At 48.5% G+C, this 123040-nt stretch overlaps 3 protein-coding genes and 1 non-coding gene across 7 annotated transcripts; 1 reads left to right on the plus strand and 3 right to left on the minus strand.

The window, feature by feature from the left end:
* Positions 1-327: 327 nt before the first annotated feature.
* INHBB (inhibin subunit beta B) lies at positions 328-6727 on the minus strand. The gene is made up of 2 exons (XM_006191508.3): positions 5532-6727; positions 328-3057 (listed from the first exon to the last, which is right to left on the minus strand). Exons 1-2 carry the CDS (start codon positions 5977-5979, stop codon positions 2282-2284), a joined length of 1224 nt encoding a protein of 407 aa, XP_006191570.2. The 5' UTR covers positions 5980-6727; the 3' UTR covers positions 328-2281.
* A 16085-nt stretch (positions 6728-22812) lies between these two features.
* Positions 22813-22884, minus strand: TRNAA-CGC. The gene has a single exon. It is a non-coding gene; the product is annotated as a tRNA-Ala (tRNA).
* Positions 22885-48560: 25676 nt separating this feature from the next.
* RALB (RAS like proto-oncogene B) lies at positions 48561-114035 on the minus strand. 4 transcript variants are annotated; one of them, XM_032479293.1, is made up of 6 exons: positions 113820-114035; positions 108272-108353; positions 65647-65812; positions 56945-57153; positions 52974-53151; positions 48561-50230 (listed from the first exon to the last, which is right to left on the minus strand). In XM_032479293.1, the coding sequence occupies exons 3-6, from the start codon at positions 65758-65760 to the stop codon at positions 50111-50113; spliced, it is 621 nt and encodes a 206-aa protein (XP_032335184.1). In that variant the 5' UTR covers positions 65761-65812; positions 108272-108353; positions 113820-114035; the 3' UTR covers positions 48561-50110. The 4 variants fall into 4 exon arrangements, with proteins under 4 accessions (XP_032335184.1, XP_032335185.1, XP_032335182.1 ...); XM_032479294.1 differs by lacking the exon at positions 113820-114035 and adding an exon at positions 113650-113711; XM_032479291.1 differs by lacking the exons at positions 108272-108353; positions 113820-114035 and adding an exon at positions 101148-101307.
* Positions 101406-119595, plus strand: TMEM185B (transmembrane protein 185B). Its single transcript, XM_032479290.1, has 3 exons — positions 101406-101412; positions 112561-112570; positions 114305-119595. Exon 3 carries the CDS (start codon positions 114312-114314, stop codon positions 115362-115364), a length of 1053 nt encoding a protein of 350 aa, XP_032335181.1. The 5' UTR covers positions 101406-101412; positions 112561-112570; positions 114305-114311; the 3' UTR covers positions 115365-119595.
* The last annotated feature ends 3445 nt before the right edge of the window (positions 119596-123040 follow it).

The following is a 123040-nucleotide window of genomic DNA, read 5'->3' on the forward strand; positions in this document are numbered from 1 at the left end:
CGCCCAGGTTTTCATTTCATCCCGGGAATGGGGGCTTAACCAGCACTTTCAAATGGTAATAAACGCAGCCTTGGTGAAACATAATGAGTCTGGGGACTAGAAGGGTAAACACATGTGTAATTCATGAATTTGCTCATTGTCCTTCATTTTGATCTTCTGCCATTTTTCCTCGACTCTCTTCCTGCCACTGAGCTTGTGGCAAGGACTCAGAGCGCCCGGGGTGAACATGAAAGCAACCAGCATCAGAGCTGGACACCTGGACCCGCCCTCCTCCCAGAGGCCACCTCCAGCCCCAAGCCCCCAGCCCAGATATCACGCAAGCAGGAAGCCCGTGGCACTCAATCTTTTATTTTCTTAAACTGTACACAAATGTAAAATACTTTAACAGCAAGTCTATGGGAAAATTGTTTGGTTTTAAATTATTATGAAACAGAACCTAAGGGGAGCTTTATTAAATAAACATAAAGATGAGGATTTAAGGATACACACCTGCATTCTACCATCGTCATTTTTACTCTACCTTCTGGGTGTGTAAGGATAGAAAAGACACATCAAACTGAATAAACAAAATCCATTTATACCCTGAAACGTTGGCAGGCCACTCAAGGGATTGTTCAGAACGTCTACCTCATATAAGATGGCCTCACCATCTAATAAAAATTAAAACTGATCTCTTGGCCTCTTTGGTTCCAAAATTATGTATAATACATTTAACTGTATTTTTTTTTCGCTGCTATAAAAATAACTTCTTTTTTTCAAATGGCAGTTTCTGACTAATCATGCAACTAAATCAGTGCAAACATTAAAAGCAATCATTCGCTTAAAAAAGAAGCAAAGGATTTCATTTCAAGTATAAAAAAATATAAAAAGAGTCGTACGAGTCCAGTTTCGTCTAGTGTAGGTCAACCCTTTAAATTGCATAGTTCACGTGGCGCTCGGACATCTAGGGGTGAGCAAGTTCACTGCTCTGCCAAGGGCCACTTCTGGACACACGTGGATGGGCAAGTGCTATATCATGTGCGTTCAGGCCGGTCTGTAAGTGCTAGGAGGGGCGGGCAGGCGGGCGAGCAGGCGGGGGGCCACGTCCGTGGCCGGCCCTGGTGGCTGGGCCCACATGGGCCACTTCTGCAAAGCAGCTGAAATCCTCCCCTATTTCCCCAAGACCAGTTCAACTGCTCCTCTCCCTCACCCCCTGCTGAGGGGGGGCAACCCCACCGCCTCCCCTCCCCTAAGCATTTCCAGAATGCCTCCACCCCATTATTTCCTCCTCCTCGGAGCTCATCCCCTTGGAAAGAGTCATTTTCTCCCCCTCTTCCCACAAATCAGTCCTAGAGGACTATCCCCATGAAGGGCACCAATTGCAACTTTTTTCTTTCCACTTAGAACAATTCAGATTTTAACTTAAAAGGTCACACCTGGTAGAAAAGTCCCTTTTCAATGATACAACTGGAATGAATGATCATTCAACTGCTAGTGATCAGTTAAAGCATCAAATTAAGACCCTTCTCTCCCTCCCTCCCCAGCCCCCAAAACAAACACATGGAGAAGTCACGCCAGGGACCCAAGCAACAGTCAAACAGTCATTGCCACTGCTCTATGGTCTCTGGTCTCCGGCAGGTGATGTCCTTTTGGGGTCTCCTTCCCTCTCCAAGGGCGGGAAAGGACAAGCTGCCCTGGTCCCACAGCAGGAAGGATCCCAGGCAGGGGAGGAAGGCAACACATGGGAGCCAAGAGATGCTGGGGCATGGCGGGCCTTGCACAAGCAAAGGGGGACACACAGCCCTCCGCCTGCCCACACGTTCCCCACCCCTGCATCTGCTTCTCCACTCCGGGGCTCCCGTGCTGGCTCTCTCTCTGTCTCTGTCTTTGTGCTTTTATGTGTGCTCGGAAGGCGCGATTCAGAGTGGCCGGGCCAGCTGGTGGGAATGGTGGCTGCTCACCCCATTCTCTCCAATTGACAGGCGTTTGTAGCTAAGCTGCCATTTGTCACCGCATCCATTTGCTGGTATCCTGGAGGCTGCTGTGTGGGTGGCAGGATGCATTTGGCTGTGCGTGTCTACGTGTGCATTTTAAAGTCTTTCGTGTCCGTGGAGGGTTCTCCCTCTGGTTTTGACTGATTGCTTGATGAAGAAGTAGGAAACTCTCTCAGGCCTCCCCCTGGCACCTCCCGGTGCCCAATGGCACAACTGGACTCCACCTGCCATGCACCCCATTCCCACAGGGACTGGAGGAAGCCCGACCAGGGCCAGCCCCGAGTCCCACCGCCAACGCGCTGCCGCCATCAGGCGCAGCCGCACTCCTCCACGATCATGTTGGGCACGTCCCGCTTGACGATGTTGTACTCGTCGTCGAAGTAGAGCATGGACATGGTGCTCAGCTTGGTGGGGATGCAGCAGGAGTTCACCGTGCCCGGATTCAGACCCCGCATGCGGTACTGATTCACCACGGCCGTGTGGAAGGAGGAGGCGGAGCCAGGGACCCCCGCCAGGTAGGCTGGGCAGCTGCCCTCACAGTAGTTCCCGTAGTAGCCGGTGGGCGCGATGATCCAGTCGTTCCAGCCAATGAGGCGGAAGTCGATGAAGAACTGTTGCCTGCAACAGAGGTTGGTCCTGCCATCGCACTCCAGGCCCCGCTTGCGAATGCGATGCCTGCTGTCGCCCAGGCGTGCTTGCACGACCACAAAGGGCCGGTGCGACTCCTCGCCGGGGTCCACGAACACAGGCACCACGGCCAGCTCCTGGCAGCCATCGCACTGCACATCCAGGCTCAGTCGCCGCTCGCCGCGCTCAAACAAGGCCTGGATGGCCTCGGTGAGTGGGAAGGTGTGCCAGCCGCTGCGCTTGAGGTCCACCCGCTTCTCTACCACGTTCCACCGATCACCATGGCCCTGCTCCTGGAAGTACACCTTGACCCGCACCTTCCGCCGGCTGCCCTTCTCCAGGACGTAAGGCAGCAGCTTTAGGTAAAGCCACAGGCTGGCCTGTACCACAAACAGGTTCTGGTTGCCTTCATTGGAGATGAAGAAGTACAGGCGGACCCTGGAGGAGGCGAGGCCATCTGCAGAGAAGTGGGAGAGCAGGCCAAGTTAATGCAGGGAGAACACGAGGCAATGGGGGAAAAAGACTCTGCTGCATGATGCTGGAATGCGCACTCGCCACGCAGCTGGAAGACGTTACTGACCAGAAATACTGTTCCTGGGGCCAGGGCCTCTGACTGGAACCTGGGAGAGGCAGAGCAAATCCTTTCCCATTGAGAAACCTGGACCAGGTTGGAGCTGGAGGGTCCAGGCCTATAAAATCCAGCCTCACCTCTCCCAGGCCAGGGTTCCCTGGAGACAGGCTGTCAGGCCTCAAAGCTCAACAGAGGAACTTGTCAGGAGGCCAAGATCTTAACAAGTTGTTATGGGTATCTGTGAAATCTGAAAAACAAAACCAAGATCTCACCAAGGATTTTGGGGGTGGGTTGTTTTAGCAGCATTTTGGGTTTTTTTTTTTTTTTTTTTTTTTTTGGTTAACTTAGGGCATTGCAAAATCCAGCTGAGCCACCTACCTCCTCTTTCCAGTGTTTACCTAAGCATGATCTGATCCAACCCCCAGTGGAACCTCCACTGCAAACAAGCCAGCTCTGCTCAAATTTCTGACACAGGAACGTGTGCTTTGCAGACTGCAAAGTGCAGCCTTCCTTTCCCAGTTGTTCCAGGGGAAAGGACACTCAGCTCTGAAACTCGAGGTCCACCCCTTTCACGAGACCCTGGCTCCCCGTTAATGGCACGTTCGAAATCTCCACGGCTAAGATGAATTGGCTTGTTAGTTTTCTCAATAATTCAGTTCCACAAGAAGAGAGGCCATGCCAACGGAGAGAGGACTCCGCTCTCATCCTACATTTCAGTGAATCTTGTCTCTGACAACCCCTACTTTTTTCTTTCTTTCTTCCAGGAAGAACAAATAAGGCAACTGTGTGGCCTCGGCTGGTTTTATCAAACCTCCTACCAATGCACCCCCCAGCCCCCTCCCCAGGCCTCGCCTGGCTCCTCTAATAACACTGACATCTGACTTTGAAATGGGGGAAAGTGCAGCCTTAAAAGCTGGTCTTGGACGAGCTGCCTGTGACCTGAATCTGTTATTTATAAGTCAAAGAGCTGGCTCCGTGAAACGGACCAGAAATATAACAGCCCCCGCTGTCATTTTGTGCCACCGGGACCAAAAGGCCTCCTCGACCTTCCAGAATCATATTTCTACTCTGGGACCCAAAGCACCTTTTAATCCAAGCCCTCTAATTGCATGTCGAGCTTTCCCTGACTCTGTCGGACAGCTAAAACAGCAATGCATTTCTTTCTAAGCACAAACCAGCCCCTGATTGTCTCTGCTTTTCTCCACACCCGGCCATGCAAAACTTTTCATCCCTTTTCATCCCCAAGCGGCACCAGCACAGTCTGCCTGCAGCCTTGTGAAGGGGGGTGCACATTTGGAGCCTGGGGACACAACCGCCACCGCCAGCACGCACACCCCCACCAGGCTCCCTGCCCACCCCGCCCTGCCTGCACCAGGGCTTCCCCCTGCGACCTTCTCCGCAGTCCCTTCGGCACAAATGGGGCTGAGCTCCAGGCACAAAAGCCAGCCTGGCTCATTCAAGTCCTGAAAAGGACAGCGGAGTCGAAAGCACTTGCAACATTTCAGCGAGAGCACATTTTTCTTCTTCTTTTAAAGTTCGAAAGATTTCTTTCTCTCTCTCTTTGATTTTTATATTTAGACAGTGGTAGAAATTTGCAATCCAGAATCGGGAGAAAATTCCAGAAAGAACTCCGACCCTTTGTTAACTACGAACTCTGTGGCTCTAAGGCGAGGGGGCTGCTGTCGCTGCCAGGCGAGCGGAGGGGCACGGGGTTGCTCCCGAGCCGCGTCTTTCTCTGCGTAAATGATGGGACCTGTTGAGAAGCCTGCCTTCCGCCCGATTCCGGTGCCCACACAATCGGAAGAGAGGTTGCCTAGCTCTCCCCAGTGAGGCTTCAGCAATCCTGGCAAGCCCACGCCGCCCGGCTATGGAAGCGGCCCCAGGGGCCTCTCACGGAGGCGCGCGCGCGCACACACACACACACACACACACACACTCATCCGGCCCACGGATATCAACAAGCACACACATCTCCATCCACATTGCTAAGCCTACACTCCGATCGTGGGAAACAAAAACATTAGGCAATCACCAAGCAAGTGCCCGCGGAGCCAGGGCCGCACGCATCTGCCGGGAGGGGGACGCGCTCCCAGAGGCACTGGGGCCCGATTCCGGAGAGCAGGGTGGAGGGCAAAGCGCTCCGCGGCAGGGGTAGGGGGAGCAAGAAGGGGTTGCTGCTTGTGGGAAGAGGATGGCAACTAGGACGGAGCGCAAAGGGCCAGAGGCGAGCCGGCGGGTCGAGAAGTCCGGGTTTCCCCCCAGGGCGCGCTGGCTGCTGTGGCGGTGGCGGCCAGAGCGGGCAAGAAGGGGGTGGAGGAGAGAGCGAGGGCCACGGCTGGCCGCCCGAGGGACCGACCCACCTGTCTCAGCGAAGCTGATGATCTCGGAGACGCGCTCCTGGCCGTCAGCGCCCGGGCTGGCGTGGCCGTCGAGGTGCGGGATCTCTACCCGGCCGTCCTCGCGCACCTTGCCCGCGTGCAGCTTGCGCAGGGCCGTGACCATGGCGGCCTTGGGCACGGCGTGTGTGATGTTGGGCCGGCCCCGCATCTGCAGGCGGTTCAAGATGTGCCGTTTCACCGCCTCCAGGAAGTCGCCGTCCACCCGGCCCAGCTCCTCCGGCCGCCGGAAGCTGCCGCACGACGTGCAGGTGTCCTGCGAGCCGCCTGGGGCTCCGGGTGGCGGGGGTGGCGGCGGTGCGGCGGGCGACGGTGGGGGCGTGGGCGAGCCCCAGGCCTCGGGCCCCAGCCAGCCGGCCGCCAGCAGCAAAAGGCAGGCGGCCCCCAGCGCCCGACCGGGCAGCCCGTCCATGGTGCGCCGCTGGCGACGAGGGCGCCCGCCGCGAGGCGAGCTGAGCCGAGCGCAGGGCCGGGCTCCGGGCTCCCGGCGCGCCGCCCCGCCCCGCCCCCGCCCGCGCCCGCCCGGGCCTCCGCCCGCCCGCCGGGAGGGCCGCCGCCGGCTCACAGGGGGAGGGGGCCGGCAGGGCCGCGGGGGTTCCTGCGCAGCGGGGAAGGGGCGCCGAGGGGCGCGGGGGCTGGAGAGGGGCGCGGGGCGAGGCGTGGGCCGGAGGGTCACTGCCGCACGGGCGTCTCGGGGCGCTTCGGCATCTGCAGCCTTCTCCCCATCCTCTCTGCGTCGGGGCCCCGCAGCCCCCGCTCGGGTGAAGCGAAAGCAGTGGCAGTGGCGGCTTGGCCGCCGGGCGGGGAAGGTGGCGAAACGGCCGGTCGACGCAACTTGGCCGAGACGGAAGCGAAGGAGCCGGAGCCCCCGGAGCGGAGCCGAGCGCGGCTTGGCGCGGCGCTGCGGCGGGCGCTGCGGCGGGGCCCCGCGCTCGCACCTGAGCGCCTCGCCCTCGCCGCCTCGCGCCGAGGAAGGGCCGCTGGCGGCGGCGACGGGCGGTTCGTCCTCGCCGCGGGCCGGCGGGCGGGCGGCGGAGGGGAGCGAGCGCAGTGCCGGGAGCGCCGGAGAGCACGGGCCGGCTCAGAGGCGGCGCGGAGCCCCGGGCTGCGGGCCCTGCAGTCCTCCCAGCGCGTCACACCGCAAAGTTGTCTCCAGGCTCCCGGGGCGCCGCATCCACCGGCGGGCGGGCCGGCCGCTGCGCGCTTCGCCGGGCCCTCTGCTCCGCCCGCCTCCTCTCTGCCTGCCTCCCTCCGCTCGCCTGCGCGGGCCGGCTGAGCGCGGGGCGCCTGGCGAGGAAGGCGAGGCGGAGGCAGGGCCCTTCTCGCCCCTGTCTCCTTTGCCTGCCGCCGCGGCGGCGATGTCGGCTTGAGCGCCTTAAAGTCTCTCAGCGTCCCCGGTGCGGATGCCCTAGCTCGCTCTCCCACTGGCACACGCCGCAGGGCCGGGAGAGAGCGGGCGGGTGGCGGCCGCGTCCCCGCGCCCGACCACGACAGAGTGCAGAGCCCGCCGAGGAGGAGTTCTTCTCTTTGGCCTCTCTTCTTTTACTCTCCTCGTTTTTTCTCCCAAGGGGGTTAAAAAAAAAAAGCCGCACAATCTCCGTATGTGCGCGCGCGTTGAGATAGAGGTTGGCAAAAAAAGGCAGGGGGGGCCGAGTCTCGTCCTGGCCTTGCGGGAGGAGACTGTCCGTGCCTCCCCGCTCCGGCTTCCCGGGAGGGGGGGCAGGGGAGGGGGGAGGCGGAATCTGTTCAGGTCGGTGCTGCCCGCTCCCCCCGCCCACCCCCGCTTCCCTCCGCTTCTTTCCTTTCTGCCTTCGCGAGGAGGAGGAGCGAGCAGGTCCTCTCCCTTCCCCCCACCCCCGCAATGCCGGGCCACTTTTGCGGTCCCGAAACTTTCTCACCACGTGGGCGCCCCGGACCCTCGCCCAGCTGGGCGGCCGGCGGCACCGACGGGCTCCCGGCTCAGGATCCCGGCGCTTGCCTCCTCCCCTCGGCTGTGCAGGCCCTGCCCTCGTCCCTGCCGCCGCCCTCTGGGACCAGGAGAGGCAACTCTTGCAGCCGCAGCCGCCCCCGGCCCTCCTGGGGTGCTCCCTCGCGGGCCCCGGAGAGGCGGGGGCGGCGATGCGGCCTCGGGCGCCGCGGGCTGGCTCCGCCGGTGGATGTCGCTCCCGGGCTGCAGTGCCCTAGCCGAGCGCCCCTGGCCGCCAGCGCACTGGGCGAGGCGTGGGCCCTGCAGGCTGGAGGCCTGTCGAGCCGCTGCCTCCGCCGGTCCGAGCCTTAGGAACTCCTCGACTGTGTGGGGAACCAGCCTCGAGGCCGAGAAGCCTCCGAGTTCCGGGGCTTTGGCAGGGTTGCGAGGTCTCCACCACCCTCCACCCCCACCCCCACACTAGTTGGCAAACATTGGCCTCAGACAAACCCGGGTTCCAGTCGAGGCCCAGCCACTGCCAGCTTTGTGGTAGTGACTTCGGATAGAGCTTTCACACTCTGCAGTCTCTGCCTTCTCATTTGTACATGAGGCACAATAACACCTATTTTCACACGGGCTGGTTGAGAACCCCAAACTAGACAACTACCAAGCACCTCGCAGAACTCAGGAAATGATTCCGAAGCCGCTGTTCTTAGACCACCAAGACAAGAGACGCTGTCAAAGGAAACCAACCCAGCCCCGTCCGGAACCGCGAGCGCACAATCTGTTCCCCCTGACCCTTCTCATGCCCGCACCTGAATGTGAAGCAGGACAGTGCGCCCCGGGAGCAGCGATCTGGACCGGGAACATGGCCTTGCCCTCTCCCCGCAATTGCCCGGACCTCCACCCACCGTGGCCGTGCCCCATAGCAGTGGCACTGCAAAGCAAAGCAGGAGGAGAGATCATTCTAGCTTTCTTAGGGTCTTGGGGGAACCCAGGACGACATAGGTGAACCTCAGCCACCGGCTCAAGTCTCCCCCCACCCCACGCAGCTCCGCAGCTCCTCATCGCGAGCTTCTCAGGGCTAGCGGGCTGCTGTGGGAGCTCATCCCGGACCGCAGCCTCAGTGAGGCCCGCAAGTCTGGAGGCGGAGCGCCCCCTCCCTCCCAATCCGAGGAACCGACTCAAAGGTGCGCAGGGCCGCTCCCGCGGTGCAAATAGGGGCTGGTCTGGGTTTACCAACCAAAAGTCAAAAGCAGGGGCCCAGGAGGGTCTCCGTGATGACAGCCCTTCTGACTCCATAGGGATTTCTCCACATCCCAGTTTTCTACCACTCCCAAACACACAGCACTCTGTGCCCTGGGGTTTCTACTCCTTGCCCTCTCCCAGAGCCTGTGATCCCTGGGCAGAAAGAAGGTACTTCTGCCTCCTGGGCAACCTGGCCCAGCACCTTCTGCATGGTGGCCCTGAGCTAGACTGGACCCACCTTTTTGGTTTTGCTTGCATCTTCTACCAGGAACACATGCGCTGGTCTTCTGGTTCTCTCCATCATCACAGCCACCAACTTACTGGACAAATTCATTCTCAGTCCTCAAGACCCAACCCAATCTCTTCTCTTTGGTGAAGCCTTCCATGGCCTTCTTGTGCCCTGAATAGTTATTTGCCATATTAAGCCCCTCAGTCCAGTGACTGGCTGTTTATCTCTTCACCTGTGTGTCTCCTGCATGAGGCTTCAGGCTCCTGGAGGACAAGGACCAGGCCTCCCACATCCTGTCTGATGCCAGACTGGGCAGGTAATCAGCAGAGCTTATTGAATGAATGCTTGGTAGATTGACAGATTGACTGATTGATTGAGTGAATGAGAGAAATCATTAAGCCAGTGAGTGAACACCCACACTCCCCACCATGACCCTCAGAGTAGCGTTCCTTGACTGCTCAGTTACAGCCCTTCTTATTGTGAGTTTCACCTGAGCTGGACAGAGCTGGGGTAAGCAGGGAGGACTCCACGCCTTTGGGAAGGTGCAGCATCCTGCCCATTGCCCTAGCGAGGGGAAGAGGCAAAAGCCACTGTGCCCTTGCTGGTAGGAGGAGGGAAGAGGAGGTTGAGAGGAGGGTCTACATTTTGCTCCCCTGATGGAGGAACTGTCAGCCCCGCTGCCAGTCATCTGCCAGGAGGGAACTGGGTCAAGCGGTAGTCAGAAACCATCTGCTCGAGAAGCTGGGATTATCCCGCCCTCTGCTGATCCCCCAGCCCCCAGGAGCCAAGGGTGTAAATTGAGTTCTTCCAGATCACCTTGTGCTTTGGGAGGGAGCCCCCATCCCCTACTGAGGGGCAAGGACCTGTTCCTGTTGCTTCAAAGCCTCATTTAGCACTGGGCTCCGTTCTCCTTGTACTGGTGACCTCAGCTCTCAATCAGAGCCAGGGATGTGACTGCGCCTGTCAGTTTTGAATACAATAATGCACATCAATGCTGCAGCCAACGCCCTACACACGGCTGTAGGACCAGGCCGCCCACACACAGAATGCTGGCTCCCTGATGCCATCAAAGAACTCTGGCCCAATGCGGAAGGGAGGAAGAAAACACGGTGACACTATGGATATGGTCACACAGTATGGAGAAGGCTTCCTCAGGGAGCACAGAGCACTTGCTTTCACTATAGTTTTTTTGTGGGGTAGGGGAGGGGTTGGGGTTTTGTTTTTGCTTTGTTTTGTTTTTTTCGTAACTCTTACCTAAGCATCAATTTGGGGATGATAAAGATGTCCAAAAGCCAAAAGTGACAAAGCAAACCATAAAAATGAGCCTTAGGGCTCATTTGCTTAAAGACTTGAGAAGTCAGGTGCTATTCTTGGCCACATGGCCCGTGCAGAGTGTTGGGGTGAAGGGAAGTCCTTCCCACTGTGGGCACTCAGGACCTAGGAGGGAGAAAGATCTTTGGCTGAGTTGGGCTCAGGGACCTGTGTTCACTTCCCCACCACTTGTCTAGAAGTGGCCGTTTCCAGACATCACCATCACGCCTCATACCTCTGGAACAGCTCTCTGTCTGAACAGAAGATGCTGTGTGCCAGACCAGCATCTGGGAGGGCCTGCTCACCGGCAGCCAGGAGCCAGGTGGGAAGCAGGAGCCCACTGAGGGTTCCCAAGAGCCCCAGGCCACAAGCTGACCTTTGTAAAAGCACAGATACCAACAAAGAGCCCCTCAGAATGCCCCAAGGCCACCTCATGCCTTTGTGGTCACGAGGCAAGTCCTTGGTAAGTTAGTGGATGTGGGAGGGTTATTTTGATAAGGCAGCCGCACATTTCTCACTAAGGCAGCTGGATGGCCGGTCCCCACCTTTCGAGGGCCCCAACAGACCTCCACATTCTCAAGTCCCACTGTGGCCTCACGAGGTTGCCTGTCATCTCTGAAACTCATGAGCTCCAGAGCTGAGACCACCTGGGCTACTGATCTGCCGTGCTCAGCAACCAGCTCAGTGCCCTCTCGGGCAACGCTGGTGAACTGAAGTCAGTGCGTCCCACAAAACGGATGACGCGGAGGCACCCATGCGTGACTTGGTTCAAACGCAGACCCCACCAGGTTCCAGTTGTCCCGAGTGGCCAGCCACCGTGTGTGTGCTCCTCCCCTGCTTCCCACCCGGAAGTGTGCTAACAGAGGCACATCCCAGCTTCACGTGCTCCTGTGCTATTCCTAAACTAACCTCAACACGGAACCACCTTGCAGGACTTCTCATCTAGACATTCCTTTTTTTTCTTATTCTTCTAATTCGTTTTTTTTTCGGTTTGTTTGTTTGTTTTTGATGGGGGGGGGAGGTAGATAATTAGGTTTATTTATTTATTTTAATGGAGGTACTGGGGATTGAACCCAGGACCTCATGCATGCTAAGCATGCGCTCTACCGACTGGGCTATACCCTCCCCCCCACCGAGTCATTCCTTTTGAGCTGATTCCCTCAGCTCCCGAACCCCTGAAATCTATCAATCTATCATCTGGTAGCAAGAATCACATCCATCAACCACACAAGCGCTAGCTTCAGAGGATGTTGGGGAGCCCCCCTCTACTTCTCCAGAGCAAGGCTAGGGGCGGGGGTGCTGGAGGCAGGGTGGCCGGAGGATTCAGCACGTTTTGAGCATTCAGGAAATATTTCAACAGCAGGCCCCATCGGGATTGCAGTCCAAGTCGGTGTATTTTCTCGAAAAATAGAGGTGCTAAATACAGCATTTGGTTAGTGTCCCACTTCAAATTGCTGATCACAAACTAGTCCAAGCACAGAATTCCTTTCTGTTCATTCAATAACCACACTGAACTAGCTGCTGGGGACACAGCGCTGCAGAAGTCAAAGTCCTGACTCTTTATCAGCCTCCCCCTGTCAATTCAGGACACTGACACACCGACACACGTGAACAGGTACGGCTTGGGAGGCTAGCTGGGACCCTGCAGTGCCATGGAAGCCTGGACAAGGAACACCTACCTCTGCCAGGAGCCCCAGGGGAGGCAGGAGTTGAACTAAGCCTTGAAGTAGGAGGAGGCATTTTTCCAAGTGGATGTGAAAGAGAGCAGCTCAGTCAGGGGCGGATGAAAATATATGGTCCAGGTGAAAAGTGAGTCTACTGTAGCGAGGCCAGGGAGGGGCCTGGTCAGCCCAGGAAGAGGTGTTAAGGCCAGGAGGGTATGTGACCCCTTGCAGGAGTGTTTTAGGAGGACATTGGCAGCACTGTAGAGGCTGGGAGACCCAGGCCATCGGGGAAGAGATGGGGGCCAGAGGTGAAGTGGAGGCAGTGAGGACCACAAGGAAGGAACAGGGAGGACTGGACTCTTTCCCTCCGGACACCAGGCCTGGGCAGCTAATGGCAGGAGGGATCGCCGAACAGGAAGAGTTGAGGATTCTCCCGCCCACCCTCCTCAATTCCTGCCATGGGCAGTCCTGTGTACAGCTCTCAGATGCCCATGTGTGGCCAGAACCCAATAAGCTGGTTATCCTGCAACTAACAAAGAGAAAGTGGAGCAGTTTTAAAGTGTCTCTCCTTTCGGTCTCCAAACCTGTGTCCACTTTGGGAACCCTTGAGTCCAAGCACCAAACTCCCCTTAAATGGCATTCCTCAGTCCTCAGCCATTCTTGGACTTCAGAGCTGAGTTATGCGTCTGCGCCTTGAGGGTTGGGGAGTACCCTGCCTGTCAATGAGCCGCTGGCCAAGAAAAATGCACAGCTGACCCAGAATAGCTTTTCTCAGGTTCTCATGTGAGACAGGGACAACACAGGAAAAAAAAATAGGGAAATGACCCTTGTATATTGGTGTAGACAAGACATCATTTTTGTTTTTTAAACAAGACCAATGAACGTGTCAGTTCATTTATGTATATGACGCTAAAGACCTTTATTCCTAAAGGTCACCGCCCCCTAGTGCACCTGTGTGCCCTACATTCCCGTAAATCAGTACCGTGGGGCTGCCACAGTTAAGCAGTCACACAAGCTCTCCTCTTCCTTACAGAAGACTCTAACTGAATTTTTGCAGTCAGTAAAATGGTCTCTGTCTAGCCATCGAAAGGAACTCTTCAGGGAGAACTGCTGTAATTGGAGAAGAAGAAAAAAACCTAGTGCCACCAGTTTAAGATTCTCCCACCACCCAGGCCTGTCAATTGGCTCTAAAAGCTATGCTAATTTCAAGTCCTTTCAATATTCAGCCGTTTCCCTGGGGCGGACCAGCCCCACAGCCCTGCAGCCTCAGCCACAAGCTGGGCTCTGGGCAGGCACTTTACCTTCTGCGCTCCCCAGCTGCCCCCTCCCCCCCTCAGTCCCCCCCCCCCCCCCCCCGCCTGGGCCCCAGGGAGTCAGGTACTAATCTGATCAGGGAGGCATTTCCTACACACCTCTTTGGACCCAAGTGCATTCAGCTTTTGTAATACCTGCTTTTCTCATACATTAGATTTTGGGTTGAAATGCTAGGGTTAAAAAAAAAAAAAAAAGAATGAAAAGGGAAGGAGCAGATTTTTGCTTGGTGGATAAATGTATTTATATCTAATTAGGAGACCCCACTGTGAAGGGGGTGAAGTGTTTTAGTTCTGATCTATTGAAGGACAAATACCTATTGTGGGCTTGCTCTCTAAGTTGGTAAAAGATTCCCAGAGTTGCTCTGCAATAGCCCTGCCAATAGAACCCCGAGCAGGACCCTGGCTAACAGGCAGTGTCCTTGGGGTTCCCTCTGCCAGCAGGGCTTGTCTGCCCAGAGTTTTTTCATGCAAGCTATGCTCAAGCCAGGACGTGAGGATTTGTCCTGCTCCACCTTTCCAAAAACAGAATAAGAGAGAAAGGAAAAGAAAAAGATGAAAGAGAGAAAGGGAGAAAGGAGGGAAGGAAGGAAGAAAGAAAGGAAGAAAGGAAGGAAGGAAGGAAGGAAGGAAGGAAGGAAGGAAGGAAGGAAGGAAGGAAGGAAGGAAAGAAAGAAAAGAAAGAAAGAAAAGAAAGAAAGAAAGAAAGAAAGAAAGAAAGAAAGAAAGAAAGAGAAAGAAAGAAAGAAAAAGAAAGAAAGAAAGAAAGAGAAAGAAAGAAAAAGAAAGAGAAGGAAGGAAGGAAGGAAGGAAGAGAGAGAGAGAGAAGGAAGAGCATCTCCAGGATGAAGACCTACAAAACACTAAACTTTCCTTTGAGCTTCACCTCCCTTAGAATGTCTCACACTCCCCGTACCCCCGCAGCTTCCCACTGATTCTGAAACAGCAGAACTGAGCAAGGAACTTAATTAAAAATAAAAAGAAACTGCCAACACCTTGGCTTTTACCAGGGACACAGGTACTAAAATACTGATCAATTTGACATTCACTGTCACTTGTCTGAAGAAGCTAAGCATATGCATTAGTATAAAATCCCTTTGTGGCATTGTTTGCATCTATAAGTAACATGGTCAAACTGTAGTTTACCTAAGCTCAGCTCACCGAGAACCCTTTTTCAATTAAATATATAAACATTCTGGCACACATATCTTGCACATTCTGGAGATAAGGAATCCTTTTGGACCACAAGGACACATTCTGGATTCAGGGCCCCTCAGCACCATCTCCCACCCTTCCTGATGCCTCTATCTATTGTTGCAAAGTATTCTTTTAATATGAAAACGCATATATGTGTGTGTATGCATGACTGAAACATTATGCTGTTCACCAGAAATTGACACATTGTAACTGACTATACCTCAATTTTTTTTTTAAAAAGTGCTCTTTTATTCACTGTATGATGCGTTTGTACAAAGGACCGTGTAGGAATGGAGCACTGTGCCACACAATGACAGGGCTGTGGCACTGTCTTGCCTTCAGCTCAACAAGTAGGGAGGGCCAGGCCCCCCAGAAGACAGCAGGTGAGTGGGCGAGGGCCTGGCACGGTGGGGTTTGCAGAGGATAGAGGCAAGAGGGGAGCCTGGAGAGGAGCTTGCTGGGGCGGGTACTGAGGGTTGGAGCGACCCTGGAGGAGGTAAAGCAGAGCCAGTCAGGGTCGGGGAGGGGCTTCTGGTCAGGGCCCTCCAGACAGCAGACTCCTTGTGCATTCTAGATGGCAGAGCAGAAGGATCCCAGCTGGGTCATGACTTTGCAGAAGCCACACTCACCCATAGCAACCCTGAGATCAAGGAGACAGACGGCACAGATGGGATGACCACTCAGTTAGGGAGCAGGACGAAAAAGAAGACAAGAAACAGAAAAGGAGCAGTGAGGGATATGGAAAAAAAGTCAGGGCTGAGTGATATCACACAGCCCAGAGGTGTTACAGGAGCCCGGGTGGCCAAGAAAGCCAAGTGCAGCAGACTGGTCCCAGAAGAAGACCAGGAGAGGGCGCTGCGGTGGGCAACCCGGGCCAAGGGGATGCGTGGTCTCTGCCATGAGCAAACTGCCCAGGGGAAAGGAGACCTAAGAATGCCAAAGGCCCCTCCAGATCCAGGCCCGCAGGCCCAGAGCTACAAGGCTGGGGGTGTCTCTGCAGTGGGCAGCCTCCAAAAGTGGGAGCCAAGGGATGGCAGACTCCCAACAGTAGAGGCAGGCCGACTGGATGGGAGGTCGGGAGGACAGCCCTTAGGCCTGAGTATAGGGACAAGGCCCCAGGCCCTGGGGGAAAGGATTGCCTGGGGCATCTTAGACTGAGACGTAGAAATGCTTAATTAATTAAACTTAAGAATAATCCCCAAAGCCCCACTCAACAAATCTGCTTTTCTTTCATTGGCCACCCGAACATGTAATGGAGGCTGGGACATACAGACACTTAGCTGGGTACTACACTGCTCCACATTAAACAAGGGTTCAATCAGAAGGTAAGAAATACAGCATAAATGTTGGGTGGTCACAAAGGGTGTGGCCAGGAGCCTGGGGTTTGTTCTGAGTGCTGTGGGATGGTTTTAGAGGGTTTTATCAAGCACTGCTGTGATCTGACTTTCCAGTAAGAAGATCATTCCACCTGAGGGTGCAGAATAAACTGTAGATGGGAGGAGAGGAAACAGGGAGAGGAGTTAGGCGCTGTTGCTATAATCCAGGTAAGAGAGGATGGTGGTTGGGCTAGCGTTTCAGCAGTGGAGGTGGTGAGAAGCGGCTGGCTCTGGCCTCTGTTTGGGGGCTGGTGTCGACAGGACTTGCTGACGGATCGGGTGTGGGATATGAAGGAAAGAGAAACTTAAGAGGACAGATCCCAGGTTTGGAGGCTGAACTGCCAAGAAGATGCAGGCCCATTTATGGGGATGGGGGAGATGGGAGAGAAGCAGACGGCAATTAAAAGTTCTCCTTGAATGTACTGAGTCTGAGAGTCCCATTTGGCACCGCCAGTAGGGGCTGCTGAGTAGGTCACTGGAGTACATTTGGGGTTCAAGGCCAAGGTCAACCGAATTTGGGAGCTGCCAGCATAGGGTTGGTATTGAAAGGCCGGGCAAGATGAGTTCACTCAGCGAGAGGGTGTTGATGGAGAAGAGGAAAGGAGAGGGACAAGGGTGAGGCCCTGGGGCTCTCTGGCCTTGAGCAGGGGGAGAGCCAGTGAAGGAGGAGGCACATGAGGCCAGTGCAATGGACGGAGACGGAGTGAGAGCCAGCTGCCACATACCGGGAGCAGCCGCGGAGAATTCACCCTGGGGCTCAGCAACTGATTAGACCCAAGAGCCATTTCAGTAGAGCGGTGGGGAGAAGGCCCTGGAGACAATAGTTGATGAGTAAATGGCCCGGCAGGACGCTCTTCCCCACGGCATCACTGTGGAGGCCAGCAGAGACCGCGCCAAGTTAGGACGCTCAGCAGGGCTCGCCCACTTTTAAACCCAGGTGCCCAGGGTCATTCCAGATAAAGAGTGGGCTCCAACCCTGCTCAGCAAGACCCAAACACTCTTGGGTCTAGAGGGTCTGACCCTTGTTGGGGAATCTCAGACATCAGCCTTCTCCCTGTGGTTGTAGGAGTCATTTCAGCAAAATGAGGCTGAGCCCCCGCTCAGCACAAGTCCCCGTGCTGGGCGCAGCGCCTGCCCCAGCTCAGCTCTTCCAGGGCTGCCCACTGTCTGGGGGAAGGAACTTCGAGCCCTTTGGTCTCTTTCTGCGTCTGAGTCGGCAGCCCTGCTTTAGGGGGAGGGATAGCTCAGTGGTAGAGCATGTACTTAACATGCAAGAGATCCTGGATTCAATCCCCAGTACCTCCATTAAAAAAATGCATATATATATATATATATATATATATATATATATATAGTATATATAAAACTCTAACTCCCCCCCCCCCACCAAAATAATGAATGCAGGTAGCCCTGCTTTGGGGATGGTCAGGTGCTGGCCAGTCAGCACACCATCCTCAACTGGATTTCCTTGTCCCCGGTGCCTGTCCTGCTCCGCTCTCCCTGCATATTAGAGGGTGCTAAGATGCTAAGATGATTGGGGCCAGGGTTCTATTTTGTCTTAAGTTATTTATAGAAACTCTCAAACACAGGTAAGAGTGGAGAGAAAAGAATCCTGACCGGACCCGCGTGTGCAGCAGTTGGTGGAACAGGAAGGTGGTCCTTTGACCCTAGAATTCATTTTGCCAACTGCCTAGAGCAGGGTTCTTCAAATTGCAGGCTGTCAAACACGAGTGTGTCATGAGTCCAAATGTAGTGCGTTAGGACCTTCCTTTTTTTTAATGCAATAGAAAGGAATAGAATAGAAAATAACAGAAATCCCACATAAAAAGCTGAATATCTTTCATGATGCTTGTCTCAGTGATATCTATTATATATTTATGTGCATGGGTGTTCTAGGTTGCCTTGTCAAGTGGATTTGTTACATTGAGGTTAAGCTCCAACAGGGTGAAAGCTACCGGCTTCTAGAACCTCCTCTTGTGTCCCCAAGCCCAGCAGTGACTTCCTCAACACTGCAGCCTGGGCAGGCAGTCACCATGCACTGGCTGCAACAGTTGTTCCTGCTCTAGTGGGACTCCTGCACCATGGATGGACATGTTGGAGAAATAGGTTATCCCGGTTGTGGTTACTCAACCTACAGTCATCAGAGTTGCATCGATTGCACCTAAAAACAACTGTACGCTGCTGTGGGAGGGGGCTGCTCTGGTGCCTCCACCCTGCTGAGTGGCGCTCGGAGATGCCAAAGCCCACAGCTGAGCCCAGATCCAGCAGGTGGACAGACCAGCGGTTCTCAAGCTGCCTGCACATTAGGAGGGTCAAGCTCCCAAAGATCCTGATGCAAGTAGGCTGGGAGGCTGCCTGGGCACTGAGAGGATCTAAAGCTGATGCTGACGTTGGGCCGGGGCTGAGAACCACCAGCCTTGAAGGAGACATGGTGCTCCCGCTCCATAAGCGGAGGTGCTGGAAACCCTCAGACGCCACACCCTCCTCCTCCTTCTGCTGCTGGACAGATGGGCTCTGTGGCTTCAGTGTCCAGAATGGCCGGTTCCCCAGGCTGTGGCAGAAGGTGGTACAACCCCAGCAAGGCACTGGGATGTCAGACCAATTGTTCCGTCCTCTCTGCCTCATGCCGCAGAGACCCAAAATCATTCCTCTGAGTAGAAACACCCCACCCGGCATGTCTGCTGTGCTCAGGGACCAGTGGGGAGCCAGTCCCCTTCAGCCATGCTTCCTTGACGTTTTTCGAACACTCCACACCTTCACAGTTAGATTCATCTTCCTGCGTTCTTCAAAAGTCTGCTGCTCCCCACCCTCCCCTGCTCTTCCCTCACCTTCCCGTGTTCGTCCTCTGTCTCCTTCTCCCCAAGTATTAGAGGAAGAAAGGGGCTATCCAACAATCATGGAGACCAGGATTTGATTTGATTTTTAACTTCTTATAGGAATGTCCAAGCACCCGCTAGAATAGAGAGGTTAGCACAGTGAGCCCCAAACACCCGTTGCCAGCATCCGCGGTCCACCCCCAGCCCCTGCCTGCTTGCACTCCATCAGAGGGGACCTTGCCACCCAAGATCGTAGCCTTTTCCACTATGTGGGTCCTCCGAGGGTTGGGCTCATAAGAAAACAATCATAAGCCTTCAGTAAGCCCTCTGGGCTGCTGAGAACTCTCATCTGGAGAGTTCAGATGCCAAGAACCTCCCCGTGCATCTGGCCTTGGTAGAGACCCTTCACCTATAGCAGCTTATTTCAGGAGAAGAGCTGGGTTGGTGTAGGAACGTGGAGCAGATCCCAGTCTGTCTTCACAGAAGCTGCTGGTGGAAGTCCTGAATCCTTATGGGGTTGGGGCTTGCTTACCTCCTCAGCACCCAGCTGGTCAACACTGCATTGGCCAATCCCCTTGGAGAAAAAGGAACATTGCTTCCAGAATCCATCAGCCCCTATCACAAACCTACCACCTTTGCCACGAGATGAAAAGACACCTGAAGTGTGTTTGTCTGGGGAGGGGAGAAAGGAGGCCAGCAAAATGGTTCGTTTCAAACTTGAAGGGCTTTGTCCAGGTTTTGTTCAATCCCAGGCTCACGGCTAAACTATCTGAACTCCAAACCAAGATAAATACACCTCTAAAGTTAACCATGTTATTACATCAAGGCTGATGTAATGGTTCCAAACCATGAGAAAATAATATTCCAGCATAATGGGTCTCTCTGTTTAGCTGGAAGGAAGGCTGGGCTGCTGGCTTCTTGTCAACTAGAATTTGGCATTTTCTATCATTGTTAAGCTGGGTGTGCGTGTATGTGTGTATGTGTGTAACCTAATTAATGATGTTTTAGTAATTGTGGTGTGAGAGTATAGAGAGATATTAAAATATAATTAGGGGGTGCAAAGAAGGTTCCTGACCCACCCAGAGAAGGAAGGGTTCCAGAGTGATTGTCCCCAGCCCGCCCCACCCCAGAGCCCTCCCAGACTCAGCTTCTCACAGGATGACATCTAGGATTCCAGTGGCCCTCCAGGTCACAGTTCAAAGGGTGGAGAAAGGTCAGACTACTTCACTTTGGGAGACAACTTCCGGGTAAAAGAGGAAGTGGTACCCACCCACCACAGGAAGGTACTGCACGTGCCCCTCGATGCCCTTATGGTGTCTACAGACAGATGACAAGCTGGCCACGCCGAGCTGAGTAGGACACATGCTAAATAAGGATGGTCCAGGGGGAAGGGTAGAGCTCAGCGGTAGAGTGCATACTTAGTATGCTCGAGGTCCTGGGTTCAATCCCCAGTACTTCCATTAAAAAAAAAAAGGATGATCCACTTGGTTGCTGCCCCCACCAGGTCGGAGATGGACATATAGGGACTTTGACAGGGACTTTGGCCACGGGTCCCAGTGCCAATATTCAGCCTCTGTTTCCTCGGGCAGGTCACTCACAGCTCCCCAGATGCCAGGCAGCAGCTCTGGACCTCATACCTTCCCCGGGAGGGCCCCTTCCACACCACTCAAGTCTCCAAGTCAGAGAAGTTTGCCCACCACTGAAATCAGAGGCCTCCCCATTCCAGGTTCTACCTAGAATGCAAACTTTTTTTTTTCCTGAGGGCTTTTTAAACATATCAGTCATCAACATTTACTACCAACCAGGTGCAGAGCTCAGAGCCGGCCCCTGTCCCAGGCCCATGGACCCTTTAGGCAAATCAGGCTGAGGCAGGTGTGGGGACAAAGGTTCGTGGTGTCACAGCTCATTGAATCCCTACCACAAACCTACCACTATTCCCATTTTGCAGATGAGGAAACAGAGGTTCCAGAAGTTCAGGCACTGGCCTGGTGTTCTGTGGGTGGAGTCTGGTAGAGCTATAGGGCGCAGCACAAGGTGGACATAAGCCCACTCTGCAGAAGCCTACTCATTTGCTAGCGCTGCAGGACAAAATTCCCCTGACCGAGGGCCCTCAACTGCAGAGAGATGTTGTCTCGCTGTTCTGGAGTCCAGGTCTAAGACCAAGGTGTCGACAGGATCATTTCCTTCTGAGGTTGGTTGTCTCCTTGTGTCAGATATGAGTCTCCTCCCTGCGTCTCCACATGGTCTCCCTCTGGGTGTGTCAGTGTCCTAATCTCTTTTTATAAGGACACCATCATAGTGGATCAGGCCCCCCTAATGAACTTACTTTACCTTCCTCATCTCTTCAAAGACCCTGTTTCCATTGTCATTCTAAGTGAAGTAAACCAGAAAGAGAAAAAGAGAAAGACAAATACCATATGATATCACTCATATGTGTAATCAAAAGAAAAAAAAAGACGGAAACGAGCTTATTTACAAAACAGAAACAGAATCACAGACAGAAAACAAACTTATGGTAACCAAGGAGGAAAGGGGGTGGGAGGGGATAAATTGGAAGTTTGAAATTTGCAGATACTAACTATTATATATAAAATAGGCAAACAATAAGTTTATACTGTATAACACAGGGAACTATATTCAATATTTTGTAGTAACCCATAATGAAAAAGAATATGAAAAGGAATATGTGTATGTGTATATATAACTGAAACATCATGCCATACACCAGAAATTGACACAACATTGGAAACTGACTATACTTCAATAAAAAAAAAAAAAAAAAAAGACCCTGTCTCTAATACAGTCATGTTCTAAGATACTAGAGGTTAGGACTTTAACACATGAATTTGGAGGGGACACAACCCAGCTCAACAGGTGGCCTGTGGCGGGCTCATTCCGGGGCAGTGGTGGGAATGGGTTGCAGCCAGCTCGAAGAACCATCGACACGGTGTTACTGAGTGCCTGTTGCGCCATGATTGGTGCGAGACGGCCCTGGATGCCATGGTGTGAGCAACACGTGGGAGGAAAGGACAGTGGCAGAGGGAGCAACGTCTCCCCGTTGCCCATCAAATCGCTCCAGAGAGCACAGAGCTTGCATGTGAGGCTTTGCAAATATGTTCAAAACACATCTGCCAACTACACAGACTTCACAGGCCCTCCCGGAGCCCTGCAACCTCAGCTGACACCACTCTCAGCCAGCCCAAGGAAACTGGAGGCCCTCTGGTTCTAATTTCTCCCCCTTCACCCTGCAGAGCCCGTAAGTGTGGGTTCAACAAGAATTTGCTGAGTGAGTGAATGAATAAATGTAAGTTTCTGACTGATTCAGACCTCCTGGTCTGCCCTCATTTCTTTCCTGCTGAAGCTTCCTGGATGATTTCTGGACCAGACTGTTTGTTCATGATTCAGGATGGGGCCCTACGAAGCTGACACCCTGGGGTGTCAGATTCACAGGTAGGCAACAAAACCTCCAATGACACATCCACACTCCAAGTTGCTGGAGGTAGAAGGGCAGACATGGAATTTCAAACACACCAGCGGATGCTCGGGAGGTAGGCATCCAGATTTCCTCTGGGGATGGACAGTAGCAGGACCTTAAGCAAGGAGCATCTGGTGCCTCCTGATGGAAGGGCTTATTAAATGCCGGAAACAGTTGCCAGGCGAAGACTTCTCCGTAGGTTTCACCAGCAGGCCTGCTCCTTGGCTGTCTGGATCAGCTGAGGTGTGATCTTGCCTCAAGGCAGGAGGGAGAACCCGATGGCCTCCTTGGGTCCCTTCCTGCCCTGGGATCTCAGGCAGACATTAACCTCTGGGGAGTGACAGTAGGTGAGCGATCCCCATGGCCCGAAGCCAGCAGTAACAGGGTGGCCCGGTCTGGGCAATCCACCTGGAGCTAACCAACTGGTAGAGTTGCAAATAGCAACAAGTCTGGCAGCTTCCAGGATTACCCATTCGACAGGGCAAGAAGCAGTAGGTGGAAATACTCAACCTCAGAGGAAACAGTAGCTCGGGGTGGAGAGTGTGTCCACAGAATGTCCTGGACACACACACACAGAATGTATTTATGCAGAGGTGCTGGGAAGGCCTCCTTGGGAGGTCCCTCCTCTCAGATCATGGAGAAGAATCACAGCTCCCAACTAAGCATTGTATGAGCCTTTAGCTTGGAGGTAATCAGGTTTATATTATTTTTAATGGAGGTATTGGGGATTGAACCCAGGACCTCATGCATGCGAGCCATGCACTCTACCACTGAGCTATACCCTCTGCCACCCACCCCAGCCTTCAGATTTACTGCCTGATTTTTCCCAAAAAAAAATCATCAAAGGAAGGAAGGGCTGGGGAGACCCTGTTGGTTTCACATTGAAAGACAAGGACACTAAGAGATGGCCAAGATCACATCAATGTGGCCCCAAATGCAAGGAGTTTGCACCAACTACTATGGTCCACATGCCTTTCTTAGTAACTTTTTTGTTCTAGGCACCTCTGAAATCAGCTTGGCTTTTTTTCTTCCCCACGCCTGGTATAGAATCACCACTAACCTTATCTACCCATAAATCACCTAAGCAACCTATACACATTTTTGAGGGTCTATAATTGATGCAGAAGAAACGTTACCTTCCTTCAGAGAGTTTTGTGTTGGGAACACAAGACAAACACAGGGGAAACTATAATAGACAGGGTGAGACAGCCTGTGACCAAGAACTAGAAGCAGTCTTGATGCTCAGAGGAGAGGGATGCCTATGAGGGCAGGGCAACCAGGGCAGACTTCCTGGAAGAGGTGGTGGGACGGGTGCAAGGCCTTGGGAAAGGCTTGGATTTAGAAGTATCGGAGACAGAAGACATTCTGGGCCAAGTGAACCGCAAGTAAGGGTGTGGCAGAACCACAGGCAGTGAGAGGCCACCAGGCCCAGTGCTGAGGGCCCCCAGTGAGGCACAGGTCAGAGGCAGGTGGGGGCAGCCTCCCAGGCTATGAAGAGATACTGGGAGAGATGTCCTGGTTGGCAGTCATGGAAGGTTTCTGCACAGAAGGGGATCTCCCCAAAAGCATCTCTGAAATGACCACCACAACAGCATGTGTCATTTTCCAAGCACAGGGTAGGTGTTCACTGGGCAGCTCACTGTTGAACCACTGATCAGCGGCCAATAGGAACATCGATGAGGCTCCTTCTGACGTTGCCAACATCCACATACAGTGTTTTCCACCAGATGGAACCCCTCGGAATCCCTGCACCTCCCAGGTTTTTGGCCTCCTGTGAATTTCTCAGTACATTCATAACACACACACACTCAGGTACACATGTTGAATGACAGACACACAAGACTATATTAATTGACTTGGCTTTAGTTAAAAAATATGTGTTTAAAACTTGAGCCTTATCGCATCTTCACAAGTTATTTGCATTTCTTACATTTGTTGTCCCAATACTGTATCATGGTGTAAAGGAAATTGCCTTTGAAAATGCAAAGATGTAGAGGACCATCATGAAATGTGTTCAAACAGGGGCTGTCTCCTAGTTCAGAAAAACATGTCCAATGACAGAATACAGAAAATGCGAGAGAAAAATAGAAAAGGAAGAAAGGAAACTTTCCAGATCCACATGTGACCAAAATTCAGAAATATAAATAAAAACATGATTTATTGTGATACAAAACAAAACAAAACAAAAAAACCCAAGCCTCTAAGTTAGCCTCTCAGAAAAGCCTCTGGGTCCATGATTAATTGCTGAACAAACTGATTCTTTCATACGTTCTTCCTGTAATGCATGGGGGCTTTGAGCAGTGGAGACCCAGGCTGATCTGGTTTCCTGTGACTGACTACTCTCACCTTCTGACCTGTGCTACATGCCTCGTGCCCCTCCTCGGCTCCTGGCCTGCTGCAGCCCCTCACCCCAGCCCCTCTGCCCACGTCTCCACCCAGAGCCACTCATTCATCCCCCATGCATTTATCTCTGGAGTTCCTCAATATGGGCCAGCAGGGTGCTGACATTCAGTCAAGGCAAACAGAAATTTAACATGAATGTAATCATATAAGCAAAAGCATTTTATGTTGTGATGAGTTAATAAGGAAATAAATGAGAGCGGTCAAGCAAGAATAAATGACTTTCCCCAAGGAAGTGTCACCTGAGCTTAAACTGAAAGGATGAAAGATTGAATGGGGGATGTGACGTGGGAGGACAAAGAAACCCAGGGATGTGTGGCAGCATGTGCCAAGGCCCTGGGGTAGAAATGGCTCAGTGCAGCCAAGGAACCAGGAGACAGCCATGGGGGCTGGAACATGGTGGTCAAGATCTCAAAATGAGGTCTCACGGGGCTTCAAAGATGATAGTTGGACTTCTGCCCTTTCCCTCCACACTATTCCCTCCCCTATAAAAACCCTTTGCTTCCCCTATAATCACTCGTAGGTAATGGAATCACTTAAACCTTCCTTCTCCCTTCTTATACTCAGTTGGTCACTAAATCTTTCTAGTTCTACTTCAAAATCTCTCCCAACTCTCCACTCTCTCTCACCCTCTGCCTTGGTTTGGGTCCTCAGTGTCACTTAGCTATCTGCTCTGCTCCTGCCTAAAAATTCCTGTCCAAGTTGGCAGGTGTTGTAGCTGGGTGATGAACACATACATATTTTTCTATATGTTTGAAATTTACTAAAGCAACTACTAGAAAAACAAAACAACAAAAACCTTCCTCCTCCGCAGGAGGTCTCATCCTCAAAGAAGGGTATTTATTTTCTGGGCTTTGCACATATCAGCTAAGTATGAAACACTCAATCCAGGAAACAGATTTCCAGTGCATCTAGTCTGTGTGTTTTAGTCTCCCCCCGTCCCAACTACTTTGAAGACCCTGTCTGTCCTGTGTGGCCAGTTGCCTGGAGACCAGCCTTGCCCCTCACAGGCCCACCAACATCACCTGGCATCCACTCGTGATGAAAGTCTTGTGTCCACGCCATTCAGACCCTCGCCCTTGTGTTGGTCCCTCTACCTGGCTCGTCCTTCTGCCCTTGATAAATTCCTACTTGTTAGTCAAGATCAGCCTCAATGTCAAATGCTCAGAAAGCCTCTTTCCTTCCTCCTTCTGCTCCTCTGTACTGGTCTGTATCTCCGCCTCCCCCCTAGTCTAGGGGCTCCTCGTGGGTGAGAACCAGGCTGCCACTGTGACAGTAGAGCCAGTGCACCTCGCCTTGTGCCCAGGGCCCTGCAGAGTGCCTGCCTTGGGAAGATGGCGTTTAAGTCTCCATTTTCGAGCCTGGGAAGCAGGCTCAGCGCACTTAGTGCGGAAGCTGAAGGGGGTAGCCCCCACTAGGCCCCATCCTGCATGCAGCCCCTTGCATGGCAGCCCTCAGTCAGCACCCTGCCCGGGACCTGGCACACAGGCCCTGCAGGACCCATTTGCTGAGCAAATTCAAGGCCCCTCATCACCTCTGTTCCCCTCTGCCTCTCACCCTTCCTCCAGGCAAGCAAAGCTCCGTGGGCAACTGAGGATCCAGCCACAGACTGAAGCCCAGACGCTCTTGTGATCATCAGAGAGACCCTCGTGTGGGGACCTCTGTTACCCACGGGACCCCCACCCCTACGTGTCCCACCTGCAGCCCTGTGTGGCACCCCTGGGAGTCCAGAGCGGGAAAGTGGCGGTCAGGCGTTCCCCTGACTACGCCGACCTGACCAAACTCACTTCCAGGTAATTTCACATGAGTCCCTGACTTCACTTTGTCCTCCCAGAAAAATAAAAAGCAAGACCCAAAACCCTGACAGAGGTCTGTGTTCAGACTTGTCTCTGATGTAACATTGACCACACCCACTCTTCTAATAGATGTGTTGGTAAAATGTTTTTCTAAAGAGCTCACATAAAAAGTATTAAGGTATAATTTCTCCTCCGTGCTCCTGTGGAACGTTCCGGAGGCTACAGCTGAGGGTAAAACAAAGTGAAAGTCTTCTCCCCACAAGCGCCAGCCTGTCCCACAGCTGCAGCTTCTTGCCGTCACAGGAATGGTGGTTGGTGATAGTGTGGCATGAACTTTGCTACAGGTGACACCAAACGTTAAAAAAAAAAAAATTAAGCAGTTATTAAGCTAGGTGTAGACAACCTCGGGCACTGGGTCACACCAAGTGAATTCATCTCTGCTACTCCGTTTATAGAGGCTTTCTCCCTTAAAAACTGCTTCCATAGTTTCTGTGCTTTCATTTTGGTGAATCCCCAACCCCTGCAGGGTCCCTCAGCCATCATGGTGCCCGGGAATCGGTGACTTTCGACAGGTTCTGAGTCTGGGATGAGTCTGCGAGGCGCCAGGTCTTCATAACCCAGAGTCTAAAAGAAGTTAGATTGAGGTGTAAAAGAAAGTTGCTCGGTGTGAGGGAAGAATAAAAACCTTTTCTTCCAGTGAAGAGCTAACATTTTGGGTTTGGGGAATTTTTTTTTTTTTAAGTTTTCAAAGTTTTTCAATAGAAATCCAAAGCTGGGAGTAAAAAGGGATGTTTCTGGCAGTCAGGGCTGTGTCCTGGCTATGATATTAACACAGGGATTAATATCAATTACATCGTCAAGCCTCACTCACCCTTGCAAAGACGGGGAAGATAAGGGGACCCCAGGCTTTCCGTGCGAGGGACTGCCCTGGTTTTGGGCCCCCCGCCTGTGTGTCCCTTCTGGGACTCGGTCTGCCATCTGCACGTGGAGGGTCACACTAGCCCATCTGCCTGCACAGGTTGTTACGAGACTCAGACAGGGAAGGATGCCACATACTCCGTTAGTGTGAGCCACGATGATCCACGCAGAAGCTGGAGAGTCTCTGGGGCTCGGCTATCTGGTTGCCCCAGTGGCTGAGTGGTGGTGCCCAGAGTAACAAACACACCAGAGCTTATTACCCCACAGGCCAGCCCACCCTTGACAGCTGTCAGGGGCCGGCGTGGGTCAGCTCGGGGCAGGCACTGCACTGCTGCAGGTGGAGGACTTTCTGCAAAAGCTGGTTCTCTTCTTCAGAGGCATCTCAATGATTTCTTTTTTTTAAATTGAAGTAGAGTTCGTTTACAATGTGTCAATTTCTGGTGTACAGAATAATGTTTCTGTCATACATATACATACATATATTCATTTTCATACTTTTTCATTATAGGTTGTACAAGATATTGAATATCGTTCCCTGTGCTGGACAGTAGAAAATTGTTGTTTATCTATTTTATATATAGTAGTTAATATCTGCAAATCTCAAACTCTCAACTTATCCCTTCCCATCCCCTTTCTCCCCTGGTAACCATAGTTTGTTCTCTATGTCTGTGAGTCTGCTTCTGGTTTGTAAATAAGTTCATTTGTGTCTTTTTTTAGATTCCATATATAAGTGACATTGTATCATATTTTCCTTTCTCTTTCTGGCTTACTTTACTTAGAATGACGATCTCAAGATCCATCCATGTTGCTGCAAATGGCATTATTTTCTTTTTTATGGCTAAATAGTATTCCATTGCATATATAACTTCTTTATCCTGTCATCTGTCAAGGGACATTTAGATCAATGATTTCTTGTATCTGCTATTTTTATCTTTTCAATGGACCCAGCTCTGGAGTTTAAAGCCTTTATTAAGTACTAGAAACACACCAGAAAAGCATGGCCTACTAACTTCTAACCTGTCCACACCGCTAGCAGAACTACCCTGGGCTGGCACTGGCCTCCGGGAGCCACTTGAGGGCTCACCTTTCAGACCAAAGTCTGCTGTGTAATTTGATTTACTTACAGAAGACCTAAAAGCTGTAGGGGCCTCCCCCTGACCCCATCAAGTCCTGGACCTGGACACATTTCAGGAGGCCACTCCTCTGATGGCACCAGACGTGGACCCAGGCAATGTCCCCAGCACTGGCAGCATTTCTGGACAACCTGATCTCCCTCATCAAGGCTCCCGCTGGCCTCCACCTCTGAAGCAGATGAAATAAAATTAGGGGTTTGCAGCGGCCTAATTTCCTCCCAGGGAGTAAGACAAGGTTTAGAGGAAGGGTTCAGTTTGTAAATGTTCTAGAAATGAAAGAACTTAAAAGTGAGGGATGATTTAAGCTTAAAAATGGTTTCATGCTTTGAGGTTATTCATCAGATCAGCAAGGCTCTGATGCAGAAACCACAGCTGACCTGAGGACGGTCGGAGCCTCAGTCCTGGTCCTTCTCTGGGAGGAGGGAGGGGTCACGGGCCACCTGCTGTGAGCCCTGGAGCTTCATGAACCTGCCTTATTTAACCTTCACAACAACCCTGTTAAAGTAGGTGTTATCACCATCTTACACGCAAAAACTGAGCCTCAGGAAGATTAAGTAATTGCCAAAGTCAACAGCTCCTCACTGGCAGGGCCTGGACAGGAATCCAGGCCCACCCCAGCCCACAGCCCACGTTCTTCCCACTCTGGGCTCTGAGTCCGGGTCCAGGAGCCTCATGCCCACTGCTGCAGCCTGTCGGCTTCAACTGCCAGGTGGCAGGAAAGAGGTGGGATGGATGGGGGGCTGAGGAGCAGGGAGACAGAAAAACGGGCCGCTCTGGGAGTCTTCACGAAGCCAAGACAACAAGGGCTGGAACCACGGGTGAGGATCCATAAATTGGGCGAAGGGTGGACTCAGAACCGGCAGGGCTGGGCAGCTGCTGACTCAGACCTGTCACCCTGGCACCCCCACACATAGCAGGCTTTGGGGGCAAGGGTATAGGAGCACAGCTAAGGGCAGAGGAGGAGAGGGCCATTGTTATAGGGGGTACAGAGCAGCCGGGGGCCCGGGCAGCAGCTACAGGTCAAGTTCTACCATACATGTGTTCAGTGGTCCCCGGGGGAGGCTCACAGCTGGGGAGGAGGGTGTTTGGTGTCCTCAAGGAGAGTCAGGACCGGGGCATTATCTTGCACGAAGCTGGCAGCTGAAGCTAAGAGTCGGGAACATAGATCAGGAAAGGAGAGGCCAGAGAGGAGGGGAAGAGGCCCGGGCCAGAACCCTGGCCATAACTTTCCCTTCCCTCCCTGCACGGAGACCAGCCAGAGGTGGAGAGGAAGGAGCTACCAGAGAACAGGGGAAGCAGAGGGATAAAGGCCAGCCCAGCTCAGGGTATCAAGTGGCCAGAAAGGATAAGGCAGGGGAACTGTGAGGACACCAGCAAATGTAGCAACCTAGGGGGCCTCTGAACTGGTCACTAACCAAGTCACACAGGCCACTGCTGAGTGACGAGGAGAAGGAGGTGAAGTGAGGAAGAGCAACTTCTGAGGTTGATTTTTCACCAATTCAGACATTTACAAGATAAACAGGAGATTTTTTTTTTTTTAACGATAGGGACTATTTGAATATATTCACAGACAAGAAGGAATGAAGCCAGTGAAAGATAAAGATGGAAACTGTAAGGGAGAGAAAGCATTCACTTTGTCAGCTGAAGAGGACTGGAGGCAGGTGGGGTCAGAATGGAAGGCACAAGCAGATGAGGTTAGGTTTGAAAAGAAAAGACTCTTTATCCTCTAAGATAGGAGAGGAGGGGAGCTGAAAATGCAGAAACGCTACGGTGAAGGGGCTGAACTCACATAGGCAGCACCAAGCAACCCCCGGAAAGCAAGAAACGAGGGCACGTGAACACAAAGCCTTTTCCATGAGTCTCTGCCACAGGACGGTGCCTGGCTGTCACTGGCTGTTGAGGAGAACTGGAAAATGTACGGTATTTGCTGCAAAATGTCTTTCATAATGCAAAGGAATGAAACCCTAATGATGGCATTTCAGATGTTCCCTCGAAGTCTAGAGTTGCCGCCAGGCGGGGAGGTCTGGTCAGTCTGTATTAGTTATGCTCAGCCATGCTGGCTGCTGAAACAAACAAGTCCCCAAACCAAAGGAAGCTTATTTCTCACTCATTCAAAGTCCAAGGCCATGTGGTTGGACAGGGCAGTCATCCACGCAGTCATTCAGGGCCCCAGGCTCCTGCCTTCCACCATCTGCTTCATCCTCTGGAGGGAGCGAGCACATGGGCTGTTGTGTGGGAAGCTCCATCAGCAGGTCTGGAAGCAGGGCTATGCTCCCACCCACTTCTCCCTGCTCAACCCCAGTTGCATGGCCACACCCAGCAGGAAGCTAGAAACGTCATCCAGCTGGTGCCCAGGAGGAATGGGGGACAGGTTTTGATGGAAACATAGCCATTTCTGCCACCAGGTAAAGACTCAAACAAAGGAGGGAAGATTTCAGGATCTGGGTTTGCAAGTGGTCACTGTAAGTGATGGGGAACGAACCGCCCCCTCCTTGGGTCCCCTCAGCGAAGCTTTTGCAAAAACCCTGAAGATGCACTCTCCCTGGCCCAACCTACATGTCTTACGTGTGGACACAAAACCACGCATCTCTGCCACAGGACAGGGCCTGGCTCTCGTTGGTTGTTGATAAGCACTGAAAATGTACAGTATTTGCCACAAAACATCTTTCATGATTCAAAGGAACAAAGACCTAATGATGGCATTTCACCCCTTAAAGTCTAGAATTGCAGCCAGGCAAGGTATCCGCCCATCTTCACCCCACCAGACACATCGAGAGGAGTCCTGCTGGTCCACCACACCCACAACAGCTAGGCAAGGTACGTGGTAAGAAGGTCTTCTGAGTACCAATATGCCTCAGGAGATCTCAGCACTTTTCCTTTGCTTTTTGTTCTAGGAATTGGCTTTTTCAATAGGAACAAGAAGTTCCCCCACCCTTTGCCTTCATTACAAACAAAGATATTGTCTTCCATTAAAAAAAAAAAAAAAAAAAGCTTCCCAGACTTGGTCTGAGAAAGTCACGTGGCTCCGTCCTATCCCATTCTGGGAAAACACAGGTGCGTGTTTGCCCACAGGGGCGGCCATGGGAGAGCGGTTAATAACCTGTGGCTATAATCGAGCAGTTCTGTCATCCAGAGTTGTTGAAACCCAGCAGCATTAGAGAGAGCCAAAGAAACCCAGGGCTGATAGATCTAAATGACCTGGAAGGGATGGGTCCGTGGACGTGTGTTGTATAGATCTTGCAAAATCGGTAACTATGGGGAGAGAGGAAGAATACGAGTGAGGCCCAGAGGCATCTGGAAGGGAATGCGAGGCTGTGTCTGGGTGTTGCTCAATGGCGACCTGCCTTCCCAGGGGCTTTGCCAGGTGCTGGTGAAGGATCGGCCCTGCTGATGGCTCATTTCACCCCCTCCCCCTCCGGGAAGGAACGCGGGGAGCTCTTTCAAGGATGCAGCATCCTTTGAGTAGCAAAGAGCCAGCAATGCCGGGGCCTGAGAAGGGCATCTCTCCCATGTGAGAGAGGTGAGCGGACAAGCGTCTACCTGCACGAGGTGTGTTTACAGGAGGAGAACGAGGTGTATATTTGCGTCCAACACCTGTGGTCAGGTTAGAGAACAGAAGCTCATTCATTCCCGACTCGCCCCAAAGCTTCACCCTTCTCCTTTAGTTACCTGGCACCGACAACGCCTGCTCGGCAAAGGCCAAGGAGTGGTGGGCACAGACCCCTAGGAATGGGGGCGCCACTGCCCTGGGACAGGGAAAGTGGGGTCCTGGAGACGGTCCCGGGGCTCACCCTGCCTGCCGCACTTCAGCTGGTCCTGATATTGGTCTGCCGAGTTCAGCCCCAAACACCCACCACGCACTGTTCCCACAGCCCAAGCAAGGCTCACAAAGGGACAGTCAAGGAGGTGGGGTCAGAGCTGCGGACTCAGGCAGCCTGAGAGTTTAGGCAGCCCCAGGGCAGCTAATGAGGCTGGAAACTGCCAACCACCCTGATGGCTTTGAACTCCACAGACCTGCTTAGAAGCCAGTCACAGAGATCGGAAACACAATGCCTTTTCTTCATGGTGGTCAAGAAAGACTGTAGGAAACACTTCCAGTCCTGCTGTTGCCACCAAAGTTGGCAAACATGCACACAGCACCAGTGGGAGCCAGACATCATGCCAGGCCAAGCCCTGTCCCCTAGGAGGTCGGTCACACCATGGACGAGGTGGGTCCTGCCGGGCTGTGGGGTTGCCCCAGCCTGGCTCCACTCACTGTCTCTGTGACTCTTAGGTGACTTCCTTAACTTTTCTATGCTCAGTTTCTTCATCTATAAATCAGAGATGGTAACTAGGACCTAATAAGACAATAATGTGTGTACAGTGTCTAATGAGCCAGGGCGACGGGTCACCATCCTGGAGAGGCCATGCCACATGGCCACATCGGAGAACCAAGCCAAGTCCAAGTCGTTGTGCTCAATCATCTGACCCCCTGCTCTGCCATCCTGTCCACTCCAACCCGACACCAGCACACCAACCTGCACGGGACAATTCCCAGCCTTGAGGGGCTCAAAAGGAGCAGGGAGCCCATGTCCCCAACCATGAGAGGTGGGGAAACCGCTCCCAGAGGGATGACCGTTAGAGGTGCCGCCCAGCCCACGCTCACATCTGAGCTGGCTCCAGAGGCACTCAGCTCACCATATCCCCTGTGTGCCCCACACATCTGCCTGCATCCCATTCCTCCGCGTCCATGATAAACACAAAATCAATCAGCCTTTGTGTTGCCATTGTTTCCACACACCCCTCCCATTAGATTTGAAAACAAAGTTGCCCAGCTTTGCTCTGATTTCTCAGTGTACATTTAAGCACAATAATAAGAAGCTCCTCCAGGGCAGAGTGGAGGGTGTGTGCCAAGACTGGGGCTTGGCACGGAGCCCATGCCTTTCAGGCCTGAGTTACTGGGCAAGGGGTCAGAGAGATGGCAGAGGAGGGAAGCCAAGGAGCCGGACATCCCCCTACCCCGATCCCCCAACCCAACTCCCAGCTCCCAGGAGCCGCAAGTGACCCTGAGACGCTCCTGGAGTCCCCTGCAGCTGACCCTCCAGGCCCACCTAGCCACTGCCTTCTGCCCTGAATTTCTTATCCCCTCTCCACCCCCTTTGCATACATACACACGCTCACACACACGCACACACACACATACACGGTCCCACCTGATGACTCGTTGGACCCACAGTCCCATTTTCTGCTCCTGAGGGTACGGCTATGGACCCCCAGGAGGCAGGTCACACTGTGCGGGTGGGGCCAACGTCAGGGCATCAGGAAGGAGTGCGTTAGGACTCAACAGCCCTGGATCCAAGTCCCATCCCTGCACCCTTCCTTATGCTAACCTCTGAACTCCATGAGCTCCAATTTCTCAACTTGTGACTTCACAGAGATTGTGCAGGAAGTGGATGGATGATGCTTCCCCAGCAGTCGACACTTAGTGTTTAGTGAATGGTCACTATTGTTGTTGCATTTCCCAGGGGCCGTCTGGAGGTAAGCTTTAACCGCACTGATGAAGGAGAGGCCATTTCAACTCCCTTCTTAGGGTCAATAGGGAAGATAGTTTGGTGATGGGGCTGAATGGGACCCTTCACTCCCAGAGGAACTGTCACCTGCAGGCAGGTCCAGCCTGTTAAAGGTTCAAATGCTCTGGGTGGTGGGGAGGGGGGTTCATGCTAGAGAAGAAGAAACAGGGGCTGCAAACATTGGCTTTAAAACAGAGGGAAGGCAAAATAAATGAGAGCTGCTGATGAGTGTCACCAAATTTGGGACTCTGAGCCCAAAGTCCAGGAGAGTGACCTCCCCTCAACGCCTAAGGACAGGGAGGGTGACAGTCATCCTGGTACCACCAGCACCTGGCACATGCCCAGCTCACAAGGGCTCTCACAGCATAGTGACTGCATTATGGAATTAAATCAAGTCTTTCCTAGACACCTATTGTAACTTGAGACTGATTTCTTTAGTAGAGGAGAAGGACAGAGGACACCATCTTAGACTTTGTTCAAGGCGAGGAACTACAAGTTACCATGAAGGGAGAGAGGTAGGAACAATGGAGCTGGTTCACAGGGAAGCGAATGCTTGATGTGCCTAACAGAGCTGTGGATTGGGAACCACACAGTGAGGGGAGGGGGCAGCGTGCTGGTTCTCTAAGAGAAGAGAATGAATAAGGCTGCCCCTCCCCCCTCTCTTCTCCACCCCTCCCCAACGCTCCCCCTCTTCCCACTCCCAGCCTTGTTGGTCCTGGAAAGTTTGGTTATTCTCCAGTTTAGAGCAAGGACAGCAAACTACAACCCATGGGCCAACTCTGGCCTGCCACCTGTTCTTCTAAATAAAGTTTTATTGAAACACAGTCATATGCATTCCTCTCCCTATTGTCTAGGGCAGCTTTTGCTCTCCCCCACCTCGTCACCCTCTCATACTTTCTGCAAAAATGCTCAGAGCACAGGTCTGTGTGAAGTCAGGCAGATTATCCAACCTCTCAGAGCCTCAGTTTACCGTTCTGTCAAATGGTGACAATACAAGCCCATGTCCGGGTTTGCTCTGAGGATGTATGGAAATGCCCTCAGCACGGTCATTCTTGGCCATCATTATTCCATCCCTCTCTGCTCGGGTCACTGAGCTCACTTCTGCTCCATCCCACAAATATTCACTGAGCACAAGGGCAAGCCCTGCTTAGGAACTTGGCGACGGGGTGTACACTTGAGGTAACATCATCTGACAAGGTGATCAAACCACGGTGGGGGCATTTTTCAGGACTGTGCCAGCAGAGGAACCAGCATCTGGTTCTACCTGGGGAAGTGGGGGGTGTGAAGTTTGTGGTGGGGGCTGTTGATGGGTGAAATGTGCTGCGGGGAGGAGGCTGCACAGCTTGGACCCAAGCACAGCCTGGCACGTCCAGAGGAGGGTGGGCAACCAGACCCTGGGTAGGTGGCCATGAGGTAGGACTGCAAAGGGTCTATGCCGGAGAGCCTCCCCGCCTTTTTCCTGGCTTGGCCTCAGAGAAGGATGCCCCGTGGCTGCCACTCGGGGAAACAGAGCAGCACCTTCCTGCTGAGGGAGAAGGGCCAGCACTCCTCCGTGGGCTGTGCAGTGGCGGGTGGTCTCTTCCTCGGAAGATCATCAGCTGGAGGAGCCACGTGCTCAGACCTGGGCTTGGACGGCTCAGTGTGGCGTTAGTGTAAAAGGCAGGACCAAGGGGCAGCGGAGATCTTGGAGCAGCAACACACTCGAGAGAGGATGAGGAAAGACAGCTCGACTGGGGACTGGTCACCAGAGTCAGGCCAGGGGGAGGGTGAGGATGCCTGAGGCATCTATCCTGGACTGTGGACCCTGAGCCTGTGGTCCCATCGGGGCAGAGGCTGCCGTAAGCTAGCAGGAGAAAGAGAGAATGCATTCCAGAAGCCAGGCTGGAGGACAGGAAGGAAAGGATTATGGTTCAAAGGAAATGACTTAATGATGGAGAAACAAGCTGTGTTACTCCGTGTGCGTGTGTGTGCATGTGCGTGGGTATTATGGGGGCAGGAAGCAGGTACTGGCAACGAGGGTCACCAAGAAGAAAGAATCATCATGAAGTGGGAGGAGTGATGAATGCTCCAGATGGAGGTGGAAAGGCTTGGGGATAGGAAAGGTGCAGACTTCGGTCAGTTGTTAAGGACAGAAAAAGTTGGGAAAACGTTGCCTGGGGTTATTGCCTCCTACACAGCAAAGGCATTCTGCAAGGGCAGTGAGAGCTGGCGCAGAGCCCCAGGGTCCCTCATTAGGGTAGCCACATCAGCCTGCTCCGTTTTATTGCCTTTACGTTGCCTCAGAAGAGCTCGCTCCATCTGGTTATGGCTGTTAAAAATGTGCTTGGCTTTCTTCTTAAAAATAAAACCCCAATCAAGGGATGAAAGAAAGTGCTTTGGAGCTAGTCCAGGGACCCATTGCTCACAGGTGGGGAAAGAGGAGGGCTGAGAAGATGATTGAGGAGGGAAGGAGGGCAGGGCAGGCAATCAGGCTGACATCGCACCTGCATTAACGAACTGAATGAGCCAAAAGATGCCTTTTGATGCTCAGACCCAGCGAGGGTCTGTCATTTAGGGCACGCAGAAGGAGTGGTCCAGGAGCAAGGGAGAAGAGGTGTGAAAGTATACAGCAAGAGGCGTACAGCTACTTTTAGCTAGGTAACAGGAGACTGCTATTAAAAGTCTGCTTTGACATGTAAAGCAGCATATGGTCACAACTTCGTTCTGTGCAAGTGGGTTTCTTCCGCCTGCTAAGTCCTGAACGGCCAAAGGCAAGGCTGATCAGCAGGGTCTGAAATGTAAGACCACCTCCCAGGGCAAACCCCCTGCACGGTCCGGCTCTAAGTCACACACACACGTGGCTCTAACGTGGTTCAGAAACAACGTGCACATCATGCAAGATGGTTTCCCATGACCTCCCACCCACCCAAGCAGAGTGTACAAAAAGCAGCAGGGGTCCGGCCCAGCGGTCGAGGTCAGAACCCTCCGGGTCTGCCTGCACCCGCCGGGATGCTCAGACCTCTGAGGTCAGCCTGTCTGGGCGAAGAGCAGCAGTCCTTGGAGTAAAGGCCATCAGGCGTGCTCACGGCCGACACTGGGCTCCCGGTGCCGCCCGGCGGGGTTGTTTCTTACACTCAAGGTCCGCGTGCTCTTCGGGCAAAGGCAAGAGGGGCTCTTCCGAGGCCAGCGCCCCTCCCCGCCTGCTTCCATTTCTCGCCGAGGAGTAGTTTGCTGAGATTCTGGTGAAGGGCTAGGGCTGCCCTTTACTTTCCAAATCGTCTCTCGGCAAACAAAACTCAGTGTGGGAACAGTATTTCCTACACCTTACAATACAAATTGATTAATGCCGTAAAAATGCGACTGAAACCGCGGGCCCTCGCAAACAGTGGGGCTTATGTTGTCTGCTCCGCTCTCCAAAGGAACATTTCCCTCAAGAGTTTATGTATTGTTCACCCTTTTTCTTGGCACATGCTCAACATCCAAAGCCTATAATAAAGCAGGTCATTAAACTAAACAACCCCACTTGGACCTTTTCCAAGGGAGTGATTCAGGCAAGCGCTCTCTCCGCAGAATCAAGTTTATAATGTGTTATCAGACGCTACCCTCCACTCAAAAAGGGGGAAAAACCAGCCCCTCGCTTCTCTTGGTGAAATGGACTCTCCTCCGGCCACTAGGTGGCACTAACTGTTTACCCAAAAAGGGCTGCTTGGGCTTCGGTGCAGCTCAGGACCTCCTGAAATGCCAGCCTGCTGTGCACACAAATATAAATGGGAGGGGGGACTGTATTACGAGAAGCACCCCAAAGTTTAATCCTCGAGGGAACCCTCCCCTTCTGCCCCGATGTGATCAGAAAGGAATTCATCTCTCACTTCATTTGAGGAGACAGCAGGGAGGTTAAGGGGGTCGGGGAGGCGCCTCCCCTGCCTGTTGGTCCTGGTCTGGGAGGCCTTCAGCCTTTCCCGCGCCTGCGCGGAGGCCAGCACCAGTTCAGCCCACCTCGCGCCTCACCGTTGGCTTTGCAGGATCGCTGTGCCCACGCACCCAGGTACCAAGTACCGCCACTGACGATGGTCCTGCCCGCCCTGCAGGGTTGCTAGGAGGATGCAACACGACGACGAATGTGGAATCGGTTTGAAAAGATAAAACAGTCTTCAAACATAGTATTATTTTGTTATTTATCATCAGAAACAGACCAAGGGACTAAAGAGGAAGACAGAGGCATTGGCTGTGCAAGAGAAGTCGTTTTTCAAACTGATGTTATCTGATGCTTGTCAGCACATTCTCTTTGATCAAATTCACTTCTTAGATAACTTCCATCAACATAAATAAATCATGGCAAGTATGTGGTGACCAAGTCCACAAGGTAACCAGTGCCTAGAAAACCCCTTGTGCCAGGATCAGCGCCGGGTGACAGGACCACGGGGTGGGGTGGTGCCGGCGGCGGACCCTGCAGCGGGGTTCGGTTCGCAGGTGGTCAGGAGGGGAGGCTAGGGGACCTCAACACAGCCTCAGGTTAGGAATCTCTGCTTCAGTTTGTGGCAACTGTGAACTGAAAGAGGAGAGCTAGTTGTTCAATTCCAAACAAACCTAAAAATAGTGAGGAATGAGAAATTTATTAAAGCAGCATATGTATTTTTTAAGCAATGTAATACAATTTAATTACTTTAATTAAATAAATACAATTAAAAAGAATCAGACCAGCAGATTTGGACAGCAGCACTGAATTCCAGAGTCTTCCAGGGCTGAAGTAACCATTCAAGAGAAAGCATTTCTGTGCACATGTATATAGCATTGCAAGACTCTTGTCCTGATCTATAGGGTGTTAATGAGTTTTGTTAAAATTTTTTTAACCAAGTCCAGAAAACACTGCATTAAAAATTAAGTGTACTATGAACTTTGAACCACCAAAAGGTGGAGGCTAATGTGCAGAGTTTGGGGAATATGTTTGGTCACGGAGCCCTATTTTGCTGAAAAGTCTAGCATTTCTGGGAACAAGGATTTTGTGCAACATTTTTTGAGGGACTAGGACCCCAGTTGAGTGGAACATTCAGCTGGGTATCGACTGGAAGTCAGGTAGGTACCAATGACTTCCTGGCACTTGCGTAGTAGTACTCTTCAGAGTTTGGTTCAACAGCAGTACAAGTCAAAGTCATGTTGGAGACGAGGACAAGGATGCAGAAGACTGATTCGAAGTGTAGAGTCAGTAATGCAATCATGCCAACGTTTGCTCTCACACATTTTTGATGGTCTAGCTAGACCTCCATTTCAGGGTTTTAGTAGGTTGTGTTGGAATCTCATTTTATGGACTAGGTTTCTGAAAGGTCATATACACATGGAGGCATAAAGGAGTAAGTCAAGAATCCTGGAGAAGAAACTCCATTTAAAATAGCTGCAGTCCCCAGTACCTCCATAAATCAATCAATCAATCAATCAATCAATCAATCTTTAATCCCCCCCCAAATTTTAAAAATTAAAAAAATAAATGAAATCAAATAAAACAGCTGCAGCCTCACAATGAAGCTCTTTGTGGTGTGACTGCAGCCCAGGTTGGTGCTGGGGCAGCCAGTGCGTGCACAGACTGCGGTCCTTTGTCCTCGCTGCAAGCTGGCAGCTGGGCAGCCCGGACAGTCAGGGCCTTAAGAACTGGTGTGCTGCCTCCCTCCCGTTCCAGGTGAGGAAATTGCAATGCAAAAAACAAAGGAGCTCTTCCCTTTGAATTAGAGAGACAAAGTTCCCATATGTCATGTGTTCCCTATTTTTGTCCAGTGATTGTTAATTATATATGCCAAAACTTCTTGTCATTCCAGATTGAAAATTAGATTCAATCTAAGTAGCTGAAAATTAACTTTTAAGTGTTAAAACCGGCATAGAAAAGTCAGTAAATGTGCTGGTTCCAATTTTGAGGAGATGGATAATGAGAAAAGCTGCAAGAACATCCCAAAACTGTCAATGTAAGTCATTAAACAAATTAACCAATTTAACTAGAGGAAGTGAATCTTATGAGGCGCTTACAGATTTTATCTCTCCTGGATTTTCACCATGTGAACTTGAGGAAATTCCTGCCCTTCTCTGAGTCTCAGGCTACAGGCCATGATGCTTTGAGCCTACAGTGCCCGTGACCCTTTGGAACAAGTGCCCAGGGGCAGTGACTGTGCAGAGGCTACCACACTCTAAGCTGGGTGAACTTGCCCACTTCTGGCCACAGCTGTCTGGCCAAGAATTGAGGCCTGACCCAAAGGAAGCCATCCTGGCCATGAGGTCTGCCCTGCACTGGGGAGTGACTGGCCCACTGTGTTGACAGAGCCTAAGGTGGCCCCAGAAACCCTGCCTGCTGTGTTCACACCCACCTTTGTGTTGTTCTCGCCCTTCAAGTGTGTAAGGGACTTGCTTCTACCCAACAGAATACAGCCAACGTGATGGGATGTCACTCCTGTTGGGACATTACATTGCAACTTACAGACCTTATGACTTGCTGGCCTCAAAGAAGGTAGCCATCATGTCAGAACTGCCCAGGGTGAGGAAACCGTGGGAGGGCTTAGGCAGTGAAGACATCCTCCCACCAACAGCCAGTGACAAACTGAAACTCTCACTTCTACGGCCACTGGGAGATGAATTCCGCCAACAGCCTGAGTTCTGAATTGGATCTTTTCCCTTTGAGTCTTCAGATGAGAACACAGCCTGGCTGACATCTGGACTGCAGCCCATGAGATCCTGAGCAGAAGACCCAGCCAAGCAATGACCAGACTCCCGACCCAGAGAATTTGTGAGATAATAATTCCCTATTTTTAAGCCATTATGTTTCTGTAACAATAGATAATAATGTGCCCACCGATCCAAGAGGGCCAGTGGTAGAGACTGAACCTGAGATGCACAAAGAACCAGTCAGGGCTGGCGGCAGCAGAGCAGGTGCAGCAAACATAGGCAGAGAGGGCCTCAGTCACAGAGGGGAGCTGCTGGCAGGGGCAGGAGCACCAGGTGGCCCTGAGGGGTCTCAGACAGCCTGTTCGCCAGAGCAAAGCATCCTGGACATGATTCCAGTTCTGCCTGGGGCCGGCTCTCCACGTGCTCCCCTCCCCACCACTTATTCTATCTTTCCCCGGAAATCTACTCATCGTCCTGTGGTCTCTGTCTCAGACGCCATCCCTTCAGCCTTCCAGTCACCTCCAGCAGAAACCTGGAGGAATCCTGGATTCCTCCTCCTTTACCTCTATCCATCACAATGTCTTTCCAATTTTACCTCTTAAAAATATCTCAACTCCAAACCCTTCTCTGTTTCCTTTTCTGCCACTGGCCTCATTCAAATTCTCATTTTCAAATAGCTTCACAAATCAACTACAAGAGGCTGAGTAATCTCACTCTCCTGGCTCATGTACTCCTCTTAAAATATTGTTAACCGGAGACGAGCATCATCGTGTACCATTTTAGTCGGCATCGACTATAAGCTAAGCACTGTGCATATATGTGTACACATACAGTAATTAAATCTTTCCAAAGACCCCAAAAAGAAAAGTGTCATTATCCCCACTTTGGAGGTGAGAAAATGACGCTCAGAGAGGTTTAGTAACTCAGCAAAGGACACAGAGCTTTGTTGCTAAGCCAAGACTTGAAGCTGTTCTCTTTAACATCCACATTCTTGGCACAAGCTGCTCCCTAAATACAAACATTCCTTACAACTCAGCCTGGCGGTGTCTGTTGTCCTACCCTTAAGGATGAGGTCCCAGAGGCAGCAGGAGATGGAGGGGGGATTTGACTCAAGGTTTCTTGTACATCCTTGCAGTGCCATGGCCCCCAGTGCAGTCCACTTGAAGCCTGATCTGACAGTCACTCTCCAAAGTCACTTCAAACATGAAATTGAATCCCTGCTCCACGATGTGACCTCCAGGGCCTGCCAACACCTTTTCCCATTTTCCCATCGGAAAGGTAGAACTTTTTGCAGTGCCCTATACACAGCTGGCTGCTTCAAGGCTCCTCTTGATTTTGCTCAAATTCTCCCCTTGTCTTTAACAAACTTCCTCTTTTGCCTAGTTTTATCCTTTTTATCCTTCAAAATATCTCATTAGCATCTCCTCCAAGAAGCCTTCCTTCCCCTTCCAGACTAGGTCATTCATCCCTCCTCTGGATGCACGCTGCTGCCACATCACTACCTGGGACTGCAGAGCGAGGCTGGCACCGCACAGCACGACCGGCTCCTGTCAGGGTATGTGTCTGTCTCCCCCAACAACCTGGAGGCCCTTTGAGGTCAGGGCTATGCTCCACTCCATTCTCTATCCCCAGGGCTTAGTCCAGAGCCTGGGACAGGGTAGGATGTTGGTTGAAGTGATGCCTAGTGCCCACAAAGTGACTGCCAGCAGCATTCACCGCACCAGTACCAGGAGTGTGTAGGCTGATTACAGGCTGGGCTGGTTTGTTTATCTTTGAAACTCTCACCACCCACTTCAGCACCCACCTGGCCTAGGAGTTTCCACAAATAGCCGCTGGATAAATATTTGTAGCATAACTGACTCTCCTTAACCTGCCCAGAAGCCTGCTGGGCTCTGGTCCTCCTTCCAGGGAGGAGAGGCCACGATCGTCCCTGAAGCCTGGTTCTCCCCCACGCACATTTCCCCTTGGGCTGTACCGCCTAGTCGACATTTAGAAGCCTCTGGATACAAACAAGCGTGTCTGGGAGCATTTGGAACACACCTGCCAGGGGCAGAAGAATGACCTCTAGTGGTCCTCGCTGGCTTTGTTGGTATGCGAAGCACTGGGACATGGAAGAGCGTTCTCAGCGGGAAAAGATGCAGTCATTCAAAGACTCTATGCCTAGAAAGAACTCTCAATGATACATGAGGGTTCTGGCAACTGCAACAGAATAAACGGCCACAGAACTGCGCGGTAAATATTAAACATACTTCTTCATTATTGGTAAAATCCTCACCTAATGTAGCTGTGAATAAGGTATACTTTGTAAAGACTATGAAATTTTCAATTTAAAAAATGCTTTAAGAAGCTCTGATGAATGCTTGAAACCCACATAAATGCAGACAACAGGCACATCACAGTGCATATTTCTTAAAAGGCATGTTTGTTTGTTTTCTGGTACTCTGGGATCTAAGGGAGGCCTGCAATTGCAAGGGAAGGCATGGACAGTAAATTTTGGTTAATTTCGGTCTATTTCAGCTCTTAGCACAGCAGAAACTACCCATCTCCACCTCCAACCCCATAGCAGGTAGCTGTGTGCATTGTCCCTGGAGCAGTGTGCACACAGCTAGAGTTAAAAGGCATGTTTTTAAATGACTCTTATCTTAAAAAAAAAAAAAAAAAAACTCCTCCCCAAGAATCACTATTATTTTGCAATAAGAGAATTTGAAAGAAATGTCTATTAAAACCAAAGCTCAAGATAAGCAATAAGGATGTATTGTGTAGCACAAGGAATTAAAGGTGTTATCTTTTAATAACCTTTTTTTACTTTTTTCCCCTTCTTTTTTCTAATAACTTTTCTAAAATTGAAATATAGTCAGTTTACATGTCAATGTCTTATAATAACTTTTAATGGCGTATAATCTGTAAAAATACTGTATCACTACGCTGTACACCTGAAACTAATATAATATTGTAAATCAAATATACTTCAATTAAAAAAAAAACCAAGGCCCCAGTTCTGTAAGAAACATGCAGACAATCTGTATATATCAGCATATACTCTCTCTAAATTTAAAGCTTTAACTTAGCCTGTCATGCCATTTTCTCCATGGCAATATGTTACAACGAATGTTCAGAACTGATCAAATCCGTCTTAGTATGCTCATTTTCTGATTTGGCTGTCTGTTTTCTTTGGTGGAAGGAGAACAGCACTTGTTTTTCTGATAAACAGGTAGAGTAGGAAAAAAAAAACTTAGTTCCTTTTCTTAAACAGAAGTTGTACCAGAATTACTATCTCCCTGATTTAGCTCAGAAACACAGTTCCTAACGGCCTCACATGGTAACATGAAGCCAACCTCCTTTAGCTGTTTGCTGATGTGTGCTTATAAACTCTGAAATATACCGAAATATTCTCTGCACCACCACCCAGAGATTCACTTTCCATCACTGACTTGCTTGGGGAGACCTGCACCACGCTGCTCTACCATGTGCTTGGTCACATTTAAATCCTGGAACCTCCATGCGTGAAACCTTAGGGAAGGGGCTCTGAGCCTTCAACTGCAATCAAGGAACCTCAGGGCAAGCCCAATCTCCTCCTGGATTGGATACCTATAAAGCCTTCGGAATCAATATAAAAAGCAATGAAGTGTGCATGCCACGCCCACAAATAACTACTGTGAGTTCCAGGTTTGCACGATCTGTAAGTTTCACCTATTCCACAAATCTGTCCTCCACACCTTGTATGTGCAAGCACTCTGCTGGTTTACTCTTAATAGTTAGATGTGCATCTTACACGTATTTCTAAAAGGATTTAGAAAGAAATTTCATCTTTTAAAACTACTTCCTAGTCACAGTTGAGTGGTCTGTTACCTATGCGATGTATAAAGTTCCTTTATCCCATATAATGGAAAGATTGCTAGAAAATTTCTATGAAAAGCAGCTAGGAAATGGAACCCATGGCTCTGTCACAATTTTAGTCAATTTCCTATAGAAGAACCTGTGGCAACGGTGTCCCCTTCAAAAGACAAAGGCCGAAGGGGGCATCTCTCTTGAAGGCACTGAGCCAGGTGCCACAAGGAAGCAGGGGAGACCTGACCCTGCCCGAGAGGGAAAGTGCGGTACAGATGGTGAGGGCAGGTGATGAGGAGGAGCTGAGGAAAGTATGATGCAGATCCTAAGGAAAGAGAGACAGCCCTGGAGCAGGGGACCACGAAAAGCCTTCTGATGGCCCAGAAGGGTTCTGGGCTGCCACTCTCTGTTGCGGGGCAAAGTCCACACTGAGGGAGGAGCATCTTTATAGGGCGTTGGCCCTGAAAGAATGCGTAGAACTTTATCAGATATTAGAGGAGAAAAAGGATGAATTGTGTGAGAAAAGGCATAGAGTGACGCAGGGCAAGCACTTTGCAAGGTATTACTGATCTTTACAATTGCCTCACCAGGCCTCTGTAACCATCTCCATTTTACAGATGTGTCCAAATCACAAAGCTAATGTGGGGCCAAGCCAATGTTCAAACGTCAGAATGTCTGAGTCCAAGGCCGAGGCAACCTCACTTCCCCCAAGCACGGGGCCAGCTCAGGGGGAATGAGAGTTCGGGACTGCAAGGGTGCAGGATGAGAGGATGTCAGGTGTCAGGATGGGGTCTGGGTGGGAGAAGGGGCTGACAGGAGAGGCTATAGGATTCTCACAGAGAAGAGGTTTGCAGTAATAGTTGGGAGTTGTGCAGGGGGCTTATCTCAAAGGTGCGTTTTCATGGCCCTGACGCACCATGATGGTAAGTGAGGTTGCATGCTTATTTGAGGCAGTTCCATCAGTTGTTTGTGATGCTGGTTAAATGATGTGTAGATCACTTCTGCAGACAACGGGCGGGGGCACAATCTGGGGTCGGGGGCGGGTGCATACAGCAGACTGAAACTGGGAGAGACCTGAGTGGGAACACCGCCATGACCACCAGACCACCGATGACTAGTTATCCCCCAAGTGTGTGAGATCAGGGGGAAAAAAAGGAGGGGAGGAGAGGAGAATTAAAAATGTAAAACTTCTATGCTTTGGAGGCTAATAGGGAGGAGGAGGGGGAGCCAACAAACATTACCTAGAAAAGGGCGGAGAAGAGAGGGAAGGCTGGCCGGACCACACAGCCGCCAAGGTCGGGGCATTCAGGCAGAAGCAGATGCCCACCTCCAACACAGCAGGAAGCTCACACCCGCCACGGGGTTCTGCGGGCTCAGAAAACACATCAGTCTTTAGACCGGGGTCTGGAGAAATGCATCCTTGCCAGGCTTCCTAGGATAACTGTCCAGCTCTAATTTCAATTTGCCTCTGGGTACTGGGCCTTAAAGGGGCCAACAATTCATAAAGAAACTTTAACGAAGGTCTTCATGAAGGCTATCAGATCTTTGAAGTATTTAATTCAGTTTAGCAAACACTTAAGATCCTACCTGAAGCCAAAATCAACATGAGAGCGAGAGCGAGAGCGAGAGCGAGAGAGAGACAGAGAGAGAGAGAGAGAGAGAGAGGGAGATAGTTGAAGGACCCACAGCCTCTTCTCACAGGGCTGCTCACACAATAGGGGCAAAGAAAGAGCAGAGACGCAGAGAGTAACCCTGTGAAGGGCTGATGAGGAATGTCAAGGAAAGCCGCCCAGAACGGACGTGACCGGAAGGCCATTGTTGGCATGTTCTGGGCTCAGCTTGCAGCCAGGAGACCTGGAGGTCAGGGGCTGGCTGGGGAGAGCCGGCAGGAAGGCGAGGGCAGCTGGTAGGGCAGGTCTGGGCGGTATCCTGCAGCAGCAGAACAGTCAGGGTGCAGAGATGATCAGATCTGGGCTTTCAAAAGCTAGCTATTCTATTGTTTGCATATGATTCTTCAATAAAACTGAATTAAAAAAAAAAGAGTGGGCGGGAGTGAAGCTAGTAAAGGAATGAGACTCAGAACAGAGGTGAGAGGAGAAAGCTAAGTCAGGGAAACATTAGCAAATGCTATCAAGACTAAAAACAGTAGGGAGGGCACAGCTTAGTGTTAGGGCACATGCCTAGTGTTCATGAGGTCCTGGGTTCAATCCCCAGCACCCCCATTAAAGATAAATAAATAAAAACCTAATTATATCCTCCGCCTAGTAATTTAAAAAAAAGTTATTAAAAAAAGAGTTGATCAAATGATAAACAGAAGTCTAAATATACAGTTTTAAAAGGCTTAATAGTCACCAAGAGAGGAACTAAATTAGTGATACTGCTGTTGAAAAACGGGCGTGGGGGTGAGGGGGACAATGAGCTAAATCCAGTGACAGCAAGTCGTCACTGGGAACAACTGAGGTTGAAAACCAAGAAGGAATAGCATAAGATGAGGGTCTAGAAATACCATCTAACCAATGATCTGAGACTAGAAATGGTTAAATATGACTTGGGAGGAAGAGGGCTGGAGCAGGGAGGAGCTCTTTAGAGCTTCCATTACAAGCACTTCGAGACCATCAGAATTTTCTAGAACATGCAGTTACAACTTTGATTACCTAATTCTAATGAATTTTTAAAATAAAAATACCAAAGTCAAGCTTACTACTGCAACGTTAACTGTATACATTAGTACTTTTCCGCTGTTAATACTTATCCGCTGTTAATACTTATCCACTGTTAAGCTTCTGTAGTGTTGTATCATAATAGAGCCTGCAACCCATAGAGGTGAATTTACTTTTTTTTATTGAAGTATAGTCAGTTACAATGTGTCAATTTCTGGTGTATAGCATAAAGCAGAGGTGAATTTTATGTCTCAATTTCATTTAATTTAAATGTATATGTCATAATTCACCTAATCTAAAGGAGTGATTTGTTTCCCACAGATTCATGTCATTGAAATCAGAATGGATTTACTTAATGACAGGTTTTATTCTTAGTGATATATAAATTACGGTGATGTCTTACAATCAACGGTACCCTATATCTGATGAAATAGGATACTTGTAGGAAATTACATGTCAAGATATTTTTCCCTACATCACTCACTTTAAAAAAAAAATTTTTTTTTTTTTTACTTTTTTACAAACAGAGGTACTGGGGATTGAACCCAAGACCTCATGCATGCTGGGCAGGCACTCTACAACTGAGCTATACCCTCCCCCTGCCACGTCACTTTATGAAAATAGTCTGTTACATCTTTTTCTACGACCCTGCCACTCCTCATTACAATGCAGGCATATGCTGGTCTTTGGGGTCTTCTCCTGAACGCCTCAGGGCCCCTGGACCAGCTGTCCCCTAACCTGGAAAGCTCAGATGTCGAGCTCTTCCAGGGACATCTCAGCTTAAATGTCGCTCCTTTGCAGAAGCTTGGTGCCCATCCAGCTGAAATCATTCTATTGCCCTGAAACACTTGCTATCATATTACCTGGTTTTATGGTCATCAAAGCACTTGTTCTGATATTCTCATTTATCTGCGTCTTTCCTCACTAAAGCATAAACTCCAGGAGAGCAGAGCTTTTGCCTGTCTTGTTCAACACGATATTCCAGCACCTAGAATAGAATCTGACACCAAGTAGGCACGCCAAGTATTTCTAGAATGAATACTTGAAAATAACGTTATTAGGCTATGGACACAATATCTAGTCATGTAGCAAGTAACTATGTTTCAAGTTGATAAATAATACTGCTTATTTTTCTATGGAAAAGAATCTCAGCTGTATAAATTATTTTGTTAGGAAGATCCATCTCTGATTGCTAATCCAATTCAATATAAATTTAGAAATATACTAACAGCGTAGACCAAGGAAAGTTTCCATAACATGAAACAATTCATACCACCCTTAATTTATCTGTCCATGTTCCAAATCTACCTACTTTTGACGGGATTGATATCAAACGGTTAGCAAAACTAGGATGAAAAGAAAAGGGTTGTTTCAGAAAATTCAAGAGTGTGATCACCTTCACCTTTTTAAGTTTTAAGAAGAAAGAGCAGTCATCTCTCCCAAAGGACAGGTGAAGTTAAAATTACTGTTTATACTTTTAAATTTACTTCCCACAGCCCAATTAAAAAAATGAATTGAAGTAAAGTGTGACACTGCAGAACATCCAACAAGAATAATGAATAACTTATTGTAAATTTATTTAATACTTCCATTTCACATGTATGACAAAAGGATAAAATTAAAAAGCTAAAATCCTCAGTAAGTGTATTTGTCTGCTTTTTATTCAAAAAAGCCCATGATTCTTTAGGAGGGGATACAAGATTGTTTTCCAGTCAGATCATAATTTCTGTAATAATCATAAAGTCAAAAAGTTCCCGCTCTCCCCACCCCAGTTCACTTTTGGCACCTATATGTGAAATGTCACTTCAGGAAAATGGGGAAAAAATGTGCTGAATACTAGGTTTTTATCACAGTACTCCTTTCCTGATGAAAAAGCTTCTGATTGCTGAATTTAGAATACAAGACACAAGACAGATTAACAATATCTCATCAATAAAAATCTTTTTCAACTATATGGCTGTCTCAGAAAAAAAGATTTATATTAGAAACAGCAGCCTATCCTCAGAGGGAAAGGGGCTACCCTTCCTCATGTCTTCTAATTCAAATTTAGAACTTCTGAGCAAAATTCTCTGAGAGGTAGCAGAATGTCTGGCACCGGCTCTGGCTTCATGATTTTACAATACAATTTTAAGTCATCACGTTCTTCAGAAGAACTTAGGTAACACTTCGAGAAACCAAAGAAAAAGTTCTCTCAACCTCTGCAGAGAGAAGTTGACCAGGACAGGCTGGGTTGATTACTAGTGGAGAAGGAGGGGCCTTCTGTGACTCTAAGACTGGCGATTAGGAGAGGATTTAGCCAAAGAGGTAAAAAAAAAAAAAAAAAAATTCTAACTAGAAAAGTGTATCATTTAAAAAGTATACTGCTCTTGATTTTTCACTTAGTCTATTAAAAAGAAGCTCCTACACAAAAATCAGAATGTACTGGAGAAAAATAGCCAACACAGACTATAATCGGCCAACGTTTAAATATGAGGAATACAGCTTGCATTTTTCATACTGAGGAGGATTTATGAGCTTGGTTTTGACCTGTTCGGCCCAATTCAGATTTTTTTTTTTAGCTCTGCTTCAGATCCACAGGGTACTGCCAGGAGACTCATCTCCCAAGTCCCTGACTTTTCCAGCATCTAGAACCTGATGGATTTTTCCGGGTACTACTGTTGAGCCGACAAGGGTGGGACGAGTCTCGCCCCACCCCCTGTCTCCCAAGACCTAATAAAATAAGACATTTTTATTTCAAAACAAAAGATGCTAACGTTACAAAACTAGGCAAAAACATAAGATGCGACGACAGTTTTTTTTCTTTTTAACTAACGCCTGGCTATTTCCTACCTATAGCACCACGTATGTGGTTAACTTCGGGAAGGAAGGGAGGGAAGCACGAAGGAAGGAGGAAACTCTGAAACCTCCTGATGAAGCAGCCATTCCATTGCACGGTCAAGGGCTTAGTCCTTCTGCCAGCCACCGATTCACTAATATTTTTCCGCATTTACCGAAGCGTGTGTGAATGAGGCTGGAGAGAGCAGGCAATGCTGGTCAACTGGAGTCTCCTCTTAAGGAGCCTGCCCTCTGTCCTGGGTGGCCACCCGCTCGTCCACCGTCTTGGCATTCACAGTAAGCAACATCGTTCTTTCAAACTTTTCTTGTTCTTGCTGCTTTTCTTGCCATTCTTGTCTTTGTTTTCTGACATCTTCTTTGCTCTGATTTCTCTCATTAGGTCAAAGAACACCTGGGGTGGGGAGGAGAAAGAATAAGCCATTTAATGCTTTAATGAAGCAATTCGACAAAGCAGGATGCGTAGTTCCATTTTAAAGCATAAAGCCGAATGTATCCCTATAAACCATGGGCCATCAAAAACAAAAGGTCTAGAGCCAGTAAGAACAACTAACATTAAAAACCATATTCTAATTCTACGAGGTGAACTCTCTGCTCACATAATATAAAGGGTCAAGCTAAGGGCAGAAGCATCGTACTACTGTTACTACTGTCCTGTGGCTCATTTCACAATGAGCAGGGGGAGGGTGGAGCTCAGGGGGAGAGCACGTGCTTGGCATGCACGAGGCCCTGGGTTCAATCCCCAGCACCTTCATTAAAAATAATTAAATCAATACCTAATTATCTCCAACCTACCCCGCCCCCAAAATAATAAAAATCTATTCTGAGGATAAGTATGATGAAGGATAAAACTTCACAGGACAGATGGACAGCAGTTCAGGAAATTTACAAGCAGTGAGAGTGACAACCGCAATCCCTTCCTGGCATTTCCAGCTACCAGCAAAGGAAAGAAAGGCATGAGCACCTGCCACTAGGGCCTGTGTGATGGATCACTGCACTGATCAGTCCTTACAATGACCCTAAAGGTAGGAACGTCACCACGCGTGGCCGTCCCCAGCCTAACTCCATAGCAGCAGACTTGGGAACTCGGGATGGGGGGTGGGGAGAAGGCGGCAATGCAGCTTGGACAAACTCAGGCCCCCGCACTCTGAAATGGGGACAGGGAGGGAGAGGTGTCCTGTCTTGCCACCCTCCCCACCCCGATTCTCAAGGGCTCCTCTGCTCCTCGTGACGTCAGCAGGCGGGAACTTTATCAGAGCTGATGAGATGTGTCCTTTGAATGCCAGTGTGTTACTTAGATAAGGGTTATCGTTCATCCCAATAGTTTGGGTTTTGCCCTCTGCTACTAGAAACCAGGCTCCAGTGCTGATTATACCCCAGCAGACAAAACATGCCTCCTACAGAGAAATATCTGAGATTTCTCAAAGAGAAGACGGAGACTGAAAGTGTGACATTGAGTGTAGACTTATTATCTTAGGACATTTACACAAAGCACCAAACTCCTTTTATTTTCATGGACATAGCTTCTCAGGAAAAAAAAAAGCCAGATCAAGCTCTCCGAGTGCGGGGCTCCAGGAGCACTGACCACCAGCTCCGGGCACAGGAAAGGACCCCCCCCCCCAAATTGGATCAGGCTGACCTCCGCACCCCTCTCCTTCAGCCTCTCAGGAAAGCACCCCATTCGTAACAGCCACAGTGCACAGCTTCAGATGTCACAGGTTTTTCTTTCTGTTCTAACAGGAGGAGGGGAATGGCATGTGTCCAACTTAAAATGATGACAAAGTTCTTCATCAGCTGATCTTATCGACAACCTCCTTTCGCGTAAATTGTTTACAAGTGAACACAATGCTGCCAGTCATGGGTTTCTGCTGGTTCCTGTTTGGCAGGTCGGGCTGGTCCAGGACAGGAAGGGGAGATGACAAGCTGCCGTGGAACAGCTCCCCGCCCCCCCACGTCGACCGCTCCAGACCGAGAAGGTCTTCCTGACTTTTTTAAAATGAAGTATGTGCCTGGATTCCCTGTGTGTTTTCTACAGCTAGAAAACAATCTGATAGAAATGAAAAGATCTGGAATAGCACACGAATCAACATAAGAGCTGAGATAATAACACAAAGGAAAAGCAGCTGACCAGAGGAAGACTTCACACCAAGCAGATTTATGTTGTTGGGGATGCTTCTAAGCGAACCCCTTTGAATAGCAACATTCTAAATGCCAATGTTCTTCCAGCCTCATTTCAAGCTAAAGCAAAGCTTGGTCACAAATGCCGTCGGCTTCAGGTAGGAGCAAGGGGAATTATTTCTCCATAAGAAAGAGGAATCTGAGAAGGGATTTGGGGGATTCAGATGCTGATGCTGCATGATACGGAGCAGACACAGCCGCTGGTTGGCTGCCAAACTGATGTGTTTAGACTTTACAGGAGCCTGGATCATGAAGGAAGAGCTAAAGAACAGAGCGATGGCAGAAGGGAAAGCCTCAGCTCTAAGTCGTCTTAGCTCTGCGGCCACCACTTTGAGTCTTAACTTAAAAATAAAAGGCCTAATGATAGCAATCACAGGAAGGTGGGTTTTCCAATTGTCCATGTTCGTCATTGTCAAGGTCATCCTTTCATTAGCTTCAGAGATCGGAATGGGAAAGTATGCTGGGGATGGGTAAGAGATCCCTGGAGGGTTGATTCCTGGGAGAAAATACTATTTAGAGACTAAGATACAAAGACAGAACCCCTTGGCTCCACCAGTGGACAGTCAGGTGAAAAGAACAAATCCAACCAGTAAGTCAGTGAAAGCAAGATGAGTAAACACGTGTTTCTCTGAAGAACCTCCTAAGAGGCCGCTGGACACAGCCAGTCCTGCTCCTGAGGGACACCAGGCCACAGAGGACAAGGCGGCAGCCCTTCCAGGGCAGCCCCTACAAACCGAGCGCCTCACCCAGCCACACTTCATGGTGATGCCGACAGGAAGCATCTCATGACGGCTCAGGACTGAGAGGACTCTGAGCCGTGAAATCCAGGGTCAGACCCTCCCATCACACTGGCCAGGACATCTGAGAAAATCAGTCCTCCCCTACTTTCCACAAAACGGCTCCCTCAAACCCAGCCGAGGAGACGTGTAGACGAGAAAGGCGTGGGAGCCGGTGCCCACCTTGTCCACGTTGGCCCGCGTCTTGGCCGACGTCTCCACGTACTGCACGCCCCACTCCTCGGCCTTACTCCTGGCCTCCTCCACCGGCACCTGCCTCCGCTCCTCCAGGTCGGACTTGTTTCCCACAACCAGCAGTGGAATTTTATCTTCTTCGGCCTTCACACGGAGGATCTGTTCCCTAATGTAACAGGTCAAAGATAAATCAACTAAGAAAGCTGGAATAGGAACCCAGTTCCACCCGACCATCGGAAATGAGAGGCTTTGCTAAGGCCGGGGAATTGCTACACGCAGCGCACAATCCTAGGAAGCAGCCCCTCAGTCCTGTCCTAAACTAGGCCAGCTTTTCCAAGTCTGGTTCTCAATCTGCCTGCATCACTGGATGCTCACTACAAACACAGAGTTCTGGGCCCCAGAGCAGGTGTGTGGGTAGGAGCCCAGGAGTCTGCATTTCATCAGGGTCCTCAGTTTATGCTTAGGCTAAAAAAATTAAAATTAAAATTAAAATTAAAAAAAAAGGCGATGGGGGGGAAACTTGGGAGCCTTGGGGATAAAATAACCTTAAAGAAAGTGTCTTCATATATAAAATGCTTAATAATTCCCCTGAAAAAAAAGGTAAGATTTCTCCTTGAGAAGAAAAGCTACAAAATCAAGTGTTTTTCATATGGAAGGGAACAGTCTATTAGCAGATCATGAAATCAATTTGTGGGCCACAAATAGTAATTTTTTTCCTCAGTGAAACAGACTCTGATAGAATAGCAAAGAAACATTAGAGGGAACCTCAAGCAGTAAAGGGAAGTATGGCTTTGTGAAAGCCGTTTCAGTTACATCTGCATGTGCGTGTGCACCTGCCGCCCCCACCCCGCTGTGTAAGGCAGTAATCCTATTTCAATCTGCATCATTTTTCTACTACAAAGTGGGGGAAAAAATGAAAGGAAATACGCTGAGGCCTATGGAGAAGTCCTTCAAAAACATCTTCTCTAAAAAAAAAAAAAAACCATTACCTGTAGTACATTAAATTTTACCTCTACTAAAAATAATCAGCTATCTAAAATTACTTTCTAAAAACCAAACATTTAAAAAATTAAATATTCCACTTCCATTATTTTGATCCAGTAGGAACATTTCTACTTCTACACTCCAATACATTCCAAAAAGAGAGCCCTTCAGAAACACCTTTTGTGGAGATTTGCATTGATTTTTATATAATATAGGGTGATATTTTATAATAAAAATGTTTAAAAAATTTTCCATACAGTCAATTTAAGTACAAGATACCAAATATTTCAAGAATAATGAAAAAGAAGAAAAACAAGTGGATGTTTGAAAACTGTCTCTAAGTGGCTTTGCCAATAGGGGTCAAAGGGCATCCTACACATTTAGAAGTTATGTGATCAGTATAAACAATGAACAATGAAAACTGAGAGCTTTCTGGCTCATTAGTCTTGCAGAGCCATGACTAATTCCCTCATCAATAAACATTGATCCAAAAATCCAAGTTCTGGTCTCTTGTAACAAACCTATTTCTCTGGTTTATGGACTGTGTCCAGGAAAAGTTTCAAGGAAGATAGGGCATATTAACATTTTGTTTTATGCTGGGGCCTTTCCATTTGGAAGATAAATGCAGAAATGCTGTGTTTTAAAACTGCTCACAGGCATGAAGTAAAATGAGTGAGTTTAACCATACAGGCTCAGATAACCCACGCCCATCTTTCTGTTTCCAATGATGTGCCACCTGGACAGCTGTGGGACTTTGTCCGGAGTTTAAGTCACCAGAACTAACTCCCCCTTCCTCTTTCTCTTTCTTTTAGGTGGTCATCTGTCCTTTGTCTTCTAGGGATCCCTCTTCTTTCAGAACAACCAAAACCTTCCCCCAGGATGGGGTGAGACTCCACCCCACCTCCGTGAGGAGGCAAGAATGCATCTGTGTGCCTGTGGTGACCTGGGGGACAGGACAAGAGTGGCGTTATTCTTCTCTGGAGATGGCTCTTCTACTGACCACCATTTCCTTTACTGGTGAGTCACGGGGCCAGTGGAAAATCAAAAGGCTCGGGACAGGGAACAAAACAAGGTAGTGTGTGCAGCTGTCCTGTCTGGTCCTCAAGAGGCATAAAAACAGGATTCTGTGGATGCAAATACAATTATGAACACACGGACAGTAGCCACATACAGAGACCTCTAGGTATGTCAGAAAAGTCCACAAATTAATAGGACTTCTCATAGGGAGTCCTAGGCATTTAATGGATCACCACGGCACACAGCTATAGTTGCCGAGAACTGAGAAAGCCAAGCTCTGAAGGCCTGGGACTGTGAAGTCTAACAACTGACGCCCTCCTTACTCCCTTCCCTCGCTGGACTGGGTTCCCCGAGTCTACCCTCTGAGGGCTGCCTGGTTCATGGATGCTTCCTTCCAAGTCCTGGGGGGATATTTAGCTTTCACGTTTGGTTGATCACCTTAATTTCCAACCAGAACTTACTAAAGAATGAAATGAAAAACCAGTTTTTTTTTTTTCCTTTTTAGTTCCCTGTTAGACTCCAGATCTGATTCTTAAAAAGTCATCTGGATAAGTCTATTTTTAGTCTTTTGAGGAATCCCCATACTGTGTTCCATAACGGCTGCACCAAACTGCATTCCCACCAGCAGTGCAGGAGGGCTCCCTTTTCTCCACACCCTCTCCAGTATTTATCGTTTGTGGACTTTTTCACGATGGCCATTCTGACTGGTGGGAGGTGATACCTCATTGTAGTTTTGATTTGCATTTCTCTGATAGTTAGCGATATTGAGCATTTTTTCATGTGCCTATTGGCCATTTGTATGTCTTCATTGGAGAATTGGTTGTTTAGGTCTTCTGCCCATTTTTAGATCTTTATAAAGAGGGCAGATGAAAAAGTACAGCTGTGTAAGAGAAATGGGAAGGGTACGGGATAAGGAGAAAGATGCCCTTCCCATTAGAATTCCTGTAAGAGATGAACTTAAGGTACCTTTAAGTACCACGATCTCAAATGAATCACAGCAGTGACTCTTCCCACCATGAGCCCACGCGGGGAGGGGGGCCTGGGGACACAGCACAATGAAGGGCTCTGCCCTTAGGGGATTTAGTCGGATCACTGTATTTCATTTCATCAACTAACAAGAGTATTTTCAGATAAAGGAACAGAGTACTGAGTACACTTGCCCTGGGTCACAACACTGCGACAGGGCAGGGAGTCAAACCCAGGTCTGTGTAATCCGAAAGCTGGGTTCTCCCACTCAACTGTGCTCATGTCCTCACAGGAGCAGCAACTGGTCACCGGCTCACCGCTCTCACTCTTCTGCCATCTGAGGGTTCATAAGCCTCAGAATAGAGCAGAACTGTTATTTTTTAAGCAAAATTATGAAAAAGAGACAGTTAACTCATGAATCTCTGTCTCTCAGGATTTATGTGAAAACAAAAATCACAGGATCTTTTGTTTTTTGGGTTTTTTTATGGTTACTGACTTCTCAAAAAAATTTTATTCAAGTGTAGTTGATTTACAATGTTAATTTCAGGTGTACAGCAAAGCGATTCAGTTACACATATATATACATTTTTTTCATGTTCTTTTGCATTATAGGTTACCACAAAATATTGAATATAATTCCCTATGCCATACAGGAGGACCTTGTTGTTTATCTATTTTATATATAGTAATGTGTCTGTTAATCTCCAACCCCTAGAGTATATGGCTTCATCCTCTTTGGTGACAATGGATTTTTAAGATAATTTATATTTGGAAATTATAAAACAAGGAAGCCCAAAGAGATTATAACAAATGGTGAACTATAAGGTGCCGAGATTCAAAAAACCCCAGACCATTCTTTAGACAAACTTCTTCCTAATAGCAAGCTCAGCCCTGTGCTCCTGTGCTCAGCCCCAAACCCGTTCCAAGTCTAAGACGGGAAAGGAAGGCGAAAGGCCTCCTGGAGGCTGGAGGTTACTTCATTCTAGACACACCTGAACTCGGCAGTGGCTGTGAAGGACTCGTGCTCTGTGATGGAGAACACCAGGAGGAAGCCTTCCCCGCTGCGGAAGTAGTTGTCCCGAATGGCTGCGTAGTCCTCCTGCCCAGCCGTGTCCAGGATGTCGATCTGGACTTCTTCCCCATCGAGGACCACTTTCTTTCTGTAACTGTCAGCTTTGGTAGGTTCATAGTCTTCTACGAACTGAGGAAATCAACAGCGTTAGGAATTGGCATAGTTTTAAAAGAAAATCTGCTAAAAAAATAAGCTTCAACATATGGGTACTTGGCCTATAATCAAGCGAGCTGTTTATTGAGTGCGGATGACAGCTCTCACACTATGTGTAAGGAGCTGTGAAACCGTTCCCCAGCACTTCTGTTCTTTATTGCTCTCAATTCTATCATTTTTCTTTTTTTTTAAAGACAACTCAATTTTTATTTTATTTTTTATTTCATGTTTGTTTTGTTTTGCGGTGGGAGGTAATCAGGTTTATTTATTTTTTTAATGGAGGTACTGGGGATTGAACTCAGGACCTCATGCATGCTAGGCAGGCACTCTACCACTGAGCTATACCCTCCCCCATCAATTCTACCATTTTTCAATTTTGTTTTTAAACAACAAGAGAAGATACTCCCCTTTTACAAAGGAGGAGACCAAGCAGAGAGCAGAACCCTTGGAATATTACTGTCAGTATAAAATTATAAACATTGGCAAAGGGAAGAAACAAGAGCTCTTATTTATAATCAACAGGAGTATAAAACTCATCTGAAACGTAATTTGGCAAGAGGTACCAAGAAGCTTTAACAACTATACAACGCGAGAAAACTCCAAATGGGTCAAAGATTAAATGTAAAAAGGAAAACCCTCAAGTACTAGAAGAAAGCATGGGTGAGATCCCTTTGTGACCTTGAAGTAGGAAGGCCTTTTTAACTATGACTCAAAATCCAGAAGCCATGTAAGAAGAAACTGATAAATTAGACTACGTAAAAAGTTTAAAGCTTCTGTATGGCACCACACACTATCAACCAAGACAAATGACGAAAAAGCAACAAGTATTTGAACCCCTATCCCAAAGAGCTATATATAAACAGTTCCTAGAAACAGTGAGGAAAAAAAAAAATCAATAATCCAATGGGAAAAAGTGGCCACAGACATAAACAATTCACAGAAAAATCAATACAGATGATGTTAAACATATGCAAACATGTTCATTCATTCATTCGCACTAACAAAGAAAACAAAATTTGTAACTACATTGAGATACCGTGTTTCGCCTACCAGACTGGCAAAACCCACAAAGTCTGACAACATACGCTGGAAAGTAGGGACAGTTTAAAGACTAAGAAAACCATGTATGTATATGTGTGTATTTGCCAAAAACACATCCTGGAAGGACAAAACAAAACACATTGAAAAGCATTAAACAGAAAAACCGAAGCAACTGAACCTAAATGGATATTAAATTGGTAATGTAGCCCCATATTAATTTAAGAGACTTTAGGACAGAATATTTTGATAGAGTTTAGAACAGAATATTTTGATAGAGTGCATCCCACTGAAAAAGACTAAGGACAAAAAAATTTCAGAGAGATGTTAAACTTCCCTCAGTGGTTATATTATTTAGTAATAATGATATTACTGTTTCAAAGCTATTTTCTTTATATTGTGTTATATATAAAGTAAATCATTATTTTAACAGTAATAGGAGTCAAGATATTCAAGAAAAAGGTAAATTAATGACAGCAATTTACCATTAAAACTGAATTCATGCTGGTATAACTGGATATCTAGATGCAAGAGAATGAAGCTGGACCCCTACTTCACATCACACACAAAAATTAACTCAAAATGGATGAAAGACTTAAATGTAAGAGCTGAAACTATACACTCTTAGAAAACATAGGTTGAAATCTTCATGACCTTGGATTTAGCAAGGCATTCTTAGATATGACACCAAAAATACAAGTGACAAAAGAAAAAATAGATAATTTGGATTTGATTGAAATTTTAAAATTCCATGCTTCAAGGGACATCATCAAGAAAATGAAACAACCCACGAAACAGCAGAAAATATCTGTAAAACATGTATCTAGTAAGGGGCTTGAATCTCTTTAACTCTTAAAACTCAACAATAAAAAGACAATTTTTAAACTAAATTAAGTGCCAATTTAAAAACAGGCAAAGGAAGAAAAAATGAAAATGAACACAGGGAAATATATACAAGATCTTGCGGTAGCTCACAGTGAAAAAGCACGTGACAATGACTATATGTATGTTCGTGTATAACTGAAAAATTGAGCTTTACACTGGAAATTGACACAACATTTGTAAACTGACTATAACTCAATAAAAAGAAAAAAAGAATGAAAGTGAAAAAAAAACAGACAAATGATCTGAACATTTCTCCAAAGAAGATATACAAATGGCCACTAAGCACATGAAAAGATGCTCAACGTCATTAGTCATTAGGAAAATGCAAGTCAAAACCATAAGGTACGACTTCACACCCACTAGGATGCTATCATCAAAAAGATGAGCAACAATGAGCACCGGCGAGGATGTGGAGAAATCAGAACCCTCATACGCTGTAAAATGGGGCAACTGCTGTGGAAAACAGTTTTGCAAGTTCCCAAAAAGTCAGAGTGACCATCTGACCCCATAGATTTCACGCCTAGGTATATAATCAAGAGAATTTGACATGTCTACACAAAAACTTGCATATGAATGTTCATAGCAACATTATTCATAATAGCCAAAAGTAGAAACAATCCAAATATCTATTAATTGATAAAGGGATACACAAAACATGATCTATCCAGATAATGGAATATTATTCAGTCATAAAAAGTAATGAAGTACTGATTTGTGCTACAGTGTGGATGAACCTTGACAAATTATGGTAAGTAAAAGACATCAGACACAAAAGATCACATAGCCTATGAGTCTATTTATATGAAACATCCAGAACAGACAAATCCATGGAAACAGAAAGCAGATTAGTGTTTGCAGAGCTGGGGGGGGAGGGGGACTGGAGAGTGACTGCTGATGGGTTTGAGGTTTCTTTTGGGGTGATAAGAATGTTCTGGAATTAGATAGTGATGATGGTTATACAATTCTATGAATGTACTAAAAACTGCTGAACTGTACACTTAAAAGAGTAAATTTTACAGCATACGAATTGTATTTCAATTTTTTGGTAAGGAATGAAGTACGGATAGGCACTATAATATGGATGAACCTTCAAAACGTCATGTTAAGTGGAAGAAGCCAGGCATAAAGGTCACATGTTGCATGGTTCCACTCACATGAAATGTCCAAAATAGCAAATCCATAAAAACAGGAAGTGTTTGCCAGGGTCCAGGGGTAGGAGGGGAGGCAATAATGAGGAATGACTGCTGACACGTAGGGAGTTTTTTCTGAGTGATAGAAAGTTCTAGAATTATATAGTGGTGATGACTGCACATCTATGTGAATAAATGAAAAATCACTGAATTCTACACTTTAAAAGGGTGAATTTCAGGGTGTATGAATTCTTAATAAAGCTATAATTTAAATTTTTTAAAAATTGAACTCAAAATATTGAAATGAACTTATGGACCCTTTGAAGAACACTCTTAAAAAAGCCTTGTATTGTCATTTAACAGCTACTGATTCAAATGATCTTAAATCTGAAAATGAAGATATTAGAAGAGTTTTAGTATTAGGTTCTCTTACATTCATATAAATATCTAACAATAGAGATAATATGAAAATTTGCCTATGCGTCACAACAGTGCCCTCCTTTTATAATTCCTTTCCAAAGAGACAAATGCATGACCTAAAACAAACAAAAAAAAACCAAATACCCCAATGCCTCGTGCAAATCTCTAAATGCCACCATAAAGCACCTCAACTGCTTATTTCTGAACTTTCAAGGATAAAAGCAGCAAGAGTTCCATTGACTCCCGGAGTCAGAATGCCCTGATATGACTGCCTACCTCTGTGAGGGGTAAGTGTGCTTATTATTAGAACATTAGATTACAACCCTGCTGTTTACATTTTTCCACTTGAAACAGGAAATCCCCAAAGTCTTGGTATCTGTTAGCAGGATCCATACTACTGGCCTTGCAGGGCTGTGTGTGATTCCGTATCAGATGCCCAAGACCCACGGATCTAAGACAAAACTCAAGGAGACCCCTTCTTACTGAGCCATGTTTAAACTGACTTAGCCAGACACTGAAAGTCTAAAGAGGTGACTGCCAACATCTGCCCATCACCAACCTCCCTTTACCAGAAAAGGCAAATAGCTAAAAAGTCTTCAAATATATATATAACTGGATAAAGAAGTTGTACATACATACATATACGTACATACACACACACACATATACAAATGCACACAATGGAATACTATTCAGCCATAAAAAGAATAAAATAATGCCATTTGCAGCAACATGGATGGACCTGGAGATTGTCATTCTAAGTGAATGACAGCCAAGGATAAAAAGATTCAAATCTCTCTCTGCCACACTGGCAGTTCCTTCCAATTTTTCCAAGTCAGAACTTAGAAATAAAGACATCTGAGACTATGGCTCCTTCCATAATCCAATTTTCCTGAAAATTCCACCATGTAAGCTAATTTTTTTTAAACAACGGGTAAGGCAAGGGACCAGGAATAAAGAGCTTGAATGGCTCATGAGACTTTAGATACTGGTGTCTCCAAGTGTATATTCAGTTTCCTTTTCTAGGAAATCAGGCTTGACTCGCTGATCTCCCAGACAGGAGTAACCATACCTGGCCATATGTCAAAATTGCTGGGAGAGCTTCATAAAAAGAAATACTCCTAGTCATCAACTCCAGAAATGTGATTCAGAAGGTATTTTGTTAAAAGGTTCCCCATATATATCCTGAGGGAACTCTAATTCAAAAAGATACATGCACCCCAATGTTCATAGCAGCAGTATATACAATAGCCAAGACATGGAAGCAACCCAAATGTCCATCAACACATGACTGGATAAAGAAGTTGTGGTATATTTATACAATGGAATACTACTCAGCCATAAAAAAGGAATAAAATAATGCCATTTGCAGCAACATGGATGAACCTGGAGATTGTCATTCTAAGTGAAGTAAGCCAGAAAGAGAAAGAAAAATACCATATGATATCACTCTTATGTGGAATCTGAAAGAAAAAGAAAAAGAAAAAAGAAGACACCAATGAACTCATCTACAAAACAGTAACAAACTCACAGACATAGTAAATAATCTTATGATTACCAGGGCAAAGGGTGTGGGAAGGGATAAATTTGGGAGTTTGAGATTTGCAAATGATAACCACTATACATAAAACGATAAAAAATAAATTTCTTCTGTAGAGCACAGGGAACTATATTCAATATCTTGCAATAACCTTTAACGAAAAGGAATATGAAAACAAATACATGTATGTATAAGCATGGCTGGGACATTATGCTGTACACCAGAAACTGACAAATTGTATCTGACTATATGTCAATATAAAAAAAAAAAAGGTCCCCCAGGAGATTCTATGGAAAAAAGGTTGCCCAGGAGACTCTATGATCAGCTAGGTGTGGGATCATTGCTAAGGTCTCTTCAAGCTCTAGAAGTGTGGTTCTAGGATTATGCTGTTTAATATAGTAGCCACCGGCCACGTGCCAAGGGCTCAGTAGCCACGTGAACTGGACAGCATAGATACAGAGCATTGCCATCATCCCAGAAGGTTCTATCACAGAGCATTGCTTTAGGAAATCAATTAAACACTCCCCTAAATACACATCACTTCATCTCTCTTCTTTTCTTGCTGTGATTTTATTTGACCATTTCCTCAATAACTGCTCCTTTCTGGTTCTCAAATATGTTAGCAAGTGAGAACAACAGACTAAGGTCAGGCATAGCTTTCCCGTTTCTCCAAAGAAACGAGGAAGAAGAGGGAAAAAAACTCTTGATTCTTCTGCGCTTAGATTTGGCATCCTTGGGCCTCTCAGTCACCTACACGGTAGAGGAATCTCCCTCGTCTGATCTGCCACAGCTCCGCCTCTGATCCAGGGCTTCTCAACAGCAGCACTGCTGACATTTTACACTGGACAATTCCTTCTCTTGTGGGGTCTCTCCCGTGCACTGTAGCATGTGCGCCAGCATCCCGGCCTCTACCCACTGGGTCCCAGTAGCACCCCCGCCCAGTCGTGACAACCCCAAATATTTCCGGCCAAGTTCTCCTTTCCTCATCTCCATCAGCAACTACTTCTCTAATCCTGTCTCCCTCCTCTTAATTCCTCTCCTCACCGCCCCTTCTTCCCCAGTCTCTGTTATAAAAGAAAAACACTCTTTAGCAAGAAAGTCACATTATTAAGCAAAAACAAAGACTTTCAAAGCAGATTTTGAAGTCTGCCTCCCAGAAGAGGTTTATGCAAAAATGTTTTGGGTAAATGAAACAGATTCTGCTAGCTTTCCCCACTTTGGCCCCTAGTAAAAGTAAAAGGAAAGCTAGCAAGCATCAGAAACAAAAGTTCCCCGTGATAAGACACAGTGGGGAATGGCCCAGGAGGAGATGGCGGTTTCGGTCTGAAGCTTATTCACTGTGGGGCCCTCTTTTAAGAAAAGAATACAAAATTATACACATAATATTAAATATAAAAGTGATTATCTAGAATGAGAAAAGAAATTACAATTCATTATACATTTTTTAAAATGCACAAATACTGTGGCGAGCCCACCCTCAGGTGACCCTTGATGCGTCATGCCCTTGTGTGACAGTCTTCCCTTGACTGCAGAGGAACCCGTGACTGGTTCTAACCAACAGAAAATGGCAAAGGTGATGAGATTACCCCCTGACTACATTTCTGTGTATAAGATTCTGTATTGTTGTTGTTTTTAATGGAGGTCCTGGGGGGTTGAACCCAAGACCTTGTGCATGCTAAGCATGTGCTCTACCACTGAGCCATATCCTCCACCCACATTTCTGTGTATAAGACTCTGTCTTAGCGATCCAGAGAGGTGGGGAGGAAGCAAGCTGCTGTGGTAAGAACTATCTATGGAAAGGGCCACGTGGCAGAGAACTGTGGGCGACCTCCAGGAGCTGAGGGCCTCCGTCCCACATCTGCCAGCAACCAGGGAGCCTGGAGGAGGACGGGACCCTCAGGTGAGCGCACAGCCTCGGCCGACCCCCTCCCTGCATCCTGTGAGACTGTGAGCAGACTAGCTCAGCCGGGCCAGCCTCCTCACCCCTGGAAACTGGAGATAACAGATGTGTGTTGTTTTAAGCTGCCAAGTGTGTGGTAATTTGTTACACAGCAATAATACAGATACCATTTACATCACAAAACCCAGCGAAAGAATATAATTTTATTAATTAACTGCCTGACATACCTCTAGAATACCTTCCTACTTGGCTGATATTTGAATTATCTTGTCATACTTCCTGCAGAGAATTAAAAAATAATTTATTCTTCTAGCACCATTGGTCCAAATTTCCCTTTTATTGATGGTTTAGAAAGGTTATTTTCAGCTTCACAACTATGTGACGTCACTAGTCATGAAAGTTTGAGGACTGTTCGCGACTTTAGGAAACCTCTATCCCGCTTCCCTGTAAGAAGCTGTAAGATCTGGAAGAACATTCCAGACTAGTTTCTGACTCCTTAAGTTTTGCCCCTTGTTCCTCCTCCACTGCCCACACACTTTCAATGCCAGATGCCAGAGGACACACTCGTACCAGGACACACCCTGGCCCCGCACCTCATACCACTACGCCAGGTGAGCCAGCACAGTGGGCGGTGGGAATATTCCTGGAAGCCCTTCCTGCACTGGGGCAGCTAGTCATAACCCAACCACATGCCAAGCGACTCCAGACCACACAAACATACACCTTTAGACCCCAGCTAAGTGTATCCTTAATTCAGCTTCCCTCAGTTAGATCCCAAATGTGGCCACTTCAAACCCAGCCCGCATATGAGCAAGTTGGACAGAGGGGAGAGAGTCCAGAGAAAAGAGATAATGATCTTAACGGATCATGGTCATAGTATTTTTTTCTTTTGCAAATTGTATAAAGCACATGCCCTTGTGGATATCCTGCCAGTGAGAGGCCCTGAGGTTCAAGTTCTGGTCTGAACACTCAAGTGCAGTGTCCGCAAATGGCCATCAAGTGGGGACACTTGTTGCCATAGGGATTAAGACTGTTGTCACACTGGACTCAGCAGCAGTTACATCATCCACAGTAAGTGATGTAAATCTGGGGCAAGGATGGCGGGGCGCATACCCTGATCCATGGGAGACCTAGAGAGAACCTGATGTCCAACACTCAGAAAAGATTCAATTCTTACAACAACTCAGCTCCCCCTTTCAGTATCTCTGCAGACTGACTGTCACAAAGCTAAGCCTCTGACCTGTTCATTACATATACCCTTAGAGGCCCCTGCCCCCCCAGCTGCCCCCAGTCATAAAGAAAGGTACAACGGTGGAAATGATGCGAGCAGGGACCCCTCACATCCCTGCCAGCATTGAAATTACTTACCTAAAATCAGCAACCCAGATCTTACGCTGGTTAGAACCCCCTGGAAAGCTATTCAGAAACCCCCTTAACACCCCCTTAAACGCCCCTTGATCCTCCATCCCAGGGGGTGGGTGGGGCGGCAGGTGAACATTCGGAGAGGGGACGCTGCCACGCAGACGACGGGCAGCAGGCCGTGCCTGGCATCTTACCTCGTCATACATGAACTGGAGCGTCAGGGCCGACTTGCCCACCCCTCCGCTGCCGACCATGATCACCTTGTGAAGGGCCAGCGAGTTCTGGCCCTTACTCTTGTTTGCGGCCATCCTGCTGGTTTTCTGAGGCTGCGAAGCCCGGACAGAAGACCCAGGTGAAGAGCTGCCAATGAAGAAGACAAAGACTTAGAGGAGGGTTGGTTTCTACCTCAGTGAAATCAAATGAAAACCACACACTCCAGAAAAGCCTGACCCACACACTCCAAGAGCGGAGCCATCTTTCCAGGCTCCAGGCAGAGATAAACGCCCTCCAACCACTCCGGAAGTCGCTGACCGCAGCAGAGCCAGGACCAGAGCGAAGGCAAGACAGGGAAGAAATGGGTGGGCGCATCCAATGCCCCATCCCTGGAGACGCAGGGGAGCCCAACCCAGCCCTCAAACTCAGCACACCCAACAGTGCTCCACGGAAGTGGCAGGACCACACGTCAGATGACCCTGTCATCCGATGCCACAGCTCAGGGACCCCCACCTCCACCTCTGTGTCTCATCCCTCTCCTCTCCGTGTTCCTCTGACACACACCCCCCCACGTGGCCCACCACTGGGGATCGAGGACGAGCTCTTAACAAGCTGATCACCTCTCCGTAGATTGGGTACCCCTGTAGGAAACACAACTGTCCCCAGATTTGGGTGACGTGGAGATCAACGTGTTAAAAGGGATAAGTAAACATGCTTCTAACAATAAGCACCCCTTTACGACACGTGACAGTTAAAAGGAGGAAAACTAAATTATTTACTCCACGTTTATTTACACTGATGGACTAAAATGAGTTGAACTTTTCTAAAATAACCATCTGTTAGTCTAAATCAGTTTAACCTCATCGGAAGTGAGACTGAAGGAGGAGAACACAGCAACCTTGGCAGCGTGGGAAGATCAAGTATTCCAAAGAAGTAAATTTAGTAGGGGGAGGGTAAACCTCAAGTGGTAGAGAGCATGCTTAACATGCTCAAGGTCCTGGGTTCAATCCCCAGCACCTCCTCTAAAAATAAATAAATAGACCTAATTACTTCCCCCACAAAAAAATTTTTTTTAATTTTTTTAACTAGTAAATTTAATAGGTTCCTGAAACTTCTTCTAACCTGAGTGCTAATTTTTATTTTAAACCATTTGTATGGACAATCTTTTATATACTTCACAGCATAAGGAAAAAGGACATAGGATGAAGGGGGCCCAAGGCTGGCTCTGCCATTCATGAGACGTGTGAGTTAGATGCTAGTTACTCAGTTTTCCTACCTGCAAAAACAAGTAAACCACCACCTGCCATGCAGCATTCTTCTGAGTATCAAATGTGATAATGTGGGCAAGACCTGAGCCCTGTGCCTAGCACATGGTAGGAACTTAAGAAAGGCTGGTTTCCTTCCCATCTGATTTTAAGATAATTTTTTTTCTAACTATAATATTATGGGTACCCATTTCCATTACTTCTGACAAAGTAACTTGAAAATAGCCCCAGAAGAAAAATAAATATATTTAAACACACACACCCCAATGGGCAACATAAAACAACATCAGTTTAAATCAGTCATTCCCATCCTTGGCAGCACAATGGAATCGCTGGGGAGCTTTAAAAACATCCCCAGAGATTCTGATGGAATTTGGTCTGGGATGCCTGGGATGTCTGGGATCCCATCTACAAGCCTCCCAGGTGATTATAGTGGACCTCCAAAGTTGAGAACATCTATTAAGTGCACAGCTGAGCTGAAAAGAAAGTAAGAAATCCCCATGTTGGGGAGAAAAAAAATCAGAGCAGTAAGAGCTGATATTTCTGTGGTCCTGGAGGGCTGCTGTTCTTGGGAACTTAGGATTTAACAAGCACACGGGGCTAGGAGGCCAAACGCCCTTGCTAGATGAGCAGTTAGAACCAAGACCTCTTCTCAGTTGAGAACTGAGAAGCCAAGACCTTGAAGGAACACACTTTTAGGTAAAGAACAGACTAGCAAAACATCTGTCCACTGTCGGGGAGGAAGAAATTTCTTTTACTCTTCTAGGTTCCTCTGGCTGGTCTAAGAATTCAACTGACATGAGACAGATTAACAGGAGAAAACCAAACAAAGTTTAATAACATGTAGCCATGGGAGAGGACCCAGGGAAACTGAGTAACTGGCCAAAATGGCCCAAGCCCTCACCTTAAAGGCTGTCCTCAGCCAAAGAGGATGTTGGTGTAGGGAGAGCCAGTTGTGGGAGGTGACCAGGGAAATCCCAGTAAACAAGGCCACCGCTGTTATGCAGGTTTAAGTCACTGCCTTCTCCACTGGTAAGAGTTTCTAGAAATTCGGTCAGTTGCCCTGGTACAGCAAGGGAGACATCTTTATAAATGAAGCTGTACCTAGTAAATGTCAACTGCTTCTCACAAAACTCCTACTTGGTTTTCAGATTTTTTTCCATGTCTGCTGTGTTTTAGAAAGTAACCAGCTTAAAACTACTCATGTGCCAAAGAGATATATTTGGGGATGATAAATTCTGCTCCCCTACACCACCAGCAGGGGAATAAAATAAGGAAGCCTGTCTGCCTGAGCCCTGGCTGTAAGGAAGGTGTACCCTGAAATCCGAAGCCAAGAAATTAACATAAAACGTAACCCCGGGCTGGTCACAGTGCTGGAGCACAGGGCAGAGTGCTGAACACAGCCCCTCTGGGGGCAAACATGCAGTGAAGATGGCCCAGGATTCCTGGAACTAAAGCCCGCAAACTGGAGCCCACAGTTCCAACCTATGAAACACCCAAGAAAATAATTCTACAGGAGAGTCAGCATCCATAACAGGCAGGACTTTTCAGACAGTCATTAGAAAAGGGGCTATTTGATCATTTTAAAGAAAGACAAAACCAAAATGTGAGGAAAAACTGCAATATCAAAAGACCAAGAGCTGAACAAGAACCACTCTGAATGTCTAAAATACTTTTTTAATTATTTAAAGTGAAAAATAATAAAAATGTAGGAGAGGAAAGACAAACCCATCTTAGTTCATTGGTTGGGGCTGGAAAATCAGACTGACAAAAGACGGATTAAGGAGAGAAACACAAACAGAAGCTTATTAACATGTGCGTGTTGCACACACACACACAGAATCAGTGGCGGTGACTCGAGGAGGGCGGGCTTATATAGCATCTTAGCCAAAAAACAATGGATGTTGTAGAGAAGGGACAAGACAAAGGAAAGGGGCTTTGCACGTGGAGGAGTGGCAAACGGTGGGAAGGTGAACATAAGGGGAAACTAATGGAAGATGCGGGCTAGTGAGTAAGACGTGTTATGTGGGTTCCTCCGGCGCTTCTCTGGGCGATCAGGTGATTAAGACTTGCTCCGCCCTTCCTGATAGAGAGGGGCGGGCAGAGCTTTTGTGTCTGTTACTTTTCAGTTGCCCTCACCTCAAAATAATTCTTATGTCAATGTGGCATATTTCAGGGTGGCATACTCTGAACCCCTTCAATGCTCAGTAGAAAATTTTAAAAAGACATAAAACTATCTTTAAAAAAGAAAAAACAAAATCCTGTCACCCAGAGATATTTGCTATTAACAATGTTATTTCCTGCTCGCACTGTAACTTACATATTCTTATATTTTAATCCATATATTCCTATATTTAAAACCTTTTCGAGATTGTATTTATGAAGCTTTGCATGTTATTCTTCACGATATATCTTTCCGTCTTCTTAAACAGAGGACTAAGCCTTTCCTGGATGACTTAAGGATCACCCGCACCATGAAGTCACGTGACCGGCCTCGGGCGGCCCTGAGTGGACTCACACACCTGCCCGCTCTCCTTGCACTGGACCCTCAGTTCACTTGCCTACACCAGGCCATCTTTCCACTCCCCTTTCCTAATTATGTGCTTTTTAATGAGTGTTCTAAGCAATTAATTAAATAATTAAGCTAAAATAGAGTAAGTGGGATAAGAAGCGGGTCTCCCCTAAAGGCTCAGGAAGGTGAAACTGCTTCTGGCCTAATTTCTGGTCCACAGCTGTTCACCACAGGACTGAGGCTGGGCCGTGAGGTTGGAAACTCCAGACCATCACTCTGTCACCCGATGTCTCTGAAGCAACCCTGCTTCTATGAATGATTACAGCTGCAAGAAAATGGAGAAATAATTTTCCAGGTGGGGGAGGTGCTTTCAAACACATGTCAACATCTAATTCTGAGCTGCTATTTTTCAAAAAAGAAAGACAATTTCTCTAGAAGAAACCACAACAAATAACTTGAAGACTATTCAACAGATTCACAGATATCTGCTAAAATACCCAGGCTCAGAGCTCAAAACTTAAAATAACCATGGTGGATAGTTCCAACCTACATAACTACATCAGCGCTTGACATGAAGGTCAAGACGTGAAAAAGGCAGGAGCGTCAGCCAAGCGCCCATCCCTGAACCAGTCCCGGAAACTGCCGATGCCGACCGTCCAGACTTCTGGGATTGGAGAGAATAAACCACTGTGTGTTTAATCCGCTGTGAGTCTATTTATTGTTGCTGTTGCTTTTATGTATACTGAAAGCAGTCCAGAAACATAGTCTTTGCACTCAAGAAACTCAAAGTCTAGTGGACAGGCAAATTAGTAAATGATTACAATATGGCATGATAAATTCGAAGGCAGGAGCATCCAAGGGGTGCCCTGGGAACACAGAGAAACGACTAGATCAGACGGGAGGGTCAGGGAAATGTTCCTAGAGGGAGTGACACGAGAACTGACATTTGAAATCATTGACTAAAGAGAGGAGGAGAAAGAACAGGAAGAAAAAAGGCAGTGAGGTTTAGGAAGCTCATGCTGATGATTTGAGTTTATAACAGATATGCCTAGCCAATAAATGTGTTCCTAGAAAACAACACAGCTATCCTTTTCCCCACATTTTACTGTGAAAAGTTTCAAGTTTTCAGAAAAGTAGAAAGAGCTGCACAGTGAACGCACATACCCACCACCCAGATTCTACAATTAACATTTCACTCCACTTGCTCTACCACAGACTCAGTCACCTGGCAGCCCTCTACCCACCCATCAATCTGTCTTGTTTTTTGATGCCTTTCCATGCAGGCTGCAGACATCAGGACATGTCATCCCTCACTTCAGCAGACACCCATTTTTCACAAAGCAAGTATACTTCTCCCAGAACTCTCTCTAAGGGGCTTGCAAACTTCCTGCTCTCTTCCATGACCTATCTGGGGTCGGAGCCAATATGCGAAAGCTACAACACAGACCTTCCAACAAGGGGAATTTGGGCCTGTAACACCAGGACCTGGCATGGCCCTCACCTGACAAGTCTTTTACCAGGGAGTTGACAAACATACCCACAGACACACTTTAATATGTCTCCATCTACCAACAGGAAAGCTCTATAGTGGGCTTCATTTTTGTTCAAAAAACATTTAAACACTACTTTGTGCCAAGTTGTGCCCTTAGAAACTCAATCTCCTAAGGGAAGTTATATATAAATAAAGCTCTGAAGTATCATTGCTCACATGTAATGATAAAGATGGTACAAGGTATAATGGAAAGCATAATGAACTCCGGAAAGGCTTCAGAATTGAGTGAGAACTCACTTAGCAGGTGGGGGTGAGAGAGGGAAGTTTTCCATGCATAACACAGGGCACATGCAAAGCAGCAGAGGCGTGAAACACCATGTGTGTCCGGATACCACATCATATGGAGGCGCAGGTATGGGGTGGGGAAGTGACTGGGTATTGCGTCTCAAAAGATAGACATGTTCATCTACAAATGAGCCTAAGATGTTATATTAAGAAACATACTTTAGAGAAAACGGGGAGCCACTGTGGGGTGGGTCCTCCAGCCCAACTTAACTGTAAGGCACTGGATCAGTAAGAATAAACATGTACCCTCCTGCATAGAAAAACAAGACACTTTCATTTAGATTGCTTGGTAGAGAGGCAAAAGAGTTGGGAAATGTTTTTCCTATGTGATGTTCTATGATACCTTAGAATCAGATCAGCTCCCTACCAATGGCACTAATTCAAATACAAGAACACATGTTCACTTGAGAAATGAAATTCTGAAAGCAAATCACAGTACATGTACATAAGCTATGCCAATGTGTGTTACGAGGAAGAAGTGGCTTCTACTGAACTTTAATCCCATAGGCTAATACAGTCATTAGTCTTTTGTTAAACTTAAGCTAGGAGAAAATGAATTGGTAGGTAGAGTCTAAACGCCACTTTGTCTGTATCATGTTGTCATGAAAATCAAATAAGAATTTGACGATGCAGGAAAAAAACTTCCTCCTCCAGTCCTCGTAAAATTCAGGTGTCCTCGGTACCAGGTACATGAAAGCACGTGGGAAATTATCACATACTATACACACACAAAGAATTACATTTAGCACTTTTTCTTCAGGTAACACGGCTCGAAGGTAGCTTGGATATTACTAATAGGCCGTCGACATAATATTTGAGTCTCTCAGAACATTACTCATGTTTTTAATCCTTTAAATAACAGTCAAGAAGGAAGACAATCCTAAATCTGGAACAATTTAAGCACTAAAATAATTAAGGACAGAATGAAAACAGACCACTGAAAAATGAGGAATTCATGAATCCATCTCTATAACAAATATTAAACAAACAAGGGGAGAAGGGAGGGTTCTTGCTTAGAGTAGAACTCCAAGTCCAAAGGCAGACTGATACACACAGAGGGGGCACCTCGGCTGGAAAACCAACATTTTGCAACTATCATAGTAGAATCATTAGTAGATGCAAAATCTAAAGGAGAGATTTAGATGAGGAACAGGATATGTATGGTCTTAAAGCGTCTCCATGATTACTTATGAATCAGACTCTGCGTTTTAACAAGCAGCACTATTCTAAGTGTCAAGCCAAATCCCAACTATTCATACCACTTCCTGCCACAATCCAAATCAGAAACAATCTGATCTAAACTAGGGTCATGAAGGACCCTCTCCACAAAAGCAACACTCTCAAATATGAAGGGACACAGGAAACAGATGGGTTGCAGGGACTGTAAATGCTGAATGTGAAAAAGTAAAATGCAGTGACACTGTCTATCCAGGTAGACATCATTTCCATTAATACTGAAAGTTGATATATAATCTTCTTATTTCTCGGCATCTAACACCAAATTATTAGATAGTTGTGACAAAATGACTGTATATATGAGTGTGCATGTGTGTAAGAGTAAGAACCAACAGCACTGAATCCCTACATCACTGTCCTTTTAATGACACGACACACACTTGTGGTTATTTGTAAACAGTCTCACGTGCGCTCCTTGGGCAGTAAGGTAGTGTCTTGTTCATATGTGTGTGTCTCCAGGGCCTACAATTCTGACCTACAGTAAATTAGAGACCAGAAATGCCCCGAGAATGAATAAAGGAATAAATGAATGATGAGGGGAGAGTTTCAAGAAATAAAAATGAGGACTCACTTTAAGCAATTTTCCGTAACACGTACTATGTCACATTTCTCATTCACATTCCACTAAGGAAATACTGTCTTTTGAGTGACCTATTGTGAACAGTGATTCTAGAAGATAAGCAATTAAAGCAGCGGCCCTCCCCCGAGGCTCGTTTTGTGGTGTGACAATAAATGCTGCTAGCTATGATAATGATCATAATTTTAAGATGTACATGTGCGCACGCACACATATGCTCAGGAGCCAATTAGAAGAGACCAGTCAAAGGTGGACAATTAAAGATCAATAAAGATAGTAACTGCAATGGATGGAAACACAGCACATTTGTTCACAAAGACACCAAAACAGCACCTGATTCATCACTTTTGGAGGATGAGTGAAACAACTCATTATTTTAAAAATTGGTAAATTAAGGGAAAAAACTAAAAATGTATCTTGCTTCTCTTATACAAACTGTACAGACAGGTAACCAAACAACACATGAAGCAAAGTTTCCCTTTACAAAATATTCTAACTAATCAAGGAACAATAGGACTTGCGCTATCGCCATTTTGCAACTCCTCATGAATTAAGACATCTAAGTACTGAGTATCAATGACTGCTAATGTTACAAAAAAGAGACAACCTGACATCTTGAAAAAGACATATAACCATCAATGATGTAGTCTTGCCAAAAAAAGCTTCTAACTACTGATTTACGGGAGGTGCAGGAGACAAAGGAATGCGTTGAACATACCACACAGGCACACTGCCAGCAACACAGAAACTGTAGGAAGCTCTATGGAACAAGCCACCCGGTTTCTTCAACAAATAAAGTGCAAGAAAAGAGACCTGGAGAGGGACCCTGTAAACTGTGAGACCTAAGAGCTATACCAACTGACCAAAACATGTGCACCTTATCTGGATTCCAATTTGAACAAATAAACAAGAAAACTGGGGATTCTGAACACTGTATTTGTAGATATTAAGGAACATTTATGATTAAAATTTTTTTCAAGTGACTCCATTTAACCTCTTTACAAATGAAGCTAAATGATCTATGGGATTTCCTTCAATGTTATCAAGGGGGAAGAGAGTGAGTAGGGATACAGATGAAATAGGATTAGCCAAAAATTGATCATTGACTGATGCATCAAGGTAGTTCATCATACTATTCTCTGTACTTTTTGTATATGTTTGAAAATTCCTACACTAAAAAGTTTTAAAAAATAATGAGGACAAAAATACAGGTGCCTAGGTCCCATTCTCCCTAGAGATTCCAATTTAGGCACATGGGAATGTATGCTTCTAAGCTGCCCAGACAATTCTAATTCACACCCAGATTGAAAACCATTCCATTAGACTTTAAGCTCTTTGAGAACAGAGTCTGTATTTTGTTTATCACTACCTCACTCATTACCTATCACAGAAAAAACATTATTAATTGAATGAAATTCACTAAGATTGCAGCCATTTTCTCACCCTAATTCTAGAAAAATTAGAATATGCATCTGGACAGAACCACGAATCTAACATCAACTGGAATTCCTACTTTCTAACAACTGTTAGCTGACAGTCTCACAGTTCACACTATGCTACCACCTCTGTTTTTGCAAAGGCCATGGCTCGTTGCTATCTTAAGAAAGCTGATTTACTTTTCACAGTCTGATTCAAAATTATTTTCTAGTCACTTGATGGAGATGACGCAGTATCATTACTCAGCTCTCTGATATCACTCCTAGAGACGATCTCTTTATTTTCGTTCAGCCCATCAAGTGAATGCTTTCCTCTTCACATTTACCTCCTAACTCAAGAATCTTATTCATCACAGAGTCTTCTATTTAACTTCTGTTCTTCAAATTCAAATACTACAAACATTTCCTATACTCATTCTACAGTTTTAAAGTTCCAGAAGTAGGGGAGCCCTGAGTAAATGAGAAAGAAAAATTTTAAAAGACTATCTGTCTTGGGAAAGCACAGAATTCCACCAAAGGCGGGACAAAATAATGAAGACTTCAAATGACATGCTCAGTAGGGAGGGTACAGCTCAGCAGTAGAGCATGTGCTTAGCATGCACGAGGGTCCTGGGTTCAATCCCCAGTACTTCTGTTTAAAAAAAGTAAATAAATAAAAATAAACCTAATTACCTCCCCCCAAAAAAGACAATGTAAAATAAATGAGTAAATATTTAAAATAAAGTGAAATGCTCACTTCCACATAATGAAATCAATTTAAGAAACAAAGAGAGTGATTCTGATTTGAAAATGAATCTTTGGATTTTCACAATTTAGAACAGAATAAAACTCCAGAAACCAGGAAACAGGTTTTTTTTTTCTTTAATACTTTATCAAATTCTATCAATACCTAAATTTTCATTTTTATTAAATCAGTTTTGGAAGATTTTTAGTACGTTTGTAGCATATTTTTGCAATCCCAGGTTAAACCACCCATAATAACAAGTGGATAGGCATGTTACACCTTAATTTCCAAGAGAAATGCTTATTTTTGACAGGTATACTCCCAGGACTAAATTCTACTTTAGCTTCTTGAGGATGGTCCAGTTATCAACTGTTACATTGAGAAAAAAAAAAAAGTACAAATTGCTCCTTCTTCTCTCAACAAAACCTAGAAATTCAATTCAGGACAATTTTTTATTAAAGACTTGCTTAAGCACTCCAAATCTTCCATATTATATATGTGGTAGAAGAAAGTATCTCTGGCAAGACTGCAGGTCTCCAGATTTAGTGTTGTCAAACCATACTTAGGGCATATACTTTCATATACTATCTTATTCCTTCCCATAAATCACTAAAATTTCTCCGAAGCCCTCTGAACTCGCCTCCAAAATCAAAACATAGAGAACTATTTAAACAGACCCTTTTGCAAAAGCACATCTGGTAAAAATGAGTTTTTAAAAGATTTCGCTAAATGATTTAAGGTACTGTCTGCCTGGCATCCTTTTCTAGAAACTGCTCCCCTCCGCTGTCCTCGTGGTTTTTACAGGAGAGGGGTGAGGGCTGAAGGAGACATGCCAGGTTAGTATGTGGCCCCGTCCCCTGGAAGAAACTGATCCCAAAAAGGGCACCTGGCCCATGTGGGAGGGCAAGGTCCACGATGGATACAGCTGGGAGAGGGAGCCCCAGGCAGAAGCAGGCGAGAAGCAGGAACCCCGAGGCCCTTTGGACCGTGCACTGCCCCTCCCAAAAGGAAGGGCAGCTCCTTAGCACCAGCTGATGCCTGGGAGTTAGGAAAGTCAGGCTTCTGATTTTTTTAAAAAGGCACCAGAAATTTGGACTCTGTTGTGAAACCTCTCTAATTAAATGTTCATAACTCAATCCGCTTTTAAAAGCACTGTGAGCAAACGAAGCATGTCTGCAGGCCACTCATTTTTACAAATTGGCAGCTATGCTTTTTGCCAAGCAGTAAAAGCTGATCTACAGCAAGAAAGAGAGACAGAGCCAGCACATGGAGAGAGACACTGCGTCGGTCCTGGCAGCATTCAGGCCGCTGGTTCCAGCTGCTCCTGAGTCCCGGCCACATCCTCTGCCCCTTCCTGTGACTTCATTTTTCGTTTCCTCTCTGAGTCAATGCCACACACTGGTATCCTCCCAATAAACTCTCCTCTGTGGCGTGAGGGTGTTAACTAACGTTTCTATCACTTCCAGCCGACGGGTACCAAGTGACTGACTGTACATATGGCTTTAAAAGTATACAAACAATTCAAGTCCAGGGAGTCAGACCCAGGCAGGGCCACAGGCAAAAGTACATGACACAAGAACACTCCCTTCTGAATGGATAAAGCCTGAACTCTACATACAGCAACTGCAGCTAAAGGTGCTTCCAAGGAATTCAAACACTCTGCCCCCTTGTGTGGTTGGGACTTCTGTCCGCAATGAAGGAAACCCCAAGTGAAAGTAGCTTAAACAAAAAAGTTACTTATTGGCTCAGATAACCACATGTTCAGGAATAAAACTCGCTCCAGGGACTCAAATGAAGTCTCCGGAACCCAATTTTCCTGTCCCTATCGCTAGCCTCCATCCTCTCCAACCTCATCATCCACTGCTCTTCCCCCACCCACTGCCCATCTCCCAACCCTAAGGCTTTTTGCAGTAACATTCACAGACTTAATTCCTTCTCCTCTAGGTTTCCACTGAAATGTCGCTTCTTCAGAGAGGCCTTCCTAGACTCCGTGTCTCAGGGAGCACCGCCACCCCCCGTCATCCTCCACTACAGCTCTTTGCTTCTTTGCAATAACTTTCTTTTTCTACTTACTTGTTTTTCGCTAATTCATTCCGCTACGATTAAAGCTCTGTGAGGGTGGGCACCAGGTCTGCCCTTTCCCCTCCTGTATCCTGCACTGTGGGACTCTTTCCCTTCACCATCATGTAAACCATGCTGCAACCTCAATAATGTGACTCTCACCCAAACTATGACTATCATAAAATCTAACACACGATGCATATGTGTGGCTGGGACATTATGCTGTACACCAGAAACTGACACATTGTATCTGACTATGTTTCAATCAATCAATTAATCAATCAATCCCATAAACACCAAAAAAATAATCTAACACACAATACAAACTTAACACTTGGATTCATCTGTATCATTTCCGTTATTTATGGCCAAAAGTCTGAAAAGTTTAAGCCACTATTTCTTTATTTCAAAGCAAAGTCTGACAAATGGATAACATTCATTTGTATTTTTTAAGGTTTGAGAATTTGTCACTAAAGAATTTTCATCTCTTCTAAGATTGTTATTTAAATATTATTTGAACTCATTATGAGGTTATCATTACTACGTAAGAGACAGGCTTTGAAAACTGAGACTACCAGATCGTCGAATAAAGTAAGTTTATCTATTAAACAAGTCTCAGCATAAACAAAAAACTGAAGCCTCAGTGGCTGGGTGCTTCCATACAATATGCAAAGTCCCTCTGTTAAATCTTTTCAGTAAATGAAGGTTCTCAGTCTTGACTTTCCTAGTTAGCAAATGTGCATTTTCTTATTGCTTTTCATGAACCAGGACTATTCCAGGAGTGACAGTCCTGGCAAGAAACAACTGAAGTCATCACAGAACTCAAGAGTTCTCTTTCTGTATACTCAGCGCTTCGTACTCAGACTAACTTAAAGAAGAAAACTCAATTTTCCCTGCCCCTTGCGCAGCTGCTATTGTCATTAGCACTGGGGAAGAGAATATTTTTATATTCTTCTACATGTATGACTCAGTTTCCATGTCTATGAAAATAAGGAAGCTGAATTAAATGGTCTAAGTTCCTTTCCAATTTTTTTGCTGTTTTTCCTGAAATTAGATCTGCAAAACACATTAGCACTCCTGTGTGCCTAAGGAAATTTGTTTTAAGTATATCTGTTCTCTAATGCGTATCTCTTTATCTGTTCTCTGGCCATAGGGGGAAAATGAAAACTAAACAAAAACAAAGTAAATTAACTAAAACAAAACCAGAAAGCTCTGAGTCACTCATCATAAGCACCTGGCCTCTGGTTTGTACCTCTCTGCATATGTGATTCCTTCTGCCAGGACAGCCCTTCCTCTTGATGAAGAATCGGCCTAAATACTTCCCCCACCACCTTCCGAGCTCCCTCCCAGTGTGGCTGACCCTCTGGTCTCAGTGGCCCCTGTGTCTGTCGATACACCTGCTGCTGCACTGAGGTAAAGCGGTGATGTCCTTCTAGACAAGGTCTGTCCCTCCCACCACACCGAGAGCTGCCCATTCCCCACCTCCGTGCGCGTGTGCCCGGTACTAAGGAGGTGCTCAGTTCACGGTGGATAAAAAAACAAGTTCTCCATCTGGGGTGGGAGGCTTCAAAGGGACAAGTGGTAACTGGTAAACTGCAAAAGTTAATTCACTTAAAGGATGACTTTCCCGAACTACAAAGCAACAAGAAATGGTGGGAGGTAATTTATAAACTCTGGTTTTTTAAAGAATGTATAAATTAGTCCCGAAATAAAGACCCTTCCCACCATACCCTCTCCCCCAGTGGAATCTGGGGCTGTCTGTCACTGGCCTTGGAGAGGTCCACCAATTTACATGGACTCCAGTTCCTTCCACCTGCAAAGGCAGCCTTGGAGACATCAGAGCTACTCCATCTCTCCGTAGCTGAAGGTCAAATTTGGAATTAGCACACATGGCTCTGTTCTGAATTACTTACCCAAATAAAATCCTGTTTAGAGTTGTGCTACTGCTATTTCTGCTTCTACATCATCTACAGGGATGTCATACGCACTCAGACTAAGCTTGTGTAACCTGCAAGGTCACTTCACTAGTCGGAGGCAGGGCTGGGACTGGCACCCCAGCAGTCTTGCTTCAGAGTCCACACTGGGCTGCTCCATCAGTGGATCGGGGCGGGGTGGGAAAGCCCTTTAAGCATGGTGTGAAATACTGGAATTTATGGATCAGAAAGCTCATCAAGAGATAGAAATGCACAGACAACTAGAGCACAAGTTCTAAATCAAAGATCTGGAAGGAAAGGTACAATAAAAAAAAACAGTTATTATACACTCAGAGGAATTGAAAGCAGGCACTTGAACAGACATTTGCAGATCCATGTTCAGAGCAGCATTATTCACAACAGCCAAAACATGGAGGCAACCTAAGTGTCCACTGATGGATGAATGGAAAACAAAAGCAGTCTCTCCACACACTGGAATATTACTGAGTCTTAAAAAGGATGAAATTCTGCTATAACCTACAACGTGCATGAACCGTGAAGACATGAGGCTAAGTGAAATAAGCCAGACACAAAAGGACAAATCCTTTATGATTCCACTTATATGTGGTACCTGGAATAGTCAAATTCACAGAGATGAAAAGTAGAACAGCGGTTGCCAGGGGATGGGGACAGGCAAGATGGGGGGCCGGAGTTGAATGGGCACAGAGTTTCAGAGTGGGATGATGAAAAATGTTTAGGAGACGGAATAGTGGTGATGACTGTACAGCAATGTGAATGTAACTTAATGCCACTGAGCTATACACTTAAAATGGTCAAAATGGTATATTTCACATTATGCCTATTTTACCACAGTTTTTTAAAAGTAGCTCTATACCAACTACAGTGTGGTTCAGGAGGAAAAACTGCTCCCCTTGAGGTGCGGAGTCTGCCATGAGGAAGCCAATCACCTTGGTTAAGCTGCTTTTCTCAGCCTCAGTCTGATCTATAAAATACACAGGGTATCTGTATCCTCAGGGTTACTGTGAAGAAATGAGAAAACACCTGGCTGTGGGTAAGCACTTTGCTTTTTGAATATCACTCTCATATTCTAGAAAGTCTTGAGAAAGAAATTAGCCAAGAAGCCAAGGCAGGGCAGGCTGCCAGGCCTTAAAGAAGGAAGAGATAAGGCGAGGGAGGTTTCTTTGCTCAGACTCAGTCCCCTGCCAGCCGAGGCGACACCTGCCCAGGGCACCACACCAGAAAGGAAGAGGCTGGCTCCGGCCCTTGCTCAGCGCCTCACTCACTACGTGACAAGTCACTCCATTCCCTCGGCCAGAAGAACAGGGACCACACCTGCCCCGCCTCCCTTATGCCATAACTGGGGAGGAACTAATGGGGAAACGTGCACTCAAGGCTCTGAGTCTCGGAGAACATTTCCGGTATGGAAACAAGCCTAGGAGCCAGGCGTGAACAGATTGAGGTCCTTCAGTCCCTTCCTTCTTCTCTGTCACCCAAACATACAACATCATTCGTGGTCAGAAGCATTCCCAACGGGCACTTCAGGACCCGCCAGAAATCCCCTCCAGCAGCTCCTGAAATTTCTCCAGCAGAAACAATCTTTCTCTTCCAGGCTGTGCCCATGTATGAAGCTTTAGGGAACCAGCGTCGGGAAGCTGCCATCTACCCAGCCAAGCTTTGGGAAACACAATGCTAGGATGGGGTCCACCCTTCTCTCAAAGGGCAGCACATTGCTGAGCACCCCTCTACCGGAAGTGCAGGCACCCCCATTCTTCCTTCATCAGTACGACAGAACAGCATCCCGACAGAACAGCATCCATCCCCTGAAGTGACTAATCCCACCCCACCCGGGTGGGATTGAGCCCCAGGAACACCAGCCAAACCTTCAAAACCCTCCACCACTTCTAAGAGTGTTCCCCGACCTTCTGGCTTTCCCTGACACTTGGATGTGCCCTGGGGACACCACATCTTAATGGGATGTTGTCCTTCCTCTCCCACCATGTGTGTCAGGGCCAGGGGAGCTAAGTATCCCTTCTCCCTCCCCGCTGTGCGTCCAGTTCATTACTCCCCTCAGTCCAATAATCTCCTCCCTCCTCTTGCAAAAGCCATGTGTCTTTAAGGCCCAGGTCATCCCCAGTCCCCATCTCTTGCTACATCTCAGGACTTCCTCATCACCTCCATCATTTACTGACAGTATTTGCTTCTGGTTTCCAGGCCTCCTTTCTACCCCAACTCCCATCACCCTTCCCAGTGACTTCTATGTTCCTATGGATGAACCACCCCAGAGACTGGCCTCTCAAGTCCTTAAATGTCCCTTCTCTAAAAGCTTTTTCCTTCTCCCTAACACTGCGGTGGTAGTTCCCTGAACTCCATCATCATCAGAAAGGGCTCCTGCCTCCAACCTTCTAGTTCACTTGCTCAAATCCCACCCACTGCAATGCTCTGCTTCTTGACATCTGAAAACATTGGCCTCCATCATCTTCTCCTGTGGCATCAACTCCTTCTGCGCTCCACTTCCCTCCTTCCCTAGCTTGGATCCCAAAGCCCGGTATCATAAAAGTAAAGCCAAAAAAAAAAAAAAAAAAAACCATCGTGCAAAGACGGTCTCCTCCCTTGTTTCTTTCACGATTCTTTTCAGCACCTGCACCTGGCAAGCAAATGTTGCTGGAGCGGGAAAGAAAATCATGCAACCAGCTTTGCAAAACTTCACGGTAAATGTGTTTAGGGTCATAAACCAGGAATGGGCATTCATGCTACACTTCCTAGAAATGTTACTGTGATTCTCCCCTACGCCCTCCCTGTGCTCACTGTGACCAATAGCCTTACCTCATTTTCCCCAGACAGAAGCCATCAAGCGCAACTTCCCCGTTGATCCTCCACCAAATCTACAAACAAACCCCCTTTCCCCAGCATCCATGCCCATCTCCTCCTCCATGTGGCCTCCAGCTCCTCTATCCTTCAGCAAAGGCCAACCCTCCACACAAGCTATGGACCCCTCCAGTTGCAGAACGAAGAACGGCATTCCTGCCACTATCCACTTCTTCCTGCATCATTAATCAGTCTTTAACCCTCTGGGGGATCATCCCCAACGGCATACAGACACATTCTGTTTAATCTCCATCCTAAACCTATATACCTCTTTGATCCCTGTGTCCCTCTAGCTAGTGACACAATTTCTCTGTAGCTGATTACCTGTACCAATGCCTCTCCAACAAGTTAGCTGGGAATCTTGTTGAAATGCATCTTCTGATTCAGCAGGTCAGGATGCAGCCCAAGATTCTGTCCTGCCTACCCACTCCCAGACGATGCTCCTGGCCCACAGCCCCAACTCTGAACAGCAAGGCAATGGGTTTCCTCCTCTCACTACATCATTTGTGAAACTGGTTCTAATCTGACATCCTCCCCCAGCATAACTTCAAGAAGGATGGTCTTGTCAAGGTTACCAATAAACTCCATGCTGCAAACTCCAATAAAAACTTTGCCTTCTAAGGGGAGAGTATAACTCAGAGGTAGAGTGTGTGCTCAGCATGCATACGGTCCAGGGTTCAATTTCCCATACCTCCATTACATAAATAAATAAACAAACAAATAAATCTAATTAACACCCCCTCTCCAAAAAAACAAAAACAAGTTCTGCCTTCTCCTCTCTGACTGTTTTGAAAACGAGCATGTAGCAACTGTGATAAAACTGGGCCTGGAAAGAGGAAGGCCCCTAGTGGGCTAATCAAAGATGCCCTCATGGCATCTCCCTCCAGACACCGTCGCTCCTGGACTCTGCAACCCCACATCCTCCCAAAGTGCCTGCTGTTTCTCTGCCAGGTCTTCCTCCTCTAGCTGTTTCTAAGTGTCAGTACCCCTTGGAGCTCAGTCCTCCCCCTGCTCTCCTCTCCACTCTCCCCCTTGGTGATCTCATCCATTTCAGCAGCTTTATCTGCACCTCCCAAACTCTTAGGACCCAGCCCAGAGCACTCCCCTGATCTCGAGACTCATTTGCTTCCCTCCACCTCACCGCCACCTCTCCCTGCTTGGGTGTCTCGCAAGAATCTCAAGCTTAACATTCCAGAAATAGAACTCTGGATTCCTCCCCCTTAAAACCTGCTCCTTCTCCACGATTCTCCTTCTAGCAGTCAGTAAAGTACCTAGTCGTACCCAAGTCATCACTAAGGCTAAAACGCTGGGGGTCATCTTTGATTCTCCTGGCCTCTCCCCCAACTCCATTCATGACCAATTCTACTGATTCCGCCTTCTAATCCCATTTCAAAGGCTCCCGCTTCTTCCACCTCCTCTGTCACACCCTGGTACCTGCCACCAACCACTGAACAGCCACAATCTCCTAGCTGGCCTCTCACTGCCTCTCCAGCCCCTCTTCGATCTATTCTCCACACAGACCCTACTATACACAAAAGCCCCTCCAAATTAGTGTGTTCACAGCCCTTGAATGGCTCACCAGGAATGATATCCAAAACCTCTCCTCACCAGGGCCCACGAGACCCTGCACCCACCCTCCCCAGCCAGCTCTGCCTTCTTTCGGTTCCCTGAATACGCCAAGGGCTTTGCTACCTGGGATGACTTTCAGAACATTCTCTGCTCTCTTCTGCCTTCTCCTCTTTGCTTTCCGGAACACCTGAAGCAAAGAGGTCCAGTCAAGAAACTGAAGAAAGACCCCGGTGGCTGCCTGGAGCAGAAAGGAGGAGGCGGAGTCTGGTAGGAGATGAAACTGGAGCGGAAGATAAGGGCCAGATCATTTAAGACCGGCAGGTCCTGTAGTTTAGGGATTTTCAACCTTCTGCTGAGACACTGGGAAGCCTTTGAAGGGTTACCAGCGAATGGTGGTGTTATTAGAAGTGTGTGTTCAAAAGATCTTTTTGGGGAAAAACAGAAGGGCCAAGAGCAGACGTGGCAGGTGCAGCAAGCCAGGCCGAAGGGAATGACAGTGGCCATGGGGAGAGTGGCTAGATTTTAAAACTACTTAGGAGGTCATGATACTGTAATTTCTAAGAAACATGTATTCGGTCATTCCAACAACCTAATTTTAGTTTTTGTAGGCATTCGGTCTTCGTCCACAGCATGTGAGTTTCTGACTCACAGCTCCCCAAACCCTTGGAATTTCCTGAATGATAAGAGCAAGGGAAGTGTCTTCTGTTATATCTGGTCTCTTGTCCTCAGTTCCTGAAACCAATTCAGAGCCATAAAGATGAAGTGGGTGTCTTGTTTCCACCACAAGCCCCTTTCCCCCACATCTGGGTAAGGCCAAGGAGGTGACTTTTGGAAAACACCTAAGGACCCCAGGGAAACCATTCTTGAAAAGCGGGTTGGAACTTTCAGCCCCACCCTGATTTCTGGGAAGGAGAGAGGGGCTGGAGGTTGAATCAGTCACCAATGGCCAATGATGTAATCATGCATGCTTATGTAATGAGGCCTCCATAAAAACCAAAAAGAAGGCAGTTTGGAGAGCTTCCAGGTTGGAGAACCAGAACGCTTCCATGTGCCAGCACGGGGGGCCCCAAACTCCACGAGAACAGAAGCCCCTTTGTTGGGGACCTCGCCCTGTGTATCTCTTCACCTAGCTGTTGATTCATATCCTTTGGAATAAAGTGGTCATCTAGTGATTAAATGGGTTTCCTGAGTCCTGTGAGCTGCACTAGCAAATTAACCCAACCCAAGCAAGGGGTTGTGAGAACCTCTGGCTTACGGCTACTTGGTCAGAAGTACAGGCTAAAACCTGGGCTTGTGACTGGCATCTGACGCGGAGGGTAGTCTTTTGGGACTGAGCCCTTAACCTGTGGAATCTGATGCCACCTCCGGGTAGGCAGTTTCAAAACTAAGTTGAATTGTACGACACCCAGCTGGTGTCAGAGAATTTCTTGGTAGTGTAGCCCCACACACATAACCCACATTGGAATTGGGTGTAGATTTCTTAGAAGTTAAAAAAATGGCAGATCTTACTGAATGAACACAAATAATTCGAGATTTTAAAAAGGCTTAATGGAATTGAGTGTATGTATGTATATGAATGACTGGGACATTGTGCTGTACACCAGAAACTGACACATTGTAACTGATCGTACTTCAATTAAAAAATAATTAATTAATTTTTTAAAATAAAATAAAAAATGTAAAAAGGCTTAATATGCAAGTGTGAGTAGAGGTACCACATTGGCTAAAATCCGTTTCTAATAACAGGATCAGCTGATCCACAATAACTGACTGGCCACCAATCTTTTCCTGTTTTTACTGGTAGGGGGTAGGGGGTGGAAGGAAGGAGGGGGTTGATGGGAGAGGTAGGATAAAAGAAAACAAAGATACTAGCTCATAAATTAGGGCAGGGAGTGGGAAAAGGGCCAAAAATAGGAAGAAAGGAAAGGTAAATTGTGCTGACTTTCCCAGACTGCCTGATGGTGACTCCAACCTTCAACTGGGTTGGAATGAACAAAAGCAATTCTCAGAAGACTTCATTTTCTAAAGTTACAATTTAACATGATTTATGAAGCCTCTTATTATCAATATGCTTGAGTCACAGGACATTTCTTATGTGAAAAATACCAGAATCATAGAATTTTGTAGAGATGGAAAGAAACCTAGAGGTCATTTAATCAGGCTTCAGGCTCAGGATTCCTAAATTCTTCTCTCCATGTACAGACACTTCAGAAAGATTTCATCCAGAAGCTAAAAGAATAAGGCCCCTCTGTCCAGGTGGATAATTAAACTGTATTAGAGTTTCAAAACTGAAATGAAGAATTGCTAAGCAAATAAATATTGTCCAAAGATTAAAGGTAACTGGTGGAAGGGTATAGGATCTATGTTCTCCAAGATTTTTTCAGCTACTTTCCCAGTGGGTTTTACTTTTAAAAATACACAGATGATTAATGACTAATTTTAAGCTGTTCATCACAGAGATCATTTTGGCAACAATTTTTTTTACCAGTTTGTTTTAGGGTTAAAAAAAAAAAAAACTAAGCTGTTCCATTTGGTTTAGGGACCAGTGAGGTTTTAATTTCTAATTTCCAAAGCTACTGCATATTTGTCTAATTTAATTCTAGCATATGAGAAGGAAGGACCAAAAGAAAGAACATAAAGTTTCAAGTATAATACTAAAAAGTTTCTAGAATAGGAAAGACTCCAGCTGTATTTTAATCCCCTATAGCACATACTTCAGTATGCACATGAAACAAAACCTTAAACAAGAAATTGTGGTAGTGAGCCTCCAAGAATGCCAATGGTCCCCAAGCCTCCCCAGTGTAGTCCACTCCCACATTGTACCGGGGTGGTCTATGGGCTGTACATCACGTCCAAGATTACATACCAAGACAGGGCAGTTTCTGTCTTGATCATCGTCTTTCTCGCTCTCTCTCCCTCTCACATTACTTGCCCTGAGAATGTGTTGGGAAGAGTCCTACAGAGAGGCCCACCTGCTGAGGAACTCAGGCCTGCAGCCAATAGCCACGAGATAAGCTATCTTGGAAGCTAATTCTCCGACCTCAGTCAAGCCTTCAGATGACCAGACCTGAACCTGAAGCACCCAGCCAAGCAGCTCCCAGATTCCTGAACTTCAGAAACTGGGTGATTATAAATGTCTGTTGCTTTAAGTTTGGGGTAATTTATTACCCAGAAGTAGAAACATCGTTCAAAAGACCAACAAACTTTAGAGGGAGTCAGCCACACAGGCCCAAACCACTATTTTCCTTCAACTCATGCCATATATTAAGCAAAATTACATAGCTTGGAATATTTTAATTTGGATCAGACCTAACTTAGTATTTTGTATGTCAATTCCCAATCTAGTGGGTCTAAAATGTATCTATATAAATTGCCCACAAAGCACGGACAAAAGCAACAAAGACAACAATATATTAGCAACGATCAATTAATAGCACCTTTTTTTCTACATTTAGAGTTCCATTTTTTAAAACGGCAAAAACTCCCCAAAGATTTGTCTGCAACTCAGGAGACAGCTCACATTCAAACGTCCAAGGCCAGATATTCATCTGGTATTGGTGAGATCAGTGGGTCTGTGCCAAGCAGACAGCTGATGCTCAGTAAATATTAGTTTCCCTCGGCCTCCTTACCCACCCCAGCCCCCTCCGCATGATGAGGGAAGAGTTCCATCTTCTCTGGTACTCGGTCAGCTCTCTCTCATTCAGACTTCTCAGCAACATGCATTCACTTAAAATAAAAAAAAAAATCCAAGGGGCTGTTTGTTTAGAAGCACAGACTGCCCCCAACTTAACAATTCGACTTAGGATCTTTGGACTTTATGATGGCGCAAAAGCGATACATGCTCCATAGAAACCATGCTTCCAATTTTGAATTTTGATATTTTCCCGGGTTAGCAATAAGCAGTAGATACTCTGTTGCGAGCCGCAGCTCCCAGTTAGCCAGGGGATCATGAGGATAAACAGCTGATACACGCCCATCCCATGGCCATACTGCCATCCTGTTCTTCACTCTGAGTCCAGTATTCAATACATTACATGAGCCATTCAACACTTTATTATAAAACTAGCTTTGTGTTAGATGATTTTGTCCAACTGGAGGCTACTATAAGTGTTCTGGGCATGTTTAAGGTGGGCTAGGCTAAGGTATGAGGTTCAGTAGGTTAGGTGTATTAAATGTATTTTTGACTTAGGATATTTTCAACCTATGATGGGCTTAGCAGGACATAACCTCATAGTAAGTCAAGGAAAATCTGGAATTGGAGCCAACGAAAAGTGGGACTCTTGCATATCCTCTCGAGACCAGTTACACTGAAGTTTGAGGAGAGTTCACCTCCATCTCTCCCAGAGCGGCAGTTCTAGGTTATTACATTGTCTCCAAATTTAGTTTTCAGGAAAGGTCTCCAATTATGTTTCTAAGGTCCGTAAATTTGATAACTGAATGCAGAGAGGTATTGTGGGATTGGGTGATGTGGCACAAAGAATTATCTCAACTCTCTGGTTTGCAAACTTCCAGAATCTCAAGGCATCTTCAGCCAAGACAGGAACTTTGAAGAATTAAGGCAAGAAATTAGAACTTTTACACTTTTTCACCTTCTACCAAGACCCATTTAGACCCCATTTACAGTTCTAATTCTTAATTTCCTATCTTTATGTGTCCAGGTCCCATATTCCCAAAAGATATTTAATAACTTATCCCCCCCCCCACTTTTTTCCACACAAAATCCTGGGAAAGATTCTACCCCATGGGCTTAGAGAAACCTTGCTGACATCTCAGATAAGAATACCCACTGTTTCCAATGGGAAATAATAACGTGACTAGAAAAGGAAAGAAAGACCCAGATGTGGTCAAAAGAAATAGACTAGCTGTCGCAACTAAAACCACACACAAGGGACGTGTATCCCTGGCCTTATTCTCACGCCTACCACCATCTCACCCCTACTACCACAAAGAACACCCCAAACATTCCTTATTTCCTTTCATCCTAATAAGTAGGGTAACTATTATCACCTTTTTCCCACTGTGAACTCTGCAGCACAGAGAGGTGAAACGCCATGCTCAAGATCACACCACTAATAAAGTTTCAGAACCTAGGTCTTCACACCTCGCCCTCGTGTTCTTTCCAATAATTCAAGGCTACCTTTCACAGTCACACCATATCTGAGAAATTTGATATTCTAATTATATGGTTCCAGGTTTAAGGAACGTTGCCTTAATCTATTTCGAGCTTTGACATCCAAGAACCTTGTTGCTCTGCTTAGAACAGGGGTCATTTACACATCTAAAAGATATGCTATACTCTCTGATTATCAGTGCCCACTATCCATTCTCAGAACCTAACCAAAAAAAAAAAAAAATGAGATTAGGAAACTAGAACAAAGCAGAAAGTTCACTGTTCTATAAGGGTTGAAATCAAGTCACAGATAACTCAAATGAACAGTCAAGTCTCTTCCACTGGCCATTCGAAACACCAAACACAAGAACTTCTGTCCAGAAGTTTCACCTGATAACATCAAAGTTCCAACATTTCCAGCATTCACCTGAAAATTAGCACAGAAAGGACACTGCTCAATCAAGCAGCCTGGGTGCAGCTCTCTCTCTGCCACTAGCAGTTCTGAACCAACCACGGATAACCTTATACACCTAAAAGAGGGCAAGAGAGGAGTCCAAGCCTGGTGCAGGCAAACACTCAAACCCATGTGCTTCCTATTAGAAGCCACATTCAGTCTCAGCCCATATCAGAAAGGAACTAAGGAGCCGGGCGGAGGGTGGGGGAGGACAACTTTATGCTCACTTCCAAGCAGGACCAAAACCAAACAAACAAACAGTCCAACTTTTGAAACACAGCCTCAGTTCAGTCCCAGTTCTTAAGTTACTAATAACTTTTTGCAACATTTACAGCTCTTACGCTGACCACAGCGGCAGCTAAGGGACTGAGGAAGTGGACCAGCCCCAGCTGGAGGCCCAAAAGGGCAGAAAGTGCAAGCAGAAGCCATTTGTGGGAAAAGGGAAGAAGCAGCGAAAAGGGAGAGGCTGGGGCACCGCCCCCATTTCCTCAGCCCCAAGCCGGTCTGGGAGACCCGGAGGCTTCCTCCAGAGGACCTCCCGGGGCCTCTGCCCCCAGGTCACCCTCCGGGCGCGACGTGTCCGGACGCCGGCCATAGCCGAGTGCGGAGCGCGGGGGCAGGAGGCCACCCAGCCCAGGGCGGCGCACCCTACTTCCCCAGCTCGTGCCCCACCTCGCCCGGAGGTGGCCCCGCCAGGGCGCGAGCACCCTTACCTGGGCTTGTCCCGCGCCGCCTCGGACGTCAGCACCGGCCCACCACTCTTAAACCCGCCCCGCCCTCTCCTTCGCCTCCTCCCGGGGCCGGACCCCAGCCGTCCCCAGCCGATTTGTCATTGAACGGCCGGGGCTCGCTTCCCCACCCTCCGAGCGCGCCCCCGGCGTCGCCTAGGCAACCCCGCCTCTCGAGCGCGCGCTCTCCCTTCAGCTCCCACCCGCCCCCTCAAGGCCGTGCCTGTCGAAAGCCTATTAGCCAATCAGAAGCGGAGCTTCCAAGCCTTGGGCGGTTGGAAAGGAGGCTTCGCCAATAAGAAGCCGCCTCAGAAGGGAGGGGCGGGCTCGGCAAGCCTGCCCCACCCACCCTCATTTCTTTCTTTCCGCGGCAGACGGGCTCCACGTGACCGCTGCTGCAGTGAAGGAATACAGAGCTAGTCTGGGCACTCTGAGCGTGGGCGTGCGGCGGGTGCTCCCCTGGTGGATTTAGGTCAGGGCGAGGCCAAAGTCATGGAAAGCAAAAGGGAAGGACAGACCTGATACAAAGAAACCAAAGAAAATTACGATGTGGCACGCGGGTGTGGAAGCGTCCAGGCGGCTGTCGGGACGCCAGCCAGGGGCTCCCTAGGTGGCACCTCCGCCTGCTGCCACGACTTGCATGGCTAATGACATCCCTTTAGCAGTAATGAAGTTACCAGTGCCTAGCCATAACTTGGCCCAGGTCACTTACAAGGGCCAGAATCCTAATACCAGAGTAGCCTTGATGAAGGAAGTACAGTGGGCAAGCTAATGGCCAACAGTTTTTTTTTACCCACAATCTGTCCCCATCATGGTCCTTCAAAGCCCGGGAACGTGTCACTTCTATCCAAATAGGATTTGGGTTGATTTTCCGAATCACCCCTTTCTAGAACTGAATTCTACTCCCACTCTACTTGGCCTCCGCAGGATTTATGGCCCCACTGATCCCTACCAAAACCTCATGGCATGTCACACGGTATTGCAATTAATAGTTTAAATGCCTGCCTCTATAATCCCTAGGGATGGAAACTATCTCTTGTTCAATTTCATATCCACAGCAGCTAGCACCATGTAATCAATTCTTTCCTTGTTGATAATTATACATCAGGGGGCTGTGTGTATTGTATGAGAGGCTTTGTGCCTTGATGAAATTGTTATGTATAAGCAACTAACAGATCTAGGCCCTCTCCCAAGAACTGTATCAAAAAGCACACACGCTTTACTTTAGTCTTAAGTAACAGACAACAAAAAACATGTCACCAGAATATCTTAGTGTTAGTCTGCTAGCTTAAGTATCTGTTTTACCCTTCTCATACTCATTAAGGGCTTATATTGCATGCTAATTATATGACAGAAACTCCAGGTACTAAAAGGGAGAAAGGGTAGGAGGCTTCTCAAAAAAAAAGAAACTCTCAAGTATTCATAACTTAGAAAGGGAATCAGACGAACTTTTTCCTATGGAATAATGATTAAGTGCACAGGTTTGGAATCAGGAAACATTGGTACAAAGGAGGGCTTTAGCATAGAACTAGCAGTTACTTAATTAGGAAGGTACTTGATCTCTGTGGGCCTCAGTTTCTCCAGTTGCCCAATAGTAGTACTGGAACTCTGCAAGTGTGAAGATTTAAATGAGACTGTATGTAAAGTTCTCAGTACAGTGCTAGGAACTTGATGAGGGCTCAACAAATGTTAGCTTAAATTGTGATTGCCACCAGAGGCCAAAATGTACACTCAAGCATCTTATAACGACATAGGGACAGCATTTTCTCTCAAGGCTCACTGTGGCTGGGTGTGTGTGACACCACTGTAGTGCAACCAATGCTTGCAGCCTGGTAGAAAGGACCTGCTGTGGTGATGCCATTTTATTACATGCAAGTTTAGGCAGGAGAGCGGCTTGCTGCAGCCTGCGCATGTGAAATGATTCACCCAGGGAACAGGATCAGGATGGCCACCAGCATTTTCCTGTCCCTACACCTCCAGATCCCACAGCAGTCACAGACGGTTCTCTTGCCTTTCCTGGAGTGTGTTAACTGCCATCCCTATGACTAGTGATGGAATGTTATGCAGGATGTACTGGGCTTTTCGAGAAACACTGCACTTATTCTGTCTCCCATCCCCCACCCAACCACCTACCCACCTACCTCAGCCCCTAGTCCTCTGAGGAATTCCACTGGGGCTCCACCATAGGAGCATCTATTCATTCCTGTTAAGTGTGATAGATTCAGAGGGGAATGGTAGGACCCTTTTGGAAAAGCTGTCTCACAGAGGACACAGCCCAGGAACAGGTCCCCCCAGGGGATGAACACTGGGAGGTGACCGACCACAGAGCCTCGGTGTCTACTCCTGTCGGGTCTCAGGGGATACCCTTGTCTGCGGAGCTTCTCCTGAGGGAACTCTGATGCCCTGCAGAGGAACACAAGATCCCCAGCAGGACCTGTAAGGTCACTCTAACCCACTGCAGCTGTAGAAAGAACAATCTAGGTGCTCCTTCATTCAAAATTATTTACTGAGTATTGTGTGAGTCTTCAGTGCTGTGTGACAAACATTTCCATTTCTCTTCCCTGGCCACTGGGTAGGCTTGCCCTTCCTAGCTCCCTGTGGTTGAGTGGGGTGATGTAACTAGCCCTCCCCAGTGACTCAGAAGCAGAAGTGACACACAAGTCATTTGGGGGCTGGAGAACTTATTTGTCAATGTGGGGCCTTCCCAAGCTCTCATCTCTATGCTAAGGCCACTGGGAATGTTTGGGAGTGTGGCTGCATCCCAAGCCTGGGACCCTGCAACAAGCACATCCCACCTGCCAACCTGTGATAGACACTTAGCATGACTGAGAAATAACCCTTTGTGGTTTGAAGGCATTAAGATTAAGAAGTTGTTTGTTATCGCTGTAGATCTTAGCCTGCTCTGACTGCTACCAGGCCCTAAAGTGTACCTAGCTGGGGATACAGTGGTGGACAACTCAGACATGAGAACCAGCAAACAAGCTAATTACAAATTGTGTGTCATTACAAATTACTTTTGACTGAGTGGTCAAAAAAGATCTCTCTTAGAAGGTGACATTTAAGCTAGGACCTGAAGGGTGAAAAGGAACCAATTGTGGAAAAAGCTAGGAGGGAGGGGAAGGAGAAAATATATCGAGCAGTGGAACAAGCTGTACAAACTCCTAAGGCAGAAGAAAGCTTCGTCCTCTTGAGAATAGACAGGAGGCTTGGACAGAGGGCCGTGAACGGGGGAAAGTGAGACCACACGAGGGTGGAGGGAGGTGGGAGTGAAATTATATAAGGGCCTTCTAGGTTATGATAAGGAAACTGGAATCATTCCAAATGTGACAGGAAACTACCGAGGAGGTTCAAGCCAGGAGGGTGACATGCTTTGCTTCAGGTTTTAAAAGGACCACTCCAGCTATTGTGTAGAGAATAGGCTGTTAGGGGCAGATGCAGGAATGGAGGTGAGAAGGCTGTTCTGGGGTCCAAGCAAAGTGGGATCTACAGAGCCAGAGGCTGGAAGGGTAATCTGCCCTCAGTTAACAGGAGACCTGGGGAGACTGCGGAAGGAGGGGAGTGAGAGCACTGAAGACTAAACAGAAGGTCCTCCTGCCAAATTCCAGAGGAAGCAGAGGCAAGGTGGGAAGTCAGGACCCCCAGACGTGCTTTTACCCCAGGGAGATGGATGCTCAAAAGCCAGGCAGAATGGGGGATGGTTTGGAGAGGACAGCTGGCCAATTTCCTAGAACATCAGCCAGCCTAAGAGACATGTTCCCAAGAGCTGGCAGTAGTGCATAAATAGATGGCATTATTAGAACGAGTCTGACAAGCTCTGACATCCCAGTGGGCATGTGATACTTGATGACCATCTCGATTAGAAAAGTGGGGTGGGGGGGTGGCTGATCTATAGACGGGAAAAAGCCATTCTTGCTACCAACAGTTATGAGAAGAATCCTCTGTAAACAGCAAGACTAGATGACTCAGAACCAGTCATCTTTCTACTCTGTTTCTCCAGCCCTCACAGTCCAGCGCTTCCTGCTACTTCATCCTACTCTTAGGAACAGGTCTCATGGGCTCATTCACTTAGGCCTAAAGACAGTTCAGTGGGTACCCACTTCCTTCCTGGGCATTTGCATCATCTAGTTGATCAAAACCTGAAGTCTTAGGCCAGTGAAAGTATGTAACGGAGGACCCGAGGTCTCTAATTCACACTACTAGGATGGAATGACTTATCCCTCCCTGAGAAAAGCCTCAGACTCCTGAGTTCTCACCCAAGGCACCAGTGAAGGGCAATACATTTTCACAATCCTCCTCCTTCCTTTCCTTGCAGCCTTTTGCTGGCAGCTACCAGGAGAAGCCCCTGGCACACACTTATTCCCAAACATATTCAAAATCTTGACTTTGGCGCTCGATTTAGTTATTGCCACTGAAAAAGACTTACCAGGGGGTTTCTAACACTTTTTGCTAAGTGTTTTATTGAGAGCTTCTCTTTCTCCATTACCATCTTTCTACGTGGTCTCTGCAGCCCCAGCCAGGCAGCAGGAACTAAGCAGATGTTCCTGGGAGTTGTTCTGCTGGAAAGGCAGAGGCTGCGTAATTAGCTAGAGGATAAGCTTTCATCTTCCAAAAGAAATCAATCAACTTAGGAAACACATTTTAAAAGATGATTCCTTTCTATTTTGAACTGTTGAATTAGCTGGACTTATCCTTCTGCCATCATAGCTTACAAAGAGTTATCTCCCAGAAATGAAGTCAAGTCTGTCTTGTCGTTAGTAAGTCTTCATCATGATCACTAAACCCCAGCACATGCCAGCTCACGTTCCCCCCTTCCAGCTTTGTGGAGACACATGCTCCACGCTTCCAAAACTCTGCACAGTAAACCACCGCTGCAGATCCGATACTGACCTCCAGGTAACCAGATAAAAACCCCCGCAGGGTGACAGCTGCAGAGCCCTTGATTATGAGATAAAATGGGAGTGTCTAGATTCTATGTTGAGCTCTTTCCAACATGAAATATTATCCCCAGTCTCCCAGGAAGCCAGCCCCACCCAACAGCATGAAAAGACCCTGTTAGCCCTCCCTCTCTCCCAGCTAGCTCTCCTGACTGCATCGCAAGGTCCTCCCTGGATACTGCCTCAGCCACAAACGCCCCGGGGCCTGGACTCAGCCACAGAACGCCAGCTCAGCCTCCTTGGTGACTCAGGCACTGGAGCTCCTGAGGGTCCTGTCTCAGCCACCTGTCCTTCCCCAAGGGACCACATCTACACGGGTATCTCACCCATCCAGTGCAGGCTGGCAACACCCTACCAGAGCCAGGTCCCCAGCCCAGAGGTTCTCCTGACCTACAGATGCCCATGACCCATGGAGTCAGCCAGCTCTGGGCAGCTAGACAGACAGACAGGCAAACAAAAAGGACATGAGGAAATGAAAACTTGAGTTAAGAAGAGGTATGAGGAGTGGGGAGGGTATAGCTCAGTGGCAGAGTGTGTACTTAACATGCACGAGGTCGTGGGTTCAATCCCCAGTACCTCCATTAAAAATAAATTAATAAACCTAATTACCTTCCCCCCAAATAAATAAACCACAAATTAAAAAAAAGAAAAGAAAAAGGAGAGGGATGAGGAGATAAGTGATGTTGGCGGTGTGGGGGAGCAAAATTTGCCACCTCAAAATCTGTTGCTTTTGCTTACAGATTATTTTGAGCTGAAAACAATCAAGGTCTACCAAAAGACTCAGGGAGAACCTATGACCCTCCCCCTAACTGCCTAAAAGAATTTAGATAGAGAGCCTGTTCCAGGAAGAACTATCACCAGAGATAACCACAGTGTAACATGGACAGATGTGGCAGACCGGGAAAATAGCAAGGCTCTAATCACAGAGGCCCTCTGTGTCCCATTGTCATTGCAAGGCCCAGCAAACATTTGTTTAGGAAACATTTGTTTGTTTCATCTTCCTAGAAATTCCTTCCCTTCTCTTTGACATCCCTAACCCTTACCCCATTCTCCTGCTCTCAGATGGCAGGTAAGCCTCAATTACCTAACTTACCCTTGGGCCCCACATTTTTAAGGAGCCCCCCATATGTCAGAATTAAATTTGATGTCTCCTGTTAATCTGTCTCATGTCAATTTCATTTTTTTTTCCAAAACTTTTTTTTTCAATTTTATTCTTGGGCCAGCCAGAAGAACGTAGAAAGGCAGAGTAAAGTTTCTCCTCCCCACAGCTGAGTGCCTTTGGCAGGCCTGTCCTAAGAAGACAGCTCTTTGCTCTCTCATGTAGAGGACCCTAGAGGACAGCCCAAGGTCAAACCCAGGCCTGGAGCTTGGCCTTCACTTGTTCTGCTCTTGGCCTAGTGTAGTCAGAGCGTTCCTTGCGGCCTCCCAGTATGGTCCAAGGTTCGCTGGGCCACCTGCCTGCTGCTTGAGGCTGATTCTGTGGGACTGCATTTCAGCCCGTCCCAAGCCCATACTCCGGCCACCCCATCCCAACCACAGCAGCAGGAGCTTGAGAGGGGCAGCGCCACCCAGGACTGGGACTGGCGCTCAGCCAACACCCATGCAGCCTCTATCCCTCTGCCTCTCCCACCAGTAAGTGCCAACTCCCGCCCCGAGATTTTTTTATTAGCAACACTTTTTGTTTTTTAATGTGCTGTTCTTTTTTTCAATGGACAGCCCCATCTCTTCTCTGCATCTGCTCCAGAGAGCAGGGCAAAGCCAAAGGGTCAGAGGTCTGAGGCATGTGGGGTGACCTGTGGGATATCAGGGATCTCTGAGCCAGGAGACTGCTGCTTTGGAAAGAAAGCAAAACTACTATCAGCAGAGTCATACCTCCAACTCCTAGTTCCTTCTCCAGAAGCAAGACCATGAAAACATGAAAATGCACATCTCTGAGATGGGGGTGGGGAACAGTTCCCTTTCTGGGAATACATTTTTCTGCAGAGTTTTAATTCTTTACAATGGCCAAGAATTAATTTGGTAGACAGGAACAAAATGAAAGCAGCAATGAGGTCAGTGTGGCCCCCAGGGGTGGCTTCCACGGAAGCCAGGCCCCCACTGGGAAAGCTCAAGAAGGATGGGGCTGGCTAGAGTAACACTCCTGGGGGGTGGGACGAGGTGTACATACGAGGCCTTACACAACCTGTGCAGGTGACAAATCCATGTGTGTCACTCAGGGTCATAAATCTGGGGAAGCAATTTACTCTCCAGGTAGGTCTGCAGACCCAGAGGCCGGGCCTCCTCAGCTCTCCAGCCCGATGGGAAGGGCTAGCCAGCCAGAGGTCAGATTCCTGCTCTCTGCCTGTCAGGTCTGTTCCTGCCTGCCCTCACTTCAGACAGGTAGGAGAGGCCCTGAGCTCAGAAGGCCTCAGGGAGGGGTTTGAGGCCATGAGGAGCCTCTCAACTGAAACTGCCACCCACCCCCCACCTCAGCACTCCAGGCTGGCACCTCGACAGATCCTGTGCCAAGCAGTTTACAATGGTCACTCCGCACAGTCTAAAGGGCAGGTGTGATTCCCTACTTACAGGTAGGTCAGTCAGGCCGAAAGGCAGACCAGGCCTCAAAGCAGGTGTGCCTGACAATGAAATCCACACGCGTTACCCCAGTCTTTACTGCCTTCCCACCCATGGCTGCAAGGCTGTGTGATCTTGGACAAGTTACCTCCCCTCTCTGGACTTCAGTTGTCTCTATACAGTGACAGTCTCAAGTCTACACTGAGCACCTGCTATGGGCCAGAGCTCAGCTAGGCACCAACTGTCAGGGAAGGGCCCCTCTAAGGTCCTGTGCGCTAACCCCTCCCAAGTGGGTACCTGGACAAGGTGGAGGCCACAACTTCAGCAGAGCTAGCTCAGCTCCCTGCTGTTGAGGCCCCTCAAGACTCCTGGCCCCCCGATGTTTCTGCTCCCATTTCATCACAGCCTGAAGCCTTCTCTGGGAACTTCCTTTGGAGCAGTGGCTGCTGTCTAAAGGACGAGGCTTGAGAATCTCTCCCCAGATCACCTGAGGCTGAAACATGGGAGATGCCATCTGGTCCAGCATCATATCTGATGGCTGCTGTCAGCCACTCACATTTACTCGTGAATTTCTTTAATCCCTCCTACAGCTGAGATGTTATATGTCAAAGTGCCTGCTACAGTGTTTGACCCACAGGAAGCATCAATACTTGTCAATGGATGGATAGATCTTGCAAAACCAAAATTCTGTATCCACTCAATAACTCCCTATTTCCTCCTGCCCCCAGGCCCTAGCAACCATCATTCTACTTTCTATCCCTATGAAGTTGACTACTCTAGGGACCTCAGGATTCCTATAGATGGAATCAAATAGTATTTGTCTTTTTGTGGCTGACTTATTTCACTTCATGTAATGTCCTCAAGGTTCATCCATGCTGTAGCATGTGTCAGAATTTCCTTTCTCTTTAAGGCTGAATAATGTTCACATCAAATTTTGTTTATCCATTCATCTCTCCATGGACACTTGGGTTGCTTCTACCTTCTGGCGACTGTGGATAATACTGCTACGGACACGGCCAGGCAAATATCTCTTTGTGATCCTGCTTTCAAATCTTTAGGGTTTATTCGCAGAAGTAGACTTGCAATCATACGGTAATGCTATGTTTAATTTCTTGAGGAACCTCCATACTGTTTCCCACAGTGGCTGTACCATTTTACCTTCCCGTCAACAGTGCACAAGGGTTCCAATTTCTCTACATCCTTGCCAACACTTATTTTCTGCTTTTTTCACAGTAGCCATCCTGACGGGTGTGAGGCGGCTATTTCTCCTATTTCTGAACCCAGCTTTTAGCAGGCAATCCGTGGGTGTTGGACCTGTGAACTGGATTCTGTCCTGAGCTTTCTCCCCTGGTCCTCTGGCTCCCTGGGAGGCCAACGGGCTGTTTCTCTCACTGGGAGGGGGGACCTCAGGTCTGTGGCTCTCCGGGATTATTTATAGCTTGGGTCACCTCAGTCCATCGTCTTGGACAGGGTCAGGATGGGCGCTCCCCCAGGAGTGGAGGAGAGGGCAGGGGTAGGGTTCTGCCCAGTGGATATGCGAGGTCCCTGTGGCTTTCCCTGCTGGTGCACCATAGTGGACACGCCCTGTCAGTCCCGACAGGGCCAAGGACATGCACAGCCCTGAGACTGATGGAATCAGTGGTGCTGTGGCTGCAGCTTCCCTCCCAGCTTTCAGCACTGACTTTGCTCCTGCTCCTGGTTCCCTAGGGAGGCCGTTCCTCCTCCCCCGGAGCTGGGCTCTCTCTCCTAAGGGCAGACTCAGAAGCAGCCTGAAATCCCACCATGAGGGCACTGTCTCCAAATGACCCCAACACTCACACCTCATGCCTGGAAGCCAGCTTCTCACTGACTCAGCAGCACACATAGGAGAAGGCACGACTGAGGAGGCTAGGACATGGAAATGGTAAGCTGTGATGGAAAGAAGGCCTGGAATGATCTAGAACAAGACTGGGGATGGCAGGCTTGCATATATCCTCCTGTTCCTCCCACTGAGAGAGGTGCTTTAACATGACTTTGGAGCCACAGAGACCTGGGTTCAAATCACAGCTCCATCAATACAGGCTGGGTGACCTCAGGCAAGCCCCTTCACCTCTCTGAGCTTCTTCCACCACCTGAGAGTGGTAACACCTGAATCACAGGGTCACCGTGCAGCCTCACAGGGCAATCTGGGTCCCGCCTTCCACCCACCACCAACTCCCCTCCCAATCCCCTACTCACACTGCTGAAATCCCGCATACATTTAGGCCATCGGCAAGAGGAGCAAAGCGTGAGATTAAAGGGTAAGATCCTTCCTTTTCCTGACAGGAGTTGGCTTGTTCTTAAGGGAAAAAACAACCCCTTCTGCAGCACCACCTCCACTCCATCCTTTCTTTGTGTTTGGGCTTCTAGGGAAACAACAGGTCCGATGGTGGTTTCCTTCCAGGATCTCACCCCTCCCTCCAGAAATTCCCCGATGGTTGCCAAGCTCAGCGATAAGAAAAGTGAACCATTTCCAGAAAGAGGCCAGCACATTTCAGAGACGTGAATCAAAGGCAACGCCCCTCCCCACCTCTGCGTGCACAGTCACAGGTCACCTGGGCCACACGCCCGTTGGCATGTGACTGCCTGGAATGCACCGAGATACTGGACAGATAAGGGTTGAGATGGTCACCTCCTCCACGGCTTGTTGCTTCTGCCCCTGCCCCAAAATCCTGTGCGTCAAGACTATGGGTGGCGGGGAGGGCTACTGGGCATCCAGTGTACACCCAGAACTTGGAGACGGAGATTCCCACATTTGATAAGCATTCATGTAACACTGTGTATTGCCCACAAACCAGCTGCCAGGCATTGTGCTGGGTATTAGGGCACCCTGTAGAGTGCAGGGATGGGAACCCAGGGGAGGGCGAGACTATCTTTGCCCTCCTCCCTCAACCCCCTTGTTGCTGGTGTTCAAAGCTCTGCACACTAGGCTCACTTGAAACAGGGAGCAGTGACAACAGAGGGAATCCGCACAGAAGAGCAAAGTCCCTGAAGAAGACACTGCCCATCAGAGTCTGATTACAGCTGCGAATGCAGAGAAGTGGGAGGGCACAGGGAAAGAAAAGCTGGGTTCCTATGGAAGGACCTCCATCTTCCTTACCCAGGCCAAGTTCAAGACAACTCCAAAGAGTGAATCCAAAGTTTTATTCCAGGAAGGATGACGTGAGCAGCAGAGGGCAAAGAGGCCTGGACCACAGTCTCTGACAAAGCCTCCCCTGGAGGGCACCCTCCTTCTTTCTACGTCCCCCTCCCACCCCTCCCGGGTCTGCCTCCCCCAAGTAGCTTCACACAGAATCAAGACCCAGCGTTGCCCCTTCGACCACCTTTAGTAACCTCCTTGCCTCCCAAGGTCAGGCCGCCAGCCTCCTCCCTGGCTGCTCCCCAGACAGCGCTCAGCACTCTGAGGTGCTCCCCCAGTCATTTCCATCCCTCCTCCTTCTGCCCCGTCCCACCCCTCCCTCCCAGTGCCCCAGAACTCCCCACTGTCCACTCCTCCTTCAAAGTCCACCAAGCAGTGGGGCATCCCTGCTGCCCCACCCTCCCCAGAGAGGTAAGATGCCCTCTCCTCCAACCTCCTTCCACCTGAGAGGCCCGGGACTGCACCTGACACCTGCAGCCCCATGCCTGCTGGAGGGAAGGGAAGGGCTGAAGTATTTATTGAGTACCTACTGTGTGCTGGCTGCTTTCATGAAGTTTGTCTCAGATAATCTTCACAACAAATCCATGACACGGTATTGTCCCATCTCATAGGGAAGGAGACAGAGGCCTCAGATGAACAAAGGATTTCAGAGGACTTCAGGACAAAGAGCCATGATGGCAGAGTGAAGCAGGCAGCTGGATGTGTCCCAGGAGAGGTGGAGCTTTGGAGAACTGTGCTGGAAACAATGAAGAGGATTCTGGCAAACACAGAAGAAGGTGATCGAGGAGGAGGCGGGTACTCAAGGCAGAGGAGCTGAGAGAAGCAAAGACCTGGGGTGGGGGGAGCCCAGGGAGTGCCGGGCCAGGAAAGAAGGGGCTGTTTCACAGAGGAATCGGGGTAGAGTTAGCAAAGTCTAGTGGGAGCAGAAAGCCTGGAGTGACCAGAAGAACACCCACGTGCCAGGGCCACGGGGAGGCTTCTGAGCAGCGGGAAGCGGTGCCTTAGAGACAGAAGTCCTGGGTGACAACCTCCACGTAGAAAGCCCTGCCCAGGAGCTTAAGGGGCTCAGCCTCCAACTATGGCTCCGGGAGTCAGGCAAACCCACTGTTGCCAGCCTTCTACGACTCACCTCTCCTTCTCCCAGGAGCCCTCCTGTGCTGAGCACTCCTTCACTCGGCTTCCCTCTGCCCCTGCTCTTGTCTTCCTGTGACTGGAGTCAGTGCGTGTGCGTGCGTGTGTGCCCGTGTGCACACATGCACGTGCAAGGGCAAACCAAAGGTGGGGCCCGCTTGCCTCTTTCTCTGAGATACACCGAGATTCGCACACAGCTCCGGCTCCAAGAAGCTCGGCTCCCTGAATGGCTGCAGCAGAAGCCGCCGCAGCCCCGTCCGTCAGTCAGCTGGGGAGCACACGTCCCTGTTGAAGGTGGAGAGCTAACACAGACGCTGTCGGGAGACAAGGACTATTAGCCTGGTGGCTGAGGAAGGGCACCTGTCTCGCACTGGCCACCAAACCCACCCAACGGAAATGACCTTAATAGACAGAGGAAGGCCCCAGTTACAATTTGGGGGTCATTCCCGAATCATGCTCACTGCACCTGTCCCAGAGTGATCAGAGGGTGGATGTGGCTCATGCCCTGGCCTCCCCGGCGCACCCTAGACCCTGAGTCTGCAAGGAGACCAGGCAGAAAGTTCCCTCTGCCTCTGACCCCACAAGGCTCTTCCGGGCACCTGGCTCTGACCTTGGTTGATGCCTCAGCTCTGGAACTGACCATGTGATACGGCACCCCTGGAGCTGCCTGTGGGCTGAACGGGGGCTGGGGCCGGGTGTGTGAGCAAAGTAGGTCTGGGGGGAGCTTATGGAGAAGGCGCAGCTGCCTGGAGAGCCCCTTGCCCCAGATACACCCCTACTGCACTTGGGGGGGAGGACAAGGCTGAGGGAGGAAGAGGCCTCGCAGGGGGCCAGCCCTGAATTGTAGCTGCAGCACACAACCTGCATCTTCTGTCTGACAAGTGATTGAAGGTTTGGCCAAACCACGATCAGACAGATTTCCCCTCAAGCCCCACGTTAATTGGTTTTTGGATTCTACAACCCAAACTGCCAAGCTGGAGCTCCTGGGTGTCCCACAAGGGCTTAGATATAGAAGGCTTGACCCTGAAGGCAAAACTGTCAGACACCTGGGCTGTACCTGCCTGTGCAATGAGCCTGGGAAAGCAGATCTGAGGGTGCATCCGAGGTCCCCAGGCTGGTGGGCTTCCGAGCTTAGGAAGGCCCGGTGGGACAGGCACTCAGCCAGCCACCTTGGTGGCCGCTCTGAGTGGATATGGTCCAGGCCATCTGCCCAGAGGGGCAGCTGCACCTGGGCTGGGAGCACCTGAGGCTGTCTGGGGTGCTGCTGCCTCTGCCCTCCTCCTGCGATGGCCCAGCCCAGCTTGGCCCTGTCTGTTCCAGCCTGGCAGAGTCAGGCAGAGGAGGGCAAAGCCACTGGCCGCCTGTGTTCTCCATCTCTCCCTCTCATCTTCCTGGGGAGGAAGGAACTGATCAGGAATTTTAGTTATGTAGTCCTACATCATGCTTGGAACATAGTAGGTGCTCAATAAATGCTACCTTTTCCTCAGTTGGTGGTAGGAGGCCGTATACCGTTGGTTCAGAGCTGGACTCTGGAGGCAGACCACTTGTGCTGCCGGCTCTGTGGCCTTTCGGCTGCCTGAGCTTGAGCAAGTCACCAACTGCTCTGAGCCTCGGGATCCTCACGTGTAAACGTTCGGACAACAATCGTACCTACTTCATAGGCTGCCACAGTCCCTGGCTCATTGTAAAGGTCATATAAGTGTTTGCTATTATTTATCTTAAGAGAAGAATCCAGCTGTGTCCAAATGAGGGGCGGGGACAAAATAAAAGCTTAAATCCAGTCTTAGGGGGTTGGGACATGTGTACCCTGCGTTTCCACCCTGACCAGTGCTTCCACTCTCTCATATGTGTTCTGGGGATGGGGTCCCAGCTCTGAGAAGCAATAGATAATCCCATGTGTGAGCGCCATCCACTTCCCTTGTGGATGGACCCCTGCAGGAAATGCCTCTGTCACATAATGAGGGGGTCAGATTTTTAACACAGACTCAAACAGTAAGTAACTTTTCCCACCAAAGAGGCAATAAATTTCTACTCCCTTCTCCAAAGCTGCATACAAAATGCTGATCTTGACAGAGGTTAGAATACAGCTTCTACAAAACCTCTTTCTAATCCAAGAGAGAACGCGATCAGATTGGGGAGGAAGCGCCCTGGCAGCTGGCAGCCAGCGTTCCCCAGACTGTGTCGGAGGGAATCAGTGGATAAAGACTGAAGACAGCCAGATTGCTTTCTAAACAGGAGAGCACCTGACAGTTACGGAAGGCTTCCCACACGCCACAACTGGTCTGGCGCTTCCCAAGCCTGCCCTCAGCCAGTCCCACAGCTGCCTTACTGGCTTCTAGCACCACCCCACCTTACAGTAAAGAAAACAGAGGTGCACCGAGCTGTTTGCCCAAGATCTTGTACCCAGGAAGCTGCAAAGGTGGGATCCGGACTAGGGCTGCCCCACCGAAAACCCAGCGTTAAACTCACAACTCCACTGCTCAAATAGAGGGAAAAGTCACCCCCAAGGGCACTAGGCCAGGAAGCAGCCTTTCTGGCAGACAGACGGCAGCACATGCAAACTGGGGCCACACAACAGTGGAACAGGGAGCTGGAAGAATGGTCTCCAGCTCTGCTGAGGGTATCTGCTCTTTAGGGAGAAGGGCATGCAGCCTGACGTGTGCTGTGTGTGCTTAGAAGCCAGACCCAGGCTGGGTCTAAAGTCCCTGTTCTCTCCACCACATATCCTTTGGTCCCCATGTTCAGGTGGAAGCAAAGTGGTTCTGCCATCTAGATTTCTCTACTGAGTTATGAGGACAACCCAACAGCCACTGTGGAAACTTGCTCATGGGAAGTATGCTACATCTGCTGGTTAGATCTGTGCTTCCAGTGACAGAAATGCGAATTTCAACGTTCTGACCAAGCTCACAAGAAAAGGAGAAAAACCAGATCCTCAGGAGAGGGTCACCTCTCACCTCCTGCTGGCCGGCCACTGGCCTCGCCCAACTTGCTACCGGTGGTGGCTGTGAGCTGCGGTGGGTGAGCAGGTCTCAGAGCAGCCTTCAGCTCTGGGGGAGGGACAAGGCCCCTCCCAGCATCTTTTCAAAATCCCGCCCCCCCCAGCACTACCTAAATTATCCTGTGAGAAAAGGGATTCTTATCCACACACCTCTCTATTCGCCCAAGGTCAATACACACTTTATATTAATGGTTAGAAATTGGTTATTCAGGAAATAATTCTTTGAAAACAACTCCTAACTAGCTGTTTGGCAGAAATCCTTTTTCTTAGATGTATGTCCAACTGAGCACCAGCGTGGAAGGTCCCCTGTCTCCTTCCTGCACTAGTGTGTGGACAAGACAGTGGAGTGCAGGGACATCTGGGTTCAAATCCTGGCTGTGACCTCAGCCAGGTGCTTGGCCTCTCTGAGCATCAGTGCCCTCCCTGTAAAGTGGGCAGACCACCCCCCGCCCATGCCCTGTGCCAACAGACCGGACCTCTTCCTGCTCTGTCATTGCCAATGTCATCATCATCATACGCAACAGTGAAAACTTTTTCCTGCCTCTCCCTACTGAAGACCCTTTCTGAAGTCTGAAAGGGGAAAACTGGGCCTTCTATTGACTTCTAAATATGTCCCTGGCTTTTTTGGATTTTTTTGTTTTGGATTTTTTTTTGTTTGTTTCTTTGTTTTTATTTGTTTACTTTGGGGGGGTAATTAGGTTTATTTCATTATTTATTTATTTTTGAAATGGAGGTACTGAGGATTGAACCCAGGACTTCCTGCATGTTAAGCATTCACTCTGCCTCTTAGCTACACCGTCCCCCTGATTTTTTGTTAATTAAAAAAAAAAAAACCAAAAACCCCTGGGTGGTCTTTGTACCTCTGTTCCCTACACACCCCAGCATCCCACCATGTAATTTATGTTTCCTTTTGCTGATACATCTGTTGTGGTGGTACTAATGGCCAGTAAACCATTTTACTCATTTTTTCAAATCACCCACTTAGAAACTGTAAAGTAAAACCTCTTTTCTTCAACCCCCTGCTCTGTAAAAGCACTCAAGTTCATGAAATTACTCATCTTCATGGGGGATATCTGGTAATGCTGGACTGGCAATAGGAATTCATTATGTGAACAGTAATTCACTATCCTAAAGGCTCCCTACATAAAGCTGGGAAGTTTATAGCTGTTTCGGGCAATTTGGGAGAACCTCGGTGACAGTAAATAACTTTTATGTTCTTACAAGAGAAAAACCTAAGACCAGCGGGAACTCCGCATGATTTCTTTCCTGGGGGGGAAGCTCTTGCGTGAGAAGGAAGGAATTGCTTGGTCTAGGTTCTAATCCAGACTCAAAGATGTATTTTCTGTTTAGATTCAGCTGATTCGAGGTGAGAAAACACCCCAGGTCTCTGAGGTTAGCTGTTTTCCTCTCCTCGAAGATGATCTCCAGAGCAGGGCACTGGACAAATGCTGGAGATTTATTTCTAGACTTAGTGGTCCTGCCTTGTGGTTTTGCCTCATGAGTCAGCACCAGAGGAGTTTCCCCATCTCTGATGAAAGCAGGAGGTGAGCTCTGGACCAGACACACTGATGTAAGACCTCCCACAGTGGCATGGGGCACTTGATCTGGACAGAAACACACACTGTGAGCGCTAAAAAGGCGTTTCAGGGGCCATCTGGCTGAGGATTCTGAAAGATAGCTGCACGTTGGAATCATCTGGGGGACTTTTTAAAAAATTTGGATTCTGGGCCCTGCCCCCAATGACTGATTTGGTGTGTCTGGGTTGGGGCCCAGGGATCTGCCTGTTTAGCCAGCAGCACAGTTTGGACCTGCATTTGGAGATCTCTGATCTACCCTGCCCCCTTAACTGGTACAGCAGACCTGGACCAGGGATGGAGAAGCACCAGTCATCTGGGTTATTTATTTAAATTACAGAATTTAAGTTCTCCTTTAGTTACAACTCCCCCGACCACCCCGCACCAACACAGATCCAAGCGTGACCCCACTTCCCGGCCAGGCATCCTTCTCCCCGGCAGCAGCACAGGGTGAGAGAGAGAGAGAGGAATGTGTGCATGTGCCGGCCCTCTCCCTCTGTCGTCTCACCTCTATCCTATGGGGCCAGTATTATTCCCATTTTACAGATGAGAACACCTAGCCTCAGAGACGCTGAGTCATCTGCTCAAGGACCCATACCCGATTAACTGACAGAGCTGGGATTTGAATCCAAGTGGTCCCTTCTGTGGCTCATGCTTAAACACACCAGGGGCCTCTCAGCACTGGTCTAGTTCAGAGTTCTGTTACAGCCTCCCCTCTGATCACCCAGCCAGCCCAGTCTTCAGCCTGCAGCTTATTCCCAAAGCTTGTTTTTCTAGTTTTCAGCTGACTTTTCATTGGTTTCAGCGCAGGGACCTCTGGTTCACTGTCTGGCTCTTGCAGAGTTGTTCAGTATACCATGTCTGTGCCCTTTAACTGCATAGCAGAGTATTTGGTTCTTGGGGCTGGGGCCAGGGACTTAGTACATGCCTGGTCCCTGTAGATGGTCTGGAATGACACAGTGGAATGACAAATGAATGGCCTGAGCATGTGTGTGGGCCCAGGCCCTCAGTCCTAGCTTCCTGCAGAGCTCTCTGCCCAGACACACAAGTTCACGACTGCCCCTGACGCAGCCACAGGGCAAGCGGTGAGATGAGGCCAGAGAGATGGGTGGAGACTGGTCCACCTGAGAGCATGGGAAGGCACCTGGATTTGGTCCTGAGAAATGAGAAGCCACCGAAGCTTTGCTGCAGGGAGAGCGGCATCCTGTGTCCTGTTCATGACCTGTGCTGCCAGAATGATGGTCCCCAAAAGGAAAGAGCCCCGCACTGTTCCTGGGGTAACTCCGGGGCCTGGCTCTGAATGACATGCAGAGGCACTGGTCGTATTTATCTGTTCACTTGTTTATTGTTTGCTACTTTGCACTAGTTAGTGAAAGAATGAGAGGCAACCCAGAGGGAAATCATGATTCAAATTTTACAAATGTCTTATTCTGCCCCAGTAAACACACCATCCAACCACGACACACAATCCCGGACTTGACAACAAATCCAGGAGGGAGCAGGACTAAGGATTATCTTTGTACAGTAGAAAAATCTTTTGCTGAGTAAATTTAATAGTGCACATGAGACTAGGGAAGAAAGTTTAAATTACACAGGGGAAAAAAGCTTAAATTAACATATTTTGGTAGTGCCAATTTAACTACAAACAACTGATACTTGAACTGCCATTTGTTTAACAATACTCCGTAATTCAGTAAGCTTCTCACCCACAATCATAAAAAAACTCATTTGAATTAATAATATTTAACTATATTTGGATCCCTCAAATTAAACTATCCCAGTACTCAGTGTATCGGTTTGTAATATATGGAGGTTATCGTGATCAGCCCAAATGAATCACTGACCCAACACACGTCTGCTCGCGCACATCAAAATCAGTCCTAGTTTTTAGTTGACTTTTCATATTGTGCAGCCTGATACCTGAATCTACATTTGACTTCAGTCTTTTTACCTCGTTAATGTTAATGCTTCACCTTTGCGGAGCTTTACTTGACCAGATGTTGTCAGTAGAGGCAGACACACCGATTCTGTTTCTGCAAAGACAACAAAGAAGAAAGAAAAGAAAATCAACCTCTGAGAACACTAGGCTTTATGGATCAGGGGCCTTTGGAATATTCATTCTTTCAATCCAGTAATTTGATTTCTGCGAATCACCCTAAAAAAATCATGCGAATGCAAAAGCAGCTATGTGCAGTAAGAAAGACCACAGGGCTCCTCAGCTCGGAAAAGAACAGGACTCCAAATCTTGGTAAGGGAATGTGTGAGGAAAATATTGGACAACCTGGGAGGTAATACTGTGTAGCCGTTAAAAAAGACACTCACAGCGTGTTAATGGTAATCTGAGAAATGTTTCTATTTATGCTATTTCATCACATTTAAGACACCATTGATTATAAGACAGATCACTACTTCATGCACCACGAAGGAAAAAAATTTCCAGGGACGGGTGAACTAGTAAGAGGTCTCTAAGTTAACTGGGACCCCAAAGGGCTGCTTCCTCCACCTAAGGGGAATGATAAACAGCCCTGTCAAGCAGAAATGATGTTTCAAACTCGACCCTGGATGCAGGGAGGGAGCAAAATCACCCCTGAGGATGTAGACAGGCCAGTACTCACTCAGGCAGGAGCCTGAATTTGCACTACAGACATGGTCTGAAAACACCTCAAGCAGATGCTGACACTGAAGTTACTTTAAATTTAATGTAAAGTCCTTTCAGGTTGGCAGTGCCTCCAGGTGACTGTCAGAAGCAAACAGAACCCCCTTTGGAAGAGCTGAATTTCAACACAAGCTGAGAGTACCTATAAAACGCCATCACTTGTGCAGTGCAAGATCAGGAGATGTGAAAATGTGAAAATAAGTGAGTCTTTGAATTAATGTTTAGCAAAAAAGCAGAATAAGATGGTATGTAGGCAATGACATGTCTTTGCAGAGACAACCACATGGAAGGAAATACACTAAAATGTTAACAGTGATTTTCTGTAGGTGGTAAGACTAGAGCTTCTTTTTCTCTTTCTCTGAACAGCTCTTCATTTTCCAGATTTTCCTAAAGTGAGCATGTATTTAGTGACCATACAGGAAACAGAAGAAATAGAACAGGGTGATGTACATAGGGAGAGGGTGGTCAGGGAGGGCGTCTTGGAGGAGGTGACGCCTGAACTGAGAAGGTGCCAGCACAGGAGCTGTCGGAGCTGTTCACTGCTGCAGCCCACGTCAGGACAGGGCCCAGGTCAGAGGGCAGGTGCTTGATACATACTTGTTAAGTGAATACACGAGTTAAGGAAAAGCTGCTAAAACATGGACCCAAGTCTCCAGGGGTCCCAACCAGACTCTGGCTTTTCAGTGGGGCCATTCTTACTGGACTGAGCTGAGGCACAGGGCCAGGATACCAGCTGGGCCAACAGGAGGGCTCAGTAGAGTCTGCAGCTGCAAGTCCAGCAGAAAACCGTGGTCAGAGTGTTGGGCCTCATCCTGTCAAGTTTCCCTAGCTGTGAAATGAGGTTGGCACCACCACAGCCCCTCAAAATAGCTTCAGATGATGTGGCGCTTTGGAAAATGGAGTTCAGTGCAAGCACACGGGACCGGAATGCTCCAGATGTCCTCGTGCACGCCCAGAGCCTCCCCCTACAAAACCAACACCTATGGGCTTTAGACAAGCTGCTTTGTCTCACAAAGCTGACCTTGCTCCGCTGCTCAGCATGGGAAAAGATGCCATGTCAGCTGCATCCTTCCTGCCCGCCCGTGCTTTCCTGGATACATTTACTACATACAGGCCTGTGCTAGGAACTGCAGACACAGAGATGAAAGATGGGGCCCCTGCCCTTGGGAAAGTCCCATTGCACCAGCGACAGCCAGGTGAGCGAAGAGAGGGTCACCATATCCTGCGGGGTGAGCCTTTGGGCTGACTGCACAGCAGGGAGGCCGGGCTTCCTGAAGGAGGGACCCCTCCTCCAGCACGAAGACAGAAACCACAGCCCTCAGTGGGACGGAATAAATGCGCCCATTCTGGGTTTTTCCTACATTGTTTCGTTTTCCTCTCACAATTCTGTGAGCTTATCTCCATCTCACAGATGGGGCCAGAGGCTCTGTTACTTGTCAAGGTCACGGAGCTTGGGGACAGCGCTGACCTGGGGCATTCGGGAGTGCACACCCCAGGCACACTACCACGCTGAGGAGGCAAGGAGAGTGGGGAGGGGGTACTGCAGGCGGAGGTGAGCGCCTGCTGCCTTTAGGGTCCAGGGGCCGAGGGGTAATGGTGGCACTGAGGCTGACACGGAGGGCCAGCTGGGCTGTGGCTGCCTCGTGAAGATGCTGATGTAGGCAAATCTTAGTAAGTCTGAAAGGGAAAATGTACCCGGGCTCTTGGTAGGGGTCATCTCCCTGCCCAAGTCACCCATGAGGAAGACATTCAGCAAAGGGATCCTGTCTCCTGGGGCCAGGGGACCGTGGCTGAAAGGTGCCTGCTGCTCAGGGCAACTGATTATCTAGCTGGGCCCAATGTAATCACATGAGTCCTTAAAAACAGAAGAGGCAGGAGGAATAGAGAGATATAATAGAAGAGTCAGCCAGAGGGATTCGAAGACATGGACAGCTGGCAGGGACCTGGGAACCTCAGTCCTACAACCCCATGGAACTGAACTCTGCCAAGCTCGGTGAACTTGGAAGGAGGTTCACATCCAAGCCTCCAGAAGGGAATGGTTTCAGCCTTGTGAGACACAAGCAAAGAACCAGCTGAGCCACCCTATGCCCAGACTTCTGACTCACAAAAATGATGAGATAATACACAAGCATTGTTTTAAGTTGCTATGTTTATGGCAAGTTGTTACAGCTCCAGTTGGAAACTGATAAAGAATACATGATGGCCCAGGCCTGGGAGGGGACAGCACAGGGCCTGCTGTGCTGGCCATGAGAGGACTGGACCTGGCTCTGAGCTCCTGATCTGGGGCAGGAGTGTCCCCGAAGCGTGTAGCATCAAATTAATTCATTCACTCACTCACTCAACCAACTTTTCTTAGGCACTCTTATGACAAAAGTGCTGGCTGGGGGCCTGGAACTCAAGTCTCATGGGAAGAAAGATGACCAAACAGACTCAACCCAGTGAAAGGAGTCGCCTAGGAGCAAAGCCTTTGATGTGACAGGAGGTCAGAGAAGGGTCCCCAGACCACCTGGGGTCAAGGTTTCCCTGGGCCTGAAGCCCCATCCGGGATCTTGCTCAGGAGAAAGACAGGCCTGCACGGGGGACTAGAGCACGTACCCACACGCCCTCTGTAAATGAACGCATGTACACTGTGGTTAGTGTCCTGGCCTTAGAGGCAGCTGGGCCATCAGCACCTGGCACACAGCAAACAATCCGTGTTAGCTTTAAAGGCAAATATTAAGACAAGGGCAGGTCCCTGAGAGACTGACCACATCAGAAAGAGATCAAAGGAGGGGTGTCCAACATACAGAACTGAGGGTCCAGGCCTGTGGGCCCAGTAAAGCCGGCTGAGACGGCAGACAGCAGCCCTCTACCTGTGGCTTTGGCACAAACCTGGAACCAGGTTCTGACTTCCCTCAGGCAGCATGGTCACATCACAGTGTGACAGGCCATCTCAAGAGCCTCCTTCCAGAAAGAAAACCAGGCACTTGTCCTAACTGAGGAGCTCTAGAGATGAGAAAACACAAGCTAAACTCCATCTTTGCCACAAAGCTGGCAGCAAAGGCCCTGAGGTGATCTGGCTACAGGGAGAAGACTGAGGACTTCTGACTCCAGAAGGTCCTGGCTCTGCCACTGCCTCCCTGTGGAGCTGCCAGCAGGCCCCTCCCCTCCTCAGGCTTCCCCTTTCCCAGTGTGGTAATAGTGACAGCTCACATTTCTTTAAATGCAAAGTGTTTTCCATGTATTGATTCATCTAGACCTCAAGTAGTCCATTTCATAGTTGGACTGGTATAGGGGTTTTGAATTTTAAATTTTGCTTTAGCTGACAAAGCCCTTCTTGAAAGGAAAAAGCAAAAGAAAAACCAATATGCAAAACAGACAGATTAGAGAAACTCTGGATGAGAAGAAGGGGTTGAGGGTGCAAGGTTAGAGCCCCACTTTGCTGTCTCCCCACAATGACTCCAAGGGATTCCAAACAAATAAAGGGCCCTGAAGACACATGTATGAGATCAGTGTTCAGGGCTAACTTTGAGGACTGGCGGGGCTCATTCAGCTGAAAGTCCTTTCCCCAAGCACCACTCGGCTGTCCACAGCTGAGGTGGGAGCGGTGAAGTTGTGAGGTATCTTTGAGCACTGGGACTCTCCACCCTACACCATGCACCCTGTCGCTGCTGACCTGGGGAAATCCAGCTCCTGAGTCTGGACTGCGGCCCCCACTTTTCTCCTGGAAAGCCCTTCCCCGTTACCCTGTGGTGACCCTGACACCAGATACATCCCTCTGACAGCCCCCGCTACTCAGAGCCCAGTACTGAGTATTGGCAGCATTCCAGGAGGGCTGAAACGCAGGAAGGATAAGCAACTAGGGAATGGGGAAGGGAGGGAGGAGATGTACTCCAGGGTCTGCCCAGCTGGTGGGGGGGGGGGCCTCCAAGTTACAGATCTGCTGCAGCACTGCTGTCCCTTGGAGACCACTCAGACCAGCACTCAACTTAACAGCCCAGGACACTGAGGCCAAGGAGGGTGGGCCTGGGTTTCTCCGCTGGTGGGTGGCGGAGCCTGGACTAGAACCCAGATTTCTTGACCTCTGGCCCAGGGCCCTGGTTCCAACATTGTTCTGTGAGAACCGGACTGAGGCAGGGCCAGATAAGTCACAATGAGGATTAGGGACTGAAAGTTGAGAGCCCTGAATCTGAATTTCCATTTTGCTCCTAACCAGGGTCACCTGGAGCAGGAAGCAGCTGCTTGCTGGGTCCAGTTTCCTCGCTTGTTTCCTGGAACTTTGCCGAGGGGCCTTGCGGAGTCTAACACCCTGCCAGCACCTACCCTCCACCTCCGTGGTGAAAGGGCAGATGGAAGACCACCACCGCCGCCGCCTAGGCACCCTGCCTCGGCCATTTCACTGGCAGCCTGAGAACTGCTGTTGCCCGGCCAGGTGGAGTCCAGCCCTGGAAGTCATATATTCCAGGCAAAGCCCTCCAACCTACCCCATGCAGTGACTGTACCCAAGCGCCCGCCTCCTCAGCACAGGGACAAACCCACCGCCTCATCCCCGACTCCACGTCTTCACACATGCACACCCGCCCTGTGCACTCATAGTTACCAGCACCTACTCCCTCGCTGCACAGACTCCCACATCCGCCCTGGCTCGAGCCCACGCCGTTTCCCCCTCCCCGCTGCCGGCGTTGGAGCCTCACCGCGGGCGCCAGAGTCCCTGGGTCGATTGCTGGAGAGGGGAGTAAGGAACCTGCGGCAGGCCGCGCCCCACCGCTCCTCGGCCCCGCCCCCAGCCTGGGTCCCGGCCCGCCCCGGCCCCGCCTCCCGCCTGGGTGCCGCCCCTGGGCGGGCCCGGAGGATGTGAGCTCACTCTCGCCTCCCGCCGCCGGCGCCGTCAGGAAGCGTCTGCCCGAGGTCCCGGCCCGCTTGCTGTGAACGGGCCGGCCGGGGAGTCAGCAGCACGCCAGGTCCCCGGCCGGAGTCACCCTCCCCGTCCCCCTGGCGCCACACGCAATAGCTGCTTTCCAAATGGGTATGGAGTGAAGGCGGGCGGTGGCGGGGCCGAGGCAGCGCCCGGCTCCTGGTCACCGAGCCGCCCCGGGCCCCGCGGATCGCTGGGAGAGCGCGGGCGCGCACGCCACGCCCCACCGCGCTTCCGGCCGGCCCACGTGACCGCGCGCGCACGTGTTCCGGTCTCGGCGCTGCAGGCCGGAACCTCCTCCTCGCCGGCGCCCCGCGGCTGCCCACCTAGAGGCGACGCAGGCCGGGCTGGGGAGGCGGCGGGCCCGGGAAGCGGCGCAGACGCGGCGCCTGCCGAGCGGGACTGAGTAGCAGGCCCGAGTGGGCGAGCAGCTGCTTCGCCATGAACCCCAGGGGCCTGTTCCAGGACTTCAACCCGAGTAAGTTCCTCATCTACGCCTGCCTGTTGCTCTTCTCCGTGCTGCTGCCCCTCCGCCTGGACGGCATCATCCAGTGGAGCTACTGGGCTGTCTTCGCCCCTATATGGCTGTGGAAGCTCCTGGTCATCGTCGGCGCCTCGGTGGGCGCGGGCGTTTGGGCCCGAAACCCTCGCTACCGCACAGAGGGGGAAGCCTGCGTGGAGTTCAAAGCCATGTTGATCGCCGTGGGCATCCATCTGCTGCTGCTCATGTTCGAAGTCCTGGTGTGCGACAGAGTGGAGAGGGGGACCCACTTCTGGCTGCTGGTTTTCATGCCACTCTTCTTCGTATCCCCCGTGTCCGTGGCCGCCTGCGTGTGGGGCTTCCGACACGACCGGTCCCTCGAGCTGGAGATCCTGTGCTCTGTCAACATCCTGCAGTTCATCTTCATCGCCCTGAGGCTGGACAGGATCATCCAGTGGCCGTGGCTGGTGGTGGTTGTGCCGCTGTGGATCCTCATGTCGTTCCTCTGCGTGGTGGTCCTCTATTACATCGTCTGGTCCCTCCTGTTCCTGCGCTCCCTGGATGTGGTTGCCGAGCAGCGAAGAACACACGTGACCATGGCCATCAGCTGGATCACGATTGTCGTGCCCCTGCTCACTTTTGAGGTTCTACTGGTTCACAGGTTGGACGGCCACAACACATTCTCCTACATCTCCATATTTGTCCCCCTTTGGCTCTCATTAATCACTTTAATGGCCACCACATTTAGGCGAAAAGGAGGCAACCACTGGTGGTTTGGTATTCGCAGAGATTTCTGTCAGTTTCTGCTTGAAATTTTCCCATTTTTACGAGAGTACGGGAACATTTCATACGATCTCCATCACGAAGATAGTGAAGATGCCGAAGAAACGTCACTTCCAGAAGCTCCTAAAATTGCTCCAATGTTTGGAAAGAAGGCCAGGGTAGTGATAACCCAGAGCCCTGGAAAATACGTTCCCCCACCTCCCAAGTTAAATATTGATATGCCAGATTAAACTCGTCTTCTTGGGAGTGCTCACAAGTGGACTAGAAACCATACACACACACACAAAATCCACCCTACTTTGGCCTCTTTTGCTCATCCATCCCAAACCTGGAACTAAAATCAGGCTCCAAACATCATTTCATGCCTTGTTTGAGATTGATGCCTGTCAGTGACTCCTCAGTATTCACCATAGATGTAGGAGGTTATTTTAATATATGGCCGTGTGTGCGTGTGCTGTGCGCCCATGTGTGAGGAACTTGTTTTCCAGGCTGGTGTTTGAATAGCTGACTGAGAGCAGTCAATTGAATTGTTTTAGCAGGTCCTCAAACCACACAGCTGGGGATTTGTAAAGTGGTACCATACCTATCAAAAGTATTGTTTTGAAAAGTATTTTTATACACTGCTAGCTTAAAATTGTATTTCAAACTGTGCCTGTTGTGATATAATCAACAGCAAGTGTTAAGAATTCTCTCTCCCACCACTTGCTTATAAAGCTCATAGTTGTTATTTTTGGTGTTCCTACTGTTAAAATAGTTTTTCTTTGGGCTTTACTGATGCTGGTCTTTAATAGCATAATAGATGAATTTTTCTAATGCAGTGAATCCATATTTATATGAAAATTTAGCAATGTAATATATTATGTTGAATTCTAGTTCTGTGCAGTACAGTGTATTATGTTAAAGTATTTTTTTAAGTTTACATGTGAAAATATATGTCTATTGCAGATGTTGTTAAAGACTGCTTAAAACATGAATGTGTACCTAGTGTGGGATCTTATCAAAGTTCCAGGCATGAATACAGGGATCGAAAGTCCCAAGGATCTTAATATTCAGGTGTTAGATGACTCAGTCTGTACAGTTTTCAGGTCTCTCTTGGAAGGAGCCACCATCCTTTGGGAACAGGTGACAGGCTCCAGTGTGGTTCCAGACCATAGAGTGACACTGGTATTTAGCACCTTGAATTTTTCCACACAGGCAATGACATCTCTTCAGGAACAAGCAAAATAAGCAGCTAGTGGTTTGTCCCATTTCTAAGATGCTTAGAATCTTAGGTGGCCATAATATAAAGTGGGGTTTATACTTGCCATTGGAAAACTGGAGAGTGGCCTTTACCAAAAATGGTTGACAGGATCGAATATTATTTTAAGGTCCAAACTTCTTGACCTGGCAGCAACAGGGAAATAATAGTTCAGATTATTTTTTAAATAAGTACAGCTTTGCTTTAGATAACTGGTGGTACGCCAGGGAATCACAAGGGCAAAAACCAGGTCCCGGGAAAGTCATGGTCTTATGACTGAGAACAAATAAATACTTTCAAAAGGAGGTTAAAACTAAAAGGAGCATTACTGTAGTATGATATTATTACTAAGGAGGAGAATGGAGGGAATCCATTTCTGTTATTAGCCACCTAGTAAAAATGATCTCAGCTGGGCTCCAAATGAATTAAGTAAATTTCCCAGCGAGAGGACATGCTAGCAACAACAGCCAGCCCTTGGGAACCTGGGTCCCCAAAAGCCTGAAGATGCCACAGCTCAGCTTAGTCACCTAGAACTGAACCAGGGTCACACGGACACAGTTGGTTTATGCCAGCCGTCAGAATGTGGGACGCAGCCCCCAGCAGCAGTGGATGTAATATTTCATAAGAAAGGATTCATTTATTCGTTTTCTCAACAGATACATTTATTGAGGACCTACTGTGAGCAGATGTGCTGGGAGGTGCAGATACACTGGAAAGCAACTCAAATGTGGCTCCTGCCTGCACACACAAAGCATACAAAAGTGACAGGAAAACTGCTCATCCCAGCAACCTCCCCATGGGAGGGACCAAGCCAAGAGCAGGGTACACAGGGAAGGATGCTACTGGCCTCGGTTGACCCCCACCTGGAACTTCAGGCCCATCTTTGGTTTCAAGAGCCCTGTGCCCCCGGATTGCCCCTCCACCCCCAATTAATATCTCAGACATTGGCTTCCACTTCAGGAAGATTTAGGAGTGGAGGAGGAGGTTGCTGGAGCAATTGAAGGGGAGGTTTGGGGGCAGCAGTGGGATCATCAGCCCCTCCTGGCTACAGTCGCAGGCTAGGGTTTTGTTGGCACCTGAAACAATCCCTCCTAACCCAGTGGGTCCCTCCCTGCACTCACCCAACCCACCCCATCTCTGCCCCAGGGTGGCCGAGTGTTGGAGAGCCAGTACCTGAATGTGATTACAAGCCTTCTCACGCTGGTAGGTCATCCCATCAGACCTCTCCTGCCTCAAGACCATTAGGTGAAAACATCCAAAGTGACAGGTTGTAGAAAGTTGTTTGGTCTAGACAAGTTCACACAATCTCAGCTGTGCTTGGGAGTTACATAATTGCCGGTGTAACTCTTAAACTGTCCACACTATTTAGCATGTGTCAAATTCTGTAACTCTCGAGTTTCTCCTGCAAGATGTATTAGTCAGCTTTTGCTGCAAAACAACCTCAAAAGTCTTAGCAGCCTGCAGTTACAATTCTCACTCTGGGGCCTACGGCACTTACGCTCCAGGCTATGGGTGTGGTTCAGGTCTGCTCCACCCCTAGTCCCTTATTCTGTTCTGGGTCCCAGAGGAAGGAGGAGCAGTCCCTGGGGCTTGTTCTTTCTCATGGCAGAAGCACACAAGGCCAAGCCAATCCCAAAAGCACAAACAGAGCCCCTGCTCCCACGTGATGGGTGTCAGGTGGTTTATTCTGTTGGACAAAGCACAAGGCAAGCGCGAGCTCAATGAGGTGGCCAGTTCAGGCCCAGGGGACGATGACCCAGTCTGCACAGATACTGCGAGAGAGTTTTGAAGACTGGAAAGCAATCCTAAAATGTGTGGTAGAACATGAATGATTTTCCCCCTTCTGTTTTACAAACATTGTATAATTTTTTAAAGTTCATTGTTTATTATTGTAATAATAATTAGGAGGGGATTTGGGGGGGGGGTGGTAAGAGAGACAGATTTGAGGTGAGATAAGGAAGGCCCTGCATTCAGAGCCCTCTTAAACTTGAGAGTCCTGGAGGGTCTGCACAGGATGGTTTTATGAGCGTCCTGTACTCGGGGTTTCTCCAGGGCTGTGCGGGATGCTTTGGAAGGGTCAAGCCTGGGCACAGGGAGACCAGCCAGGCAGGAGGTGCTCGGAAACAAGGAAGAAGTGGAGTCTGGACCAACCGAGGTGGCACACCAGGTAAAGGACCAAGCGGACCCTCCGGGCCAGGCCTCCCCTGGGTTCTGGATGAGAAACCGGCACGTCTGGCTCAGCAGGGGAAGCCGTCTAGGGGGCACAGGTAGCTTGCACACCGCCAGGAAGGCTGGCGCCCAGCTCAGCAAGTGTGTAGGGACCAGGGGAAGTTGTGCTGCCAGAAACCCAAGCTAGTTAGTCCTTCAGGGACCATTTGTTGAGGATGCTGCTACTGGTAACCCACCGCTGGCCACAAGACACTGCCACCAAAATAACAAACGCCACCAGTGTCCCTGCTGCCAAGAGTAATCCTTCAACTGTCTCTGCCATGAGCTCGATTAAAGTACTAGGAGGGAGGGTGGGACTAGGCACCTCAGGCACGCATTTGCTCTGCAGCTTCCAGAAGGTGAGAGGAGAGATTACCTGGTTTCTTTAGCGTGAGTAGGAGGGGACAGGACTTTGCCAAAACTTACTCAGTGGAGGCTTTGCCTCCCTCAGAAAAGGAAGGATGTTCAGATGCTGGGTAACCAAAGCTAACGATCAAAGCGCCCCCCCTGGCTGGCAGACGGACGTCCCTCTCCTGAGCTTTCACTTCAGAACCGGCTCTCCCATCTGGCAGGACACCACCGACCTCGCAGCCAGACAGTGGCTCTCCCCTTCCCAAAGGGAGGAGGAAGACAAGGCAGAGCTGCTTCGTCATTCCTTCACGCACCTCTTAACCTAGGGCATTCGGAGGCATCTCTGCCTCCTCCCGTTGCGTCATGTTCTCTCCGTATATTCTAGAATGTGTGGATTAAAGTTAACCTCCAAAATGCGGTCCCCCTGCGGGTCCACAAGTGCCTCCCTTTCCCAACGACACCTCTGGGGGAAGCAGATTCTTCCCACAGTCCTCACCCTGCAGCAGAGGAGACGCAGAAGCAGGGACCAGAGTGCAGCTGCCTGCTGTTAAGCCGGACTGTAAAGTTTTGCAAAAATGCAAAAGCAGTGCCACTTGCCTCCTCACCAGATTTCTTTTGCTTTGGAAAATATGGTTATTTCTCATTAAAAAAAAGTTAACATGTAATGGATTTATTGTTTTAAATGAATTAATAAATATTTTTTTAAAGTAATAGGTTTTCATTTCTACCGTGGTAATTGTTGCCACAACTCACATAAACAAAAGCGCCTTGGGGTCCTCAACAATTTTTAACTGTTGAAGGGGTCCTGTGACCCAAAACTCTGAGACTTGCTGCCCTATGTTATAGCCGGGGGAAGAGAGGGGAAAGAAAATTAAAATTGGGTGAAATAACCTAAAGATGGTCATACTAAGTGAAGTAAGTCAGACAGAAAAAGACAAATACCATCTGATATCACTTACATGTGGGATCTAAAAAAATGACACAAATGAACTTCTTTACAAAACAGAATTGGGCTCACAGACATAGAAGACAAACTACAGTTACCAAAGGGGAAGGCGGGGAAGAGGGATAAATTAGGAGTCTCAGATTAGCAGATACACACTACAAACAGAATAGAAAGCAAGGTCCTACTGTATGGCACAGGGAACTATATTCAGAATCTTGTAAAAACCTATAATGAAAAACAATATAAAAAAGAATATGTATATTATGTACATACAGGTGCAACTGAATCACTCTGCTGTACACCAGAAACTGACAAAATTGGGTGAAATATATTCAAATCCATGCGCCATTGCAGGGAAGGGGAAATAACAGGTACTGTCCGTCCCTCGTAGATCACAGGACGCTTTCTCTCCCTGTGACCCTCCACGATTCCATTGTCCTCCACCAGCATCTCGGTTGGTTGGGTTACGTAACCCAGTGGGTAACTCATACCTTTGTTTCTGGAGGGCCTGAGCCCTTTGCTGGTCCTGCTGGGTTTTCACTTAATTTCATCCAGAACTAAGGGACCTGGGGGAGCTCTTGGATTCTGGTCCTCAGTGGTTCTCCTTTTGGGGCAGCAACACTATTTCCCCTAGAGAGCCCATCACAAGGGCGGCTGTGTTGGCTGGGGCGGGTGACCCTGACCACCAAGGGGAAGTAGGGATGGAAGTCGTTCCCCCGGGAGCTCACAGGCCACCTCCTCTCTGTGTTCTCAGGGTGTCCTGTTGGTTAAATAGCTTACTAAAGGGCGGGGGAGGGGAAATGGGTTTGGAAAGCTCCCTCCACCACCGCAGCTCAGAACAGTCGGGCCCCCCTCCCCAGCCCCTCTGCCTCTGCCCTGCCCCTGCCTGTCACCCTCCTCTTGCTGAGTCCAGCCAGACACCCTGTGCAGGATCTGGGGCCACGAGGTCCACCACATCTCTTGTCCCACCCCACACCTCTGCTGGTCAGCTCACAGCCCTGTCACAGGAGCCCCGCCTCCTGGACAAGTGCCTCCTCGCCCCCCCCCCAACAAGTGTCACCAGCCCTCCTTCCTCTTCACATCACAGCCCTCCTCCATCCATCCTCAGCTTGTCCTGAGCAGGTCTCTGGAGCTGAAATATGACTGGTCAGACACGGCTGAAGTTTCACCCTGTGGCCACTCTGGCCTTCTGACCCAGCCCTTCCAGGAATTAACTAAGGGCAGTGAGCAGAGTGGGCATCTCCAAGACTCTTCCACCAGCCTGAGACCTTTCCCAGAAGCCTGTCCCCGCCACATATCGGGTGACTGTCCACCAGTGAGAGCAGAATCTGGACCTCCTCCTGTCTGTGGCAATTGCCCGAGGCCACGACTGCTGTCCAGCCAGGGCTGCCCCTGCCCCATGCCCCAGGCTGCCCTGCCACTGCCCCGACACCCCACCTCCCACTTACCCAGCATGTTGAATGACAGGACTCTGTCTTGGGGGAGGGCAGGGCTTGCTGTACTGGTGGTTAAATAGTCTGAGCATCACTTAAGGCCCTTTCTCTACTCAAGGCCTGACTTGCCCCTCTCTGTTCCAGCTCTGCTTAGCCTCCCACTCCGTCCCTGGTCCCTGACAGGCTCTTGACCCCTTGCACAGGACAGCTAAGCCTGGTCTCCTGGCTGACCCCTAGGACCAGGCCAGACTCTTCCCCCAGATGAGGGGTGCAGGGTTCTGAAACATGAGGCCCAACTTCTAATTGCTGGGAGATTGGGGATGCGGCCACCTAGACCCAAGTCTCAACCTCAGGAGGCCAAACAGGGCCAGAACATCCAGTCAGGGGCAGCTGGGGTGGCCTCTGAATGGCCACCATCCTCCACAGAGGCTCTGGGCAGAAGTCACGGGTGGGGAGGCACGGCCTTGCTCAAGACGTCCACTCGAGATGTCCCGAAGACACTGCCGCCCCTGCTGGGGGACCCTGGCAGGTGAGAAGGGGGCATTTCAGAGCAGGCCAGCAGGTCACCCAGTGTGCCCCTCATGGCCTGGGCCAGCCCGGGGATCCATGGGAGGGAAAAGCCCAGAGAGGAAGAAGGTACAGGCCCCTCCCTGAGGAAGATGGCATGCCCCCGCACACAAGGGCAAGTGGCAGTCAGCCATGTGCCCAAAATACACAGTCTAAGCCCAGGCCACCGTAACAAATACTATAAACTGGGTGACTTCACAACAACTGGGTGACGGAAACAACCGCCATTTATTTCTCACAGTTCTGGAGGCTGGAAGTCTGAGATCAGGGTCCTGCGCTGTCAGATTCTGGTGAGGGCTCCCTTCCTGGCTTGCAGACAGCCCCCTTCTAAGTGTGCCCTCACATGGCAGAGAGAGAGGAAGCAAGCTGTCTAGTATCTCTTCTTATAAGGGCGCTAATCCCATCATGGGGCCCCACCCTTATGACCTCATCCAAACCTAATTACTGCCCAGAGCCCCCACCTCCAAATACCATCACGTTGGCAGGTAGGATTTCAGCTTAAGAATTTGGAGGGAGAACACAATTCAGTGCCTCACACACACTAAGCACGAAAGGCCCAAATACTCACTCAGCTCACATTTCCTGAGCACCTACTATGTACCAAGGGCAGTGATGTGAGATAACAGAAAAATATATATATTGGGCTCTGGTCCCTGGTTCTTGGCACAGAGTTCCTAAAACTCTCATAATTTCCTAAGTGATCAGAGCACTTGGAGCATCTCTTGTTTTAATATTCGTCTTTGATTCTATGCCTGACATAGGGCTCCCAAATTGCTTGTAAATTCCAAGTGATAAAAGCACTGGGAGCATCTTTTGTTGAGGTGACTCTGGGTGGGCTCCTGGATAGGGGCTGGTCACCAGAAAGACCAAACCATGGTGAGAAGCTTGGAATTTTCAGCTTGGGTCTCTTCACCTGGCTGTTCATCTATCTCCTTCATTATGTCCTTTGAAAAAGGGGTAAACATAAGTACGTGTTTCCCTGAGTTCTGTGAGACACTCGAGCAAATTAATCAAGCCCGAGGAGGGTGTCCATCTTCAGCTGATTGGTCAGAAGCAAGGGTTATAACCAGGGACTTGTGACTGGGTCTAAAGCTGCTGGAAGTAAGGGACAGTCTTGTGGGACTGAGCCCTCAACCTGTGGAGTCTGGCACTCTCTCCAGGTGG

Source organism: Camelus ferus, chromosome 5, assembly GCF_009834535.1.
Source record: "Camelus ferus isolate YT-003-E chromosome 5, BCGSAC_Cfer_1.0, whole genome shotgun sequence".
NCBI lineage: Eukaryota > Metazoa > Chordata > Mammalia > Artiodactyla > Camelidae > Camelus > Camelus ferus.

What these genes read in the sequence shown, in the direction of transcription:
- INHBB (XM_006191508.3), bottom strand. Translation starts at nt 5,979, where the DNA reads ATGGACGGGCTGCCCGGTCGGGCGCTGGGGGCCGCCTGCCTTTTGCTG. An exon ending in CATCAGCTTCGCTGAGACAG is followed by an intron (nt 3,058 to 5,531) that starts GTGGGTCGGTCC and finishes ACTTCTCTGCAG; the next exon opens with ATGGCCTCGCCTCCTCCAGG.
- RALB (XM_032479291.1), bottom strand. Translation starts at nt 101,167, where the DNA reads ATGAAAGCAGCCAGCACACA. An exon ending in ATGAAAGCAGCCAGCACACA is followed by an intron (nt 65,813 to 101,147) that starts GTAGGTACTCAA and finishes CTTCATTGGCAG; the next exon opens with CTCTTCACCTGGGTCTTCTG. An exon ending in CGCGGGCCAACGTGGACAAG is followed by an intron (nt 50,231 to 52,973) that starts GTGGGCACCGGC and finishes TCCCCACCCCAG; the next exon opens with GTGTTCTTTGACCTAATGAG.
- TMEM185B (XM_032479290.1), top strand. Translation starts at nt 114,312, where the DNA reads ATGAACCCCAGGGGCCTGTTCCAGGACTTCAACCCGAGTAAGTTCCTC.